The sequence below is a fragment of the Cajanus cajan genome, chromosome 8, assembly GCF_000230855.2.
Source record: "Cajanus cajan strain Asha chromosome 8, NIPB_CcT2T_4, whole genome shotgun sequence".
Taxonomy (NCBI): domain Eukaryota; kingdom Viridiplantae; phylum Streptophyta; class Magnoliopsida; order Fabales; family Fabaceae; genus Cajanus; species Cajanus cajan.
The window spans coordinates 26,982,139-27,126,317 of record NC_138524.1 but is presented as its reverse complement, the minus strand read 5'-3'; the positions used below and the strand labels follow the sequence as shown (position 1 = coordinate 27,126,317).

Here is a 144,179-nt window from a genome sequence, read left to right as displayed (position 1 = left end):
TAGTATAAATGAGAACCGGAATTTTCCAAAAGTGTATCTAAATAATTTTTTAATGAAATCTGAATTTTAGAAATTAACTAAATATAGATATATACTTGTTTTGGTGTTTTATAACTACTTAATATCAGGTTTCAACAGCTTGGAAAAACACATTTTTTTTAAATTAAAAAAAAAGGATAACAAAATAGCATTAGCAGCACCAACAAATAAGCTGACAATAACAAAATATAAAAAAAAATAAATAAAATGAAACAATGGTGTCTAAAAATTAAACAAAAATTAATAAACTATTTTTTTTTAAAATAATGGAGCAGAATTTATTCGACTCTAAAAGTATCTAAAAATGTCTGACAAGCCATATTTATGTAAATAAAATTACAAAAAAAAATTGTTTTGAAGTTGATTAAGCCGACAATAAAAATATTAAAATAAATAAAATTATATATATATGATTAGTGTTGCATTAGTTGACATAATAATAATAAACTAATTTCCACAACTTATTTAAAAAATTAGGAGTGACGACTTAGAGTTGACCTTCTGTCGACTTGGTGAACTCTATAGTGTCGATCATAAAATCGACGCAAAAGAACTAGTGTCAATATAATTAATGTCAGTTTTTAAAATGAAGAATGACTAACAATGTTTATAAGTTAATGTCAGCTTTTCTTCTTTAGATTCCGTTTTTGGGTGACTCTAAGTTATACTTTTTTTTTGTAGTATGTCTAAATTATGATTCAGAAGCTACCTAAAATATTTAGATGCATGTTTTTCTCTCTCTTTGTTTTTTATTTCAAATTTCTCTAAATTACTTTTCCCTATTTTTTCCCTCAATTTATCAAATTTCATTTTTTTTTTCTAATGAAAAATCCCGAAAGCCAAGGCTGAACTAAATGATCTAACTATCATGATTTTAACCATTCAAAATGCATGGTTGGCTTTAAAATGAGGTTTGTAATTGTAATAATGTGTGATTCCTCGTGGTCAATCACAATGCCACCACAACTTCAACATAAAACATGGTCATGTCAATAATTGCATTTGCTAATACAAATTATGTGCAGAGTTCTTATGCTATACAAAACAATATCACATCTAAGTAGGGGTGCGAAATATTTAATTTGTCCATTGTTAGATTAGTCATACATCCATAAAATCCTGTTTAAATTCTAAAAACTAAAGAAACTGATTTTTTTCTTGAGCTAATTGTTGAATTAAATTTTATAATCTATTTCAATACCAAAATTAAAGTTTCTACACATGTATAATTTCTTTTATAAAATTATCATCTGACCCAAATTCATATAATTAATTAAGCACACACTAATGAATCATTGCAACAATTGTTTATCTAGCTATAATATACTTTATTAACTAATTCAATATAATGGAAAATTGGCATTGTGCAGTATATTCTACTTAGAATGCTATTAATTTTCACTATCATACAAGAACCATATCTCATTCACTCTATGGAACAACTCAAATGGGGCATTGTATTGTGCCACTGTGAAACTTTTAGGAAGTTTAGTAGACCACTTAGTGCCAGCAATACTAGCCTTCAAGGCATTAACTTGATCTGCAACAACAGATTCTCTGACAAATCCACCAAATTGCTTAACTACTGCATATTTAGTTTTCCATCTTTGAACAGAGAGACCATCTGCTGTAGGTATGTTTCCTTGGTTCACTTTTGGCACATAAAAGCTCACAACATATGATGATTTTCCACCACTGCCATTTGAGACTTCAGTTGCCACAGGTGATGTCATCTTTATTTCCTTCTTCTGGCTGTTGTTACCATGAATATAACTAAATAGCCTGAGTAAAAACAACAAATATAACTTAATTAATTTCCTTCTTATATTGTCTATTTGGATTAGTTGGACTGTCTACATTCTCTTATATATCTTGGTTTTAGGGTCTCTTCGATTCTCTTCTCATATATTTATTCTACAAATTGCTTTTTAAAACAATTCTGTGCTTTTCAATAATTAATGTAAGAAACAATCTGAATAAAGTCTTGTAAAAAAAGTAAGATAAATTTCTCAAAAGAATCTTATACATAAGTAAAAAAGTAGTAATAGCACATAGTAAATTCAAAAGGCATATGAATAGAGTCCTACCCAGATTTGTTATAACTGTACTAAAAAGACATAAAATAATAAAAAAAAAAAAAGTAATTGAGAACATGATATTAATTAACTTAAGAAAAAAAAAAAAAAAAAAACCTCTTGACGCCAGTTTTTGTAGCTTCAACCACAGAAGTGTCTTCAATAGGGTCACTCGAAATCCACACGGTTGAATTATAGCGACGGATTTCATAGTCCTTTTTCACTTCTATGACATCATATGTGGGACATTCGTAGTTCGAGCATGCTTGGGGAACTTCTCCTTTAACACCCAATAATGAAACTAAGAGGAGGCTTAAGAGAACTGAGAATCGGAATGTGTAGGTACTAGCCATGGCTATCGTTGCTGAATGCTATAGAGCAAAGGAGTAAACTAATATATAATGTCAATTCTTGGGATTGCAAGATCAAGAATTTAATGCCCATGAATTAAAGTCAAAACATATTCACTATTTATTAATTATCAAAATCAGCATATTCTAAATTATAAATAAATTATATCTCTAATTTATACTACAATTTAATACAATAATAAATATTTCATCTTTCCTAAAATATCTATTAAGATTTTCACTAGCATATTAAGGAAGTGTATATGATTAATTTATATTTCATAAAACTATTTTAGCATAAAAAAAAACACTTTATATAAATGTAATAGCTTTTATGATTTTTTTAAAAGACTTTTATAATAAAAATTTTGTAATATTGATTCTAATGAATTTATATAATAAAAATTTATGAGGTTTTGAAAGATTTTATAATATTATAAAGGATAATATATGAATTTTTAAAATAATATAATTAATAAAAATATGTAAGATTTATATATATATATATATATATATATATATATAACATCATTCTCTTCATTAATGTATTATATTTAATTGTGAAAGTTGGAGAATTTATGAGTGGACAACATTTGAAAAAAAAATAATATTATATTGAAAATTAAGAACATTAATTATTTTAAACTATTTTTCAAATACTAAAACTAGATTGTATTGAGACGAGGGGTTATTACATCTTCTCCTTATATTATAGGACCAAAATATTTAAACTGGTTTTTGTTTGTTTTTATAAATCATAATATGTTATTGTTAAGTTAAAAGACGATTTTAGATCATAATGTTTTATAAGTTTTATAATGATAATAGATACTATATTTTTTAGTAAGAAAACATGCTCTAAAAGTCATTATTTTATATTGAATAAGATGAAGTAGCGTCTATAAGAAAAAGTAATCAGACAAAGCATACAAACTATTTCTAACGATCATTATTTATTGTGATTAACCAATTTAAATTCAAATGAATGTTTTATACCTTAACATATCAAAAGTTGTTGTCTTAGAACTCACATTCCATTAAAAGTGTATAAAAGCATGAATAGTAGCATAACAAAAGATAAAGATCCCAAATTTCATGAAAAAAAAAACATTGAAAAAGGACTACATTCTCACTTGACTAAAAAAATACTTGGATTTGAGTCTGGAGAGACTTGTCTGTAAAAGAATACTTGAGTTTGAATTTAAAGAGACTTGTCTGTAAAAGAATACTTGGGTTTGAGCTTGGAGAGACTTATCTATAAAAGAATACTTGGGTTTGAGTCTGGAGAGGCTTGTCTGTAAAAGAATACTTTAGTTTGAGCTTAAAGAGACTTGTATGTAAAAGAATACTTGGGTTTGATCTTGGAGAGACTTATATGTAAAAGAATACTTGGATTTGAGCCTAGAGAGTGATGGAATCATGCCTAGGAAAGCAAGAGGTGACACATTGAAGGAGCCAAGAGGAGTTGACTAGACATGAAGGTTTGGGCCAGTCAAGGCCCAATGGGCCCGATGGGCTTGGAAGGCCCAAGTTGAGCTTCACATGGGCCACATCTTGTTATAGCTATTTCCTTATGGTTTGTATATATAATGTTAGTATAGGTATCATATATTTTGGTCTTGTATTTTGGACCACATAAAGTAGCATTTTTTTGGCTTTAGGCTTAATTGGGCCTAGTTTTGGGCTTTATGGGCCTTTGGGCTTTTGGTACCCAATATTGGGCTCATTTTCATTCTTGTAATTTTTCCTTTTCCATTGTATTTGATTGGCTATTGTATTTAGGCCATTAGAATAGGATTATACAAGAATTACTTAAATAGGCAATTTAAACTAAAATTAGGTTTAATTTGGAAGTCATTTAAGTTACATTTGAGTCACATGTTTAACACCTTTGGTGGCTGAACATGTGCCACTCAAATTAACCCTAAATGGCACTCAAATCAAACTTAGATGCATCATAGCACCTAAACTCACGGCCAAGCACACGGGAGCCAAAATTTGAATTCAAATTTCAAGTTTGAATTCAAATGTAGGCACCAACATGTGTGGCTTGACTTAGGTGCCAATGAGCTTCATTTCCGTGGCCTATTTAGGTGATTCTCCTCCTTTGTAAAATCACTTTTGGATTATATACATGAGATTTCTCCTCTTAGAACTCTCTCCCTCCGAAAGTCACTTGATCCTATCTCTACCCTTCTTGAGCTCCTCTCTTTGTAGAGCTAGGATCACTCATCTTCTTCCGGACTTAGCAAGAGCAAGCCTAGGTCACATTGGTTCTTCTTAGAGTCTTCATCCTTGACATCTCTCCAAGGAATCCGAGAAGCATTGAACGAATTCTTGAGATTTCACAAGTGGAATCTCATCAGAGAGGCTTGTCTGTAAAAGAATACTTGGGTAGCGGCTTAAAGAGGCCAGACAAAGAACATTTGTTTGAGCTAGAATTAACATGGTAAAAGAATACTTGTAACTTTGCTAAAAGTTAGTAAAACTCAATTTGGTTGGATTTAAAACTAAACATAGTCTTAGTGAGGTGAACCAGTATAAAAATATTGGGTTTATTGATTACTCTTACTAACCTTTCATCTGTTGCAGATAGTACTTCACATACTTGAAAATGTGCGAGTTTTTTATATACACTATTCAACCCACATAAGAGTTAAATTTTCTCTACAACTATATATGTCTCAAGCATTAAACTTTCTTTACAAAAATATTTTTATTGAATGTATTTTTTATTTTCACAAATGAAATTCATTTAGTTTTTGTCTCTTAAAATACAAAAGAGTTTCATTTTTTTTTCTTTGAACACAAAAACTTTAGAAACAATTATGTACCTCATTAAATTGTGGGTGATTTTGAAAATAGAAAAATGCAAAGTAGTGTCATTAGGAAACTATTAAAGCTTTGCGTGGGATCAAGAGGGGAGAAATTGATGGTAATAAGTGAAAATTGATTTGATAGAAATGTTAGATCAAAAGATCCCTTAAGCTATAAGTATTAATGATAAAAAATTTAGATTTTTTTAAGAGAAAAGTTTTTTTTAGATCATACCATAAGATGAATTATGATAGATGATTGGTTATATTGACATTAAATCTTAGATGAACTACTTTGTTTGTAAGGCAAAAGCCTTTAACATATATCATTTATGATATCTGATAACTAAATCATATTTGCTTATATTATTCCTTAAAAACAAATCGAAAGAAATTAAAAGATTTTTTGGTACTCTCACTACAAAATGGAACACATACATGCTTTGTGTCAAAGAAAGGACAAGCAAATTGATGGAATCATGCCAAGGCCAAAATGACCAAGAGGTGATACTTTGAAGGACCCAAGAGGAACACTACAAAAAATATGCAATTTAGCGACTACCAAAATCGGTCGCTAAATTGCTAAAATCGGTCGCTATTTACCTTAGTGACCGAATTTAATCAGTCGTTAAGCTATTGAGCGACGAAAAAATTTTCGGTAGCAAAATAGTTGCGATGATTTTGGTCGTTGAAGTGTATGAGACCAAATTAGTAACTGAATAAATCAGTCGCTAAATTGGTCACTAAATATTTATTTTTTATTGTAACGTAGAAAAAAAAAGTGTGGCTGATTTAGTAGCCCAGAACGGGCCGTTCCCAATCTAGAACGGGCCGTTCCCAATCTAGAACGGGCCGTTCCAAGCTATTAAATTGAACTGAAAATCGTAGTTGAGAACGGGCCGTTCTGGAGGGAGAACGGGCCGTTCAGGTTGGAGAACGGGCTGTTCTGGAGGGGAGTACGGGCCGTTTTGGATGGAGAACGGGCCGTTCTGGATGAGTTCCAGAACGGGCCGTTCGGATTTCAGAACATGCCGTTTTGTAGGTGTTTTTTTGTGCGTGTTGAGGGAGTTCAGAATGGGCCGTTCCGGTATCGGTACAGGCCGTTCTGGCCACTCCAGAAATTCTATAAATAGGGGTTAGGGGCCTTCAGGAGAATGTGAGTTTTTAGAGAGAAGTTTTAGAGAGAAGGTCTCTGGACTAGGAAGCTTGCTTTGGGAGGATTGAAGTTCCGGGTTGAGCTTCGGAAGGGAATTCTTCTTCTTCTCAGTTCTTGGCTATTTTGAGCCAATCTTCAGGTGAGGGAAGCTAGAATGTTTGTTGTTTAGGTTGCATGTGAGTTTAGAAACTCAATAGGTGCATGAATGTTGAGAATCCATAGATGGATTGAAGAAAATCTCATTTTTGGGATTTTGAGGAAAAGGAGGATTTTGATGCATAGTTGGGATGCATGTTAGCTTTAAGTATATTTTGAGTCGTATGGAGCCTATGCATTGTGTTTTGTGTTTGAATTTGTTAGTTTGGATGAGAGTTTTGAACTCTCTGACTAGGATTTAGGCAGGGCACAGGTTGAGCACACCAGGCGTAGAAGAGCTTAGGGCTCTCGGGTTGGATGTTGGGCCATACGTGATTTGGTTGCGTCAGGTGTGGATACTCTTAGGAGTCTCTGTTTCAAGGACACCGAGCGTGAGTTGAACGCGCTGGGTGTGGATATTAGGACTCTCAGGTTGGGATTAGGCTGGGCGAGCTCAGGCTACGCCGGGCGTGAATATGTTTATGAATGAATTGATGCTTATGCATGTTTAAAGTTGAAGTTTTAGATCATGTATGTATGATATATGATGTATGGTGAGGTATGATTCATATATATGCTTTGTGATGATACGTATGAATGGTTGAATATGATATGACATGTGTATATGTTCATATGGGTATGTTTATTGATCATAATGGTGGTAAATCATGTATGATGTATGATGCATTATTGCATGTGATGTCTTATGACATGTGTATGATTGTTGTTCATGATGGTGGGAAGACCATGTATGATGTATGATGCATAATTGCATGTGATGCCCTATGGCATGAGTCTAGCCTAGGACTTGAGGAGAGGAAAAATATTTTTGAACTAGAAGAGCTCACATAGAGTCTCCTGAGAGTGGTGCTTGGATAGGCCACTGATATGAGAGTGGTGCTCAGGGAGGCCACTGGATTTGGGAGAATGGTGCTCAGATAGGCCACTAGGTTGGGTGAGTCTCCTCTAAGTCCTTAGCTAGTGTTGGAGCGGGGTATGAGGTCGAGGGTTATTCCCTTAACCAAGTACTCGGGAAGGTGCGTGGATCCTTGCAGATAGTCGGTGGGCGAACTCTACAATTGACTTGGTTATGCATGCCAAGGTCATGGTAAGCCCGTACCCAGCTGTGCTATACCTGACGGTGGATCTGGACTTCCAATTGTGTAAGTGACATCATCCGAGTAAACCCGAGTGAGGATTATATCCTGTTTAGCTGTGACCGAGCGGGCGCATTGGGGGTGATAATGGTTGGGGTGGTTTCGATAGGATGGAATGTCACTTATACAGCTCTGTTGTTATGAAGATCTCCTAGGTGTATGCGTGACGACGCATTAGATAATTGATATACATTGATATCTGTCATGAGATGCATTTATTGCATGATTATTAGTATGATGAAGTGTGGTGTTTGACTTCATGATTGGTGGATTGTATTTTATGCATGACTGATAGTTGGAAGATGTGTAGTATATATTTTATTCTGTACTTGTATGATTGATTTGTGAATTCTAGCTTACCCTTCTGTTTCCATGTGGTGGAACTGCGATGATCATACTTGGTATGGGAGCAGGTCAGGGCTAGCTTGGAGTTGAGGTGACCACTGCGAGACGGAGAGTTGATCCTCGTGTTAGGGTACCATTTTGGGTAACGGTTTTGTCTGTGCTTGACCGACACTAGGGAATATTATTTTTGGGATGACTGTACATATATGGCATTTTATTTTGTATTTACGAAATTTAATTATTTTATTCTTATCTATACCTGTATGTATGAGTTATCCAACTTAATATTTCTCTTAGTTCACTAGCGATTCCACTAAATGTAGAGACCATGGCGTGTCGTTACACTTTTATGGTATTAGAGCCGGTCGAGTCTTTTGGGATACTCTATGGGGAGTGATTCTTCTAGGTTTCTGTTGTGTCATATCTCTGATATGTGTTAGTATTGGTGAGTTGTAGTGGTGAAGTGTTAGTAAAAGAATGTTTAAATTCTTTTAGTATGGTGAGGCCTCAGTTTGATTAGATCGCTAGGGCTATGGAGATGATGGCCATGGTGATGCAGCAGCAAAGTGCTCACTTTGCTCAGATGGAGGTGGGTAGAGTTGCAGTTGAGGCAGCTAGACCGGTGGTCTCTCAGGATGAGAGAGATTTAGCAGAGTTCAGGAGATGTTAGCCTCTCAGTTCAGGGGAGGATTCAGATCCTGATGTGGCAGATTAGTGGTTGTGTGAGATGGAGAAGATCTTCAATGTTTTGGGATTTTTTGAGGAGAGAAAGTTGGCCTATGCAGTATACATGCTGGCGAGCGAGATTGTGTACTGGTGGAGAGGCACCAAACAGATGTTAGAGAGCAGGAGTGTGTTTGTTGATTGGGATTGCTTCAGGGGGGTCTTTTTGGGGAAGTATTTCTCATATAGCGTTAGATATGCTAAGGATGTAGAGTTCATGAGACTGCAGCAGGAGAGAATGTCCGTTTCAGAGTATGCTATGAGGTTTGAGCATCTGGCTCGTTTCTACTCTCAGGCCATATTTGAGGCTTGGAGATGTAGGAAGTTTGTAGAGGGATTGAGGTATGAGCTGAAGGGGGTCATAGTCCTTATGTCCATAGTTGAGTTTTCTGCCTTGGTTGAGAAGGAAAAGATTGTTGAGAGATTGGAGGGTGGTGGTAACAGCGGTAAGGCTGCTAGAGTTCAGGAGGGATCATCCGAATCTAGGAGGGGAGGTCAGCAGAGAGGACCCTATGACAGGCCTATTCAGTCTCAGAGGGGTGCTGTTAGTAGGGGACCTCGTCCTGCTATTCCTCAAGATGGAGCACAGTCAGTGCAGTATTACAGATGTGGAGAAGCTCACATGGTTAGAGATTGTTCCCATTCGGGAAATGTTTTTTTTAGATGTGGCAGGCCAGACCACATTTCCAAAGATTGTCAGATGCCGTCAACTCCATCTGGGAGTGCCCCGAGGCCAGTCAGGCCTACGGTTGCGGGGAGAGTGTTTGCTTTATCAAGTGTAGAGACTTCCACCTCATCAGATTTGGTGAAGAGGAAGGTGAAAGCAGCAGGTGAGGATGTTTTGTTCCTGTTTGATTCTGGTGTCACACATTCATTTATTTCTGTCGATTGTGTGGGGAGATTGGGTTGTCGGTGTCTGCATGGCACGTTGATTTGTATGTATTTACTCTGACTTTAATTTCTTTGGTGACATCAGAGATGTGTGTGAGATGCCCGATAGAGGTGTTTGGTAGGAGGTTCTGGGTGAACCTGATTGTGTTGCCTATGGTGGATATCGACATAATCTTAGGGATAGATTGATTATTTGCCCATCACATCCTTATAGATTGTGCTCGAAAAGAGTTGGTATTTCCTCAGTTAGAGGATGAGGTGTTGTTGTCAGCGGGTCAGGCTGAGTAGTTGATGAGAGATGGAGCTGAGTGCTTCATTTTGTTTGTCGCTTTGAGTGTTGAGACAGAGAGGGCCATCATTGGGATTGGGATTGTCAGTGAGTTTCCTAAGGTGTTCCTAGATGATGTGTCGGGATTGCCACTTATGTGTGATGTTGTGTTTAGCATTGATTTGGTTCTGGGTGTAAGACCGATATCAATGGCCCCTTATAAGATGGCTCCAGCTGAGTTGGTAGAGCTAAGAAACAGATTGAGGATTTGTTGGAGAAACAGATGGTGAGGTCCAATGTTTCTCCTTGGGGTGCATTGGTACTATCAGTAGAGAAAGATGGTGGGGCCCGTTTGTGTGTTGATTATCGGCAACTGAATAAGTTAACGATAAGGAATAAGTATCCACTTTCGAGGATTGATGATTTGATGGATCGGTTGAGGGGAGCTTCCATGTTTTGATGATTGATTTGAGATCCAGATACAATCATATCAGGGTAAAGGAGAGTGACATACTGAAGACTGCTTTCAGGAATAGGTATGGTCGTTGTGAGTACGTAGTGATGCGTTTCGGTGTCACTAATGCTCCAACAGTGTTCATGGATTACATGAACAAGATTTTTAGGTCATTCTTGGACAGGTTTTTGGTGGTCTTCATTGATGATATATTGGTGTATTCGAGATCTTTGGAGGATCACCGTGAGCATCTGAGGTTGGTTTTAGAGGTACTAAGGGAGAGGTAGTTGTATGCCAAACTGTCCAAGTGTGAGTTTTGGTTGTCTGAGGTGAGGTTTTTGGGGCATGTGATATCGACAGAGGGGATTGTAGTGGATCCAACCAAGGCGGAGGCTTACGGAGATTAGGAGTTTTGTTGGGTTAACGGGTTACTATCGGAGATTCATAGAGGGTTTCTCTCGAATAGTAATGCCTTTGACTTAACTGACTCGGAAGGATCAGCTTTTGTTTGGATGGACGCTTGTGAGCAATGTTTTCAGGAATTGAAGGGGTGATTGACTACTTCTCCAATTTTGGTGTTACCTAACGCTGATGAGTATTTTGATGTGTTCTGTGATGCTTCTCACTAGAGGTTGGGCTTTGTGTTGATGCAAGAAGGGAGAGTAGTAGCGTATGCTTCGAGGCAACTTAAAACTTATGAGAGGAATTATCATACTCATGATTTGGAGCTTGTAGCTGTGGTGTTTGCCTTGAAGTCGTGGAGGCACCATCTGTATGGTGCGAGATTCAGTGTATTCAATGATCACAAGAGTTTAAAGTACCTGTTTGATCAAAATGAGTTGAATATGAGGCAGAGGAGGTGGATGGAATTCCTAAAGGACTTTGATTTCCAGTTGATGTATCATCCTGGGAAGGCGAGTGTGGTAGCAGATGTATTGAGTAGGAAATCCATTCACATGTCGGCTATGATGATTAGGGAGTTGCAGCTGATTGAGCAGTATAGAGATTTGAGACTAGAGGTGGAGGTTGTTCAAGATCACATTAGTTGTGGTATGATCACCAAACTAATGAGTTATTGAGACAGGTGGGAACTAAGCAATTACAGGATCCAGATTTGTTGAGGATTTTGGGATTGCTTGGTACCGAGAAGGCAGATGGGTTTGAGCTTTGTGCTGATGGAGATTCCCGAGTGAAAGTGTGATAGTGTCACTAAGGGCTTTGTGGTTGGGTTTCCTAGGACAGCTAGGAACAGTGACTTTATCTGGGTGATTGTTGATAGGTTGACAAAGTGTGTGCACTTTCTTCCTGTCAAGAGGTGGTCCTTGGAGAGGCTTGCACAGTTGTATATTAGAGAGATAGTACGGTTGTATGGAGTGTCTTCCAGTATTATCTTTGACAGAGATCCAAGGTTTACTTCCAGGTTGGCAAACTCTGCATCAGGCTTTGGGGACGAGGTTGAGATTGAACTCTGCTTATCATCCATATATAGATGGTCAATAGGAGAGGAAAATTCAGTCACCGGAGGCTTTCTTAAGAGCTTGTGTGTTGGATCATCTGGGTAGCTAGGAGGAGGTGTTACCATTGGTAGAGTTCAACTATAATAATAGTTATCCCTAGAGCATTGGCGTGGCGCCTTTTGAGGCTTTGTATGGTAGGAGGTGTAGGACTCCATTATGTTCGTATCAGGAGTGTGAGTCAGTAGTGGTTGGTCCAGAGTTAGTTCTTTAGACTACTGAGATGGTGAGATAGATTCAGGAAAGGTTGAGGGCTACCCAGAGTCGATGAAAGTCCTATGCTGATAGGAGGAGGAGACCTCTAGAATTTGAAGAGGGAGAGCATGTGTTTCATGTTTCACAGTTGAGGAACTACATCAGAGACCTGAGTTATGTGGTAGAGATGGATAAGGTTCAAGTTAGAGAAAACTTGACCTATGAGAAGAGACCAGTAGCTGTGGTTGATCACAAGTTGAAGAAGCTTCGTGGCAAGTCCATCAGCTTGGTGAAGATTCTTTGGGATGCAGCTACTGGTGAGGTTAACTGGGAGGTGGAGAGTCAGTTCAAGGAACATTATCCATTCCTCTTTTCAGGTAAGTCTATTTTCGGGGACGAAAATTCCTATTTGTTGGGAGGTATTGTAATGTAGAAAAAAAAATGTGATTGATTTAGTAGCCCAGAACGGGCCGTTCCCAATCTAGAACGGGTCGTTCCAAGCTATTAAATTGAACTGAAAATCGTAGTTGAGAACGGGCCGTTCTGGAGGGAGAACGGGCCGTTCTGGTTGGAGGACGGGCCGTTCTAGATGGAGAACAGGCCGTTCTGGAGGGGAGTACGGGCCGTTCTGGATGGAGAACGAGCCGTTCTGGATGAGTTCCAGAATGGGTCGTTTTGATTTCAGAACGGGCCGTTCTGTAGGTGTTTTTTTGTGCGTGTTGAGGGAGTTCAGAACGGGCCGTTCCGATATCGATACAGGCCTTTCTGGCCACTCCAAAAATTCTATAAATAGGGGTTAGGGGCCTTCAGGAGAATGTGAGTTTTTAGAGAGAAGTTTTTGAGAGAAGGTCTATGGACTAGAAAGCTTGCTTTGGGAGGATTGAAGTTCCAGGTTGAGCTTCGGAAGGGAATTTTACTTCTTCTCAGTTCTTGCTATTTTGAGCCAATCTTCAGGTGAAGGAAGCTAGAATGTTTGTTGTTTAGGTTGCATGTGAGTTTAGAAACTCAATAGGTGCATGAATGTTGAGAATCCATAGATGGATTGAAGAAAATCTTATTTTTGGGATTTTGAGGAAAATGAGGATTTTGATGCATAGTTGGGATGCATGTGAGATTTAAGTTTATTTTATATCGTATGGAGCCTATGCATTGTGTTTTGTGTTTGCATGTGGTTGAATTTGTTAGTTTGGATGAGAGTTTTGAACTCTCTGACTAGGATTTAGGCAGGGTGCAGGTTGAGCGCGCCAGGCGTGGAAGAGCTTAAGGCTCTCGGGTTGGATGTTGCGCCAGACGTGATTTGATTGCGTCAGGCGTGGATACTCTTAGGAGTCTCTGTTTCAAGGACACCGAGCGTGAGTTGAACGCGCTGGGCGTGGATGAGTTTTCGGACTCTCAGGTTGGGATTAGGCTGGGCGAGCTCAGGCTTTGCCGGGCGTGAATATGTTTATGAATGAATTAATGCTTATGCATGTTTAAAGCTGAAGTTTTAGATCATGTATGTATGATATATGATGTATGGTGAGGTATGATTCATATGTATGCTTTGTGATGATACGTATGAATGGTTGAATATGATATGACATGTGTATATGTTCATATGGGTATGTTTGTTGATCATAATGGTGGTAGATCATGTATGATGTATGATGCATTATTACATGTGATGTCTTATGACATGTGTATGATTGTTGATCATGATGGTGGGCAGACCATGTATGATGTATGATGCATAATTGCATGTGATGCCTTATGGCATGAGTCTAGCTTAGCACATGAGGAGAGGAAAAATATTTTCGAACTAGAAGAGCTCACATAGAGTCTCTTGAGAGTGGTGCTTGGATAGGCCACTGATATGAGAGTGGTGCTCAGGGAGGCCACTGGATTTGGGAGAGTGGTGCTCAGATAGGCCACTGGGTTGGGTGAGTCTCCTCTAAGTCCTTATTAGTATGATGAAGTGTGGTGTTTAACTTCATGATTGGTGGATTGTATTTTATGCATGATTGATAGTTGGAAGATGTGTAGTATATATTTTATTCTGTACTTGTATGATTGATTTGTGAATTCTAGCTTACCCTTCTGTTTTCATGTGGTGGAACTGCGATGATCATACTTGGTATGGGAGCAGGTCAGGGCTAGCTTGGAGTTGAGGTGACCGCTGCGAGACGGGGAGTTTGATCCTCGTGTTAGGGTACCATTTTGGGTAATGGTTTTGTCTGTGCTTGACCGGCACTAGGGAATATTATTTTTGGGATGACTGTACATATATGGCGTTTTATTTTGTATTTACGAAATTTAGTTATTTTATTCTTATCTATACCTGTATGTATGAGTTATCCAACTTAATATTTCTCTTAGTTCACTAGCGATTCCAGTAAGTGTAGAGACCATGGCGGGTCGTTACATTTATTTTATTAAATTTTATATATGTCGCAAATTTAATCGCTACGAACCAATCATATTTGGTCTCTTAAGGATTTTATTTCACAATACTTAACTTTTTACATGTTTTGTCCTTAATTACACAATTTTTGGAAACTTCCGAGAAGGTCACCCATCCTTATATTACTTCAAGTCAAACACGCTTAATTGTGAAGTTCTTATGAGATAAGCTACTGAAAAGTAGATGCATGTTGTTAGTATAAGTAGTACAAATTAATTCATTTAAGTCATCCTCAACTATCCAATCTCATACTTATATTATCTTTGGATCCTTATCATTTTGGTGTATCCGGACCGTTATAAATATATAATAATATATATAATAATTATATTACTAACAATAAAAATTATATTATATTTAATTAATCTTTATTTATATATATACTTACTTTTATAATTAACAATCTACTTATTTCTATTTAAAATTAATTTTATGATATAATTTAAATTATTTATTATAAATTTAAAATTTGAAGTAATAATTTATATATTTAAAATGATAAGGGTTATAATAACACTGATATAACTTTTATTAAGTATTACACCGCTCAATAACTTTATATTAAATGTGAATTTTGTAAATCCAACCGTTAGATTGAAAGTTCATATCACTTTATATGTTTATATCAATTTTTGTTAAAATTGAACAACAACTTAAAAGTAATCAAAGTGCTCATATTTTATTTGAAATGTATACATTACGTCAATTTTGTTTTACAAGAATGATATATCAAATCATCTTGAATTCATATAAGATTTTGTATATATGATTTAAGAGTAAAAAAAGTTCAATCTAACGGTTGAATTTATAAAATTCACATTTAATATAAAATTATTGAGCGATGTAATACTTAGTAAAAGTTACACCGATGTTATTATAATCCTTCTCTTTTAAAATATTATTTTTATAAATTAAATTTTAACATTTTAAATAAATTATTAATTAACTTAATATATTTATTCATCTTAAATCTAAGATATAAAATTCAAAAAATGTATTTATCCTTGTTTTATTTTCTAATTATCAACCATTAATAAAATAATAATTTAAAATCTTATTTAGTTATATCATAATATTTTCATATCAAGCTTAAAATCAGATATTAGTTATACAAAAACATTAAAATCATATAGTAAATTATTAATAAGATTCTAGTTAAATAATTTAAAATAATCAATTTTATCACACAACAATAAAGAAATACTAATAGTTAAGAAAATACATTTGTACTCTTCCTATTAGAAAAAGAGAGGATATTATAATTCTTTTTTTCCTTAACATATCACATCTCTTTTATCAATAAAATTTAAATATAAAAATTTATTTAAAAATAAAGTTATCATAAGTTAGAAATATATATTATAAATATGGATCAAAATAAATAAGAAATTTTAAAAAATTCATATACTCTAATTAAAAATGTAACGTAGTAAGTTTAAAAAAAAAAGGTGATTTAGTAACCCAGAACGAGCCATTCCCTATCTGGAACGGGCCGTTCCAAATTACTAAATTGACTTGTAAAACGTAGTTGAGAACGGGCCGTTCTGGATGGAGAACAGGTCGTTCCAAACACCAAAATGGGTCGTTCTGGATGGAGAACGGGCCGTTCCAAACACCAAAACAGGTCGTTCCGGAGGGAGTACGGGCCGTTCTAGATGGAGAACGGGCCATTCTGGATGAGTCCCAGAACGGGCCGTTCTAATTTTAGAACAGGCCGTTCTGCATGTGATTTTTGCACATGGAGAAACGGTGCAGAACAGGCCATTCTGGCCACTCCGGAACTTCTATTAATAGGGGTTGGTGGTTGAGGAGAAAGTGAAGTTTTTAGAGAGAAGTTTTAGAGAGAAGGACTCTGGGTCTGTGAGCTCCTTTCTCTCCCAAATTTCTCTGTATGATTCTTTTTCTCCTCTAGATCACTAATGCCTTCTGTCTTTCCTTGAAATTCAGATTAGGAAGCTTGCTTTGGGAGGATTGAAGTTCCGGGTTGAGCTTCGGAAGGGAATTCTACTTCTTCTCAAATATTGGCTATTTTGAGCCAATCTTCAGGTGAGGGAAGCTAGAATGTTTGTTGTTTAGGTTGCATGTGAGTTTAGAAACTCAATTGATGCATGAATGTTGAGAATCCATAGATGGATTGAAGAAAATCTCATTATTGGGGTTTTGAGAAAAAGGAGGATTTTGATGATTTTGATGCATAGGTTGGATGCATGTGAGATTTAAGTTTATTCTGAGTCGTATGGAGCCTATGCATTGTGTTTTGTGTTTGCATGTGGCTGAATTTGTTAATTTGTTAATTTGTTTGTCATGAGATGCATTTATTGCATGATTATTAATATGATGAAGTGTGGTGTTTGACTTCATGATTGGTCGATTGTATTTTATGCATGAGTAGTATTAGATAGAGTGTATGGTGTGACTCTATGAATATGATTGATAATTGGATGATTGTGTAGTATAGATTATTGTTCTATACTTGTATGATTGATTTGTGAACTCTAGCTTACCCTTCTGTTTCCTTATGGTGGGAATGCGATGATCATACTTGGTATGGGAGCAGGTCAGGGCTAGCTTGGAGTTGAGGTGTCCGCTACGAGACGGGGAGTTTTGATCCTCGTGTTAGAGTTACCATTTTGGGTAACGGTTTTGTCTGTGCTTGACCGACACTAGGGAATATTATCTTTGGGATGACTGTACATATATGGAGTTTTATTTTATAACCAAAAACTTAGTTATTTTCATTTTTTATTTGTACATGTATGTGTGAGTTATCCAGCTTAATATTTCTCTTAGTTTCACTAACAGTAGTGCGATTCCACTAAGTGTAGAGACCATGGCGGGTCGTTACACTTTTATGGTATCAGAGCTGGTCGAGTCTTTTGGGATAGTCTGTGGGGAGTGATCCTTCTAGGTTTCTATTGTGTCATATCTCTGATATGTGTTAGTATTGGTGAATTGTGGTGGTGAAGTGTTAGTAAAAGAATGTTTGAATTCTTTTAGTATGGTGAGGCCTCAGTTTGATCAGATCGCTAAGGCTATGGAGATGATGGCCATGGTGATGTAGCAGCAAAGTGCTCACTTTGCTCAGACGGAAGCGGGCAAAGCTGCGACTGAGACAGCTAGACTGGTGGTCTCTTAGTATGGGAGAGATTTAGCAGAGTTCAGGGGATGTTAGCCTCCTCAATTCAAGGGGGATTCAGATCCCGATATGACAGATTTGTGGTTGTGTGAGATGAGAAGATCTTCAGTGTTTTGGAATCTTCTAAGGAGAAGAAGTTGGCCTATGCAGTATACATGCTGGCGGGCGAGATTGTGCACGGTGGAGAGGCACTAGGTAGATGATAGAGAGTAGAGGTGTGGTTGTAGATTGGGATTGCTTCAAGAGAGTTTTCTTGGAGAAGTATTTCTCGGATAGCGTTAGATATGCTAAGGAGGCTGAGTTCATGAGACTGCAGCAGGGGAGCATGTCTGTTTCAGATTATGCTATGAGGTTTGAGCATCTGGCTCGTTTCTACTCTCAGGCCGTATCTGAGGCTTGGAGATGTAGGAAGTTTGTAGAGGGATTGAAGCATGTGTTGAAGGGGGTCATAGTCCCTATGTCTATAATGGAGTTTCCTGCCTTGGTTGAGAAGGCAAAGATTGTTGAGAGATTGGAGGGTGGTGGTAGCAGCTGCAAGGATGCTAGAGTTCAGGAGGGATCATCCGGATCTAGGAGGGGAGGTTAGCAGAGAGGACCCTATGACAGGCTTGTTCAGTCTCAAAGGGGTGCTGTTAGTAGGGGACCTCGTCTTGCTACTCCTTAGGGTGGAGTACAGTCAATGCAGTGTTACAGATATGGAGAAGCCCACATGGTTAGAGATTGTTCCCATTCAGGGAATGTTTTTTCAGATATGGCAGGCCAGACCACATTTCTAGAGATTGTCAGATGCCACCGACTCCATCTGGAGTGCCCCGAGGCCAATCAGGCATGTTAGTCACTTAGCCTCAATTAACTTAAGAGGGGGGTGAATTAAGTTTTCTAAATTTTCTTCTTATAAAAACTTTTCCGAATTACTTTCTTATCAATTTATTTCCTTAGACAAATTTGTATGTAAAGAACGAATGATGATGCAAACTACACAATTACAATTAATAACAAGAAATTAAAAGTGTAGGGATAGAAGAATTGCAAACTTGATTTTATACTGGTTCGGCCAATCCTGCCTACATCCAGTCCTCAAGTCTCCCACTTGAGATTTCCACTACTCTTGTAAACCTTACAAGACTTGAATCCTCCAACATCTCGGAACTCCTTTTCCTTGTGTTGAGATTCAAACACCAACAAGGAGAAAAACCCTTTCTCCTTTACAGATCCAATTATCTATTGAGTTTTACAGAATGACTCTCTTGAAGAGTGGATATTACACTTTTATGATCTTGATGAACTCTTTAGAGATTTTGCAAATGACTTTGGCCAAGTAGTTTTTGTAAATGATTTTCACAATAGTGTTCGTCACCTTTCTCTGAAAAATTATAGGTATTTATAGACAATTATTTCTTAGGTTATGTCTTTTCATGAAGAGTTGTAACTTTCTATAATTTTTCAAAAAATAGGCTCTGAAAATTGATTACAAGACTTGGTAATCGATTACAACGGTTTAAGTTCAAAATGTTTGAAACGTTGTATAATTAAATTCAAATTTTGAAGTTTCATCCTCTGGGAATCGATTACAAAGTCTGGTAATCGATTACCAGAACATATTTTGTATTCAGAATTTGAACTTTGAAGTTTCCTGTTCTAGTAATGGATTACAAGGTCTGATAATGGATTACCAGAACATATTTTTTTATTGTTTCAAAAACTTTTATGTAGAAAACTTCTTCTCAATAATTTCTTTCACAAATCTCTTTTAAGAAATGATTTGAACTATTCTTTAAAGCTTTTGTTAAGTCTTTTGAAAACATTTTTACTTACTTTCAAAAGATTTAAAACTTGTTTAAAACTTATTCTCAAGGCCAAGCATACTTGCAATTCTAAAAAATTCTTTTACATTCTTAGCTAAGTTGATAAGACTTATCTATGTAACACTTGAGATCTTGTTCTTGCATCAACTTGCTTTAGCTCAACCTTGATTCTTCTTCAATGCTTTATAATCACTTTGGCATCATCAAAATATTTGTGCATATTTTCTTCCATATTAGGCCTACGGTTGTGGGGAGAGTGTTTGCTTTATCAACTATAGAGACTTCCACTTTATCAGATTTGGTGAAGAGGAAGGAGAAGGCAGCAAGGTGAGGATGTTTTGTTCCTGTTTGATTCTGGTGCCACACATTCATTTTTTTTCTGTTGATTGTCTGGGGAGATTGGGTTGTTGGTGTCTGCATTGCACGTTGATTTGTATGTATCTACTCCGGCTTCAATTTCTGTGGTGACATTAGAGATGTGTGTGAGATGCCGATAGAGGTGTTTGGTAGGAGGTTCCGAGTGAACCTGATTGTGTTGCTCATGGTAGATATTGACATAATCTTAGGGATGGATTGGTTATCTACCCATCACATCCTTATAGATTGTGCTCGAAGAGAGTTGGTATTCCCTCAATTTGAGGATGAGGTGATATTATCAGCGGGTCAGGCTGAGCACTTGATAAGAGATAGAGCTGAGTGCTTCATGTTGTTTGCCGTTTGAGTGTTGAGACGAAGAGGGCCATCACTGGGATTGGGATTGTTAGTGAGTTTCCTGAGGTGCTTCCAGATGTTGTCCGGGATTATCACTTATGCGTGATGTTGTGTTTAGCATTGATCTGGTACTGGGTGCAAGACCGGTATCAGTGGCTTCTTATAGGATGGCTCTAGTTGAGTTGGTAGAGCTGAAGAGACAGATTGAGAATTTGTTGGAGAAATAGATGGTGAGGCCTAATGTTTCTCCTTGAGGTGCCCCGGTACTGTTAGTAAAGAAGGATGGTGGAGCCCGTTTCTGTGTTGATTATCGGCAACTGAATAGGTTGACGAAAAAGAATAAGTATCCACTTCTGAGGATTGATGATTTGATGGATCAGTTGAGGGGAGCTTTGGTGTTTTCAAAAATTGATTTGAGATTCGGATACCATCAGATCAGGGTAAAGGAGAGTGACATACCAAAGACTGCTTTCAAGACTAGGTATGGTTACTATGGGTATGTATTGACACCTTTCGGTGTCATTAATGCTCCGGCAGTGTTCATGGATTACATGAACAGGGATTTCAGGTCATTCTTGGACAAGTTTGTGGTGGTCTTCATTGATGATATATTGGTGTATTCTAGATCTTTGGAGGATCACCGTGAGCATCTGAGGTTGGTTTTAAAGGTGCTAAGGGAGAGGTAGTTGTATGCCAAGCTGTCCAAGTGTGAGTTTTGATTGTCTAAAGTGAGATTTGGGGCATGTGATATCGGAAGACGGGATTGTAGTGGATCCAGCCAAGGTGGAGGCTGTGATTCAATGGGAGCGTCCGAGGACTGTTACGGAGATTAGGAGCTTTGTTGGATTAACGGGTTACTATCAGAGATTCATAGAGGGTTTCTCTCGAATAGTAATGCCTTTGACTTAACTGACTCGAAAGGATCAACTTTTTGTTTGGATGGACGCTTGTGAGCAGAGTTTTCGGGAATTGAAGGGGTGATTGACTACTTCTCCAATTTTAGTGTTACCTGACACTGGTGAGCATTTTGATGTGATCTGTGATGCTTCTCACCGGGGGTTGGGTTGTGTGTTGATGCAGTGAGGGAGAGTAGTAACATATGCTTCGAGGCAACTTAAGACTCATGAGAGGAATTATCCTACTCATGATTTGGAGCTTGCAGTTGTGGTGTTTGCCTTGAAGTCGTGGAGGCACTATCTGTATGGTGCGAGATTCAATGTATTCAGTGATCACAAGAGTTTAAAGTACCTATTTGATCAGAAGGAGTTGAATGAGGCAGAGGAGGTGGATGGAATTCCTAAAAGACTTTGATTTCCAGTGGATGTATCATCCTGGGAAGGCGAGTGTGGTAGCAGATGTATTGATTAGGAAATCCATTCATATGTCGGCTATGATGATTAGGGAGTTGGAGCTGATTGAGCAGTTCAGAGATTTGAGACTAAAGGTAGAGGTTGTTCAAGAACACATTAGTTGTGGTATGATCACCATAACCGATGAGTTCTTGAGACAGGTGGGAACTAAGCAATTACAAGATTTAGAGTTGTTGAGAATTTTGGGATTGCTTGGTACCAAGAGGGCAGCTGATTTTGAGCTTAGTGCTGATGGAGATCCCCGAGTGGAAGTGTGATAGTGTCACTAAGGACTTTGTGGTTGGGTTGCCTAGGACAGCTAGGAATAGTGACTCTATCTGGGTAATTGTTGATAGGTTGACAATGTGTGCGCATTTTCTTCCTGTCAAAAGGTGGTCCTTGGAGAGGCTTGCACAGTTGTATATCAGAGAGATAGTACAGTTGCATGGAGTGTCTTCTAGTATTATTTTTTATAGAGATCCAAGGTTTACTTTCAGGTTGGAAGACTCTACATCAGGCTTTGGGGACGAGGTTGAGGTTGAGCTCTGATTATCATCCACAAATAGATGGTCAGTCAGAGAGGACAGTTCAGTCACTAGAGGATCTCCTAAGAGCTTATGAATTGGATCATCTGGGTAGCTGGGAAGAGGTGTTACCATTAGTGGAGTTTACCTACAACAACAGTTATCACTCGAGTATTGGCATGGTTCCTTTTGAGGCTTTGTATGGCAGGAGGTGTAGGACTCCATTATGTTGGTATCAGGAGGGTAAGTCAGTAGTGGTTGGTCTAGAGTTAGTTCTTCAAACTACTGAGATGGTGAGATAGATTCAAGAAAGGTTGAGGGCTACTCATATTTGACAAAAGTCCTAGCTGATAGGAGGAGGAGACCTCTAGAGTTTGAAAAGGGAGAACATGTGTTTCACGTTTCACAGTTGTGAAAGTACATCAGAGACCCGAGTCAAGTGGTAGAGATGTATGAGGTGCAAGTTAGAGAGAACTTGACCTATGAGAAGAGACTGGTAGTTGTGATTAATCACAAGTTGAAGAAGTTTTGTGGCAAGTCCATCAGCTTGGTGAGGATTGTTTGGGATGCAGCTACTGGTGAGGTTACCTGGGAGGTGGAGAGTCAGTTCAAGGAACAGTATCCATTCCTCTTTTCAGGTAAGCTTATTTTCGGGGACGAAAATTCTTGTTTGTTGGGAGGTATTGTAACGTAGTAAGTTTTTTTAAAAAAATGGGTGATTTAGTAGCCTAGAACGAGCCGTTCCCAATCTGGAATGGGCCGTTCCAAACTACTAAATTGACTTGTAAAACGTAGTTGAGAACGGGCCGTTCCAAACACCAAAATGGGCTGTTCTGGATAGAGAACAGGCCGTTCCAAACACCAAAATGGGTCGTTCCGGAGGGAGTACGGGTCGTTCTGGATGGAGAACGGGCCATTCTGGATGAGTCCCAGAACGGATCTTTCTGCATGTGATTTTTGCACATGGTGAAAGGGTGCAGAACGGGCCGTTCCGGATTCGGAACAGGCTATTCTGGCCACTCCGGAACTTCTATAAATAGGGATTGGTGGTTGAGGAGAAAGTGCAGTTTTTAGAGAGAAGTTTTAGAGCGAAGGACTCTGGGTCTGTGAGCTCCTTTCTCTCCCAAATTTCTCTGTATGATTCCTTTTCTCCTCTAGATCACTAAAGCCTTCTGTCTTTCCTTGAAATTTAGATTAGGAAGCTTGCTTTGGGAGGATTGAAGTTCCGGGTTGAGCTTCGGAAGGGAATTCTACCTCTTCTCAGTTATTGGCTATTTTGAGCCAATCTTCAGGTGAGGGAAGCTAAAATGTTTGTTGTTTAGGTTGCATGTGAGTTTAGAAACTCAATTGATGCATGAATGTTGAGAATCCATAGATGGATTGAAGAAAATCTCATTTTTGGGGTTTTGAGAAAAAGGAGGATTTTGATGATTTTGATGCATAGGTTGGTTGCATGTGAGATTTAAGTTTATTTTGAGTCGTATGGAGCCTATGCATTGTGTTTTGTGTTTGCATGTGGTTGAATTTGTTAATTTGGATGAGAGTTTTGAACTCTTTGACTGGGATTTAGGTCGGGCGCAGGTTGAGCGCGCCAGGCGTGGAAGAGCTTAGGGCTCTCGAGTTGGATGTTGGGTCAGGCGTGATTTGGTTGCGTCAGGCGTGGAGACTCTTAGGAGTCTCTGTCTCAAGGACACCAAGCGTGAGTTGAACGCGCCGGGTGTGGATGAGTTTTAAGACTCTCAAGTTCGGATTAGGCAAGGCGAGCTCAGGCTGCGCCAGGGGTGAACATGTTTATGAATAAAATGATACTAATGCATGCTAAGTTGAAGTTTTGGATCATGTATGTATGATATATGATGTATGCTGAGGTGTGATTCATATGTATGCATAGTGATGATATATATGAATGTTTAAATATGATATGGCATGAGTATATGTTCATATGTGTATGATTATTGATCATGATGGTGGGCAGACCATGTATGATGTATGATGCATAATTGCATGTGATGCGTTATGGCATGAGTCTAGCCTAGGACTTGAGGAGAGGAAAAATATTTTCGAACTGGAAGAGCTCGCATAGAGTCTCTTGAGAGTGGTGCTTGGATAGACCACTGATATATGATAGTGGTGCTCAGGTAGGCCACTGGATTTGGGAGTGCTGCTCAGGTAGGCCACTGGGGTTGGGTGAGTCTCCTCTAAGTCCTTAGCTAGTGTTGGAGCGGGGTATGAGGTCGAGGGTTATTCCCTTAACCAAGTACTCGGGAAGGTGTGTGGATCCTTGCGGATAGTCAGTGGGCGAACTCCACAATTGACTTGGTTATGCATGCCAAGGTCGTGGTAAGCCCGTACCTAGATGTGCTATACCTGACGGTGGATCTGGACAGTAAGGATTATATCCTGTTTAGTTGTGATCGAGCGGGTGCATTGGGCATGAAAACGGTTGGGGTGGTTTCAGTAGGATGGGATGTCACTTTTACAGCTCTATTTTTATGGAGATCTCCTAGGTGTATGCGTGACGACGCATTAAATGATCGATATACATTGATATCTGTCATGAGATGCATTTATTGCATGATTATTAATATGATGATGTGTGGTGTTTGACTTCATGATTGGTGGATTGTATTTTATGCATGAGTAGTATTGGATAGAGTGTATGGTGCGACTCTATGAATATGATTGATAATTGGATGATTGTGTAGTATAGATTATTGTTCTATACTTGTATGATTGATTTGTGAACTCTAGCTTACCTTTTTGTTTCCCTGTGGTGGGACTGCGATGATCATACTTGGTATGGGAGCAGGTCAGGGCTAGCTTGGAGTTAAGGTGTCTGCTGCGAGACGGGGAGTTTTGATCCTCGTGTTAGAGTTACCATTTTGGGTAACGGTTTTGTCTGTACTTGACCGGCACTAGGGAATATTATCTTTGGGATGACTGTACATATATGGAGTTCTATTTTATAACTAGAAACTTAGTTATTTTCATTTTTTATTTGTACATGTATGTATGAGTTATCCACCTTAATATTTCTCTTAATTTCACTAGCAGTAGTGCGATTCCACTAAGTGTAGAGACCATGGCGGGTCGTTACAAAAAATTTGCCTAAAAATCCAATTGTAAAAAAAAACCTCTAAATATGTTTTTACATAAATAACTATTGGTATTAATTATGTAGGAGTGCATATAAATATTTTTTTTATTATAAATTAATGTCTTGCTCTTACAAAAAAAGAAAATGGGATTGATACTCAATAACAATATTATCATCACTTTTAAACAATATATAATTTTTTTAAGTGACCAAATAGAATTTCGTTGCTAATTTTAACTAATATTTAGCGACCGAATAGAGTTACATCGCTAATTGTAACTAATATTTGGCGATCAAATTTAATTCTGTCGCTAAAAAAACTAAAATTTCTTTAATTTTGTCGCTAATTTTATCTAATATTTAGCGACCGAATTTAATTCTGTCGTTAAAAAAATCAAAATTTCTGGTTTAGCGACCGAAATAGCGACCAAATTTAATTCTGTCACTAAAAAATTCAAAATTTCTTATTTAGCGACCGAAATAGCGACCGATTTTCTAGCGACGACTTATTTTGGTTGCTAAATCGGTCGCTAATTTGATTATTCATAGGTTGCTAAATCAATCGCTAAATAGTGACTGATAAATTTCAGTCGCTAATTTCAGTCGCTATTTTGCAATTTTCTAGTAGTGGAATGGGTTGATTTTGAAGACCTTTCATATGATTGTATATAATAGTTCATTGTATAGGTTCATTTTGCCTTTGTATTTGTGGGGCACTTTCTTTCTTTCATTATAGGATATTCCTTTCAGATTTTAGGGTATGTTACTTGGACACTTTTGCTCCATTTGACCTTGTATTAAGGATCATCCATTTTTGTATTTTCAGTAGTAGAAGTGGGGTAACAAATAGTAATGTGTGTAGCTACTACTAGTAATTGGGCTAGGATTGGGCCTAGGCCAAATTTTACATATTAGGTTTGTTTTTCTCCATATTTTCCAAGGAATTGATTTAGCTAGGTTTAACCACCATTGGGTGAACTTAACTAAACCAATTCCAAGATATTTTAATTGGAGAACTTGTTGGAAACAAGCCTAGGCCGCCCATGCTTCTCCTTTGGCCAAATTAGTAGCTTGCCTTGCACACTTGCTACAAGCTTCTAACTTGGCTTGCTTCTCAAGCTTCTAAGTTAGAAGCTTGCTCCACAAGCCTCCTAAACCATGGTGGATGGTCAAGTTAAGCTAACCATGGTTCTCTTGAACCATTGTTAGCCTAGCTTGCTCCATAAGTTTCCATACTCTATATAAACTTTTCCCTAACCTTTGTATTCACTTTTGAACATTTATAAGATTGAATTTCAGAAATTTCTCTATTTCTCAAGAGTCTCGAAACCATGGAGAACCCTCTCCCCTTAAGAACCTTCACAAAGGAATCCTTCCTTTGTACCTTGGTTCTTCAACACTTTTTCTCCTTCAAGAAGTGACCGCGCCATTAATGCTTCCAAAGCAAGCTTTGGAGCTTGTCTTTCATCCTTGAACGTCCATTGAAGGTCTCAAGAGAAGATTGGACAATTGAAGATGGAGCTTAGAGGAGAACCTTCATCACTCCTTCAAGTAATTTCCATCACAAATTCCTTGAAGCATGCAAAGTCTCAAAAAAGCCATTTTTGACTTACACACACATCAACTTTTTTAGTTTGGAACCTTAAAGGTGATAAATAGCTTCTTTGATAAGATAAGAAGTGATAATTTGGTGAAATGCATTTAACACCTTCATTTAATGCACCAACAGACACTTTTTTTCTATAAGGAATGAAGATGAAGACAAAGAAAGCAAGCTTATAAGATATGCTCAAATATTTGCATCGATCATCTTCATGAAACACCTATATAAAGAAGATTAACAAAGAAGAGAGAACATCCACTGTAAAATTTTATATTCTTTCTTTCTTTCTTTAAAAAGTCTTGTACTTAAATTGGAAGTATCATGTCTTGATAGTAAAGCGAAACAATAAAGTGATCTTCCACCTTTAACTTTGTGTTAATGCTTTGAGCTTGAAAAGGCTTGATCGTAAAATAATACTTGGTTGTTGAAGCTTGGAAAGACTTTGTGTTTAAATAATACTAGGTAGTTTATTGAAGAGACAAGTCAAAGTATACTTAGGTTGAGCAAGAAGTGGCTTATGAAATAAAACTTGTATCTATCTAAAAGATATTGGTACTTAATCAAGTTGATCAAGAATTGGATGTAGTCTTGGTGGTTGAAATGAATCATATGAAAATACTGCTTTTTTTTTTCTTTTAATTCTTCATATGCACTCGTAAGGTTTTGGATAAGATGTAGATGTTCATCAAATCCACCATTATCATCTTTAAAAGATTATCACAAGTGGTGATGTTATCGTAACCAAGGCAAAAAGTCAATTCAAGAAGGACGACTACAAACACCTATAACTTAACATAAAGGCAAGATACATCTTGGCTTGTTTTTTTTTTTAAGAACAAAGTACGACAAGTTTTGTAGCTACAATAATGTCAATGAAAACTCATGAGAACACTGGAGATGTAAGTCTTAGACAAGTTGTTACTCTTCATAGATACAATGAGTTGTTCTCCATGAAGGTTTCTAAATTTTAAGCAATATGAACACAAGTGTTTGATAAAGCACCCCAAGTATTACAATCAACCCTCTCTCTGTCATTCAAGAGATTCGTAGGGAGATTAATTTGAACAATCCTCCTAGGTTGGATGCTCAGATGATGAGGATAGGCCAATAACATCAAGTAGAAATGCAAAATCAACTTACGTCACGAGCTAAGTATGGAAGGAAACTCCATGAACCCTCCTTCCATGCTTGGAGAGCCTTACAGACCATGGATACTATAGCCTTAGACCAAATTTTACATTGCAGATTTCATCTTTAAGTCTGCTCTACGTTCAGTTTGTAAAGGGAAAAAGAATATGCCATAGTACTACGTTGACCGAAGATTCAACAATTATGCAAGGAATCACACTTTCTCATTCTCTCTATCCTTGGGGCACCAAGCTAGATTACATCCCATCAAGAGGTAGAAGCTTCATGGCTTACCCTTTTCCTTACAGAAGGGAGCCCTCACTACAAAACACTATTTCTGTAAAGCGTAGATTATATTGTTATTATTCCCTTTATGATTTCACATTTCATATCTTAATTTATGCTTGGGGGAATCATTTTTCTTTACAAGAAGAAGTTTTGCCTTCCTCTTCGTCAGCCTGCATATTATGTGACTTCTCCACCTCCCTCTCCAAGATCATCTAATGAGGCTAGACCCTCCCTCAGCACCCAGCATCAAGGATCTACCAATGATGAATGGGATCATTTTTTGTGAGGTCTTCTCAATGTACTGCATTGGTCTCTAAACTAACAAGAGGAATTTGAATGCAAATTTAACATGCTACTAGACCACCTTCAGATGCACCAACAAAGACCACCTCTAGATGCATGACTCCTTACATTTTGATGATGCCAAAAAGGGGGAGAATTAAATAGGAAGGACAGATAAAAAGAGGGAGCTCACTTCAAATTTCTTTATGATTTTTTCTTTGAATTTTTCTTTAATTGCTTTAACTCTGTTACTTTGTTTTTTATTTGCTCTGATTCTATTTTAAATTGCTCTAATTCTTTTTAACAATTTCTTGCTTTGAACGATTATATATGATTTTCAGTCTATTATACAATCCGCCTAAGCTATTTGCACACATGTTTTTAGGGGGAGTCCCCTGTGCATTGCATATAGGTTACTCATGGTCTGAATAACATGCTTAAAGCTTGTCTTACTCATAGTTTGAATAATATACTTAAAGTTTGTCTTAAACAGAAACAGACTAAGCACAAAATTTGTTTTTCTGAATAATGAAATGAAGTTTAGTTTATCTCTATCTCAAACTCTGTTAAAAACAATAAGGTAGTTTAAAGTCAATCATAATCTCTTATAAAAACTTGCTTACTAATTACATCAATGTAACCCCCTTTCCAGGTTATATATGCTAATCATAACTAATTATTTATGATTAATAATATTTATATTATTATGGATAATATTTAGAAAAGATACAAAAACAAATGAAGAAATTTATTTAATTAAATTTTTATTCAATAAAAGTCACTAGATATTGTAGAATTTTATAAAGCTTTCTAGAATTATTTGAATATCTTAATAGTTAAGCTTCCAACCCATTTAATCAATTGGTAATTAGGTATCTACTTTGGAGAGTTTTGTAGAACTTTCTAGAATATTGTAGAATTATTAAATTATCTTATAAATTAATTATAATTTTGAGAAACTAATATCATCATTAGAATCTTCACCATTAAAAATAAAATTTTATCTCTTGATCATCTCTTAATTATGCTAATTAATATTAGTTAAATAAATTAGAATTTTCTTATGTGTCATAATTTGATTGATTGAGATTTGAATTTTAGTTTCACCTAAATATACATTTTTATTAATTATTCTAAGCATGTTATATTGATGATAAAATTATTTATATCCTTTTGAACATTTTTCCATAATTTTTCTAGCTTATGGTTTTAGCAGAATAATTTTCTCAAGTTAAATCCTTAACTTGAGTTTTTTTTATAAATTTTAATTTAGAGATTTTCCCTCTTAACTGTATTTATTCTTAATCTACACTCAATAAATTATTATTTAAGTTACAAATTACTTAAATTTTCTTAAATTGAGTTCCTCAGATGTTACAACGTGCTCTCAACGCTGTCCGAGAAACAGTCAAATTAGACAATAAAATACGTATTATTGGATTTAGAAAATCTTGTTAGACAATGCTACATAAATTTCATTCACAGTAACTTACATAATGTTACAACCAACATTTTAAGTATATGATGACTTATGTCTTAAAAGCCTATACAAAATGTTTTCATTTTAAAGGATCCTTATCCGAATACAACATTTTTCTTAAAGGATTAAATTTTAAGAAAGACAAAACAAAGAGAAAGTTTTTATAAAAGTATATTTGTCATCATCAAAAATGGAGAGATTGTAAAATCAAAAGACAATATATTGAAATCTCTTAAAAGGCTATAAGTTTTAATGATAACAAACAAATTTTCTTCAAGAAACTATTTCAGATGAAACAAACATCATATTTTGTCTGTAAGACAAAGAACATCAAATGAAGCACACAATCTGACTCGCTGCTAAATTTATTTCTCGTTATAAAAGTTAGATTATCTTTTAAGAGGCATTAATACTTTATTCCTTAAATGGATCAAATGAGAAAGCTTCCTCGAGGACACCGAAAGGTTGTATGAATGAAATGTCAAATCCTTGTGCCAAGAAAGAATGAGAATAATCCCAAAAATCACAGAAAAGTAGATGAGAACTTTGAACATGCTACACTGCTCTGATTTAGCCACTATTTTTCAACCTACCTAACAAAATGATGATAAGTAGCTCTCAAGATCAGATAAAAATGAACCTTTTCACGTAATGCATTAAATGCTTGCAGTAACGACTAATTCATTATATCTCTGATGGAAAACTTGATGGAGAATCCGGATTGATGTGAATCCTCTTCAAATTCCTCCCTAGATCTTCGGCTCCTTGATTCTTCCTAAGCTTTGCTAAGGTCTCCAATGGAGGAGGAGACCTTAGAACCACCACAGTTTGGTGGAGAACTCTCCCAAGAGGCGCCACTCCTTGATGAAGAGATAAGCCTCTTCAATTCTCACCACACTCTTCTAGTGAAGGGATAAGAGAATTGGATGAATATCAAAGAGGTTTAGGGACTTTTAGAAGAGAGAAATCTGAATAATTCTTCAGAAAATAATTCTCAATATCTCAAAAAGTGTCTTACAATGAAAGGAAAACAAGTATATAGGAGTAGGAAGCTTGGAGAGTAAGCTAGTCTTAATCATGGTTCACTAGGAACCATGGTAAGGTCTAGCTAACCACCATGGTCTAGAGGCTTGAAGAGCAAGCTTCTCACTTAGCTTGCTTTGTAAGCAAGCTAAGGAGAAGCTTGTGCTTCAAGCTTCTAAGCTTGAGAGGAGCCAAGCAATCCGGCCAATGTGAACACAACTAAGGTGGGCGGCATTTTGGACTTAATTTACTCCAACCGGTTTTGAAAATGCTAATTTGGTTTAGTTAGGTTCATCCAATGTGAATGGAACCTAGCTAAATCAAATCTGTGAAAAATTAGGAGTAAAATGAGTCCAATATGTAAAATTTTGCCTAGGACCACCTGTTGGCCCAATTGCTAGTAACACTCTCTAGCTTGCTAGTGACACTCTCTAGCTTGCTAATGCCACTCCCAATCCTACTACTAGAAAACTAAGAAAAGAGTGTATTTCTAGAAACAATATACAATAGCTAATAAAAGGAAATAAAGGGCCTCACAAATACAAAGGCAAAAATACACCTATACAAGTATCTACTATATACAAGGTACAAGAAATCAAACTATATATACAATGTATGAACAATAGAGACTATGAGACTAAAATGAGGAATCATACTTAATACTCATATTGAGCATAGGTCTAAGAAGCACCTCCTCTCTAGAAGCCCCCTCTGGCCTCCTAACCATGGACCTAGTTAAAGGCCCAATGGTCTTCAAGTGTGAGCCTCCTTGGATCAACCTTCACCCTTCTTGGTCTTACCTTTTCCAAAGGGATCTTTGGGGATTAGATTTCCATCAATCTCTCTAGTCTCAAAGAAAAGACAAATGAAACATCTTGAGAAAAATGCTCAACGGTCATTTTCTTTCAAGCTACTATATAAGGGATTCTCAATCAAAGAAGAAAATAGAGACAACAAGGGAAAGTAACAAGAAAAGAAACGAAGTTCATACCTTGTAGATACATTTTGTCCTGTACAGTTTATTTGTGCTTAATTTATGTAGCATCGCGTCTAAAAGAGACGAAGCTATCTTTGTAACTCTTTTCAAATCTATTTGTAAAGTTTGAGCCTAAAGAGACTTGTTCAAAAGAATACTTGGTGTTAAGCCTAGAGAGACTTGTTGAAAGAATACTTGAATAGTTGCTTAAAGAAGCAAGTCAAAGACTACTTAAGTTTGAGCCAAAAGTGCCTTGTTGAAATAATACTTGTATCTTAAAAAATATAGTGAAATTTAATCTGGTTGGATTGAGAACTGAACGTAGTCTTTGAGTTTGAGATGACCTAGTATAAAAAGACTTGTTTCGCTTCGTCTGTTGTATTTTATCACTACGTTTGTAAAGTCTTACTACTTCATTATTTTTCGAAACTGAGAGTTTTTTATATACACTATTCAACTCCTTCTTATAATGTATATCTTTTTCTCCAACATTTACTATGTTGTTTAACAAAGTTGTAGGAATAGATTATAAATCCTTTTTATTGAATATTGATGCTTAAAAAATTTATTACTTATGAAAGGTTTTTAATTTATTTTTATAATTATTTAAATTCTTTGATTTAATTATTCTAGATAAAAGGTATCACACTTTCGAGGTTGATTTTTTGTTTTTAAGTCTTTTGCACCTTGAGTGCTTTAGGTTTTTTTAATATTTAATTTAATTTTTTTTTTTTACTAATATCCTCTTTTAGCTCTTTCTGATGCACCTTGAGTGTCCCTAGCAGCTCTTCCGTGGTAGACTTCATATCCATGGACGCCTTCCAAGTTATTACATGTCGTGTTCATTGCCTAAATAAATTTCTCAAAATTTTCATCATATATTTAATTAATTAGGATCAGTCTATTAGCATGGAGATAATATATACAAAATCTTAATTTTGAACCTTATTGTTCTCATTATAATTTTTTTTAACTAATTAGAAAAACCTCTTGCATAGCTTATTACTCCCATACTCATTTATCTAATAAATAAATTAAATGTATATCTCCTTTTAAATAGAGTAATGGTTAATTAATTGCGTGATATTTAATTTAATTTAATTTATTTGAAAAATATATATTTATCTTTATTAAATAAATGATATTTATATCCTTGAACATATTTAATTCATTTAATATTTGATTTGGGGTGTTTTTAATGGAAGTCTATTAAATGTGTGATATATAAACACTATTTTTTTTTTTCATAAGGAAGGATAACTACTTTTTATCGATTCAGTTCCTATAAAAATAAAATGATATTTCTAACTATGACTCTATGACAAGTTAAAAATCAAACCCTAGTCAATAATTAAGTTGCACGAGTAAACAACTTGTACTAATGAGTTTTGGTATTATAAAAACTTTAACCTCTTTGTCCAAAATCTTTAGTCATCTAATGTTAATGTATATACATGAACTAATAAATGTAAACTCAAACAAAACATTTAGTATTTCATTATCTCAAACTCCTTAATGAATCTTATGATTATTTTAACAAGATTTAGCCAATAGTAGAGAATGTGTTAACGGGAGTGTTTACAGATTGTGTTGCTAGGTCTACTCCTGAAATTATATATATATATATATATATATATATATATATATTTCAAAAGAAAGTATTGAATTTTTATTTTTTATGTCTATTAAGTATTTTTTACTTCATGTACATTAACATTAAGGGACTAAAGATTTGAGAGAAATGAAATAAAATTTCAATATCCATGCATTTAATAGACTTCTATTATCCCTGAACTTATATAAAAGTAACAGAAAATAAAACTAATTTAAAAAAATTAAGAAAGTTTGATAATTTTATTTCATTTTCATGACACTACATTTACTAAATTATCCTTATCATAATTATTGTAGATTGCACTCCCATTTATTATCTTAAAGTTATTTTTTAAATAAAACATTAATTAAAGTTAAATTTGTTTAAATATGCTTATATTTCAGTCTATATAATTCAAGTATTATTTTATTTATATATAAATCAAGAAAGTATTAAATAATAATTTTCGGTTAAATTTATGTTATTAAATATTTCTTAATTTATTTACATTAAGATTAAACGACTAAATATTTGAGAGAAATGAAATAAAATTTTAATACCCCGCGATTGATAGACTTTTATTAAAATTATCCCAAATCAACATATTTAATGAATTAAGTGTCTGACAGGATTTAAAATCTAATTTATTTAATATAGAAAAATAATTTTTAATGAAATTAAGTATAACATCCACGCATTTATTTGTCCATTAATTTATTTAATAGATGTTACATATTTTTCGGTTAATAAAAGGAGTTGCACATTTAATTTATTAAATAGATTAATGGCCAATTAAATGCGTGGATATTTAATTTAATTTATATTAAAAATATCTCTATATTAAATAAATTAGATTTATATCCTTGTATAGATTTAATTCATTTAATATTTTATTTGAGATATTTCTGATAAAAGTTTATTAAATGTGAGATATAAATAATTTTTATAAATAAGTATAATTTGTTTTTATTTAATCGATTTCTATAAAAATAAAGTGATATCTAGTTATTGATATATTACGTAACATAAGCGAATCACTTATGGTAACGGGTTTTGGTAATATAAAAACTTTAACTTCTTAATCCCGAATCTTTAATTTATTAATTACATTTGTAAAAAAATTGTTGCATCGATCGTTTGATTCGTTTCTAACAATTAGTCCTTTTAATTAGCCTTATTTTTTTTATAAAAAAAATTCTTAAAAACCTTACAAGTCTAATTAATTAATACAATTTTTTCCCATCAAATCCTTATTTAATAGTCATTTTCTCCATTATTATTCACTTATTTTAAAAGAATGAGATAATGGAGTTGACATTGTTAAATAAGGACATTTTAATCAAAATTTATATATATTAAACATTTCTTAATCTATCAACTTTAATCTATTATTCACTTAAAAAGATATGTGTGAGAATCATGATTCTTAGGAATCATAAAAATTTATTTGGTCAGTTATAATTAGTCATAAATATTTCTGAAAGTGTTTTTAAATATTATCAGAGAATTAAATATTTTTATTATATTAAATAAGTAAATAAAGGTAATATGTCATTTTTAATGTAGCAAAAAAATTTTATATTAGGAAAGTTAGTTTCTCACCTTCACAAATATTTTGCTGAGAAACCTATGCAAAAGTCATTCATGTCTTCTTAAATAACATTTCTTTACATACAAACTTTTATGCATATATATTTTCTCACTCAAAATATTGAATTTTAAAATATAATTGATTTTTTTTCATGTCCTCTTAAGTAACACTTTTTTACATATAACCTTCTATGCACTTATATTTTCTCATTCAAACTAAATTGATGATATTCATTAACCATTAAAATTGTCAAAATATATTTTTAATATATGTTTAAAAAATTGGTATTTTAATATTAAATTTTATTGAAAATAAACATTTTTTTAAAATTTTAATGATTTAAAAATTGAACAACATATAATATTTAATAATTCAAAAGTTACTTAAAGTATTTAATAATTAAAAAAATATTAATAAATTATATACCAATATTAATAGATAAAAATTTGAGCAAAAGACATTGATAGATAAAAAAAATAGAAAAAAAAATAAAGAAAATGAGAAGAAATAAATGAGAGATGAACAAAAAAATAAAAAATAATATGAGATGGAGAAGACATGTGTGTGTGAGAGAGAACATGTGATAGGAAAGAGGAAGAAAATAGATGATAGAGAGAAAGAGAACGGGTGAGAACAAAGAGAGAGAAACAAAAAAAAAAGGCAAATATTTTGCTGAGAAACCTATGCAAAAGTCATTCATGTCCTCTTAAATAACATTTCTCTACATACAACCTTTTATGCATATATATTTTCTCACTCAAAATATTGAATTTTAAAATATAATTGATTTTATTTCATGTCCTCTTAAGTAACACTTTTTTACATATAACCTTTTATGCACTTATATTTTCTTATTCAAACTGAATTGATGATATTCATTAATCATTAAAATTGTCAAAATATATTTTTAATATATGTTTAAAAAATTGGTATTTTAGTATTAAATTTTATTGAAAATAAACATTTTTTTTAAAATTTTAATGATTTAAAAATTGAACAACATATAATATTTAATAATTCAAAAGTTACTTAAAGTATTTAATAATTAAAAAAATATTAATAAATTATATACCAATATTAATAGATAAAAATTTGAGCAAAAGACATTGATAGATAAAAAAAATAGAAAAAAAAATAAAGAAAATAAGAAGAAATAAATGAGAGATAAACAAAAAATAAAAAAAGAATATGAGATGGAGAAGACATGTGTGTGTGAGAGAGAACATGTGATAGAAAGAGGAAGAAAATAGATGATAGAGAGAAAGAGAACGGGTGAGAACAAAGAGAGAGAAGCAAAAAAAAAAAAAAAAAAAAAGACAAGGAAAAAAATTGAGAATTAAATAAAGAAAATAATCATGCAAAATCTCAATGTCTTTTGTAAGATTGTTAAATGAATAAATTATATGTAAATTTTACTAAAATGTCTTACTAAATCCATCTGTAAAAATAATCCATTAAAATCTTTAAATTTTTTAATATTAACTTTTAAGTGAAAAAAAAAATTGAATACAACCAAATTTTAATATATTCTTTAAAAAATCATAATTGTCTTAATTGAATATTATCAAATTTTAATATACTTAAAAAAAATCTTAATTATCTTAATTGAATATATATCAGTAACTTTTTATATTAAAACAAAGTCTTTCATTGAATACCACAAAACTTTATTTTAAAAAAAAAAAAGTCATATAAAATTCTTTGAAATCTGAATCCAATACACCTAACATTCCTAATGTTAGATTCTCGGAAAAAAGAAATATAAGTTTTTCCTTTACTAAATGCCCAAAAGAAAAAAAAAAATAGCATGGAAGGAGTCAATGTTAGATCCTTAAAAAATAATAAAAAAAAATTCCTTTACTAAATGCTCCCAAAGGAAAAAAAAAATAGCACGGAAGGAGTGTTATCTTTAATATGTTTATTAATTTTTTATATGGAAATTGTACAAAAAAATATTGTAAAATAATATGAAATGGAGATTTAATTTATTTATAATTATAACATATTTGATTTTGATAATTAATAAATGCGTTTACTTTTAGAGCAGATAGTAAATTCATTTTCTTCAGCACCAAAAACTGACACCATATAAATTAATTAGTTTACCCATTTGCTCAATACCATTCAGCAACCTATGACCATGGCTGGTACTTGCACAATTCGATTCTCAATTCTCTTGAGCTTCCTCTTGGTTTCATTATTGGGTGTTGAAGGTATAATTTCTGACTCATGCAAGCGTTATGAGTGTCCAACCTATGATGTCATACAAGCTGAGAAAGACTATGAAATCCGTCGCTATAATTCACCTCTGTGGATTTCAAATAACCCTCAAGACACTTCTTTTGTTGATGCTACAAGATCCGGCTTCGTGAGGTATAACATATGTTTTTAGTTTCTGAACAAATTTTTTATGATTTTATTCTTTTGAAAAAAAAACTTATGGACAAATTTTTTTGATTTTAGGAACCAAAGTATTAGGGGATATTTGAAACGTAGAATATTTTTAGTTTCTTGAGAATTTTAAATCGAGAATTTTGGTATTTCATATTTGATGATTATTTCAAAAAAATAAAGATTCTTAGGAATATAGTTTTTCGGGAATCATTTTTATCTCAATTTCTCGTAAAGACATTTATTTTAGAGGGTGACAATTCAACTTTATAGAGTTAGAGAAAAAGTTTTATATATAAAAAAAATCACAATATCCCTTTCTAAAATAGAAAATATCTCTCTTTATTTGTCTCTCTACCCTTCGATTTTTCTTTCTCCCTTGTTTCTCTCTTTTCTCACTATCACTCCCCCTCCTTTCCTCTCTCTTTCTCTCTACCTCTCGCGTCTCTCTCTTCTTATATTTCTTTTTCTTCCTCTCTCTTTATCACATTCATTCTCATTCCCCCTCTCCTCCTCCCTCCCTCCCATATCTCTATTTCTTTCTCTTTTTTGTATTTCAATATTTTTTAACTTTTTCAATTTTAATAATATTATTAAAGTCTATTTTGTTTCTACAGTTTAATGGTATTTGTTAAAACTTTATTTATTCATTTGAATGAAATGAAATAATTAATATATTTTTATCCTTCTTATTTATTTTTTAGAATTTTTCTTTGTTTATTTTTTGTTTTAACTTTCTAAAATAATTTAATGTTATATTTGTAATTAATAAAATTTGAGTAAATAAATATATTTAATGAGATTATTTTAATAAAGGATAATTTTATATAGAATATCATATATCTAGGAATATACTATTGTAACAAAATATGAAAATCTTTAATTCCTGAGTAAGAAAAAACTTTTCCTCTATCAAACCCTTTTTTAACGGGGATAAAAACTTTAAGAATTAAAAGTAAGAAATACCAAAAGTACAAGGAATCAAATTAGTAAAAATAATAGTTTTAAAGGATTTTTAAACCAAAAATAGTGGGAAATTGTTTTAAAGAATTTTTAAACCCAAAACGAAAGAGAATCAAGCATGTACTTATTTTTGAATAATTTTCAAATTTTAATATTTTTTCGATGTAAATTAATTACTAAATAGGGTAAAATTGTTTTAAAAAGTAATTTGAGAAATAAAACAAAAAACGTAGAAGAGAATTAATCCAAGAGATCCTAAAACCAAGTGAAATTATAGTCAAATTTAGCTTTTGGTAATCAATTAATCATTTTTGTTTTTTAATAGGCTATTTAGTTATATTTTTGGTAACAACAAGGAGAAGAAGCAAATAAAGATGACAGCACCTGTGGCAAGTGAAGTATCAGTTAATGGTGGAAAGTCCTCAATTGTTGTGAGCTTCTATGTTCCCAAAGAGAACCAAGCAAATCCACCAACAGCAGATGATCTCTCTATTCAAAGATGGAATACTAAATATGCAGTAGTTAGACAGTTTGATGGATTTGTCACAAATTCTAACATTGCGGAGCAAGTTGCTGCCTTGAACGCTAGTATTGCTGGCACTAAGTGGTCTGCTAAAGTTCCCAAAAGCTACACAGTGGCACAATACAATGCCCCTTTTGAGTTATTCAATAGACTGAATGAGATATGGTTCTTGTATGACAGTGAAAATTAATAGCATTCTACACCACCAATTTTCCATGTTATCAACTTAAATTAATAAATAGTATGCCATAAACAATTGTTGCAATCATTCATTACTTTATACTTAATTATATGAGTATGGGTCATCTATTATTCTAGCCCAAAATATTCTAATAAAGTAAAAAGCTTTGTAAGATAAAATCTTACTTTGTGTACTTTATTTTATAAACTCAAGCATTTCAATGACAAAATGAGTTTTAAAATAAGTATGTTTTCACATCAAAATTGCCTTTATAGGTTCTTAAAAAAATTCCAAAGATAAACACTTTATAAAATAAAGTTTAAAACAAAAATAAGGTTCTCAAAAGTAACTATACCGTTTGGATCTCCAATCGACTGGGAAGGCCGACTTGAGACTCTTTGCACTTTGATGCTAGAGCCTAGAGGTTTGTGTACCTTCCAAATCCAATTGACCGAATCATTTGAGCAGAGACTCTTCATGCTATTGACACTCGAGCCTAGAGGGTCACGTACTCTCCAACTCCCCATCCAAGCGAGAAAGTCAAATTCAAGATCACTCACAAGTTTCCTACCGAGTTGGTTCCCTAAGACTAATCAAGGCCATGATTCCTATGATTTTAATACAAATTCAATTATGATTATAAATGTGCTTTATAGGTTTATTATGGAAAATAAAATTAATGCGTATTTCAAGGGATTAAGATCGGAGGAAAAAATTTGTATCCTTTATACAACACCCATATATATAAAGGGAAAAGAGCTTTACAAAAAGGAGGTTTTACTCATTGAATGTTCTAGATTAAGATGGCGACTAGGTTCTCTTAGAATTTGTATCACTAAGGGTTATCTACCTGTCATCCCTTTATTGGAGCATTAACCCTAAACAAAAGGAAAATAAACTAGTCCTCTAAACCTTAATGATACATTAATATGAACAATTTCATAAAATTGAAGCCTAAGTTTCATCTCCTATATGCTGAAATTTGTTTACTTGATCTACACTTGTAAGTGACGTTTGGTCTAAGTCAAAAAGACAACACAAAAATGAAGAGTGAGAATACAACTCACACGTATAGACACATAAAAAATATAGATAATATCTAAATAGGGCAACACATATCGCATATAAAATGCAAATCAATCACAATTCAAGGTCAAACTCATACACCTTTAACATCACAAGAAACACCATACTAATGAAGACTCATGCTCTTAATTCTATAGAAGTGTGGTATCAATCACTTTGCACAAGCCTATGAAGTAGTCTAGAAGCACGTACAATCCATATGTCCTAGTCGACCAATTGTTCTCTTCACTACAAAAAAATGGACTTTTAGTGACATTTAATTTTGTTTCCAGCAGGGGCAATAAATGTTAAGTCAGACGAAGAAATTCCCAACAAGGTTTTGAACATGACAAATATAATACATATTGTTATTTTTAACATGTGTGTTAGTGTTTCATATAAATATAAGAACAGGAAAAATTGAGAAACGAAGTACGTGTCATTACACATACTTTGATCAAACAAACGAAGCCTGGTTAAGTTGCACAGAACATCAAATGATCAAAAGCCAAACAAAAACACAACACATACAAGACAAGTCATACTACCAGTCATAGGTCAACCAAGTATTAGATGATGGAAAACATAAGACAAAGAAACGTTCCAGACGGAATTAAAGTCTTCCATCTTCACGACTGATCAGATGAGAGGAAAAAGTCAAACCAGGCGAAAGGAAAAGTCAAAGTCTATCTCTTAGACGGAGACTCAAATTCCATACATAGAAGAAGAATAAACGTCTGAAGTCCACTATTTATAACGAGAGATATCATATATTGTCTAAACTCATAAGAGCACATGAAGTCATCAATATTGTGAAAAAGAAAGAAGAAAAATATGCAAGCACGAATCTACAAGTCAAAGTTGTGTGTGTTAGAGCAAGTACACCTACTTTTCAGAAAAAGACAATGTCTCTACAGCTACAATGACAGAAAGAGAACAGACATACCTAGGTCATGATTAAAGTCAGACATAAAAGTGAACAAATTATGCAAAATACTTCGCATAACACAAATTTAGCAAGCAAAACATTTAATAAAAGATCAAATGCATTAAATGAAAGATCTACATAACCATGAACGAACTGCTATCTGCACCAACGGGAAGCTCCGCTGCAACGAACACTTTCAAATTCAAAAAACAGGCAGATTTATCACAAGGCTATAAATATCAAAACAAAACACAAGAAGAAGGAGAAGAGAGAAGCAACGAGAAATAAGTAAAAAAAAATGTCAAAACAAACTTACATCTCTTGTTGTACAGTCTTGTATATCTGGTAGATCTAAGATAGCTTATCTTAGTGAGTGTTGAAACTATTCTATCCTCTTTGTGAGAGTAATATACACACTCAAAAACACATCTCTATAAAACTAAGGTTGTATACCTTAGCGAGTGTAGAAACCATCCTATCCTCTCTGTGAGAGTTATACACACACTCAAACCATTCATCCTTTGTAAAGCTTGAAGAGGCTATTTGAAAGAATACTTAGAAAACCAAGAGTGGTTAAGAATACTCGGTGAATCAGAAGTGGTTTAAGAATACTAGCGTTGACAAGTGAAGTTGACGAACCAGGAGTGGTTGATAATACTTGGGGAACCATAAGTGGTTTAAGAATACTAGCGTTGACGAGTGAAGTTGACGAACCAGAAGTGGTTGATAATACTTGTAATCTGTTGTGATTAGTGGAACCCTTCAGTTGAAGGAGACTAGACATAGCTCAAATCGAGCGAACCAGTATAAAACTCTTTGCACTCTTTATCCATTTTCAGACGCAATTTTATTTAGCTGTTATATCATACTGAAATTTTTGTCAACTGCTTATTTTTCATTACAACTATCTTCGGACGAAAAACATACTTGCATAACTTATTATCTTAAAGAACATTTTCCTTTTAAGAAACATTTTTCTTGTGCAGACGATAAACCTTTAGACGGAAAATCTTTTGTTGAGCCAACTTTGCACAGTCTTTAGGTATTCAAGATAATATTGTTTTTAGACGGAAAAGGGTCTCTTTGCGAAAACTGTTTTCAAAATCCTTCATTCTCGCACACACACATTCAACCCCCCCCCCGCTTCTGTGTGTTTTTCCGCTAACTTCAATAAAAATATCTATAAAATGTTTTATCAGCATTTCTATTTATTAATTTAAACGATTGGATCCCTCAAGCTTTAGACTTTTTAAGTAAACATATGAAATATTTTTATAAGAAAAAATGTCTTCAAAATCGTCTTAAAAAATATCTTTAAAAATATTTATCAGATGAAGTGTAAGATGTAGATCATATATAAGACGATGTAAATTAAACAAAGTATATTATTTGTCTCATATACATTAAATGTTTATTATTTATTGAGACTGATGATAATGTTTGTATTGAATGCTTCACTCTTTAACAAATCAAACTAGAAAACCATCTTAAAACTCACAAATCTATTAAAGAAAAGAATCGTACTTTCCATCATAACCAAGATCCCTGAAATCACGGAAAAAAGTAGATAAAGTCACAGTTATAACTATTTTGCGTTTATCATTTAGTGAAATGCATTTAATGCTCGTATTAAATAAGTTAAATGATTACTTACCATAACAAGGAAAGACGATGAAGATAGTCGAAACAAACTTGTGGGATAAACTCAAAGTATTGTAACAATCATCTTATCTAAGCTATTATATAAGAAGATTCAAAGCTCAAGAAAGAAGAAAGAACTCATATATAGATACACTTGGAAATAAACATATACTCTCTATAAAATACACTTGTGTATAAACTTCATTCTTTCTCGTAAAAGCTATTATTGCTTTGTATTATTTGTATAATGTCTAAGTGAGGCAAACACAACATTTGTGTAACCTTCATGACCATTGTTATACGGTTGAACATAGAGAGGTTTGTTTGTAAAAGGATACTTATTTTGATCCTAGAGAGACTTGATAGTAAAAGAATATTTGTTTTGAACTTGGAGAGATTTGATTGTAAAAGAATTTGGATGTTAAGCCTGGAGAGTCATGTTAAAATAATACTTTAGTAGTTTCTTGAAGAGATAAGTCAAAAAATACTTAGGATTGAGTCAGAAGTGGTTTATTGAAAGAATACTTGTATCTTTGTTTAAAGACAGTAGAACTGAATTTGATTAGATTAAGAACTAGACGTAGTCTTAATGGTTGAAATGAACCAATATAAAAATACCTAGCGCTCCATCTGACTGTTATTCGCAGTTCATCTGACTAGCGTTACTATTTCACTACAAAAAGTATTTGAGTTTTTGATACACGCTATTCAATCATACTTCTAATGTTTATCTTTTCTCCATAATTTTCACATTAGTCATTGTATGCAATGCCAGTAAAACATTTACCAATAATTACTTTGTATGCTGATAAAGACCTTTCTAATAGTTGAGAAAAATGTATGAGTTTTTGTAATATTTTTTACTAGCATTTAATATTTTTTAGTATTACCAATAAAAGTTTGAAAAAGGATTCCTAACTTATATACTTTTTAATTGTCTTATTTTTAGTTGATGTGGAACTTATAACTTGTAAGGTGAGGATTGTCCTATACTTATATACAACTCTTTAATTGTTTTATTTCTAGTCGATATGAGACTTGAGTTTTTTTCAATACACCTCTCAAATCTAATACTATTGAACTTGGTATGTAAATAAATGTTGGGTGATATGCTACAATCTAAGAATAGTGAGTTATAAATCTAACTTAAACCTATAAAATCAACTTGTAAAATGAGAGTTGCCCTCCACTTATACACTCTTTAGTGGATGTCACTAGTGGAAAAAAGAGCTACTACGTCTCTTCATTTACGTCGGAAACTAGCACACCCGACGTTGTAAAAACGCGGTGGCAGTTCCGTAAATAAGAGGAGGAAATTTACGCCGGACATCGATGGGTCCGACGTAAATAACTCCTTAAATGAAGGGCGCGCACTACAGATTTCAAATCGTGGCATTCTTCCTCATCTTCACGTTCTCCCGCGCGTTGTGGATTCTTCCTCATCCCTCCGCCTCCTCCTCAAATCGTGGTTGTCTTCCTCATCTTCACGTTTTTCTATTTTTCTTCTTCGGAGTTGTGTTGTTTCTTCTTCGCGTGTTGATGGAAATGGCTTAACCATACATCCATCTGTTTTTCTATGAGGTAGTGACCACTCCTTAACCGATGTTTGTGTTTTCTGGGATGTATTTTTCGTAATAATGTTTGGGTTGCATTTCGTGTTTGTGAAGCTGCAGAAGGAAGTGACCACTGCCTGGGTCTATCAAGCAGAACGGGCCGTTCTGCTTGCACTCATTTTTTTTTTTTTTTTAAATTTTTATGACTTTTTTACGCTGGACCTTGGCATGTCCGACGTAAATTTACGTCAATTTTTGACCCAAACGACGTAAATTTTACGTCTCCCGTATTAACGTCTGATGCTTTTCCGACATAAAAGGCTTCAAATACCCGACGTAAAAGGGATCTTTTGTACTAGTGTGTAGGACTTAAGTTTTTTTCAATAAAATAAATTAAAACTTACTCTTATTTTTTTATCGATAATTTGTAATAATTATTTTTATAAATATATTTTTAATGATTATTATTTATTAGTCATTAATATTTTTATTAAATAATAAAATAGATAATTAATTTATTATTATTAAATAATTTTCATTAACAATAAATTTTGATGTAACGTCTTTTGGGTCTTCGTCTACTTTTTCTATAGCTTCTTCAACATCGTCATCATCGGGTTCTTCTTGAAACTTGGAAGGCTATCCAATGGGCACTTGTAACAATGGTGCTCAATTAAGTTGGTACCAATTAATGGAGCATTGCTGAGATTGAAATGATTAATGTTGTAGATGGTGATGAGGAGCATTATTTTGTTGCTTCACCAATTAATTAACATTTTTTAAATATCTCACAATATTGCATTGTATTATAATCACGTTTTAACGACGCAAGATCGGTGAAGAACTCGTTGATGTACTCCAAGTTTCTCATAGTTTTGCGATGAAGACCCTTATTCGATTAGTCTCTGACCTTGTCGAAATGACAGTACATAATCTTGATTATGTACATTTGGAGAAACGCTCGACAAAACAATTTTCTTCATTTATGATTAATCTTACAATAGACTAAATTGTATAGGTCAAGTGATAATTTTAATCGATAAAAAATTATGTGCATGAACTTTAATTTTGATTTAAAAAATCTTTAAAATTGAATACAAAAATTAGCTCAAGAAATAATCATTTTCTTTAATTTTCATAATTTTAACAGGATTTGATTAATATAAGATTAATCTTATAATAGACAGATATTAATTCCACAACCCTACTTGGATGAGTTATTATTTATCAAGTTGTTAGTTTAAGTAATACTGAACTGGAACTAAAGTCTCGTATTTAAATTTTGTGTATAAAAAAAATATAATTAAAAAGAGAGATTCTATTAAAAGTGATAAGTTTAATTTTTGGATAAGAGTTATTGATAAAATTTATAAATATTTAATAAAAATGTGTTATTATTTTCAGCTGCACCAGGATTCTACTTAACTTCGAAGGAAATGCACTTATATATTGAAATTTTGGTGGCGTTGTGATTAATAGAACTCCTAGGGAATCACAATCACACATTATAAATACAAACCTTAATTAAACCTGAATCATGCATTTTGAATGGCTAATTAAATCATGATAGTTAGATTATTTAGGGGGTGTATTAGTTTAGAATTTCATAGAAATTTAAAAGATTTTTTTTTAGTAAAAAAATTTGTTGGTATTCGATCAAAATTTTATGTCACTTAAAAATAATTCAGTAGTATTCAATTTGGATTTTAAATATTTTTTTAAATAGTCTATTAAAATCCATTGGTATTCATTTGAAACATTTTATAACTTAAAAACAATCCATTGGTATTCAAAAATATAGAGATTTTAAAAGATTGTTGTATTAGAGGGGTTTTGAAAGACTTTTTAGTGGTATCTATAAATACCAAATTCATAAAATAACTCTATCCAAACCCATAAATTTTGGAGGATTGTTTGAAGTGACTTTTCAAGTGCTTTAAGAATTTCCAAGTGAGTTTTTCAAATTAAGTGACTTTTCAAGTGCTTCAAAAATTTCCAAGTGAATTTTTCATCTTTTTTTTTCCTATGCTCATGTCTTCTCCATTTTTTCTCTTGCTAATAATATTGCACTACTGCTCATATATAATATTGTACTACCGTTCTCATTCCATTCCCCTATTTGGTGAAACTTCTATACGTAAATGATAGTATCATTGACTTGCTCTATTTTTCTCTTTGTTCTCTTTAATTAACTTTCTCTATTTAATTGAGATTGTTCCTCAATTAGATAACACATAAAACGCTTAAAATTTCAACCGTAATATTTTTTTATAACATGCGTCAAGAAAAGGAAAAGGTGAAAACTAAAATTGATATCATGATCAACTGTAGATCTTCAAGACCTTGTAATCAATTTAGATTCATTAGAACAATATATATATATATATATATATATATATATATATATATATATATATAAGATGATTTTGAATTAGGGTTTCTCTGAGTAGAATGAGATAAGAATGAATCTTAGTTGGGGAAAGAACCCTCTTAGTACAAAAATTGCGATCTTTCTCCCTTTTTTGAATTTGTTACTGTTGTCCTTCCTATTTTATAACTCAACAATTATTTTATTTCTTTTTTTTTACTATGAATTTTATTTTTTTAGTTTTTATATTATGAAATTAGGATTTTTTATATTTTAAAAAGAAAATTAACATAAGACATTAAAATATCTTAGAATTCATTACTAAATATATTTCTTCACAAGTGAATAATTGAACGCAATTAAAAAATTAAAAAAAATATTTTGTACCTGTAACAAATTTTAGATTTTTTTTTTCTCCTAGTTAATATTTGTAAATTTCTACTTCAGTACCAATATAAAATGAAGGGACATATTTAGTTATAAGCGAGTAGGGTAGTTGTCCTACTATTATTTTTAATCATTTATAAATTTATAAATAAAATATTTTAACTCACAAATTATAAAAAATTAGAAATGTCGTTTAGAATAATTTTTAGCATATATAACACTACATAACTTTCTTCGTAAATAATGTCATTTTGATGAATTTTCAATTGGAGTGGTGGACAAACCTTTATCTTCAACATTACTAGTTAATGAAAATCATAATTTTTGAGCCTATTATTAAAACCCACGAGCAAGAGTGAAAAGATGTTAATATTTGGAGGACTAGTATAACTATGGATATGAGGGTGAATATTATTTAGAAGGATACGATATTACGGAGAATTATTATTATTATTATTATTATTATTATTATTATTATTATTATTATTTATTATTTTTGTCTTTGACTCTTTTTTAATTTGAATGTATGAAAAAAAATCTTAAACTCTTATCGTATGTAAAAAAAATCTACGAAATTCTGCAAAATCCACAAAGTCCCATAGAATCTATTAAAATCTTAACTTAAAAGTCTTACAAAATCTATTAAAATCTTGATTGAAAGTATTGCGAAATCCTACAAAATCTTAAAAGTTATGAAAATCTTGCAAAGTCTTTTAAAATTCACAAGACTTTTTTCAACTAAAAAAATCATAATCCAATACACCCCCTTAGTTTGGCATTGATTTTCGTAAATTTTTATTTGAAAAATAAAAATGAAATTTGATAAACAGGGGGAAAAACTCTGGAAAAACAATTTAGGGAAATTAATTATAACAAACAAAAAATCATGAAAATAATTCCAGTAGCTTCTGAATCATTAGACAGATCCATCAATCGTGAGTATATCAGGCATATTTTCTTTTTATCCATTAAATTCGACAATTATCTACGAGTGTAAATAGTTGGCTTGAGCCAGGTTTAGCCAAATTTTGGATTCAACCAATGAAAAACATTTGGAATTTGCATTTTATTTTGTGGAAAAACAACACTACCGAATTCAATCGGGGTTGATATATATGGGTAACCAGGTCTATTTTTTAAAGCATAAATATATTTTTAAAATTTTGAAAATAATAGGAAATGAAATACCTAATTAATTGAAGTCATAGTACATGTCTCAAGCAACACTAATATAAATTACATGATCATTTCATGTTTCAAGAAAATACATAAATCGTATTTTATTAGTGTTTACGGTGGAATTCGTTTATGGATTCTTTTTATTCGAACTAGCACGACAAACGTTTCAATTTAGGTATATTATGTTTTGAATTTTGAGGAACAAGAAAACATGGAGTAGAGAGATTAATAATTACTTGTTTCTAAATATTCATTAATAATTAACAAGTAATAATTTTCATGCACATAAATACTCAGATGAACAGAATGAACAATACATATATTTGCAATACAAATCATGTTCACATCACCTTAAAGAGTTACAATTATAAAGCTATATGACTACGTGATTAAAAGAAGAAAAGATAACTAAACTAATCCTAATCCTAAAAAGAGAAAAGAAAAGTGGCTGAGAAGTGGTCATACCCAGAAACAATTCCTTGCACGAAAGCCATATGCGCAGGCAGTGAGTGCTTGAGAGTTCATGAGTTTTCCGACCCCCGTGAAAGGCTATGCTTCTCCTATTTATAGAGACTCTCGAGAGCGATTATCTTTTGTGTGCATGTGTTGTGGGCGCATAACCGCTATCCACTACGCCAAATACGCGGCTTAAGACGTAACTTCTCATAACCGTTCATCCCACGTTTTTTCGATTTAATAATCGTCTCGGTATTCTTCAACTGTCACAAACCTTCGTAACTTCTCTTTACATTTTCGAGCGATTGTCGAGTATGAGTGTTCATAATCCACGATGTTCTTTTTGGGTGGGTTGCTTTATTGCTCAACTTTTTCGAGAGGCATATTATTCGAGTGACCCTAACAAATGCCCCCCTAGGAATTCAGTCTTGATGAGCACACTGATGAAAGAGAACTGAATTCCTATCAAGATTTTCCATCGATTCGTCCTCGAATGTTGCTTGTTCGTAAGTAACTTGTACCCCTTCGATGTAAACCTACTTCTGACCACCTAATTAATGTGATGACTGTTTGATGTGACATTAATTACTCTGACGGCGCGTGCTCACGTTTCTCCATAAGTTTGTCTATGAGTAAAACGTTTTGGCGGCTGTTATGAATATTTTAAATTAAAATTTGAATTGATGTGGTGAACCCGTTTTACCCCAGGCCCATCAATTCGCTTAAAACTCCCTTTTTTACCTTAAAGTAAAACCACTTTCACCATTCTATTTCTTTACGCACAAGTTTCCCTGCCTTCTCTCTCCTTGCTTCGTTTCTTGATTTTCTTCTCCGGCGATCTCGCACCTTTCTTCCATCCCTTCATTCACAAGTTCCTTGCTTTTGTTTATCAATGGCTTCTTCTGCTGTATCAACCTCTGCCGCCGTAGCATTAGTAGTTTCCCCCACCATGGCCTCTGCATCATCTCCTACCATGGCTTCTATGTCGTCTCCTACAATGGCCGCTGCATCGTCAACGCAAGCTCTTCCTCTCCTTACAACCAATGCTACAGTCTGCACCATGAAGGATGGTGATGATACTTTTGTCCCTATCCCTGGCATGGAGGAGGCAAGTCTTAAGATTTTTCAGTCTCAGGTACTTCTTCCTTTCACCCTTGCAGATGGTACTACTCATGCTTTTTTAGGCCCGTTTATGGGTCAAAATAAGAAAAAATTGGGGAATACATTGTTACCTGAGGACTCGTCTACATTACCCTTCATTCATTCCTCAAAAATAGACATGTCTTTATTCGGAGATACCACTAAGATTTTTAGGGCTTTTCCCCCCACTAAAGATAGGCATCTACAATGGTTGACACGCGTAGAAAATGCAATGAAGTCTTCGTGGGTAGAAACTGGTATATTCGAGTTTGTCCAACACACAAAATGCGATCTACACCTCTTCAACCCCCAAATGCTCCTATCTGCCATTTTTTTCTGGAATAGAGAGACTCGAGCTTTCAAGTTCCCCTGTGGTTTCGTATGTCCCACTCTGTTGGATATCGCAGCGATTACTGGCCTGGCTCCCATAGGAGATAGGTTTTACCCTGACACCTTCGAGGAGGAGATTTCGATCAAGGAAACTTCCATCTCTTGGGACAAGAAGACTTATCTAGCTTTTATTAATGCTCATATAGGATAACCTGGTACCCCCGTTTCGACTTTCGAGCATATTGCATTTTTAATGTACTGGTTATCTGCTTGTGTCTTATGTACTCCCTCTCTTCAGGTTCCGAAATATTATTACATTCTGGCTCAAGCCTTGCACTTAAAAAAGAAAATTTTCTTGAGTAAACTTCTATTAGCTTCTCTATACACTTGTCTCGATGAAGCTTCGAAAAGCCTTTTTCAAGAATCTGGTCCTTGAAACCTCTCTGGACCGTTATGGCTACTATAGTTATGGCTCAACGCAATTTTGGAAAACAAGCTTTCACTTACTTCGTCTTTCGCTCTAGTGTGTGAACTCGAGGGATCCTGTCTGACCACGCTTACCCCTCGAAAGCGTTCAATCAACAACTTCGCAAAATACACTGACGCGATTCTCAGTTTTGGTCAGTTCAGCGAAGACTTGGCCCCTTTCATACGTACTTCCTTGATAGGTCCTCCTTGGCTTCGACAAAATAATCAAGTTGGGAATATAACACCAGATTCCATCGAGATGTGGTTCGGGTTCTTATCTTGGGATGTGATCATATCAGGCATGCGACAAAAAGATGTTAGGATTTACCCCTACCAACCTCAACTTTTTGCCCTTCAATTTGGACTTTGTCAGATGAAACCTCTTCCCCTTCGACGCAAAGAAAGCATAGATGCTGATATTTTTGTTGAGAAAGGAAATTACGAAGAAGTCTTGGATTTTATTTTGCGTCCTGATAAACAACTCAGCCTCACACCTTGCTCTTTTTCTTCTTCTTTCTTAGTTTCTAAATGTTTTCTTCGTTGGTGGTGTGAGTACTATGTTGACAAAATTCTCGACTTTGATGATTTTTTGAGGAAGTTGATTAATTCTCCCCTTTCTTCGCAGGGCCCGAAACAATCATGTACTTACAAGAACCAAACTATTATTTATCAATTCGAGCAATTTTTTAAAGTTTGTTATCGACCTGACAATATTGGTCGAACCATGTTCAACGCATCTGTCTCTTTATCGAAAATGGTACAAAGGAACATCCGTGCGAAAAAGGTGATTAATCCTCGAGGAAAAACTGATTTTGAAAAATTTTGTCCCAAAAATATTCATTCTCTTCCAAATGCTCGTTTTGGTTTAGTTAAACACTTATCTCGCCCTCCTTGGGTGAAGACACTCGACCCATTTTACCTTGAGCGCAAAGAGATTCCTGTAAAGGATCGAGTTACCTATGCGAGATGTTCCATGTACGATTTTCCTCGAAGGAGATGGTGGCCATTGTGTTGTGTCGATAACACTAATCCTCCTCCTGGTAAATGACTTTAACTAATAAAATTTCTCGAATTCCATTTTGCACTTATCTCATCCTTTTTCTATACTATGCGTTATGCAGCTGCTATTCCTCAACGTGTTCCTCAACATGTTGAAGAGACTCCCAACTGGGAAAGTGATGAGGATGATGGGAAGGGATCTTCGCTGAAGAGTCAAAAAAGAAAGACTGCTTCTGACAAGGTTTCTCTACGCTCTAAGGTACCACCCTTTTTCGATCTACACTTTCAATCGAATTTTGGATTTATATTACCTTCTCTAATTCTTCTCCTATTCTCAGAGCCTCGAAGCCTCGAAAAAACAAAAGGACGATTCAGGAAGTACCAAGAATGTGAGTAATTCCTCTCCCCAAGAAAACTCAAAAGCCTTTTATCGAGAAGCTTCTCAAGGATGCTATGAAATCGGTCTCCAAGGTATTTTCCCTTTTAAAACTCAAATTTCCATTTTCATGTGCCTTTGATTTCTGAGACTTGTGTTTATTACAGGATGTCGAGATAATTCAACTCGATTCTTCTCGGGAAATGTCTAAAGATACTCCCGTTACCAGGGCGTCTCAACAGGTTCGACTTTTCCTCAGCTTTCATTTTTCTATATCTTTCCTTAGTCTTTTTCCTCTAACCTCATCACTTTTTGCAGTTGACAACTCCTCAACTAAATGCTGTCGAGATGGCCTCGATAATGGCCTCAATAGAGATTCCCCCTCAAGTTGATGAGGGGAAGGTTCCCTCATCAGAACCTTTGGTGAAAGTGGAAACTCTCCATCAATCTTCGCAAGGTGAAGCTCCTTCTTTCGAGCTCAAACCTCCCTTTAGTCCAAACAAGGGTATATCTCTTTAAACTTTAAACTTCTATCATAATTCGTGAAGAAACTGTCTTTCTTACACATTTTATTTGTCATTCTTACACATTTTGTTTGTGCAGATTCGACTGAGTCTCCTAAGCCTTTCACCGCTTCTCCTTCGATCCAAGGCGGTGTCGAATCTTCTGTACAAGCACTTTCCTCAATCCCTTTAACTGATTTAGACTTAATCAGTTTTTTTAATGAAGAGGATGAAGATATCAACAGTATTTTTTATGTTCTTGACAAATGGACAAGTGGTCCTTCTGCCTCGGAAAAGCTTCCTAAGCAAGTTTCTGAGTCAACTCCTGCTTTCCAATCTCTGCTTGAATCTTTCAGGTCAAAGGCCTATGTTGATGACCTCGATCAAGCCTTCCTCATTCCAGAATTTAAGATTGAAGTGGAGTAGATGGTGGAGGATTTGCTGTCTTACTCGGACCTTCCTCCTAGGATTCACCTTGAGCTTCAAGAATTTATCAAACCATTCAGCCTTGCTTGGGATCTTCGAGTTAAGTGGTCTACTGCATTTCAAGAAATGGCCCAAGTTGAGGTCGAAAGCGAGGGGGATCGTGCCAAGCTCGAGAATCTTCGCCAAGAGTTGCTCTCCATCAGGAAATCAACAAAAGAAATGATTCCTGCTTTGAAAAAATTGCAACAAGAGGAGGGAGATATCGAAAAGTCCATCGAAGCTCTACAACATGAGTTGAATAACGTTCGCTCGAAAAAAGATGCTTTAAAAACTCAAAGTCAAGAAGTTATTCAACGTCAAAAGAATCTTAAGGAGGAAGGCAAGGTGATCTCCTCGAAACTTGCGAAGACCTTGGAGCAAAAGAAACATCTGGAGAATCAGTGTGTCTCTCGACGGCAGAACTTGGATGAAGCTTATCATGCTTTTAAAGATTTCAAATCCAAGTTTTGTACTAATTAAATTCTCGAACATCGATTTTTAATTCTTTTTCGGTTTGTATTGGACGTATATTTTAGTACTCTGCTCTTTTATGAAAGCTTTGTAAGTATTTTCCATTAATCACTTTGCTTGCTGCATTCGAATTTATTTCTTTAATCACGTATGCGTTTTTTGAGTATACTTGATCGATTATAAAGGGACCCTCCCAATTACAAGACCACTTTCCCAAATGTCGAGATTTTTGATCTATAGGAAGAATTACTTTTAACACTAAATCTCCAACTCGGAAACTGCACATTTTGACTCTTTTATTGTATATTTTCTCAATTCTTTCTTTTTGTTGAACAATATTTTGCAACGCTATCAACCTTTCTTCTTCTAAAAATACTAACTCATCATACATCAGATTCCAATAATCTTTGACAGGCAGGTCATTCTGTTTCTGTATGTGAATTGATTGTAAATTAATATCCATAGGAAGAATATCCTCATGCCCATACACCAGTTTGTATGGGGTAGTTTTTGTGGCATCTCTTGGTGAATTTCTGTAAGCCCATAACACTTGAACAAGAGTTTCATGCCAGTTTCGAGGTTTGCTCGAGATGTGCTTCTTAATTAGACTGATAATAACTTTATTAGTAGCCTCTACTTGTCCATTTTCTTGTGCATAGTATGGTGTTGAAGTTATTAACTTAATTCCCCGTGATTGAGCATATTGAGCAACCTTTCGACCCGTAAAAACTGTGCCCTGATCGGTAGTAATTGTCTCAACCCTTTCAACAAAATCAATTATATCTTTTTGCTCGACTTCCTTCAAAGGAATTGCCTCAACCCATTTCGTGAAGTAGTCTATGGCAACTAAAATATATTTATGATTTTTCGAGGAGGGTGGATGAATTTTCCCTATTATATCAATTGCCCAACCTCGAAATGGCCAAGGCTTGATGATCGAATGTAATTCACTTGCTGGTACCCTTTGTATTGGTCCATGTCTTTGACATTCCTCATAGCTTTTTGCGAATTCGATACAATCTTTAATCAAGGTTGGCCAATAGAGACCCTTTCTCGACAAGGTCCTGTCGCAACCCAAAAATTTCCGATCTTGCGACGTATGGTTTAGACATCCTTTTAAAGATCTCATCAATTAAGGAATGCCCGGACACCAGACTAATCCTTAATTAATGATTTTGAAAATAAGTTCTATGGAGTCGCCACCAATGTTTTACACAAAACATTGGAAAAAGAATAGGTTTTTAAAAGTTCAATATTGGTCTTGATAACCAGAATTGGGTTCGGGGGTCGGTTACGTGTAGGGAAGGTATTAAGCACCCCTACAACGCCCTAAATCGGTACCCTATGATGAAGATAACGTAATAAGAATTAATAATTAAAATATATAATCCCCTTTATTAATAATTATTTACATGATCGAAATTTAAATTATACAATTAATCCTAAAATGTCTACATGATTATTTTTATTATAAATAATATTTATTAACAATAAGAAATAAAAGAGAGAGAAGAAAATTAGCTGAAATACCTCTTGAACGAGCTCTATTAATCTTCAAAGATGGAGATTTGGGTGCTTTTTGGCAACCCTTCACACTACAATGCCTCACAAAAATCTCAAGAAATACAAAAGAGAGGGGGAGAGAGAGAAGAAGAGGGAAATTTCGTGCTCTAGGGAGTCTGGACGAAATTTTGGAGTCCGGAGAAATGAGCCCCAGCTGTCTATTTATAGACTTCAGAAAGGGGGTCCAGAAAGGCCCGTTCCAAAATCGGAACGGCCGTTCTGGATATGGCCGTTGTGGGTTAATTTGGACCCTGGAACGGCCCGTTCTGAAACCGGAACGGCCTGTTCCGGGGAACCAGAACGGCCCGTTCGGATTTCAGAACGGCCCGTTCTGGGGGCCAAATTAAGCCCACATGATTTGGTCTGGAACGGCCTTGGAACGGCCCATTCCAGATTTAGGAACGGCCCGTTCCAGTCCCGTTCCAGTTAACCTTTTAACCCTTTTTGGATGAGTTTGGAACGGCCCGTTCCGATTTTGGAACGGCCCGTTCCAATTTGGGTTTTTTGGCCCCTTTAAAAGACTTGGAACGGCCCGTTCCAAATCTAGAACGGCCCGTTCTGGACCTTGGAACGACCCGTTCCGATTTTGGAACGGTCCGTTCCGGGCCAATAAAAAACTCAACTTGTGCCTTTGGGCCCTTTAAGGTCCTGTCTTCTTGTTGGCACGCTTCGGGAACTCCTTCCCTTCATAACAGAGGTCCATGTCCTTGTTTGTATGCCCCCGGACGAAATTGGGTGTCTACAGCTGCCCCTCTTTACTTGTCCTTTGGAATAGTAATGTGTTGCTTTTCCAAAGGCAAGGAAAGACGTAGACATTTCGTCCGGGTCTTCTCTTCGTCTCTTTGCGTGATGCTCCTACGTTGTTTCCCTTGTGATAATGTGTAGCTCCTTCCATTCTGAGGTTAGGTAACCCTCTTCGATCTTGTACTAGTTTTGGGGATCTAGCAACCCTTTCACTAAGGTCAAGTAACCCACTTTGTACTAGTTTTGGGGATCTAGTAACCCTTTCACTAAGGTCAGGTAACCCACTTTGTACTAGTTTTGGGGATCTAGCAACCTTTTCGCTAAGGTCAGGTAACCCACTTTGTACTAGTTTTGGGGATCTAGAAACCCTTTCACTAAGGTCAGGTAACCCACTTTGTACTAGTTTTGGGGATCTAGCAACCCTTTCGCTAAGGTCAGGTAACCCAATTTGTACTAGTTTTGGGGATCTAGCAACCCTTTCACTAAGGTCAGGTAACCATTTTGTTCTTGTACTTGATGTCTTCTTGTTGGTGTTGTGAGATGAAAAACTGCCCCCAGGTTGATGGGCAGGAGATGTTTGATGTGCCCCTGTGTTGGTGGGCGGAGAAGTAGATGAATGACACGGATTCCGATGTTGCCCCTTGCCATGTGAGTATTGTGATGCCTCTCCAGGCGTCTTTTTGTGGTAGGTTGGTAAGAGTTTGGTATTGTTTTTGTCAATGTGAGTATTGTAATGCCTCTCCAGGCGTCTGCTTATGGTAGGTTTTTTTTAATTTTTATATTTGTTTAGCTTCGGCTTTTTTCATGTTTGAAACTTGCCTTTTTCTACTATTTTTCTAAATGCTTCGGCTTTTTAACATGTACGAAGCTTGCCTTTTTCTCATGTTGTTGCTTTTGCTCTTTATTGTCATCATTGGTGGAGGGCTCCATTCCCATGATGTTATTTGCTCTATCTTTATTGGTGAGTATTATTTTGGAAGCCACTCCTGGCTTTGGTTAGGAAGTCATTCCTGGTCGTGGCATTCTCTTAGATCATCCTTCATTCGGTTGAGGAGTAAGGCGTGATGGCCTCTTCATGCTTATAGACTTGCTTGCTTGGTCGATTCCATTCAATTCCACTGTTGATATGTCTTTGCTTAGTGGACACATAGAATCACTTGGGGTTGTTGTTTGTCATCGCTTCGACTCATGCTTGGCTTTTGAGCTTTTACAAGTGCTTTGTCCTGATGACTCCTTCTGACCCATAACAAGTAGAATGCATGGATGCATGGATGCAATGAAAATGCAAGGCAAGAATGATTTTTTTTTTATTTTTATGTAACGCCCTTCCATATGCCCCTAACTCATATGCATGCGATGTAGTTTATGCTCATGTGTTTGTTCCTAAAGATGCAATTCATTTTTTTTATGTCGGGAAATTAACTTGTACGTGTTAAGGTTAATGTTGACGATTCCTTTTCATTCATGTCGTTTATGATCATTGTTGTGATATGTTCTTTTGAACATGAGGTTCCAATGGCTCCTCAATTATCAATGTGTAGTCAAGCATCTCCCAACTCCGTTCGGGGACGTCTCGATCTTTCCTCTGTGAGTATTCACTGTGCATTCTCCGTGTATATTTTTGGTACCATTTTAATGCCATAAGGGTCAAGAGAAAAGAAAGAAGGGATGTTTGTATTTTTTTCAAAAGATTGTTAGAAGGGATTTTTTTTTCAAAAGGGGTTTTTAGAAGAATGGCTGACCAAGGTGGGCTTTAGTGTTTATGGCTATTAAACAAGGCATATTTGTTGCGAAGAAGCTATCATTGTGTTTTAGCCTTTTTGGAAAGTGGAGTGATGACTCGGGGTTGCGTTTTGTTTAGATGATCCCCCTGAGCTGCCTTTCGGTTTTCAACTCAAGTTGCTGCTTTAACGTCCTAACTTTTGCCTAGGTCACTTGAGATGTGTTTCCTAGCGGACATTTTTCTTTTGATCTTTTCTTTTGCCTAGGTTACCCAATTTTGCTTGTGGGTTGCCTAGCAGATCTTGCCCTAACTTTTGCGCAGCCCCCTTAGTGGGTTTCCTGCCGGGCCTTCTTTTTCGCAGCATTTGTGTGGGACGACTTTATTTTTATTGAACCCTAGCCATGTTTGGATTTTTGATTGTTCTTTTGTTATCCTTTCCATGCTATTATCGAGTAACATCTTTGTCGCAAATATATTTTGTTTATTAAGGGTTGATGGATGAGGCCTAGAGTGAATATTTTAAAGGGAGAAGAGAAATGAAAGAATGTTATGGCATTTAAAACAATACTTCCAATTTACACGTGCCCCTTTAGCAAAGCTCGGAGGCCCGGGCATGCCCCGAGTTCGTGATTCATACACAGAGAGATTAACCGAGGTTGCCCCCTAGAGAGGCATGGTTGACGATTGGTTGAACTACATTATGAATGCATTCCCACTTGCTTGAATGTGGGCGTTTCGACTTCGGAGTGAAACCTTTATGAATTCTTGCTTTCTAAAGGGAATACTCAAGCCTCCTTTCGGTTTTCAACTCAAGCAGGAATTACTATTTTTTATGTATCCCTAACTTTTGCATAGGACGTATCCTATCGGGATTTTGATTCTTTTTTCTTTACCCTAATTTTTGCCTAGGACGCCCTTTACGGGTTTTCATCCTAGCGGGTTTTCGCCCTGCAATGTCTTTATTTCTCAATTGGATTTTGTCTTGTGATTCCCTAGAAGCAAGGATTCGTCCATTCTTGAGCATTCCTCCTATCCCGACAATTGTCATTTCGTCATGGGAAAGTCTCGTTGTTTGAATCGTCGATTTGGGCGTGTGATGCCCCTAATTACTGATAAGTATTTCCCGATTTGATGTATCAGGTTCGCATTTGATTACAACAATTTCCATTATCCGGCTAACACGCACAAATTAGATTTCCCTTTTTATTCGTATTTATTATTTACAAGGAAGACTTGTTATCTATATGAAACGTAAAATAGGATGCAAAGACATATGAGAAATTCAACGGATATCATTCTCATTGATTTTTTGTTTAGAGAACATTCTTTGCATACTATTACACGAGTCTTCCATTTCTAACGAATGTATGCTAATGTACTATCCTAGGAGATACATGATATTTATTTTTGCCTAAATTTTATCATGTTTTTTAACTAAGAGTTATGATGCATGATTTTTTTTGTTATATATATATATATATATATATATATATATTTTTTTTTTTTTTTTGAAATAAACTACCCTATATGATGCTTTAGAGTTAGGGTATACATAAGGGAATTAAAATTTTTATCATATTTTTTTTCATTAATATCTACTTGTTTGTAATTCTTATCTATTTGAAATAAATAAACATAAACAAATGCAACACGCATATGCTCAAATAAATGTACACCCGCGAATAGTCACGTTTAAATCCTTGGTCTGTGGTCCCTGCAAGAAAAGTGCATTGTATAGGACGGTTCTAATCTCACTGGTCTTAAGGACCCCAAGGTGCCCCCATTTTAGGGACCCAGTATCTCTGTCGCCGTCACCTGGCAAACTCTAAGGTTTGTCGCAGTATTTCGGGCTAGAGTAACCGATTATCACCTTGAGTGTGATTTCCGACAAGGCTCGCAGGCTCCAAGGCCAAACTCGGGCCGATCGTACGTCAATCACTCCCTATGTTTATTACTCTCATGCCCCCGGGTGTAGGGGGAACTGTTGTGTGCAAAGGTTTGTGTACAGTTTTATTCAAACAGGTGCAAAATTTAAATAAACAAACAAACAAATATTAAAGCCAAACAAATAAAACAAATAAAGTAAAGGGAAAAAATATTTAAATTATTATTTTTTATTTTATTAACTTCATCAATTAAATGGGTCTGACCCTCTTTAAACGTCCCCAGCGGAGTCGCCATCTGTCGCAACCCGAAAATTTCCGATCTTGCGACGTATGGTTTAGACATCCTTTTAAAGATCTCATCAATTAAGGAATGCCCGGACACCAGACTAATCCTTAATTAATGATTTTGAAAATAAGTTCTATGGAGTCGCCACCAATGTTTTACTCAAAACATTGGAAAAAGAATAGGTTTTTAAAAGTCCAATATTGGTCTTGATAACCAGAATTGGGTTCGGGGGTCGGTTACGTGTAGGGAAGGTATTAAGCACCCCTACAACGCCCTAAATCGGTACCCTATGATGAAGATAACGTAATAAGAATTAATAATTAAAATATTTAATCCCCTTTATTAATAATTATTTACATGCTCGAAATTTAAATTATACAATTAATCCTAAAATGTCTACATGATTATTTTTATTATAAATAATATTTATTAAAAATAAGAAATAAAAGAGAGAGAAGAAAATCAGCTGAAATACCTCTTGAACGAGCTCTATTAATCTTCAAAGATGGAGATTTGGGTGCTTTTTGGCAACCCTTCACACTACAATGCCTCACAAAAATCTCAAGAAATACAAAAGAGAGGGGGAGAGAGAGAAGAAGAGGGAAATTTCGTGCTCTAGGGAGTCTGGACAAAATTTTGGAGTCCGGAGAAATGAGCCCCAGCTGTCTATTTATAGACTTCAGAAAGGGGGTCCAGAACGGCCCGTTCCAAAATCGGAACGGTCGTTCTGGATATGGCTGTTTTGGGTTAATTTGGACCTTGGAATGGCCCGTTCTGAAACCGGAACGGCCTGTTCCGGGGAACCAGAACGGCCCGTTCTGATTTCAGAACGGCCCGTTCTGGGGGCCAAATTAAGCCCACATGATTTGGTCTGGAACGGCCTTGGAACGGCCCGTTCCAGATTTAGGAACGGCCCGTTCCAGCCCCGTTCCAATTAACCTTTTAACCCTTTTTGGATGAGTTTGGAACGGTCCGTTCCGATTTTGGAACGGCCCGTTCCAATTTAGGTTTTTTGGCCCCTTTAAAAGACTTGGAATGGCCCGTTCCAAATCTAGAACGGCCCGTTCTGGACCTTGGAACGGCCCGTTTCGATTTTGGAACGGTCCGTTCCGGGCCAATAAAAAACTCAACTTGTGCCTTTGGGCCCTTTAAGGTCCTGTCTTCTTGTTGGCACGCTTCGGGAGCTCCTTCCCTTCATAACAGAGGTCCATGTCCTTGTTTGTATGCCCCCGGATGAAATTGAGTGTCTACAGGTCCACTTCATCTTTTCACCTGCTTGATGTGCTCCACAGATACCTTCATGTACTTCTACCATAGCTATATAACTCTCATGATTCCCAAGGCATTTGAACAAAATCCCATCGAAACCCTTTTTGTATAACTCGTTGTTTAGCATAACATAATTGAGGGCTTGGAGTTTGATCTTTCTTTCAACTTTCAAATTTGGATTTTCTTGATATTCGACCAATTCTTTTCTCCAATCTTGCTGACTCGATGAACTGACACTTATAGTGTGTTTGGATGAAGAATTTTACAAATTCAAGGAATTTTAAATTTTTGGCATTTGAATTACTTTGATTTCAATTTCTATCATTCTTAAAATATTTTGTTTGGATGAGTCAATTCAAATTTTTTAAATTTTAAATTATTAGGTTGAATATGATAATTTGATTCCATCATAGTAAAATTAATTTTAAAAATATATTTATATGTTGAGATTTTTAAATTAAATTTTATAAAAATAAATATTAATCCATTTTTAAATATTTAATAATTTTAAAAATTAATATTAGATAATATTTAATAATTTTAAAAATTAATATAAGATAATATTTAATGATTTTAAAAATATTTTTGAATATCCAATAATTAAAAGAATGAAGAGATAAGATAAAATATATAGGTGAAATAAGAAAAATAAATATGAGGAATTTCAAATTCTCCCATTTTTGGGAGAATTTGAAATTATACTATTTTAAGAAATTTCACAAATGCTTGGATTTTAAATTCTTTGTAAATTCATCATCCAAACAAAGTATTTTACCTCAAGAAATTTGAAATTCTTCAAATAAATGAATTACCCTATATAAATTCCTCGTCCAAACACACCATTAGACTCTTTAGATGACATATCAATTCATTTTCTGTATGAATCAAAGATTCGAGATATTCCTTACTTACTTTATACCCCGATGTCACCTGAGCCAATTCATTTGCAATTGTATTCATATGTCGAGAAACGTGTTATAATTCAACCTCATCGAATGCGTTTAATAATTGCACAACTCGAGTTTTGAATTCGATTAGTTTTTCATTCAAACACTTATATTCCTGAGTTAGTTGTTTAATGACAAGTTTTGAATCTCCTCGAATTACCACATTCCTAGCACCTAACTCTTTAAGGATCTTGAGTCCAGTAATGAGCGCTTGATATTCGCTTTCATTATTCGAGTATCCTCTATTTGTTTTTAATGACAACTTAGTTGGAATTCCTTCAGGGGAAATGATTAACAGACCTATCCCAGTGCCTAGTTCATGTTTCGAGCCATCGAAAAATAATTCCCAAGGTTTGATGGTTAAGTAATTGATTTCTTCAGTTATTTTCGAGTGATCCGCGAGAAAATCCGCAATTACTTGTCCCTTTGTGGATTTTAAAGGCTCAAAAGTTAATGAATATTCAGTTAACGCAAGTGCCCATTTGCCAATTCGAGAGTGTAAGACAGGTTTATACAACATATACTTAATAACATTACTTCGACAAAATACGATAACATCAAAGGGTCTAAGATAGTACTTCAACTTTGTACAAGCAAAATAAATACTTAAACATAATTTCTCTAAAGGAGTATATCTATTCTCAGCTCCTACTAACATTCGACTTAAGTAATAAATGACTCTTTCAATGCCATTATCATTATCTTGCGCCAGCATGCCCACAATGGTCGAATCGTTAGCTGAAATATACAACTTCAATTGTTTTCCTTTAGAGGGCGGTGCAATCACTAGAGGATGAGCCAAATAAGCTTTGATTTCATCGAACGCTTTCTGGTGCTCTTCTTCCCATCGAAACTCCTATTCCTTTTTTAGACGTAATAGAGGAGAAAACACTTTAGTTTTGCCAGATAAATTCGATATGAACCTTCTAAGAAAGTTTATCTTACCTAAGAGAGATTGAAGCTCTTTCTTGTTCGATGGAGGTTTAGTTTCCATGATAGCTTTAGTCTTGTTTCTATCCACTTCGATCCCTTTCTGGTGTATGAAAAATCCCAAAATATCTCTTGTTGTAACACCAAAAGCACATTTTAGTGGATTCATTTTTAGACCATGTTTCCTCATTCTCTCAAAAGATAATTTTAAATGGCATAAGTGTTCCTCTTTTCGTTTTGACCCGACAATTATATCGTCAATATACACTTGTACAAACTTACCAATTAAATCATGGAATATTAAATTCATTTCCCTCTGATAAGTGGCACCTGCATTCTTCAGTCCAAATGGCATCATCACCCATTCATACACGCCTAAAGCACCTGGACATCGAAAAGTAATTTTCGATACGTCATTAGCTGCAATATAAATTTGGTTATATCCAGAATATCCATCGAGTAAACTCATAATTTCATTACCTGCAGCAGCGTCTATCATAGTCTCAGCAATAGGCATAGGATACTCATCCTTGGGGGTAGCTGTGTTGAGATCTCGAAAATCAATGCATAGCCTGAGTTTTCCATTCTTTTTTATAACGGGCACAATGTTCGATATCCATTCGGCATATCTCGAGGTTCTAATCAATTTCTTCTTTTATCCTTTCAATTACTTCAGGAGCGAATCTTCGAGGGCTTTGCTTAACAGGTTTCTTTCCAGGAATCATGGGTAACCTATGCTCTACCAATCCTCGATCCAATCCTGGCATTTCATCGTAATCCCATGCAAAGCAGTCTTTATATTCATGCAATACTCGAATTAATTCATCCCTCAGCTTTCCTTGCAAGAGTTTACTAATATAAGTAACCTTCTTATTTTCGAAAGTCTCCAAATTGATTTCTTCGAGTGGGTCCTGAGATTCTAACTTGTGTTCTTCATTGGCCGTCCTTTCGAATCCCAATGGTGAATCGTCGAAAATACAATCTAACTTTAGTTCTGACTCTTGCTTTTTGTCTTCTTTCGAAATCTCGACTTCTTGGTCCATTCGATCTTTCTCACCTTTTTGTTTTTGTTTTTCTTTTCTGGCCTCTTGGTCCATTCGATCTTTCTCTGTTTTTTGTTTTTCTTTCTCTTTTCTGACCTCTCGGTCCATTAGATCTTTCTCTATTTTTTGTTTTTCTTTTTCTTCGGCCCACGTGGTCGAACTACTTTCATCATTTCCCGATTTGTTTGACATCCCTTCCTTGTCTTGACATTCTTCGGCCATGTCGGCCGTTCGATCAGCCATGTAGGCCGACATTCGAGCTAAAAAGCTCAAATAAGGATCTTGATCCTTCATTCTTCGACTGGAGCCGAATCCTTCTCGGCTCGAATAACAAACCCTCTTTTTACATCCCAGCAAAACATTTTCTTAACGCCTTCTTCTTCATCCATAACACCAGCATTGTGGGCATCGAAAGGCCTTGTTTTCGTAAATGCAGTCAGTTGTTGATCTGCAAAGTACATACCTACCTCATATTCTTTCTGATCCGCATCGAGCACTTCCAAACCTTCATCATCATTCCAAAAGAAAATCTTTTGGTGAACAATTGAAGGGACGGATCCTACCCCATGAATCTATTCACGCCCCAACAAGACATTGAAATTTGCCTTCGATGGAGTTACTATGAACATAGTAGTTCTTTTCACGCTTCTGATCTGAACATCGAGCAAAATCATGCCCTCAAGGTGTGATGACTTTCCTGCATAATCTGAGATAAGTATGTTATGGGGTTTTAAATCAACCGTGGACTTTCCAAACCTTTTCAGCATAGTCCTCGGAAGTATGTTGACAGCTGCTCCTCCATCAACCAAAACCTTATTTACCTCATGCCCTTCGATCATCAAGGTTAACAGCAAAGGCTTAAGGTGACCCTTTATCTCTTTAGTGGGAGAATCAAACACAGTTGAGTTAAATTTGAGTATAACCCTCGAAATTTGGTTGACCGACACAATCTTGGACTCATAGTTGGGATCATCGAAAAAATCCTCTCGATGGATATCCTTCTGCTCATTAACAGATTCCATGGCCCCAGCATACTCAGAAGGCAGAATTGACATTATCCCACAAATATCCTCCAGAGAGTCATCGAAACCACTCTCAAACAATCAGTAATCAGATCTTCATCATCCTCCATAAATTTTCGAGATGACTCACCCTTTTGTGGTACCGGGATCGAAAAGCGGTTTCCTCTAAAAACTTCAAAGGTAGCTTTCCTCATTCTTTGTTGCCTTCTCCACTGGGTTTTGGTCAAGTTGTTAAAGGGCTGTCGAAAACCACGTCCATAACTTCCAGTCGAGAATTTGCCAGGTCTTGCAGATACATTCGAAAACTTTCCAGGAATTCCTTAGAATGTAGGCCCAGCATAATTCATAACTTGCTTTCCTCGACCCATTCCAACCATTTGTCTTGGTGGGGCATTCCATTTTCCCACTGGGACGTTAGCATTGGGCACAAAGGTATTGCCGAATTTCGATGAGTTGTGCATCTCCATCTTACCCATAGGGGCATTATACTGAGGCATATGTACCTGCCTCATTGTTAATCCAGTGTTTGACCCAGTGTTAGGTTTAACCTTCTCTCGAAGTTTTTCAGCTCTATAGTTTTTCATGATCTCCGACTCCTCGAAAGCCTTAGCAGCAGCTCTATCGAATACAGCACTGCATCGAGGACACAACATAACCTCTCTATCAGCCTCCTTTTTCTTGGACAAAAACTCGACCAGACTATCTCCCTCCTTTGGATAGATAGGTTCTTCTTCCTTAGCAAAGTCATCCATCAACTCCTCGAATTTTTTGTCAGAAATAGGCTCAATATTTTCATCATCCTCGACGCTAACTTCGACCATACTAATTCTCATCGAGACTGGCTCTACATATCCAGTGTGAGCTGCAAATGGGTTAGTGTCCACTTTCATATCCTTTTCCTCGAAAGCCAAGCGACCATCAGTGATCGCTTTCTCAATCATATCCCTGAAACGCACACAATTATTAGTCCAATGACCATACATATTATGATATTTACAAAATTTAGTCCCTTTTCTCTGTTCGAATGGTGGAATTTTATGGTTTTCTGGGAGTGCAATCTGTTTATCTTTTAATAAAATATCAAATATCTTATCTGCCTTAGTCACATCAAAACTATATTTCCTAGTCGAACTCCCTTCCATATTATCTCCAGGTTTTAGCATTTGACATTGATAAGTAGGACGAGGACGTAATTCTGCTATGTTAACCTCAAAATCCTCACTCGAGATTTCACAATTAGCATCCTCACCAATCTCTATGTTCTCTAAATAAGCCATTTTTTCTTTTCGAACAAATCTATCAAATTTCTTTAACCTTTCCTTTTCCAACTTAATTTGTTCAATCCTCCTTACTTTTTCTGCCAATTGGGCCATATCCCTTAACTGTTCATTGACTAATTTCTTACGAATCGAGAAGTCTAATCCTGTTGCAGCAATCTTAACTAATTCATGTTCAGGAATATTAGTATAACATCGAGATTTTAATTGCCTGAACCTATTCAAATAGTCGTCTAATGTTTCATGATTTTGTCTTTTAACATTCATTAAATCAACTATACTGAATTTTGTTTCTCCTCGAAAGAAATGTTCATGAAAGTTACCCTCTAATTGAGCCCAAGTGTTTATCGAATTAGGAGCCAATGTTGTGAACCATGTAAAAGCATGCTTAGTTAGCGAACTCGGAAAATACTTCATTTTTAAATATTCATTGTTCGCTAAATCCCCACATTCGACTAGATATGTAGCTATATGTTCGATCGTATACTCATTTAACTCTCCCGCAAATTTCGAAAATTTCGGGACTTTTTCCCCCCTAAGAAGTTCTACCTGAGTTATATAATCGGGAAAAGCTGACACAAAATAGGGATGCTCGTTTCGACCTACCTCGAAACCATGCCTGTTTAATACCCTTTCTACAATTTGATCAAAATTTTCATCAGGGTTCCTATGAGGTCGACCTACATTCTGAGGAAAAACTACATTCCCACCTAAATTTTCCATATCGTTCAAATTTGCACTCATGGCTCTCGAAGGTGGAACATCACCCAATTTATCTCCTATTTTATTGATCAATTCATACAAGGGAGTCATTATGTTGTGCATTTGCGTAGACAACAGATTGACCATGTCATGATTACTATGGTCCATTTGTTGTCGAAGGGCCATCATGGCTTGATTACTGATACCTGTGGGGATATAACTACTCTGTCGAACCATAGACCCTTCGTGACTTGTCCCTACATGTTGATACGGGTCTTGCATAACAAAACCCAGACCATTTGGGCCAGGATTATATCCCTGTGGGGATACATGCATTTGTGAATTTGGTCCTAAATAGGGTATTGGCATCTCAACATGTACTGGTTGGGTATTTCGTTAGTTTTGTGGCATACCCCACGGATATTCTCTAGTGGCGTTGGTAGCATTCGCGAATTCTTGGGACACATTAGGTTGCCTAGCCCCATTTTCGAGTACAACAGGGGGTGATGTTACCCCCCTTGTCACATTAGTCACATTATCGGGGTTGGGATTTCCTTGTTCTACATCCACTTGATTATCATTGTTCATTTCTCTCCTACTATTAGACGTAGACATGGTTCTTCCACTCCTGAGTCTCATACAACATGCATACCTAAAACTAGTTCAATTATGTTTGCAATTAAACATGTCCCACTGGGCGTGCCAATTTGTTTACGTTGGAATTCGTTTATGGATTCTTTTTATTCGAACTAGCACGACAAAAATTTCAATTTAGGTATATTACGTTTTGAATTTTGAGGAACAAGAAAACATGGAGTAGAGAGATTAATAATTACTTGTTTCTAAATATTCATCAATAATTAACAAGTAATAATTTTCATGCACATAAATACTCAGAGGAACAGAATGAACAATACATATATTTGCAATACAAATCATGTTCACATCACCTTAAATAGTTACAATTATAAAGCTATATGACTACGTGATTAAAAGAAGAAAAGATAACTAAACTAATCCTAATCCTAAAAAGAGAAAAGAAAAGTGGCTGAGAAGTGGTCATACCCAGAAACAATTCCTTGCACGAAAGCCATATGCGCAGGCAGTGAGTGCTTGAGAGTTCAAGTATGAGTTTTCTGACCCCCGTGAAAGGCTATGCTTCTCCTATTTATAGAGACTCTCGAGAGCGGTTATCTTTTGTGTGCATGTGTTGTGGGCGCATAACCGCTATCCACTACGCCAAATACGCGACTTAAGACGTAACTTCTCATAACCGTTCATCCCACGTTTTTTCGATTTAATAACCGTCTCGGTATGCTTCAACTGTCACAAACCTCCGTAACTTCTCTTTACATTTTCGAGCAATTGTCGAGTATGAGTGTTCATAATCCACGATGTTCTTTCTGGGTGGGTTGCTTTATTGCTCAACTTTTTCGAGAGGCATATTCTTCGAGTGACCCTAACCTTCGAGTGACCCTAACAATTAGTAATATTAATTCTAGGATAGGTTAGACGATAGCACAGTCAACCCACAGTTCAAAACACTAGATTTTCCTAAATTTAGTGGCGTAGAGACAAACTTAGTTTATATTTTTTTGGAGAAACAAATTCATTGAATTAAAAATTTATCATGCAATTTGAAAAGGGATTTTGATTCTATTAATAATTGAGAGAGAGTGAAACATTAATCAATTAAAAGGAATTCAATAAAAAAACATAAATTCAAGATTCCAATTCTTGCAATAGAATTATCACAATTATTAAATGAATCCAAATTTTTTCATTTTCTTATCACTACTACAAAGTACTATTTTATATCACAATTTCTACATCGATCGGCATAAAAATGATGTAAAAATAAAATGCAAGGTCATTTATGTAAACAAATATAAAATGTTAACATATTTATATCGATTTTAAGGAGAAATGATGTAAATATAAAGTCTTCTACATCAATTTTTTCAAAGACTTGATGTAATGTTTCTCAAAACAAATCCCGAGAGAACACTTATCCTAGCTCGCACACAACAAAACCCTCTTAATTCTTCCAAATCTTGTTCGCATTCTCCTCTAATCATTCTCCTTTACATAGGGCCAAACCCTCTTCCATTCTTTAAAATCCTTGTTCATGTTCTCCACTTGCAATAATCATTCTGCTTTGTGTGCGACTGAATCCATCAATTTCTATGAACCCAAACCCTCTTCAAAGGACATCATGTGAACTTAATCAATTTCTACTACGACACCCTTTATTTTACCCCTTATACCATATTACTTGAAATAAGTAAAACTCAATTAAGAAGTTTATCATAATGAAAATCCATCGTGTAATCCCTAACTAAGTCCCAATGTCACATCTTACCAGAGCATAAATCTGACTACAAGGACTAGGCCTCACTACTACTACATCCTCAACCTCATGATATAAATCACCTACAAGAACATACAATAGAGACAAACACAAAACAAGAAGTGATGAGGTTCCACTTGGTGAATCCTCAAAGAACACCTTCTAATCCTTCTCGGTTCCTTGGAAGTTTGACAAGGAAGGAAGCTCCAAGAAGAATCAATGTGACCTATGCTTTGACCAAGCTAAGTCCGGAAGAAGTATGGCAACCTAGCTCTACAAAGAGAGGAGCTCAAGTAGGGTAGAGGTAGGTTGTGAGAGAGACTTTCGGAGGGGAGAGAGTTCAAAGATAGAAATCTCATTCATAAATTCCAAAAGTGTCACAAACTTTCGGCCACATTGAATTTATAGGGAAAATTAGGTTTAGGTAAACCATGGATTAGCCTAAGGTTAAGTGAAACCATGGTATGGTTTTTTTAACCTTAGGCGCCCAAAATTTGAATTCAAAATTCAAATTTTGGAGCCAATTCCGGCCACCACCCATGTGCACTTCATTTAGGATGTAATTTGGCATCCATTTGAGTTGTATTTCGGTCACACCATGTGCATGTGTGCACATGGCCGAAATGCATACCAAATGCCATGCTAATTACATTTAAATGACAATACACATGTAACCCTAAATTAACCCTAAATTCAAATGACCATGAAATGAAATTCCTAGTCTAAGTGGCCAAAATAAAAGGCCTAAAAATGCAATACAATCCCTAAGGCCCAAACCTACACTACTAAGCATAAGTACAAAATGGATATACAAGATAGGCCCATGTAAAGCTCAACTTTGGACCTTCCAAGCCCATTGGGCCTATTGGGCCTTGACTGGCCCAAGCCTTCATGCCTACCCCACTCCTCTAGGATCTTTTAGGATGTCCCCTCTTGCCTTCTTAAGCATGATTCCATCAAGAAGAGTGAGAAATATCTAACTTTGGCTCATGACATAAGATGTAATCAGGCAGTCGAACACAAGTACATTAAGATGCATTATGCAATGGATACAGACTATATATTATCATGCATGTGATGCCAACAATGAAGTTAGAGGATAAATACATAGAAGGGGGGTTGAATATGTGTGTGTGTGAACGAAGGAATTTTAAAAATGTTTTCGCAGAAGGGGGGTTGAATATGTGTGTGTGTGAACGGGGGAGTTTATCATCTGCACAAGAAAAATGTTTTTCAAAATAATAAGTTAAGCAAGTGTATTTTTCATCTAAAGAGAGTTACAGTGATGAATAAGCAATGGACCAAATTTTCAGTATGATGTATTAACTAAACAAAATTTCGTCTGAAACATAGATAAACAGTGCAAAGATTTTTATGCTGGTTCGCTCAAACTGAGCTACGTCCAGTCTCCTTCAATTTATGGGTTCCACTATATTTTCAGTTAAGTACAAGTATTATCACCACTTCTAGTTTTCCAAGTATTATCGATCACTTTTGGTCTGCCAACTTCACTCATCAGCGTTAGTATTCTTTGTTCAACCTTTTCAGGCTCTCAGTGAGTATTCTTGACCACTCCTGGTCCCCAAGTATTATCAACCACTCTTGGTTCACCAACTTCACTCATTGACACTAGTATTCTTTATTCAGCCTCTTCAAGCTCTTAGTGAGTATTATCAACCACTCTTAGTCCCGAGTATTATCAACCACTCCTGGTTGGCTAACTTCACTCATTAGCACTAATATTCTTTGTTCAGCCTCTTCAGGCTCTTAGTGAGTATTCTCGATCACTCCTGGTCCCAAGTATTATCAACCACTCCTGGTTGGCTAACTTCACTTATTAGTGCTAGTATTCTTTATTCAGCCTCTCTAGGCTCTCAGTGAGGATTCTTTGACAAGCCTCTCCAGGCTTATACAAGTATTCTTTCCCTAGCCTCTTCAGGCTTTACAAATGATTGATAAATAGTTTTGAGTGTGTGGTTTCACTACAACAAAATTTGTTATTAATGATAATTATTTAATGGTAATAATTTAATTGTTGTTATTTAATTATATAATAAAAATATTAATGGATAATATATAATAGCCACTAAAAATGTATTTATATTATACTAAAGTTTACTATTAGCGACAATTATTTATTGAAAAAAACTAACCCCATATCGATTAGAGATAAGATAATTAAATAGTATATAAGTGAGTAATAACTATCACCTTATAAGTTGATTTTATAGGATTGAGTTAGACTCTTAAATCGCTATAATAAATTAGTATCAAATCACTCACTATTACCAAGTTCAACAGTGCTATAAAAAAATTAGAGAGCAACTTTCACCTTAAAAATCTCACATCTCTTAAGATATAAGACAATTAAAAAAATAAACTAAAAAATATATAAATAGAAAACAATCCTCATCTTACAAATCCCACATCGACTATAGAGATAAAAAAAAGTATATAAGTTATGAATTTAGAAAAGAAAATTATAGGAATAAATTATTTAAAGTTTTACTAGCAATAGATAAAAGTCACTAAATGGATGGAAAGGAGACAATTAAAAAAATAACTTTTAATAACCTTTAAAATGGCTACTAGAATTGCCACTAAAAAAATAAGTTTTCCCGACAATTTAGTAGGTCTTTACCAGCATTTTATAAAAATTTCGGTAATAGTATTTAGGGGTGGGAAAATTAAACCGCACTAAACTGAACTGTTAAAAACTATATTAAACTGAAAAGTAGTTCAATTAAACTGAACTGAACTGAAAATTAGATTACAAAAACTGAACTGAACTATTTTTTATTCTATTAAATTGTACTGTACTGAATTGTACTGAACTATACTGAACTATAATATGAACTAAACTGAACTGCTCTACACTTTAATCTATTTCTGAACTGCACTATTTTCGAACTGAACTATTTATGAACTGCTTCTAAACTGTGCCGAACTGTTTATGAACTATACCAAAATCTGATTATTCAGCTGCCTTGCCCTTGTACAAAATCTGTTTATGAACTGTATGGATGTATGGGAGTTTCTCGCATGTGACAGAACCCGGATTGAAAAGATAAAATCCTTAGCATCTGTTCTAGATTTAGGGACAAGATCTATCACTAACTAATATGCATGGGAAAAATTACATACGAGACAAAATCAGTACCAACATATTTGCAATTTTCTTTATACAGTATATAATAACAGTTTTGAGTGGATACCTCAATAAAGGAATTCACGACCAACCCAGTCGCAGAGCAATCAAAAACATAAATTGATGGGGTCTTCAGCCACGAATCAAGTTCACTGATAGCTAAGGGGATATACTGCGTATAACTCTGAACAAGATATGACAAAGAATGAAAATAAGATTTATTTGCAGTTTAGTTTTTATCAGTTATTATCAATTTATCATAGTAAAGTCAGAAGCATAAAAATTTGCCCTTTTCCAGTATAATAATTATAGTCAACTTTTAGTTCTCATAAACAGAACAATCAGCCCCTATTTGTCAACTTGTCCTACATTGTCAATATGAAGAAAGCAACATTTGATTTATCAAATAACTCTCACTTTAAGAACCAAAAAGAACAAAACGAACATTGACCTTGTTAAAGACCCAATATGAACAAAACGAACATTTGATTTTTCTGCAGCATTGAAACAGGTACGCATCAAAAGCTGTTTACACCATAACCATCATTGCAAGCATACATCACAAAGACTACATAATCAATTTATCTCATTTGTCATTCACCAAGCCACAATTAACTCTAAATAATTTGGCTGGGGATCAAAAGGTTAATAATGAAGAAAAAGTTGAACAAGACAAGAATGAACCAAAGACTCCAACCATACAAATAAATGAAGAACAGCACACTACATGTTTTACTGCCAAAAAACACATTTTACAATTGCTTTGGATTGATAGCAATATGAACTTGTAAAAACAAACAGTTACTAACCAAAATACATATATAATATTATTAAGAAACATAAAGTTATTTCCAAACATTTAGAGAGCAAAAAGGTGCAAAAAACACTCGAATCCATGAAGTAAAAGAAGTCCTTTATCAAATGGGGAGGAAATTTATCTTTTAGATGATACAAGCCCACCCTTAGCCCCCTCAACCCAAAAAAAGAACCAATAGTAAAAACATTAACAGAAAAATAAACCATAGCACTGAAAACAGTCATCCAAACCAATCAATGTCACCATAAAGGCCATTGTGATTCACAACATTTCACACTTCATCATGTAAAGTTATTTCAAAAGCAGAAAGAAATATGATGTTTTACTGAGGAGAAATGGAGAACCATATCATTCTTCATAGTTGAACCTCAAGTTAAATCCAGTATGGTAATAAGACATTTCAAAAAAATTTAAATGTCAGTCAACCAGAGTATATGGAACTTCCGTGCAAACAACAATTTCAGAACATTAACTGTGATCAGCTGCTTATGTTGAAGAAGCCTCAATTTTTTTGGCAAAAAAACAATGGCACTAATTGTAAAAAGGAAGAGCACCGGAGAGAATAAATAAAGATCATTGGCAATAGAAAACTACTAAAACAAAATTTCTAGTAGATACAATCAGACTAGGCGGAAGTTAAATCACCACTTTTCACAAAAAGAAAAACATATATAGTTAAATTTAAAACTATATATGTTTTTCTCACCAATATCGCAGAACTTAATCTTTGCACTAACTCACTAAATTATATAGGTTTCTCATAGACAAAAAAAAAACTGTAATTTGTGAAGCATTTGTCTTGAGAGTCATTAAATGGAAATCAAGCTAAAATTATATAGGTTTCTCATAAACAAAAAAAAAACATAAAACTATAAGTTGTATGTTCAAATATGTAGGTTCTCCCATGAACAACAAAATCAAAAAATTAATACATCTTCAAATATAAGTTGTATCATAAAATAAAACTTATCAAGCATATCTTCAATCATCCAAATGAATAACCCTTCCAGACTATGATCAATGCATCTTGTACAAAATATGATGGTTTGTCTCTCATTTTTGTTGCATTATTAGGAAGAAATAATTGTAAAATGCAAGTCAAGGGGGGAAAATCTGAAATCCACCGTCAATCACCAAGAACAACAAATTAACAGTATGTTTGATCCTCTTCTCACTTCTTCGTTTCAACAACTGTTTTCTAAATCAATTTTCGCAGAAAATAAACACACTTCACAACAATAGAAGTGCAGAACACCCTCAAATAAAAATTCAACACCCAGATGAAGATAAGAAGCTTTTCACACATAGAGAAGGTGAGTGAAGGAAAATAAAAACGAAACTGCATGACCCATGTTTTTACTTAGAGAAAGAAAGGTGTTAGAATACTTACGAATGAGCATTTTCGCACAAAGGGAAGATTGCATTTTCGCATTTACCTTGCGGTGCGGTGGCTGGTGTGACGTGTGAGTTAGGGATTCCGGATTCGCGTACGAGAGCCAAGCGTCGTGACCGTGCCTGCGTGCTTTTATTTTTTTAATGTGTAGTTATTTACAGTTAACCAAACTGTAACTTAAATAAGTTCAGTTTTTTAAAACTGAATTAAAAAATAGTTTTATTTTAAATAGTTTTAGTTTTTTAGTTTAAAATAATTCAGTTATTTAATAGTTTTAGTTAAGTTTAGTTAATTTTGCCCAGCCCTAATAGTATTAGCGACACCGGATACACCAGCCATTATTTAAATGCTGGTAAAAAAGAATAATGGTCATTTATATGGCCGCTAAAGAATAAGTTAATTGTCACAAAAACCTAATTTTGGTGTAGTGTTTTCTCTCATAGAGAGGATACAAAGGTTTACTACACTCACTAAGGTTTATGTTCCTAAGTTACACTTAGAACTCCTTAGTCTACAGAGATATAATACAATACAATATTGTACATTTGACTATGTTTGCTCTGTCTCTGGTTTTGTTGCTTTTTGGGCTTGGAATCACTCTCTTCGCCAACCTTTCCAGGTTTGAAGTCATGACATATATATAGTCTCTGTAAAATTTTCCCGTTGCAAGTGTCCGTTGAAGCATAATGTAGTCATTCATGACTAGTTCAATCTTTCATTTAATGCATTAGATCTTGCATTAAATGTTGCTCCCTGTTGATAGACATTGCGTGAAATCTTTTACGTTTTGTTAGCTGTAGTTTCTGAAATTAACTGAGACCTAGGAACTTTTTGTCCTTTTTCGGTCATCGTAGCTGCAGAAGCGTTGTCTTTATCTTAAAAAGTAATGTTCTTTTTCTGACACATGCATACTTTTACTTTTGCGCTTGCTTTTCTTCTTTTTCTTCCTTTATTGTTGTGTTTTGCCTTGACTTATCTTCGTCTGGTACTTGAGGAAGTTTCGTCTGTGGTCTATTAGGACTTCTTCTCGTTCATGAATGCGCTTCATCTGAAGCTTGATCATTTCCTTCTTGTATTAGACTTGGCTTCGTTTGACTTTTCCGTCTGATGCTTGAAGGTTTTCTTCCTTTATTGGTTCTAGTATAACAAGTAGCACATGCTTTGTTCTTCAGCTTGCCTGTACTTATGGTTTTTTTGAAACACTAACACACATGTTAGAAATAACAATATGTATTATATTTGTCTCATTCAAAACTTTGCTGGGAATTGCTTCGTTTGACTTAACAAACAAAAAATCACATATCACACTTATGTATTACCACTAGCAATACACGTTGAGTAACCTAGGAGTATATGTCAAGTCACACCCAATGCACTCTCACTAGGAAGATATACTACCAAGGTCTGATCAGAATAGATGAGTTATGTAAGATACATCCCATGCACACAATGGACGAGACTTAGACTTCCAAACCAAGTTATCCCTAAGGTTGGCTCCCAAGTTTTTACACAAGAGACCTTCCTTAACAGTGTATTCCATATCATACCCTTATACTTTTATGTATATGATGCATGTCAAATAGACTCTATGCATAGCATCTCGTATGATCTCATTAATTCTTATATCACATGTCTTATAATATCATTTCATTGTCAATCGATCTCAATATAGAAATTATCAATTCAAATATATCAATTAATATATTAGCAATCCATTGCATAAAGAATCACATCACTACAACTCAAACATATCTCACAATCATATCTATAACATATTCACATACCACAACTAGTTATCAATATTAATTAGTATAATGATTAGTTACTCAAACTCCTCTTCAAGACATCATGGATGACGTTGACACGAGTTTGTGATTCACACCAATTTATTTTCCTTCTCTCAACCAAAAAAGAAGACTTGTACGGATTATGTTTTGATTCTTATAAGAATATTGCTCCTAAGTTTAGAGGTTTGCATTTCATTGAACTATATGTGGCACCTGCTGATTTGATTGCTAGAAATTCATATTTAATAGTGTTATCTCCTTTTTATAGAGAAAAAAAAATCATGCTTATCCCGTAAGAGATGACTTGGGTATAGCAAAAACTTTTCCACTAGAGATAGTATTTTGGTTTGAAGTGTAAGATACTTAAAATTGAGAATATGATAATACACAATCTTGTTTGCCACTCGTTGATTTATGTAATTCATTGTCACAAAAATATATGATAAACGTAACACCACATTTTTATTATATTATTAAAATTTTATATTTTTATTATATTATTATAATTTTATTTTTTCTTCAAGAAAGCAAGTTTTACACCTCTGAGAATATTTTTGAATAGTTTTGTGAGAAATCTATACAAAAATGATTCGTAGGAAACAATGTTTTTAGGAATGTTATTTTTCAAATAACAAATCAAACGCGAGAAATTAAAGGATGTGTATTAGATTGAGATTTTATAAGACTTTTTCTTCTTATGAATTTGATGACTTTTAATATTTTTTTCAAAAAAATTTATAGGAATGTAATGACTTTTAAGATTCTTTTTAAAAGAAATTTTTAATCAATATTTTGTAATATGAATTTTAATTAATGAATTTGTATCTTAAGAATTTATAAGATTTTAAAGGATTTTATTAAATTTCAAAGGATAATGTGGATTTCTAAAAATATTTATAATTAATTAAAAATAACATAAATGAAAAGGTTTGAATAAAGAAAGTAAAATCAATAAATTTTTCAATCTTACAATTGATCCTAGTTCTATATCCACTTCAGTAACATTTCTCTATATACAACCCTCTATACATTTATATTTTCTCATTCAAACTAAATTTACGATATTCATTAACTTGTAGAATAATTGTCAAATTATATTTTTAATATATTTAAAGAATTGATATCAAATATTAATTTTTATTGAATTTTTTAATTTCAATAATTTAAAATTTTTAGCAAAATATAATATTTTGTTATTCATAAGTAATTTAAAGTATTTTATAACTAAAAAAATATATTGATAAATTATACATCAATATTGATAGATAAGAAAAAAAGATAAGAAATAAAATAAAGAAAACAAAAAAATGAGAGAGATTAACAAAAAATGAAAGAGAATATGAGATAGAGATAGAGAGACATAAAATATGAGATGGGAAGGAGAGAGACGAGAAAGAGAGATATGACAAAGAGAGTGAGGAAAGAGAGAGAGAAGCAAAAAAAACAAGAAAAAGACAAGAGAATTAAATAAGGAAAAAAAATGCGAAATCTCAACGTTTTTTGTTAGATTATTATATGATTAAATTATATATAAATTCTACTAAAAAAACATCGCAAAGTCCCATCCATCCATAAAAATAATCCATTTGAAATCTTTATGTTTTTTTAGTATCAACAAACTTTTTTTAAGTGAGTTAAATACCACCAAATTTTAGCGTACTCTTAAAAAAAATAGTGATTACCTTAATTGAACACTATCAAATTTTGATATACTCTTAAAAGAAATCTTAATTATCTTAATTAAATATACGACATGATATTTTTTATATTAAAAAAAATATTAATTAAATATTACAAGATTTTTTGATAATAAAATATTCTTTTAAAATTATTTGTCAATCCAATATACTTTTAACACTCTCAATATTTGATTGTTAAAAAAATAAAAACTAATCCAATACACCTCTAACATTCTCGATAGATTCTTGAAAAAAATAAAATTCTTTTTCGATTCTTTACTAAATGCCCCCAAAGGAAAAAAAAAATAGCATGGAAGGAGTCAATGTTAGATTCTCAGAAAAATAAAAAATTTTCCTCTACTTAATGCCCCCAAAAGGAAAAAAAAATAATAATAATCAGCACGTACGGAAGGAGTGTTATCTTTAATATGCGTATTAACTTTTTTTATGGTAATTGTACAAAAAAAGAAGGAAAAAAAAACTTGTACAATAATGTAAAATGGAGATCTAGTTCAATTATATTGATTTTGATAATTCGTAAATGTGTTCACTTTTAGAGTGGATATTAAATTCATTTTATTGGGCATCGAAGAACAGACATTATATAAATTAATTGGTTTGCCTCTTTGCTCTATACTACCATTCAGCAACTATGACCATGGTTAGTACTTGCACAATTCAATTCTCAGTTCTCTTGAGCCTCCTCTTAGTTTCATTATTGGGTGTTGAAGGTATAATTTCTGACTCATGCAAACGTTATGAGTGTCCAACCTATGATGTCATACAAGTGGAGAAGGACTACGAAATCCGTCGTTATAATTCACCTGTGTGGATTTCAAACAACCCTCAAGACACTTCTTTTGTTAATGCTACAAGATTAGGCTTTGTGAGGTATACTTTATTCTTTTTTTAATATATTTTCGGATGAAAAATTAATTACTAAATAGTGTAAAATTGTTTTAAAGAGTAATTTGAAAAATAAAAAAAAAGTTTAGAAGAGAATTAATCCAAGAGATCCTAAAACCAAGTGAAATTATATAGTCCAATTTAGCTTTGGTATAATCATGATTAATCATTTTTGTTTTTTCATAGGCTATTTAGTTATATTTTAGGTAACAACAAGGAGAAGAAGCAAATAAAGATGACAGCACCTGTGGCAAGTGAAGTATCAGTTAACGGTGGAAAGTCCTCAATTGTTGTGAGCTTCTATGTTTCCAAAGAGAACCAAGCAAATCCACCTACAGCAGATGATGTCTCTATTCAAAGATGGAATACTAAATATGCAGTAGTTAGACAGTTTGGTGGATTTGTCACAGATTCTAACATTGCAGAGCAAGTTGCTGCCTTGAATGCTAGTATTGCTGGCACTAAGTGGTCTTCTAAAGTTCCCAAAAGTTACACAATGGCACAATACAATGCCCCTTTCGAGTTGTTCAATAGACTGAATGAGATATGGTTCTTGTATGACAATGAAAATTAATAGCATTCTACACAACACCAATTTTCCATATTATCGACTTAAAGTAATAATATATCATAGATAAACAATTAATTGTTGCATTGATTCATTAGTGTATACTTAATTAATTGTATGAGCACGGGTCATGTATCCTTGTATCCCAAAACATTTTAATAAAATAAGAAGCTTTGTAAGATAAAATCTCGTGCATAAGATAAATGGGTTCACGTCTTGTACTTTACTATATAAACTCAAGTATTTCAATAATAAAATGAATTCTGAAATAAGTATGTTTTCATATCAAAATCGCCTCTACAGGTTCTCAAAAGAAAATCTAAAAGCTAAAGACTTTGCATGTAAAACAAACTTTAAAACAAAACCAAGGTTCTCATAAGTCGCCATAAACAAAAGGAAAATAAATTAGCTAGTCTTCTAAACTCTATTGACACATCACAACAATTCCATAAAATTGAAGCTTAAGTTTCGTCTCCCATTGGTTGAAACTCATTTACCTGATTTACACTTGTAAGTGACGTTCAGCCTAAGTAAGAAAGACAACACAACAATAAAGAGTGAGAATACATCTCACTAATTTAATCATAACTCGAATTCTAGACCTCATTATTTAAGTGATTTCAACGGAATTTGAAACCTAACATGGGCTACAACTTTCATGTAGCTTTCAAAACCAAATTTTGTCATTTAAGTTTGTTCGAAAGGCTTACAATATATGCATAACTTGGTCATTCCTTAATATTTTTATGTGATTCTTGAATTTAAATTGTTGCCTCAAATGTATACTTTCTAACCCAATAATCATAACTCAATTTTATTAATCACACATTGGGAAATCACATAAATATCAAGGTGTATTCATACCAAAATTGTTAGAACAAGGCATAACTCACCCAAACTCTCTTCTCCATATCCAATCGGTAAAAAAATTAGATCAAAACCTAATACTACTCTATATTATGCCATTAGCTACTTAAATTCATACATTTATGCAATTAACATCAATCTTCACTTTGCTCTATAACAAGGGATTCATATAGATATTCAAAGATTCTCAAACAATTTAAATTACATGAAATTAATTAATTATATAATATACATATATATATATATATATAATTCAAACACCACATATAACACACATAATTACTTACTCACCAACTTCTCATACAATCATGAAAAATTCATTTCTTTAGGGTTTTGACATGAATTAGAGCAATGAAGAATTATATAGAAAACAAAATTTAAGCAATAGATACAAATTGGATTTCCCCTATTACAACACATACAACATAAAGGAGAATTATGATCAATCTCACTACCTAACAATTATCCACACTAAGATCGAGATTACTCACTCTCATGTACCTTGATGAATGTTAGGCGAAAGGTGTGGATCTCCGAGATGATCTGCTTGAGTTTTTGGCTCTGAGTTCTTTAGAGTGTAAAGCATAAACATGAGAAGTAGTGAGAAAGGAAACTAACATAACCTTCTTCTTTTTTAAAAAAAAAAAAAACTTATCCCATCTCTTAACCCAATCAGTTAAAACATTTAATCATAGTTCTATTTTCCTTCCCTCAACATAATAAAATAAAGCAATTAATAAAATCATATAATAAACATATTTATCCCAACCCAATTATAAATAAAATACATAAAATAATTATAATAAAACACATATTTTTCTAGAAATACTTATTAAAATAAAATATCATAAAAACACATATATCTCCAATAAATATTATACAAAACAATTTCATAAACATTTATTGAAAACGCTCATAATTATTAAAAGTCTCTAAAATATTTTATAAAACCCTTCTAATTAATCAAACTATCCTTTTAATAATTTTACAAAACTTGGCGTCTTATATTCCTTAACTCCTTCAATCCAATTCAATTGATAAGATGTCAAATTACAACTTACTACTACACAGTTAAGTCATCAATTACCCAAATTCAACATTAATTTCACATATTCATGCAATTAACATCAATCTTCACTTTTCTCTATAAACTAGAGATTTCCTACAGGAACTACAAAAACTCATAGACTCATAACCACAATTCTCAATGTTACATCAATCATACATACAACTCAATCATAACATCACATTCTCATAAGAAAGTACAAAATCATAATTCAACTTCTTAACTCAAACAATTTTTTTTTTCAAGAATTCCATAGACAGGTAAGCCTTAAACTCAATCTTGGATAGATAATCTAGGAATAAATAATGAATCAACACACTATGGGTATCCATTGTTCCCATTCAACTAGTTTGAATATCCAATCAAGTCAAATTAGGGTTTCATAGTCGCTCATAGGTACTCCATTCTAAACATGTGGATGAGGAGATCCCAACTATAAAACACCTAAAATCATGATAGATGATCATATATGTCTCCCTAATTGAATTTTGTCACAATACCTCCAACAAATCTTATGTATTGCTAAAACATTTTCACATTATATCACATTTTGCTAATTGTTTGTATTTTGTATTAGTTGAATATAAATGTTTGTGTTGTTGTTTTGGGGATGATGAAAAGTGTCATTAGTTCATTTTTTTGGTTTTAGTGTTGCCTAAAGGTGTTTGGTGAAATGGTTGAACCAAGACTAAGGTTATTTCTTGCTAGGAGTACATGTCGGGTCACACCCTCTCTGCACTCTCGCTAGAAGGACATACTATCAAGGTTTGGTTGGGATAACTAAGCAATGCAAGATACATCCCATGCACGCAAGAGTAGGATTGAGACTTCCAAACCAAGTTATCCCCAAGGTTGGTTCCCAAGCTTTTATACAAAGGACCTTCCCTGTTAGTGTATTTCATATCGTACCTTAAAAAAACACTTTTATCCAAATGATGCATGTCAAATAGACTCTATGCATAACATTTCACATGATCTCGTACCATAACAAATCACGCATCTTATCATATTATATCATAGCTAAGCCTTGCTTAGACTTCTCATCATATGACCCTCAAGATCCATACACATCAATTATATCAATGTCAAAGCATGTCAATCAATTCATACATAGCTCATAATATATCATATCAATGACATACTCACACATATATTACAACCAGATATCAACATTAAGTAGTACAATGATTACACAACATCACTCGATACACCTTTAAAAATAATCATTATGAGATTGTTTAATCATATGTTAACACCTTGATCATAGACACTAAAAGATCAATGTCACTAAGAGTTTAAATCAATAACTTAACTAATCTAGCAATTGTATCACTATCACACATTAAATGCTTAGGTATTGCTATCACCAAAACACTTCAAGTTGTTAACAATTATCTCATATCGTAACTTATTCCCAATAGTCCCTTCTCATGATTTTTCCTTCTTTAGCAATAATATAGATACCTCAAAACATTCTTAAGATCAAACACCTAAGGGTAAACCATCCCATATTATTGAGATGATGGAGATGATGAGACATATTGAAGAATCCTCAAGATTGTTTTATTTTTGATGATATGTATTATATAGATGTCGCTTAAACATATACAAAAGGATATTGTATTGATTGTAATAGATATAGGCTTGTGTGTGTTTGTTTATGTTTGATGATGATGATTAAGGCTTAATTCAAGAACTAATCAAGTTTTTTAAGAAACCAAGAATTTGATTTTTTAGTATTTCCATGTATAAACATAAAGTAATAGATTATCATGAAAAGATAATTTACTACCGAGTGTTTAAACATAGAAATATGACTTGATTCAAACAAGAGTTTTCAAGGTAACATTGTTAATCAATTACCATTTAGGGTAATAGATTACCAAGTTTGTTACTAGAAAAGGATATTCAAATGTCCCTCTATGTTAATAGATTACCAAGTCTGTTACTAAAAAATGATTTTCAAATGCTTTCTGAGGTAACAGATTACCAAAGTTGGTAATAGATTAAAACAGACTCTCATGCTTGAAACAAGACTAAAGAATCAAAGTTTTTATCAGGATAATCAATTACCACACAAGATAATCGATTACCACAAAATGAAACTCAATTTTGGGTCTTAAAAAGCTCGGGATAATCGATTACCATATCTCGTTATTGATTTCCCTAGTAGTTTTAAGTTCCTGGTTTAATTTTAAAGAGCTGGTAACAGATTACCATATCAGTTAATAAATTACCTCTGTTATTACTCTTTATAACTAAATGATGTCTTGTACTTTAAATAATTGTCTTTTATGAAATTAAAAGAAAAAAATTAGAAAATCTTTTGGAAAAAGAACATTAGAAGAAAAAAACAGATTACTTTCAAAAACCAGAATCAAGGCTGATCAAAGGATTTTTCTGAAAAACCAAGAAGTACAAAGATAGAACATGAGCTCTTAAAGAAAGAAATTCAAGAAGTGTATTCAATTGTGAAAGATCAATATCTACATAAAATTAGGTGATATCTTTCTAATCTTTAAACTTGTGTTTTCATTTTTGAATGGTGTATCTCTTGGGATAGGGTGTCTCAACGAGAGATTTTGAAATCTTGAGTGGTATTTCTCAAGTAATTTTTATGGGGTACAGAAATTTTGGGTGTTTTCAATCTTGTGGTGTCAAGATTGATGTTTGTTTTAATTCTTGTAATATTGTGTGAATGATCTCTTATTTAATGGGGTGCTAAATTAGAGAAAACTAGATGTAGGACAAGTGGATGACTGAACTAGTATAAATTTGTGTTTTTAATCTTCTTACCCATATCTCTTTAAGAATCTTGATAATTTCTTGATTAAAGAATTCAAATATTTGTGAGATATGATATTTCAATTGCATGCTGTATATACTTTGGATATTATTCTTGTAATTGAAACTGATTAAGAATTTGGTAATATAAAATCAACCTTGATTACAAGTGAATGTTTCACTGCATTAACTTTGATATTATGATACTTTGGTAATAAACCTTGTAATATACTATTATTTGTTAAATCAAATTGAGTAAAGGTTGAGTTTTAGATATCTTGGTAGGTTTTGGTCAAGGAATTTTGAAATTTGAGTCATCTTATGTGCTAGATTCCAATCTACTCCTAAGGAATCACACTTGAAAGCTATGAAAACGATTATGAAGTATCTTAAGGGAACTCTCACTACAAGAAAAACTATTATTATCTACGGAATATTACCTACGGAATTTTTTTCGTAGATAATATTTAGTTATCTACGAAATATTACCTATGAAATTTATTTAAAATGTTAAAATTTATTAAGTTAATTAATAATTTATTTAAAATGTTAAAACTTAATTTATAAAAATATTATTTTAAACGAGAAAGTAACGTTATCTATGAAAAATTCTATAGGTAACTTTACCTACGAAAAATTTCGTAGGTAACGTTACCTACGAAAAAATCCATAGATAACGTTAAATTTGATATGAAAATATTATGATATAATTGGATAAGATTTTGAATTAGTATTTTATATTGATAATTAGAAAATAAAACAAGAATAAATACATTTTTTTAATTTTATATCTTAGATTTAAGATGAATAAATATAATAAATTAATTAATAATTTATTTAAAATGTTAAAATTTAATTTATAAAAATAATATTTTAAAAGAGAATGTAACGTTATCTAGGAAAATTCCGTAGGTAACGTTACTTACGGAAAATTTCGTAGGTAACGTTATTTTCCGTAAGTAATGTTACCTACGAAATTTTTTGAAAGTAACGTTAAATTTGATATAAAAATATTATGATATAATTAGATAATATTTTAAATTAGTATTTTATTAATGGTTGATAATTAGAAAATAAAACAAGAATAAATAAATTTTTTAAGTTTTATATTTTAGATTTAAGATGAATAAATATATTAAGTTAATTAATAATTTATTTAAAATATTAAAATTTAATTTATAAAAATAATATTTTAAGAGAAGGTAACGTTATCAATAGAAAATTCCGTAGATAATGTTATCTACAAAAAATTTCGTAGGTAACGTTACCTACGAAATTTTTCGTAAGTAACGTTAAATTTGATATGAAAATATTATGATATAATTAAATAAGATTTTAAATTAGTATTTTATCAATGGTAGATAATTAAAGAATAAATACATTTTTTGAATTCTATATCTTAGATTTAAGATGAATAAATATATTAAGTTAATTAATAATTTATTTAAAATGTTAAAATTTAATTTATAAAAATAATATTTTAAAAGAGAAGGGTTATAATAACACCAGTGTAACTTTTGCTAAGTATTACACAGCTCAATGACTTTATATTAAATGTGAATTTTATAAATTCAACCGTTAGATTGAAAGTTTTTTTACTCTTAGCTCATATATACAAAATTTTATATTAATTCAAGATGATTTGATATTTCATTCTTGTAAAACAAAATTGACGTAATATATACATTTCAAAATATATTAAAATATGAACACTTTAATTACCTTCAAGTTGTTGTTCAATTTTAACAAAATTCGATATAACATATAAAGTGATATGAACTTTTAATCTAAAGGTTGAATTTACAAAATTCACATTTAATATAAAGTTATTGAGCGGTGTAATACTTAGTAAAAGTTACACCGATGTTATTATAGCCCTTATCATTTTAAAATATATAAATTATTATTTAAACTTTTAAATTTATAATAAATAATTTAAATTGTATCATAATATTAATTTTAAATAAAAATAAGTAGATTGTTAATTATACAAGTAAGTATATGTATATATATGAATAAAGATTAATTAAATATAATATAATTATTATTATTGGTAATATAATTATTATATATATTTTTATAGCGGCCTGGACATACCAAAATGAGAGGGATCCAAAAATAGTATAAGTATGAGATTGCATAGTTGAGGATAACTTAAATGAATTAGTTTGTACTACTTATACTAATAACATGCATTTTCTTTTCGGTAGCTTATTTCATCAAAACTCCACAGATAAGCGTGTTTGACTTGGAGTAATAAAGGGATGGGTGACCTTCTGGGAAGTTTCCCAGAAAATGTGCAGTAAGGACAAAGCATGTTGAAAAGTGAAGTGTCATGAAATAGCATCCTTGAGAGGCCAAAGATGAAGGTTGTTACATTAATAAATTTATTAAAATTAAACAAAAATTTTCCAAAGGTTATCTATGGAAAAATCCGTAGATAACAACTTTCGTGGGTTATCTACGGGAAATTTTTCGTAGGTAACGTTATCTACGAAAAATTTTTCGTAGGTAACATTATCTACAACCTTATTACCTAGGGATTTTTTTCGTAGATAATTGACAGTTACCTACGAATTTTCATGCTTATCTACGAAAGAATTCTGTAGATAATCCTGATTTATTTTTGTAGTGTCTCAACTTAGGATTGTGGTATCCTAAAGGTACATCTCCTTCCTTAATTGGATTTTCTGACTCTCACTTTGTAGGTTGCAAGTTAGATAGAAAAAGCACTATCGATACAAGTCATATATTTGGAGAGTGTCTTGTATCTTGGCATAGCAAGAAATAGGCTTGTCTAGCACTTTCTATAGCTAAAGCTGAATATATAGAAACTTGAAGTTGTTGTGCAGAATCAATAGGGATCAAACATCAACTTCAAGACTTTGGATTGAAGCTAGATCATATTCCACTGAAATGTGACAATACAAGTGCTATCAACATCTCAAAGAATCCGATTATGCATTCAAGGACAAAGCATATTAAAGTTCGACATCATTCTATAAGAGATCATATGTTAAAAGGTGATTGTAATATTGAGTTTATTGATTCGGAAAATCAATTAGCTAACATATTTACATAGCCACTACCAAAGGAAAGATTTTACAAGCTTAGAACAAATCTTGGTATCATTAGTGAGTATAATCTTGCTTAATCTCAATATATATACTTGTGTATGTGATAATTATGTGAATCTTGTATGCAAACCATATATGTTTGATTGAAATATGCAAGAGATTTGATTGTTCATACTTAGGATCACACTATTACACTAGAAAATAACTTTTTCTTTGTAATAATCAATTACCACACGGGTTAACTGATTACTATTAAGAAAATAGGTGATATTGGTTTTGCTTCATCATGTTAATCGATTACCCTGGTGACAAAAGGCTTACTCTGTTATATGCTGATAATCGATTACCACATATAGTAATCGATTACCCTATACCCTGGAACCAAAAATACATCATTCCTTGTCTAGATAATTGATTACGATAGTTGATAATTGACTAACTATGACGTAACTACTTAAAAACCCCTCATTTATGAACCTTTTAACTTCCAATAACCCTCTAGAGTTGTAACCTTTCACCTCCAAACCTTTTCTCTCACATTCTCACTCTCAAACCCTAATTACCTTCTCAAAGAAAATTGAAACCCCTCTCTTGTGTGCTCTTCAATCTACAATGGAAGATCTTGGAAGAGACAAAAGAGTAAAGCATATAGCGAACCGAGATTACCCACAACCTTCCAAACCAACTTAAGGAGAATCCTCTACAAGGAGGAAGAGAAGGGAACCTTCTCTGGCTGAATCCGAGGAAGACTCTCCACATCGCTGGTTCTCAACCGAGACTCAAGTGGAAAATTTCAACGAGTCATTTTCTTGCAAAGACCTCATTCCACCAAAGGTATTCTACCCCTCTTGGCTGAGAACAGAAGGTTTTAATTTTTAGAGTTTGTTATCTGCTTAAGGTCTAGATAAATTTATGAATTTGAATGGACTTTACTATCCAGACCTCGTTTGTGTCTTTTCTGCAATTTGCATAAGGATGATGATTGTGTTTTAGTGTCTGAAGTTAATGGTGTAACCATTACTTTAAATGAGGATATTTATGACAAGGTGGCTGGATTGAAAAGAATTGGTATTATTCCTAATTTTTCTAATTTGAAAGAAAAAGGTGTTGAGGCTAACAAAGACGTTTGCTTTTACATCTTTAAAAGCAAGCTAAGGGACGTATCTGCTTGGGAAGCAAACAAGGCTGCAAAGAAAAGGAACAACAGGAAGGTCACATATAATTTTGGTGGTTTATTCATTGAAGATAGGCTGCTACATTATTGTATCTCATGGGTTTTGGCTACAAAGGGGAGCAATCATGCTCAAATCAATGAGGATAACATGATTCTCATGGCTGCCCTTAAGAATCAAATTAAAGCCGACTAGATTTATGAGTTGCAAGACACAATGCTGAAAACTAGAAGACTTATGGACTACAAATATCCTTATGCTATGTTCATTAGCAAGGTTCTTGCTCATTACAATGTACATCTGCTAAGTGAAGCAAGAGAAGCAACAAGAGAAGCTCATGATGTGAAGGATCGTGCCATCAAGATGATGAAATTGGTGAAGAATGCTGTAAGATGGAAAGCAAAGGATAAAGTTGCTCAAGGCTTGTTTTGAGTCTATCTCTAAGTGCCTGGAAACAATGAACATACCATACGCTGATGATGACCCACACGCATAGGCACTTCATATAATTACACATGGAACATTTTAGCCTACCTTCAAAAGTATAAATATAGATGAGAGAGAGAGAGGAAATGAAGATATTAAGTGTGAAGACTTTGATTTTGATTATAGGGGAAATTACAACTCGAAAACGTTTACTAGAAAGGATAAACTCTAGCATAAAACCTAATTGTGCTATAAACGAGCAGGTTTTAGGAGTTAAAACTTTCTTAACTCATGACAAATTCTAAGTGAAGTTATACATAGGTTATTGTAAATTAATCGGAGAGTCAATATGAGACTATGTAATTTGAATTTATAATTTTTTTTAAAAATTTCTCAACAACTTAGAAATCTTTTTAATTAATATATAATGGGACAATATATCTTTGTCATTCTTATTGAAGAGTACATGCAACCCATCACAACTAACATGAGCATGTAATTGAGTGGCATGTCCATGCCATTTGAGATTGATCTAGAATCTTCTTATTTTCAATCATTTGTGGGTCCACGATGATCATGTATGGTCAGATGGTTCAAATACTCCTTTTTAGCATCCAACCAATTCACTTTAATTAGCAGGGATAATAATGCCCCAGCCTAATAGGTTTGAAAAAAAAGATAAATATGTAACAAAAAGAACAAAAATAAAATACTAAGACAACCATTTATGCAAATAAATTGGACTAAATTGCTTCCTAAATGTCAATTAAATGAAAAGCAAACAACTTTTTGTATCGGGAGTTTTAGATATTTTATATTGGTTTTGAACACATCGTAGATCTTAGGGATATAAAATGTTCATAGATTTTATGACGTATCAACAATCAACATAAAAAATTCATTTTCTATATTAGGCGTGACCAAACCCATCATAAAAAGTGTACATTTTATAGCGAGTATATCCTTATCTAAGATAAAATATGTCACATTATATTACATGTTTGACATTAACCGTCATAAAAAGTATCAAATTCTATGATAGATAACATCACACCCGTCATAAAATATGCTCTTTCTAAAATTGATAAGGTCACAACCTTTATAAAATGTGGAGTTTTTTTTAAAATATTATGTTCTATTTTTAAATTTTTCCAAACTTGTACCTAACAAATAGAATTCCCAAATAGTTCAATATAATATAAAGCTATCTAGTTCGATACCACCCTAAATAATATATAATATCTCTCAAATTATCAATAATTGTAACAAATACAGTCAATTAATAAAGAAAAATAATTATACATCAAGTTAAAGTAAAAAAAAAATTACTTTAATAATGCTAAATATCTATAACAATGTAAAAATAAATAAATAGTCATCATAAAGACTAGAAAAATGGACGCCCACTATTTCTGGATTTCCTCCAACTCTTCAAAGATGAATGAAGTTGGATTTTTGAATACCTATAATTTTAAAATAGAGATAATTTAAACATTAGTCAATAATTAAATAATTAAATAATAAATTATAGTAAATTGATTTATATTTGTATTACCTCCTTCCATGAGTCCCTAATGTTATCGGAGATAATGGTGAGCATATGTTTCATATCATAATAACCGCACTCATGATTATTATTTGATGTAGGCACTAAAATTTAAATACGTACAATTAGAATGTATTTTCATTTGTAATTAAGTATTAGGTTAACATTTGACTTACTTTTGAGATAATATATTGAAGTTATTCCAAGCTACTTGAGAAAGCCCTTGCAAGATGAAGCTTACATCCAAAGATCTATTACAATGAGTGATAAACCAAAAATAATTTAAGAATGAAGTTATTATTGGTTTAATTAAATTATATATAAAATAATATCCATTCAAATTAGATACTTGTGAGTGAATAAGGTGTCTAACAGAATATTTGGTAGTTTTCCTATGTAATGAACACAAGAAAATCACAAACTGTCTAAAAATTATAATGAGTAACTCCCAATGAGCCCTACATTTTATAACATCGTTAGAAAGTTATAATTTAATTTACAATTCAAATAAAATATACCCATTCAAATAAAGTACTAAGTAAATCTCCTTGCCTCCTAGACTAAATTGGTCTATCAAATATTCCTTGACCTTAGTGTCTTTATGATGGCAAATACTAGGAGAAGTGGTAGATGTTCTTCTCCTCGGATTCACCAATGCTTAGACCTCTTCAATGGAGATTGAATCCGAATGTAGGACACTTTAAGGAAGGAAGATTTTCGGACTTAGGGCTCCTAGACTATGGATGGAAGCATCCAAGCTTAAGGAACAAAGGAAAGCTCACTTCAAAAGGTAGGAAACCTAGCTAGGGTTCCTAAAAAGTGATGGCTCTCTCTTGGTGACTTTTGGAAGAAACTTGGCAGAATATTTGCTCTCAAATTTCATATATCAAAAGTGAATACAATGAGTGAAGGATGAAGCTTAAATGGATCCGGAATTAGGGACACTTGGCGCTAATGTGGAGGCTTCACATGTGGCGCCAAATTTTGAATTCAAATTCAAAACTTAACTCACATGTGCAAGTCCGGTTCACATTGATGCTAGGTGTATTTAGGTTTGATTTAGTGTGCATTTAGGGTTGAATTTGAGTCACACATGTTCAGCCAAGGTGGCACCATCCATGTGACTCAAAATGCAACTTATATGCATGCTAAATTAAACCTAGTTTTGAATTTTGAATTCAAAACTTAACTCACATGTACAAGTCCGGTTCACATTGATGCTAGGTGTATTTAGGTTTGATTTAGTGTGCATTTAGGGTTGAATTTGTGAGTCACACATGTTCAGCCAAGGTGGCACCATCCATGTGACTCAAAATGCAACTTAAATGCATGCTAAATTAAACCTAGTTTTGCCTAATTCAATTAAACTAATAATCCTCCTTAAATCCTAATCTAATGACCTAAATACAATGGTCAATCAAATACAATGAATAGGAAAAATTACAAGAATGAAAATGAGCCCAATATTGGGTACCAAAAGCCCAAAGGCCCACAAAGCCCAAAAACAGGCCCAATAAGCCTATGGCCAAAAAATGCTAATCTATGTGGTCCAAAATACAAGACCAAAATATGTGAAACCTATACTAATAGAATATGTACAAAATATAAGAAAATGGATTTATCAAGATAGGCCCATGAGAAGTTTCAAATTAGGCCTTCCAAGCCCATAGGGCCCATTGGGCCTTGATTGGCCCAATCCTCCGTGTCTAGCCCACTCCTCTTGGATCTTTGAGTGTGTCACCTCTTGCATTCCAAAGTATGATTCCATCATCCTCTCCCTCTTGAAAAGGATTTGTCCTCAAATCTAGAGGATGAATGGAAGAAAAATTAACACCTACATGTAAAACATGCAAGGAATAAGAAGTGATATGGTAAAAGAATAAATCATGGATCCTAAGAGGAGTCCTTCTATCTAATCGAACAAAGAAAGATAAAATATCAAAATTAGACTCTCTAAAAATAGAAATAGGCTCCTCTTCTAAGCACAACCTAGAAGTAAAACCTAAAAATGTAAGAACACTATGACTAAGACAACGAAAAGAATGATTTTTAAACACTACAATATCTTGCCTAAAGTACCCTAAATGGTAACCTAGGCTTTTCCTAAAATATAAAGAAACAAATACTAGAAAACGTCCTAAACAATTTTGAATCATATTGTTTGGTAGATAAAATGTCTTGGAAAATCTTGAAAACTCATATAAACTATTTTTGTCTTGTAGGGAAGGGTGCAAATTAAGTTTAAATAAAGATGAACTTCCCATAAGATCAAAAATAGAATATGAAATATGACAAGATGTATCTATCAAACAATATTTTCCAAAATTTGGGTGCATTATTAGAACAACTAAGGTAGAAGGAGTCCTAAAGAGAGGAAGGCTATCTTCCTTGGGCACCTCCAAGGAAGTAGCACAAGAAGTAGATCTAAGTGTAGTCCACTCCTTCTTCACTACATCTTGAAGTTGAGATTCATTTTTCTTTAAAATATTTTGTTTTAGAATCTCCACTTCATGACTAGTGGTAGCATGAGGGTAAGAGTTTAGGTCTTGATGTATGAAGAGAGTATTTTGCAAATGGTTTATAAAACAACTCTCTTCACTCACAAGTCCTTTAGAGGAGATATTTTCCTCCTTACTCTTCCCTAAGAGAAATGCTTTTTTTCTTTCTTTTGCTCTTGTTTTTCTCAATTTTTCTTTTGCTAAAAGTTTTTCTTGCTTTTGTTTAAGAATTTGAATTTCTTCCTCTAAAATTGCAAGTCGTGCTTTTCTTTCAAGTTTTTCTTTTTCTCTTGTTAACACTTCTTGCTTTGTCCAAAGTGTTAGTGATTTAAGCTCTTGAGTAGGATGTGAAAAACTTTTTGGGGAGCTTAAGTCCCTACCACTTGAGGAATATTTTCTCATAATTAAACAAAAAGAGTTTTCCAAAATAAGTTTTCAAAAATTCCTAAAGAAAAGTTGGCTAAAGATTACTAGCTAAACGTGGTTCTAAACAACACTAAGCCTTTGGAACTTAGAGATTGTTTCCCTTAAATGTCCACAAGCAAGCATATAGAAAACTTGACAATTAAACACATTGAATTTAAAAGTTTAAAAACAAGAGAAAATGTTAAGCAAACTAGTTAAGTTTCAAGAATTTTTTAAAATGCAATGCAAAAAGAAAATATTTTTGGTTTTTCTAGGAACAAAAATAACACTTGGAAGTCTAAGTGTATAAATTGCACTATCAAGGTAGGTGAGCTACTAAGAGCCACTTAATAACCAAGACTTTTCAAGTGGAAATCACTAAACTCCTTTGTGGTATTTTCAATTCCACAAAAATTTTCACAAAGATTTTTATGTAGTATGCTTTTCACAATTGTTTTTAAGCTATCTAAACGTGAACAAGTAATTCTACACAAGGCTAGTCGAATCAAGGAAGCAAAATAAACAAAATTAAAGATCAAACACTTAAAGGAAGCAAGATTAAGCAACTAGTCGTTTTGCCCTAAGTGGAAGCTTGAAACATATGAAATTTCCAAGTCACTTCCACTAGTACTACACGTGAGTGAGCTACCAAGAGATTAGATATACCTGACCAGCTCCTTAATACTCCCTCCAAGCTTTACAAATTGATTAAAAATACAAGAGAAATTGCAAAAAATTAAACTACACTAGAAAATAATTTGTGGCAGCTTTAGTGACCAATTAGTGACGGATTTGTTGTCCAATTTTTCTAACACTTGTTTAAGTGTCTCAATCCACCACTAATCTTTGTTTTTGCTTGCTCCTGGACCCTGCACAAATAACACAACAATTTGATTAATGTAGGCTCCTCACAAGGTGAAAGGAATGGTCACTCAAGTGAAGGAAATTTAGGAAAAGCTAGGTCACTAAATTAGGTCAAAATTTTGTAGTCTTAGTGTCCAAACTTTTCCTACTCTTTGTTGAGCAATGCTTGATCCTTAAGCAAAGATTTGAGGCCACTTCCAGCACAGGGAATTTAATGAAAGAAAACAAGACAAGCAATAAAAGCACAATTTGAAAAGCTTAATTATACCAAAAATGAAGAGTAATATGTATATATGACAAGACTCAAAGAGGTTCAACAAGTAAAACTGAAAAATAAGACTCCAAATAAAGCTAGCACTCAGTTAGGAAGGTTCCTAGATAGGTACTAGAGTAGATGAACATTACAAAAAAAATTTGAAAGCAATTGGATAAGTATAGAACAAGTAGTAGTCAAAACAAGCCAAGGAATCAAGTATTTTTTTGTCAATGTACACCTCTCGGCTTTTTCAATTTAAATTGCTTTATCTATTTTTTTTAATTCTTTCTTTTTCTATATTCAAATTAAGATTCCAGAGAAGGTATTTTCCTTTTGTTTCAAATTTTTTTATGATTCCAAGCTATAGAAACCGAGACTACAAGTTAACCAAAAATTCAAGTGAAAATGATGAAACTAGTGCACTAGTCTTTAGGTTTTGTGTTTGGATTCCTTTTGTACTCTTTTCTTTTGAACTTTTGAAACTTAGGCTCTGTTTTTATCTCTGTTTTCAGCCTCTTAATTCTTTTTTTTTTATAAAATTTGAATCCACAAAGTTAGTGCACTAGAAGTAGGATTAAGCACTTGAGATTTTAGGTAACACAAATTTTCTTAAGATTTTTTTTAATGGAAAGTAATTTGAAAACTTAAGTACATAATGGAAACCTAACTCTAAAGAAATTTGCTAGAACTAGTAGCATATTATTAACACAATAAGGCAAAAGAAAAAGCACATATAGGTAGGCACAATAGAACACAAACCGAGAGAAACAAATGATGAACAATGCACTCAAAAACAAAATTAGGTCAACATGTTATTCAAGGAATTCTTAAACATATAAGGACTAAACAAACACTCTAAGACAAAACATGGATTCAAAACCAAAATCTAATGCAATGCATGGAGTCCAATCACGGACACATACTAGAATGGAGAGACTCAAAGAAATTCAAAAAAAGCACAAGCTAATAGGTCCTAAACATGTTGATTGTGGAAGAAAATTCAAAAACAATCAACCAATGGATCTATGGAACAAAATGTGATTCAAAACGTATAGATCCGAAAAGAAACTCAATCAAGACAATTAGAACACAAAGAACACACTAGAACACAAGAAGAAACGGACTCAAAAAGTGAAACAACTTATCTCCTTGAAGACCTTGCTCTTGATACCAAAAATGATGGCAAATACTAGGAGAAGTGGTAGATGTTCTTCTCCTCGGATTCACCAATGCTTGGACCTCTTCAATGGAGATTGAATCCGAATGTAGGACACTTGAAGGAAGGAAGATTTTCGGACTTAGGGTTCCTAGACTATGGATGGAAGCATCCAAGCTTAAGGAACAAAGGAAAGCTCACTTCAAAAGGTAGGAAACCTAGCTAGGGTTCCTAAAATGTGATGGCTCTCTCTTGGTGACTTTTGGAAGAAACTTGGCAGAATATTTGCTCTCAAATTTCATATATCAAAAGTGAATACAATGAGTGAAGGATGAAGCTTAAATGGACCCGGATATAGGGACACTTGGCGCCAATGTGGAGGCTTCACATGTGGCGCCAAATTTTGAATTCAAATTTTGAATTTGAATTCAAAACTTAACTCACATGTGCAAGTCCGGTTCACATTGATTCTAGGTGTATTTAGGTTTGATTTAGTGTGCATTTAGGGTTGAATTTGAGTCACACATGTTCAGCCAAGGTGGCACCATCCATGTGACTCAAAATGCAACTTAAATGCATGCTAAATTAAACCTAGTTTTGAATTTTGAATTCAAAACTTAACTCACATGTACAAGTCTGGTTCACATTGATGCTAGGTGTATTTAGGTTTGATTTAGTGTGCATTTAGGGTTGAATTTGAGTCACACATGTTCAGCCAAGGTGGCACCATCCATGTGACTCAAAATGCAACTTAAATGCATGCTAAATTAAACCTAGTTTTGAATTTTGAATTCAAAACTTAACTCACATGTACAAGTCTGGTTCACATTGATGCTAGGTGTATTTAGGTTTGATTTAGTGTGCATTTAGGGTTGAATTTGAGTCACACATGTTCAGCCAAGGTGGCACCATCCATGTGACTCAAAATGCAACTTAAATGCATGCTAAATTAAACCTAGTTTTGCCTAATTCAATTAAACTAATAATCCTCCTTAAATCCTAATCTAATGACCTAAATACAATGTTCAATCAAATACAATGAATAGGAAAAATTACAAGAATGAAAATGAGCCCAATATTGGGTACCAAAAGCCCAAAGGCCCACAAAGCCCAAAAACAGGCCCAATAAGCCTATGGCCAAAAAATGCTAATCTATGTGGTCCAAAATACAAGACCAAAATATGTGAAACCTATACTAATAGAATATGTACAAAATATAAGAAAATGGATTTATCAAGATAGGCCCATGAGAAGTTTCAAATTGAGCCTTCCAAGCCCATAGGGCCCATAGGGCCCATTGGGCCCATTGGGCCTTGATTGGCCCAATCCTCCATGTCTAGCCCACTCCTCTTGGATCTTTGAGTGTGTCACCTCTTGCATTCCAAAGTATGATTCTATCACTTTATTCCCTACACATTGGATGGCAACCGGATAAATGAATTCATAATAAAAGCATTATGCATCTTGACAGAGATGCAATGAAGACACCTTAAATTTTGAAAATAAACATAATGTTATGAAGTTGTAATTGAATATATTAGAATAAAAACTATCACAATTAATACTTGCAACATCTATAGTTGCATCACTGATATGGAAAGAGGTCATGATTAGAAATGATGACGTCCATGACATCACACTAGCATAAAAAGAAAGGGATAGGCTACTTCATGCCAATGACCTCAAGAGGCATGATTTTTATCTCTGTCACGCTTCTCAGGATCTAGTGTTGCCACGACCAAACACTAGAGAGGAGAAAACTAAGGAGTTGCTACATTTGTAGTAGCAACCACTTTCCCTTTTCCATAATCAACCAAAACATCATAGAATACAAATTATTTAGCAAAACTTAATTAAGGCATTAATTTAGATTGTAGCAAATTGAAATATTGATTAGGCACGTGGGCATGAGCATTAGTTAGCCTATTCGGCCATAGAATAAAGGTGAACTTCCTCATTAGTAGCACGAAAGGTAATATCATTGACATAAATTTGAGCTACTATAAAATTCAAACCGAACAGTTTTCTAAAAAGAGTTGTGTCAACTTTACCTCTCACAGAGTCATTTTTTATTAAGAAGTTGCGTAATCTCTCATATCTCTATAGAAGCTTACTTTAGACCATAGAGTCTTTTTGAGTTTGAAAGCATGATATTTTTAAAAGAAATACAAAGAAAAATATTTATTAGATAAGTAAAAAATAAAAAGAAAAATATTTATTGGATAAGAGTTAAATTTAATTTATTTTACTTATTTTTCTTCTATAAATTTTTTCAAAGATGGCAGGAGGAAAAAAGAATATTACAATTCTAAAAACTTCTATTTCATTATATCATATTTTTTTTAACAATTATTATTAATATTAAATTATTAATTTTTATTTTATTTTCTATCGGATCGATCTCGCCTAAACTTATTTGGCTTATCGAGTTATGCGAGTTAAGTCAAAATGTTCTAATTTTATTTAAGTCATCTGTAAGCTCATGATATATATATATATATACTTTTTTTTATATGTAAACCTCCAAGGTGTACTTATAAAAAAAGGAGTATATATCATGAGTTCATCTTTATTCATCTTTATTATGACTTAGCTAATCTTATTAACGAGCTGGTCAGACACACCCATCCCATCGGACCAAGCTTAATTTGATAACTTTATTATATATCGTTAATGAACTTGTCATACAAAACTCATAATATTAAATATTTAATACAAATCTCACTTATTAAAAATTTGTTAATTAGTTAAAACAACACATTAGATCTCAATTGATATTACCCAACTTACTCAATTGACCTCTATTGATGATATTGTGCGTGATTTTAACAGATTAAATTGAACTTTTTTAAAATTTATAAGCACCAAAATAAATAATTTTAAATTTGGAGAATGAAAAGTAAACACACTTCAAATTTGAGGAAATATAAACATATTTAAACCTTTTTTACTGAATTTCTAAATAAATCAAAGTTTCTATGTGGGCTAATAAGTCTAAAGTTTTATCTTGTTCAAAAATTATAAAATTTCAATGCAATATAAAAAAAATTAAACTGATAAAAACATTCGCAAGGGTAAAATTTGATTTAATTTAATACAGCATAATACATGGCCACAAATTGGGAACAGCCTTCATAAAGTCCATAACCAGAGGATTACAGAAACAGTACCAAACGCAGACCTAAATATTGCCTCAAAGCATAACAATCGCTTCCATTATCGATATCTATGCGAAAGTGCAGTTACCATAACCTGCAATGTATATTGGCAAAAAAATCCACTTAGCAGAATCTCATGATAAATAGAATAGATTATGACATGTTTGATAAGCTTATCTGGAAATACTTTTAGGAAGAAAAATTTAAAAGAAAATTCAAAATAATTTTTTTTAACTAAAATTATCTTATGCAAAAATTAAAATTAATATTTTGAAGAAGTTAATAGAATAAAATTTCTACAAATAATGTATATATAAGTTAATTTCAATTTCTGAAAAACTTATTTAATTTTTTTTTAAGTGATTAAAAAAGTTTACTCAAACAGACTGGATGTGTTGGAAAAGACTTACTAGGATCAGTGACCACAACAAGGGCAGAGCCTTTGAAATCACAATTCCAACGGTTTTTTCCCTTAGATTGGTAATAGAGATTCATTGCTATGGAGGCATGGTTCAAGAGATTGTTAGGAGCAAAGCAAGGGCTGCTTCTCTGCAGGATCTGGCAATCCACTTGAGAACAGGCATAATTGATGTTAGCCAAAAGGGTTGCATCATCTGATGAAGGCTTAGCTACACACCAAGTTCTCTTTCATTTCATTCAATAAACATTCCAATATCAGTTAGGAATTAAAGAAAACACTAACCAAATTAAATATCAATTTGTAGAATTTGATTGATTATATATATAGTTTACCTGGCCATTAGCCATGAAGAGATTGTTTCCTGCATTTGTTAAATGAAAAAGAAATTATTTGAGGAAATGTACCATTGCATTTAAATAAGAGCTCTTCTACTTACAATATTGCCATAAAGAAATTGGTGAACCAAGAAGAGAGTAAGGGGGATTTGGATTTCTTTTTTTGTTATTTTATTTTAATAATTAATAAAATGTTGTCTAGTTTTATATTTTAAAATTTTTCTACATTAAAGGTAACAAATATTGTTCCCCTATTTCCTGTAAAGGTCCTTAATAACAGTGAGAAAATTTAAAATAATGTCATGTTTAGTAATTATTAATAAAAATAAAATAAAATATTTTTAAGACCAAGCTTATATACTAATTAACACCGGGCAATTGTTAAAACAAAGTTATCTTGAGACTTTGCTAATTATTAATTTATATCAAGAAATTTGACTAATTATCTTTAATAGAGTTTTTTTTTTCAATTTTTTTTATCAAAATTCAAACTTAAGATCTTGCATAAGAAAATTGAATCTAATTCTATTTTAAACCAATGACTTGTTGATACATTTCGATAGAGTGGGAGATCAAGTTCATTATATTAAATTTTAATGATCTAATTATTAAATTAAAAATTTTATACAATAATTTTAATTTATGTAAAAAAGAATCAAATAATTTTTAAAATATTAAAAAAAAATCTATTAAATAAGAATTTTTAATTTAATAATTAAAATATATCATTAATTATTAAATAGATATTTCTATCAAGAGTTAACTTCATCTCTATATATTCCAATATTTTCATCTCTATATATTCCAATATTAGCTATTGAATCCTCTTGAAGTAAGAAAACTCGGCATATATTTGAAAGCTAGGCAGAGAAAACCCATCGAAATGAAAACAATGGCAAATAGAATTGACTATGTAAGCCGAAATCCAAATGCATGGTTAAATGTGAAGCAAATATTGATGACAACACCATTGTTTGCTCATTCCCATAATAACCTAGTAATTTTATAAACCAATGTAAAGGATTTCTTTGCTTACCATCAACAACAACAACAAATTGTTGGTTTTCTTTTCTTTGTCTTTTTCTTAAGAGTCTATAGAACTTAGCCACCCTATATAGTGTTCTCAATGTAACTTGTGTCCAAATATTATAGGATGAGTCAAAACAAAAGAGGTTGGAGCAAAATTTAGGACATACCTGATGTGAGACATAGGAGCAAAAGGTAAAGAAGAGTAGGCACTTTAAGCATTGCCATGCAGCTTTAGGTAGTAATGCTCACAGTTGTGAATGTGATTATAAAACAGAAAGATGGAGAGAGAGAGAGATAGAAAGAGAGAGAGAGAGAGAGAGAGAGTTTTGTTGGTTTTGTAGATGAGAAGGATGGTACCTTTATAATGAAAGTGCATGGGTGCAGGGACGGATTCAAGGGGAGGGCACCCTTCACTATTTGAAATTTTTTTATGATAAAATATATTTATTATTTTAAATATATGATTATATTAAACAAAATAGTTAAAGTATCCGGGATACTGGGTTGATCCGGTGCTCAAAAATAATTAAGCTAAAGAATCAAATATCTTGCTTTAGCAATAATAAGATTTGTCTTAAAATACAAAGTTGTGTTCTTAAATTTAATTTTTATTTTTAAAATAATGTTTTTTTAGTCAAAATTAAAACTATATGTTTCAACCGATATAAATTAATATTTAATTAGTTTTTAATACCGCATAAACTATGTAAAAAAAAGAAAAAAGGGTCCTTAAGAAAAAGGGATACACTTAAGAAAAAGCTGAAAATTACAGATACAATATATGGGGACACTATTCTAGTGATGGCACATGATTGTGAGTTGGGATCAACTCCCACCTCTATTGGCAGCGTCTTAGCTTTTACCTTTTATTATATTTAACTAACAATTATTTCCTCCTATTTCAGTTTGCAAACTGAATTTTATGAATGCAATTACTCCTTCCAACGGGGAAAGGAAAGAGAAGCTTGGAAAATTATGTTGCCTACAAAGTTAAAGTTTCTTTATTTTTATTTTATTTAATTAGGAAAATTTTGTTCTTACGTCTTTTTTTTTAAGAATTTGGTTTTATTATCAATTTATTTTAATAAGTTGTGTTCATTTGGTAAGAAGTAAGTTTTTTTTCATATATGAAAATTACAAATCTCAAGAATCATAATTTATGTGAATAGTTAAATGTGTGTGACACGAAGGGGGCATTGGTAAGAGAGAAGTTTTTTCATACATGGAATTACAAATCCTTGGTTACTTATAAAGGTTATTGACAATATTCATATAGGGTTCTTAAGAATTAAAGATTTTCATGTTTGGTTATATTACTATATTCCTGTAAATATAAATATTTTTTATAAAATATTCTTTATTCAAATAAACTTATTATATATATTTATTTATTCAAATCTTATTACAAATATAACATTAAACTATTTTTAAAAAGTTGAAAACTTATAGTTAAAATTATTTATACACAGAGTTTAACAAAAAAAAAATAAAAAAAGAAAAATACTACATATTATTAACAAGGAAAATATATATTTCATTGCATTCAAATAAATTAATTAATTAATTAAAAAGTTTTAACAAATAGCATTAAACTATATAAACAAAATAAATTTTAATAATATTATTAAAATTGACAAGGTTAAGAAATAATGAAATATATATACAAGAAATAATGAAATACAAGAAAGGGAGAGAGCGAAATAAAGTTATGGGAGGGAGAGGGAGAGAGGGGGAGTGAGAAAGACAGGAAGAGAGAAGTAGAAAGAGAAATATAAAGAGAAAGAAAGATAGAGAGAGGGAGAGGGAGAGGGAGAAAGAGAGAAGGAGTGAGAGTGAAAGATAGAGAGAGAAAAAGAGAGAGATTTTCTATTCTAAAAAAGGATATTAGTGTGATCTTTTTATATCCATTAAATTTTTCTCCTAACTCGAGAAAGTTTGATTTCCACCTCCCATAGAAATGATTTTGTAGCAAAATGGGATAAAAATGATTTTTAGAAAACTATATTTCTGGGATCTCTTTTTTCTTTTAAAATAGCCAACAAACACAAGAAACTCTTAGTAAAATTACTCTATTCAATAACTCTTGATGTATGTTAAATTTCAATGATCCAACCCTTAAAATAAAAAATTTGTAATCCATAAATCAAGTTTTCAACGGACTTGTTGAAATTCAACATACATTATGAATTATTGAATGAAACAACTTTATCAAGAGTTACTCTTTAAGTCATTTAATCCCTCCTTATATATATATATATATATATATATATATATATATATATATATATATGTATATGTGTGTGTGTATATATAGAAGAGTTATAGGTTCAAACTATAACACCCTTACTACCCCAACACATATATTGTAATAATGTAAATAAATTAAGGAAATAAATTTATCAACATCAGTAAAAGGGTTCACATAAAAACCTTTAAAAAATTCTTCAATATCGAAAATATTTTGAAAATAAAACATAAGAGGTTACAAAATGTTTTCAAAATAATAAGTACAACTCCATATACAAATAAAATCCATGTCCTAAAAATCATTTGCCCCGATGTCACAATATTAGAGCATACCCATAATTCAATTGTTGACATTCTAGATGTCACTCATAGCCGGATCTTCCTCACCTAAAACATCCACAAATTGTACGGTGAGAAAAGAAAACATCTATATGTAAAGCACATAAGGAAAAACACAACATAATTTCATCATAACTCATTACATAATGAAATATTTACAAGCATTTCTATATATCATAACTATCAATCATGCATCATATTCACGTCATAATTCGCAATCACACAAATCCATCACAAATCTTGCAATTAACACTATCATTTTCACATTCATAATCCACACAAATTTACAATTAACAATATGCCAAGGCCACGCCACAACTGACATAAGTGATACGGGTTAATTGCCTCACTCATCCCACACTATGCCAAGGTCACGTCATCCTTGTAGCATCACTTACCTAAGGGTTGTGCCATCCCTGGTCATTAGTGTGAGGAACCATAATCACATTCATAATCCACACAAATCTTACAATTAACCCTATGCCAAGGCCACGCCACATCTGACATAAGTGATACGTGTTAATTGCCTCACTCATCCCACATTATGCCAAGGTCACACCGTCCTTGTAGAATCACTTACCCAAGGGTCGTGCCATCCCTGGTCATTAGTGTGAGGAACCACAATCACATCACATTCACATTCAATACAACATCTCACATCATAATTAATTGAACAATTAAGCCATAACATACTATTCGCCACATCATGTTATCAATTCAATACTAAAACAGTAGATACAATATGTACACATTTGTGCCAAGACATCACACCACAGTTCATAAGTCAATTCCGCATCACATACACAATATAGATAAGTCCATACAAAATAATGGTTTACATATCCCTCAAGCAATTCATTATGAATCCACATCTAGATCATCAATTTTTACCATATAATATAACAATAATATTTATAAATTAATATAATACTCAACTGAATCACCAATTTAATAGAATCTTAACTCAAATAGTAAAACCCCCAATTTTTCCCAAAACCTAACTCACAGGCACTTTTCTACAATTTCGTTCTCTCTCCCAGATCATCATTTTTACAAATTAATTATATATTGATAATCTTTAACACATACAGAATCTCATAATACCAATAATTCTCCAAACAGAAACAATTACAAAATTATTAAAATTTTCACAGGAACTCTTCTCCACTCATTCCTTCATGTGACTCTACACATAAATCTCCCCTTTTCCCCCGTACCTTGATAAGCAGTAGTTGAAACTAAGCAGGATCTGGTTGGTCTTCTCCGCTGGGTTCCCCTTGGTCTTCAGAGAGTATAGAATAAAAGAAGAGAATGTAGAAGAAAAGAAGTCAGAAGTGAAAAGTGTGCTTTTTGGGAGTGCTAGAGCGCTCTATTTATAGGCATCAGGCATCGCTGGAACGACTCGTTTCAAATCCAGAACGGCCCGTTCTAAAACCAGAACGGTCCGTTCTGGGGTTACATTTTAACCTATAACGGCCATGTTTGGAACGACCCATTCCCAACTAGGGTTATAGGCCATTTTGGTGGTTTGGAACGGCCCATTCCAATTTGGGAACGGCCCGTTCTGGGCTACTAAATCACCCATATTGGGCTTTTGGGCCTTCATACAATCTGTAAAAATCGGGCTGTTACACAAATGATATTGTTGTAATTTTTACTAAGTATTACACTACTCAATAACTTTATTTAAAATGTAAATTTTATAAAATTTTGTATTAAAAGTTATTGAGCGATATAATATTTAGTAAAAGTTATACCGGTGTTGTTATAACTCTTTTATATATATATATATGGTACATATGGCAACCACTGTACAATCACGAGTAGATATTTATTCACCACTAGATCTATATGGTTTTTGGACAGTAGGTTTAGAAGACTCGAGTTTTGGTTTACAACGATTAAAAAGATGAAAGGAGGAATGGAGTGTGACAAAAAAATGCTCACAAAAGAAACTCTATTTTTGATATTTCTCATTTCTAAGGACCGATGATTGTTAGGATAATAATTTAAATTTTTTATTTTAAATATTTAAGATATTATTTAGATATAAAAGGATATAATCTTCATTTTAGGATGATTTTTCATAATTGAAAATATATTATATTTATTTTATGAATTTGTTTCTTCTTAATGTTAGGATGCTAAGTTAATAAATAGATACTCTAGAGATGAGTAGAACTACTCAATCTATTGAAAGGGTCACCACCTTAAATAAAAAAGGAGGGGTCATATGAAGGAAAAGTTTCTTAAGTTTTGCCAGAAAACTTGTAGGGATCAGGTTTCTTAAGTTTAGCTAGACAACTTGTAATGCAATTTTAGATAATGAACATTCATTGAAATGTTGTAGGCAAAGGAATGAAAAGTTGAATAACATTAAATAAATGTGTTTGATCCTTCCCTATTTCTTTATAGTGTTTTTCTCTGGTGTGTTCTCTCATCATTGCACATAAAAGAATAAGTTTTTATATTCCAACAGTTGTATCAGAACTCATGGTTCCTACAACCTAACAACCTATCGCATGACTAATGAAACTTGATGAACTTAATAGTGGATTTATGTGTCAAAAGTCCTTGGCAATATCAAAGTCAAGTAGTATGCAAGTCCATCAAATGCTCATAGAGTGGAGGCAAAGAATACTTAGAAATTTGTAGAGCAAATGCGCATGATTCAAGATGATTGTGATGACTATCAATGACTACAAGAGTTAAGGGGAATTTGAAAATTTTAATTTAGGGATAAATTGTTGAGATAACAATTCAAAATTTCAATTTCAAATCTTCAAGATATTGTGCAAATATAAAAGGGTATTATTTTTTCTTTAAGATGTTTAGAATTGAAAATATGATATTTATTTTAGGGATTTATTTTCTTTAATGTTTGGTAGAGGCTCTTGAGATGAAAATAACTATCTGACTTGTAGAAGGAGTCACCATCTTAAATGAAAGAGGACATCATATGAAGGGAAGGATTCTTAAATTTCTCTAGATGTAGGGAGAGTTTCTCAAGTGTTGCTAGAAAATTTTGTATGTAGTTTGAGATAATGAGCATCCATATTAAGATGTTGTTGTGAATATAAGTATGAGAAGTTGAACCATGTTAAATAAAATTGTGTGATCTTTCCTTATTTTTTATGATGTTTTCTTTTATATGTTTTCTCATCATTGTGTGTAAAGAGAATTTGTTTGTCCCCAAAAGTGTTTGGGTTGTTTGATTTATTATAACCACTATTTTGTGCACTTGTTGTAACACAACTCAAATACAACATCTCAATAGTTTCATTTCATAAAACTTCACATGATAACCCCTCACATAATTTCTTGTTAGTCAAAATCCTTCATCAATTAAAATCGCCTGTGAATAGCCTCTCTGAGGTGTACGTTTGCTTTTAATATCAACGACTGACCTCACAAATCAACACAATACTTTTTAGTGGGTTTTGTCCTAACTCACACACTTTTTAAGAAATTTCACAAATGGTCACTTATCCCTAAATTGCTTTGAACCAAGCACACTTAAGTAGGGAGTTTTTTTTTGTGATGAGCCACCAAAAAGTAGACACATCTTGTTAGTATATATAATACGAATTAGTTCTTTTAAGTTATTCTCAACAATACAATCTCACACTTGTACAAATCTCTAAATCCCTCTCATTTCGGTGTGTTCAAACTTACACTTGTTGAAGACATTTTGGTACTTTTTAATCATAATGAAGTGCTTTCTTTGTTGACCCGTAATTTTATCCTTGTATTTAAAGGTCTTTTGCATTAAAAATTTGTGTCGTGCATTTGTGATTTCTACTTGTTTTAGTAATGTATATTTATTGATACACCTTGTAGATTCCTCCTACAAAATTGAGATAAATTTGTTTCTACTACTATATATTGCGTCGTTATTACTAGATGGTATTTTTCCCATCACATTGAATTCTCATTCCACCACAAGTAAGGAGTAGAGTGGCCCACAAGTCTCGTGTAAATCTTTTTTTTTAAGTAAATATTCACATTGATTCTTGAATTTGGAAGAGGCTATCTTATTAGTCTATAAAACTAATAGATTGTAAAATTAGTCACTAAATAAACCAAGGTTTACATTAACCATTTAAAATATATTTAAATGCAAAATTAAAAGTAATTTTGAGAGTTTTTTTTATTAAAAAAATACTCTTTATTTTTAGTAAAAAAAATTAATTTATATTCAATTAGACTCTTAATACATATTGTCATTCTACTGATTTTTTTTTTATTGATTTCAACATTAAATTATTTTTTCACTGATAATAGAGTTGGTCTAGTTGTGAGAAGTTAGATAATATGTACAAAATTTTAGGTTTGTTAATACTATCGTTTTTGTAGTTTTTATGAATAAAAATGAATATACTATTTTTTTTTTTTTAGAGATAGTCAACCATTTTACATGAGATCTCAATTTCCACCAACTGAAGGCTTCTGACATTAGTATTGGCGATTATATTTAGCCAACATCCAGATAAGGTCAATCACTTGCAACATTCCACCTTAAACACATCAGCTAAATCCATCTCAGACACATCAATGAGGCAGTAAGTACGTCTTGTGTTTACATGTTTAGTTCCTTATTTTTTCCTAGAGTTATTTTAACTAGTTTTTGACCAAAAGAAAAGTAGCTTTTCTTCTATGAATTTTTTACTAAAATATTATAAAAAAAAATTAATACAAAAATGAACCCTCCCTTTTTATTTACCAAAGTAGACTCATTCTTTGTAGCTAATCAAAATTCGGTCTCCAAAAAGTTGAATTTTGACTTGCTTTCTTCCATGGTTGGCACTGTTTATCTTTGTTGGAATTTGGCTCTCCAAGAATGAACAGTACTGATTATGGAGGAAAATAAGTTAGAATTCGACTTTCCAAAGATCGAATTCTGATTAGCTACAAGAAATGAGTCTACTTTGATAAATAAAATGGGAGAGAGTCCATTTTTGTATTTAATTTTTTTTTATAATATTTTAGTAAAAAATTCTTTCTTCTCTTTAAAAGAAAATGTTGCATCAAATGTAATAGAAGAAAAGTTCTTAAAAAGAGTTAAGGAAGTTACTTTTATAAAAAGAACAAGAGAAAAAATAGCTTTAAAAAAAATAAGTAATGTTACTTTTAGTAATAGGCTGTAAATCTTTGTCAAGAAAAGAGAGAAAAGTAGCTTTAAAAAAAAGTTAATTAAAGTAAGTTTTAATAATAAGCTGCATATCCCAATCCAACTATTTCGTCCTAAACTGATTGATATAGAAAATAATAAATAAATAAATAAATAAATAGTTTTCAACAAATTTATAGTCGGAAATATTAAACAACTACTTTGTTGCTATTTTTAATTCACCTTGCTGATACTTTGCAACTAACTAGCATATGGACATAAAGAATGCAATAAAATTCAATTGTTTTTTTTTATAATTTCAATATTTGAGACTCCCTTTTTAATTTATATGACTACTATACTTTATACTTTATACCTATTTTTTATTGCGATTCAATCTCATTTCACGAAGCACCTCAGAATCTCTGCATGTTCTGTTGTGACAATTAGACATGGGAAAAGAGCAGTCTGATGACAATTAGTGAAACTTTTAGATCTTTACATTTATCTTTTTTTCCCACATGACCCCATTATTTTTTTAAAAAAATATAATCGTGAGAAAATCCACTCCATCTCCACAGAATTTATTTTACAGATCAATGTTTGCTCCAACAAACTGTGATGTAATACAAACTTATTTGTCAACTTGCAATTTTTGCACAACAAACTAGATGTCGTGGAACAAACATCATTTAAACCCTAGTAGACTTCACCCGGAAAGAAATTACCACAATGATATTGTATATGGTGAAATGGGAAATAAAACTAAATTACAATCTTTTTTATTTTTTTCTAACTTCTGTCAACCGTGGTGCAATTAACAATATGGTATAATTACATTTTTTTTGTATGCCTATAATTTACCCCAATTTTGATTTTGATTCCTATAGTCTTATTCTATTTCAGTATTGGTCTCACCAAGTCCAAACAGGGCTTTTTGGCCATGATAAATAAAAAATAAATAAAAATTTTCTAAAATAAATTTTAAAATTAAAAATTCATATCACTTTATATGTTTATATCACATTTTATTAAAATTGAATAACAACTTGAAAATAATCAAAAGTGTTCATATTTTATGTTTTCTTTTGTGTAATCTATTGAGTTTAAGTTGAAGATAATTTATGTTTATATATTTTTTTATTGTAATTACTTGTTTTTATTTTTATTTTTATTTAATATTTTTAATAATTTATCTTTATAAAATTTTCTATATCTTTATATTATTTTTATATTTTTAAATTTTTATCTTAATGTAGCATATATTATAATTAAATAGTTTAATATTAATATTTTGTTAATACATTTTAGTTTTTCTTTGGTGTTAATTTTTTAAATTTATAGTATAAATTTATTTTTCAGTTATATTATTTATTATTTTTCTTTTTTCTTTTAATATTTTTATAGTATTATTATAACTTTTTATTTGCTTACAGTTTTTCTTTCTCCCTAACATTCAGCCACAATGGGATGTTTGCGGCCAGAATGTATATAACATGCAGCAAATGCAGTACATGTTTAGGGTACACAAAACGTTTAAACATTTGATGTTTTATGTTCGAAATTTTACATATAGATGGCGTCAATCTGTTTGACGACTTGAGTTGCAGACTCATCCATTTTATTTTCATTTACATCTCTCCTACGTGTCCAAAATTATTTATTTTAGTAAATAATTTTTTTTTTAATTTATTCTAGAAATTTTTATTTATTTTTTATTTATCATGGTCAAAAAGCCTCCGGACAGTGTACCCAGCATTCTTTCAAAATATGGTTGAAACCTGCAGCATGTATTGACATTGGCAGCAGGAATCAAAACCGAAAATTTTAAAACTATAGCAACCAAAAACAGCTTTTAAATTAAATGAAAAAACAAAACCTGGTGTGAATTATAATCACCAAAAATGCATTGAAAACTAATATTAACTAATAGTAGTTGTAGTTTCCGGAAACACCAGAATTAATGTACAGCCAATGATGGTCAGGGATAGCTATTGAAGCCAACTCAACAACAAAAGAGCAATGCTTTGATTATGGTGGTAGTTAAATATGAATTACATGTTGTTATATAACGATCATCATCTGCTAAAGTTAAAAACAATATGCTTGAAACCAAACCTTACACAATATACAAGTAATATCGAAAATATACTATCATAATTCAACTACCACCGGTTCTATCTTTCCTTTACGAGCCTATCTAGTGAAGAAAACCTTGAAAGCAACTTTAACTGGATGTTGAAGGACATTCTGTCACAATTCCAGTGTGCTTAATGACTTCTTATTATCCTGAAGAGTTGTCAAAGAATCAAATATAGTAAACATGGAGATATGATAAACATTCAATGCATAAGAAACAATTAGAAAAATGCTTTATATATTACCTTCCTAATCGAGACAGCTCAGGTTCTGCCAATAGCATATCTTGCAGTGGCTTCACGTCAACTCTTTTATCACCAGAGCTATAGGAACAAGAAATGTGATTGCTATTTTAAGTAAAGGATAGCATTAATTGAAAGTGTTTATGTCCGAATATCTGCATAGGCTACTTACCTTATGAAAATGCTAATGTTTAAGATACATATTATGTACATTTTTAAAATGATCAGGTGATAGATAGGCATCAATTTTTTGACTGTTTATACAAATTCCAATATTCATGATTTACTCCTATCATTTCTCATATGATTAGTTCTCTCACTAGATAAATCCTGTGTGACTCTATGTACATGTGTGTTAATTTGAATTATCAACAGTTGGGCCAATAAAAAAATAATGGCATGCTAGGATGTATTCCAATTAGATGTACCCAATGCTAAGTGGTGAATCAAATTAGCAAATTCAATGCACGATCAGTCATTGACAGATAAATAAATGTGATAGAAGATATAAAACCATTAATTACCCTTCACCTATTAGCTTAAACTTCAGAGAAAGTTGATATTTGACGTGGTTATAATTTGATCCTCGCCATCCCATTTTTTGTGATTGAATTGAACGTCATCAAATTATTTAATCATTAGATCATCGTCCTGAAGTTGTAAACAACCAAAAGGAGGACACAAGCATAATTTTTTTTAACCTAAAGTCCATTTACACTTTCTCAGTCTATGAAATATCAGAAATGCATGAAAGATGTATATAGTTAAGGTCAAATCTTCAACTCTCCCTCGCAAATGGCATTCATGAGGGCCTCGATGCCCCCTGCTCTTCCCTATTAAATATTATCAATTTGCTCAAGTCTTGGGAATATCCAACAAAGTAGGCACAAACAATCCATTGTATGAAGAAATAAAGCTTACCCGTAAACATGATCCATAGAAAGTAGCCTGTGGTGAAGTTTGTATTCATTGCTGACATAAGTCACGACTAGGCTCCCAGCATCTGGGTGTGGCCAGCTTCTTGAGGTAGGGAATCGGAGTATAAAAGTACCTGGTTCTTGAAATCCTGTGGGACCTTGAAGTGAAGCTTCTGCTTCCTCCTTAGTTATGAATCCTTCTATCCACTTTGGTGATGTTGAATTCCAGATAGGATTTATCCAGTCCCTTGATATTATAAAAGCCACAGGGTACAACCAACACCACAACTTCTCAAAATTCTCTTGTGTTAGGTACTCTTGACATCCAGCAATCCTTCTCAGAAGATCTAGGTCCTAAAACAAATACAAAAACTATGATATTTTGCAAGCTATTTTTCTACGGTTTTAATACTTTTAAAAACTCAAAGACCACTACTAATGATAGTATTTTTTTTACTCTGTTTACTATTATTAAGGTTTCTAATAAGGCAATAACAGGCTTAATGGCAGTACTTGCTCACGAAAAGAAATAATCAAGCTTTACCCCCATGAATTTTAAGCTCAGATAAGCAATATTTTGCCAAAAAATAATAATGCCTGAAAGCATAAGACTTGCAAAATATTGTATTTAAGGCATTTTATTGTATTAGTAACCAGAAACTGATGTATTACTTCCCCTGTAACTCAATGCTAATTAAACTCTCGGGTTGTCCAAATGATATATAAAGAAACTTTCATGAAACAAATTCATCAATATTTAGGATGTACTAACTTCTATAGAACTTAAACAGTAACTTTCCTCCAAGAAGTAAAAGATATAAGACCTGAGGTGAGAGAGGTCTTGAACCACAAGAAGCAATCTTCATGAATTGTTCTTCAATCTCAAACACTGCACTCTCCCAAGGAATGTGGTGATTGTTTGGAGAAATTCTATTCCAAAGACTAGTTCCATCTTTTATCAATCTCTTGGCCATTAATATTTGGTTTCTGATATAAAAACAGACAGTAGTTAAGAGAGGAAACATGCCAAGTAATTGCAGCAAAGAGAATCAATTATATTAAATAATTCTTTATATATTGTTTTTGAGAATTAAATAATTAGGATAGAAGGGAGCAGGAATAAAATGTATTTGCCAGGATATCCAACTTGGATTTAGATTTATTGCATAAAAGCTTTTGAATTTTTAATCAACTGAAACCAAGCTATAGGTCCAGATGTCAAGTTGCTATAGTTATAAATATTGTTTGAAAATGTTACAAAACCATTCATGATCCTTTACCTAATATTTTAAGCTTTTAGGATACTTGCTCATTGACATGGTATAACAGACTCTATAAATAAGTGGTCAACATATCTCTCCCCCTCCCCCCAACTCTTATAAATAGAAGTTGTATTTCATCACATGGAAAAAGTGGGTCTTTACATTGTCTAAACTTAAAGCCCAAAGGGAAGTTAGTGTTGCCACACTTAGTCACTTACCTGTAGAGAAGCCCAAATACGGTACCAAAGATTAGTAGGGAAGCTGATATATCTATGATTTATCACACACTAGGCCTGTTGATATTGCTTATGTTGTTAGTGTGGCCATCCAATTTATTCATGGCCCTGTGAGAGACGCCTTCAAACAATTGAGAGGATTCTCCATTATTTGAGAGCAAGTTCAAGAAAGGAATTATTACTTTTGAAAATAAGGTCAATTGTCCATGGACATATACACTGATGCTAACTATGCCAGGTCAATCACAAATAAAAGATCCACTTCCAATTATCGCATGCTTTTGGTGAGAATGTTGTCACATGGAGAAGCAAAAAAGCAAAATGTTGCTCAATCTAGTACAAAAGTTGAGTTTCAAGCTATGACACATGGCATATGTGAAGAATTATGGATGAAAATTATTCTTGATGATTTCAAAGTTAAATATAAAGGTCCTATGAAGTTTTGAAATAACAATTTGGTTATCAACATTGCTCAAAAACCAATTCAGCATGATAGAACAAAACACATGGAGATTGATAGGCACTTCATCGATGTGTTGGATGGCAACCTTATTGTCACAGCCCATATACCTAGAGGACTTTAAATAGCATGTATTTAGAAAGGACTTCCAAGTGCTAGATTTCAAGATCTTATTAGCAAGTTGGGAATGACTAATATTCTTTTACCGACTTAGGGGGGAGTGTTGTCAATATCATCAATATTTAGGATATCTAAAATATCTCCAAATATCTTTAGATATTTGTTTCCCTATTTCTTTATTATTGTTATTTCCTTTCTTAAGCATAGTCTTTTATTCTATAAAAAGGAAGATTAGGTAATGTACAAAACAAAATTAATATACAGATTCCTTTTATTATACTATGTAAGATTTGAATAATAGTTATCCATAAATATCTTAGATTCTTGATATAATCTTTCAATATTACTAGCAACTATACAAGCTACCATACTTAATGGGGCACTAATGTAATAATAAAAATTGCTACAAGAAAAATCACTTACCCATGGTGTGAACATCCTGAATAGAGTGACACATGATGAGCCAATTCTGAAATTTCTTTGTCAGAAGCAGTGGTAGCAATTTCCTTGAGCATGAGAGATCTCTCAACCAGGCTTGCCAGGCAGTATTTGAAAATGGTCATATCAGATATTGGATATCTTCTACTTCCCATATTATTTAAAGGTGAATTTCCCTCCCCTATACTCTCTGAATCAGATGGAGTGCCATCCGCTTCATTGAAGTTTGCAGGCCTTCCATCAAAGCTTGTTGGAAACCCATTCTCAACCTAATGCCAAAAAGTTTGCAATGCCAGTTAAAACAGAATGACAGAGAAGAGGACCTAACCTATTTAAGACAAAAACCTTAAGAAAATAATCTCAGGAAACATCAGCAAAGGTTCACATAGCTTGCAAGAAAGGTAAAAGAGTAACTCCAGGTTACATCATATCATTATAATCTTTAATTATAATGTTAGAACATCATGACAATACCAAATTGGCTTTAGAGAGAACATATTCAGTGTTGGATATAAATCAAAATCATTCCAAGGCATTTTCCTTAATTTACACTTTAAAGATAGTCAGCTACTTGATACAAAATCTGATAGGCTCGAGAATGAAACCCAAAAACAAACCCTACAAGTCTATTATAGGAGGAAGAATAAAAGAGTGAATTAGTAGTTAGGAATCTGTTATGAATGTATTTCAAAAAGGGTCAGTTACAGTTGCGGATTTTGGTTACTATAAATAACTCTCTAATTGGGGAGTTAAGGGGGACTTTTCATGTATTAGGCGACTGGGAGGTCCAGTGTAAAAAAGGAGAGGGCTCCTTTGGGTACATTGTGTACATTCGTTACAGGTTTACTGATTCTAACTAATACTGAGGCATTATTTCATTCTTTTTCTGTCTGTATTTCCTGGTGTTTCCTTTCTATCGTAGAAAGAATCCTAACAAATTGGTCCGACCTGCCGGATCCAATTCAAGAACGAGATGGAAAATCGAGTGGGGAATTTGGAGAAGTTGACCAGCGAACAAGGAATGAAATTAGCGGAGTTGAAACGAGACATCAGTTACATCAAAGAAAACATGCCAGACATGAAACAAATTAAGGAACTGATTCTCGAGTGTATGAATAAGAAGAAAGATCCAATTTCTGAGGAAGGGGAGAACGATTCAGTCAACAATGGGAATATATCGGAAGTGAAGGAGGGAGGAGAGTCATCGGAAGGAGAGAATGGGGGAATGCGTCATTCTTGGATGAAAAAAGTGGAATTACCCACTTTTGAAGGATGTGACCCGCTGGGATGGATAGCTAGGGCAGAAAATTTTTTTGAAGCACAACAAGTCAAACCTACAGAGAAATTGCGCCTGGCATTCATAAGTATGGAAGGGAATGCTGTTCACTGGTTCCAATTTTGGCGACAGAAGTCCAAGAATCCTTCTTGGGAAGAGTTCTCGACGGCTTTGTTGAGAAGGTTTGGGGGAAACGGTCGCAGCATGGTGTATGAAAGGCTGGCAGCACTAAGACAGACTTCGAGCGTGGAAGACTATGTGCAAGAATTCGAACTGTTGGTGGCACAATCAGTTTCAACACCAGAGGATCAATTGCTGGGTTATTTCCTAGCAGGACTACGAAAAGATATCAGGGGTCAAGTGCGTCCTCATGATCCGAAGGATTTAACCCGTGCCATGGAGGTGGCGTGTGATGTGGAAGAAGCAATGAAAGAAGCGCGAACATACGGGGGTTCTTTTAACCGTCAAAGTGCAAGTTCACGATACCAAACTGGAGGGGGAATTGTGTCGCGAGTGGGCATTGGAGGAGTGGGTCGCCATGCACAAGGAGGTAAGTCGGGGGCCGTGACTTCTGGAATTAAAACAAGCGAAAGTGTAAATTCGTGGTCAAGAAATGGAGGAACAAGGAACCTATCTTATCCTGAATATGTGAAAAGGAGAGGTGAGGGCAGGTTTTTTCGTTGTGGACTAGCATATGGACCAGGGCACCGCTGTTCAGGGAAGAATTTGCGGGTATTAATGTTGGCTGAGGATGAACAAATTGGAGCGGAACAGGAGGAGGCGCTAGAGGAAGAAGGAGGAGAAGAGCTAGAAGCGGTGTGCCAATGGATGGACCTGTCCATGTGTTCAGCTGGAGGATGGACACAACCTCAAACCATGAAACTTCAAGGAACCATTCAAGGCAAGAAAGTGCTGATTTTAATTGATAGTGGAGCCAGTCACAATTTTATCTCTAGCCAATTGGTACAGAAATTGGGATTGGAGGTGGAATCAACCGAACCGTACCAAGTGAGGCTGGGAGATGGGAAAAAGAAAAGAGACTCAGGGGCATTGCAAAAATTTGAAGGTACACATGGAAAATTATGAATTATCTGAAGAATTTTTTCTGTTTGACTTAGGAGGCGTGGATGTGATTTTAGGAGTGACTTGGTTGGCTACCTTGGGGGAGGTAAAAGTGAATTGGAAGACTTTGAGCATGGATTTTGTAGATCAAGGACAGAACGTTCGGATACAGGGGGATCCAAGCTTAGCTAAATCAGTTATCTCTATGAAGTCCTTGATTAAACTGCCACAAGATGAAGTAGCAGGAATGTCAATGTTGTGGGTTGTGGAAAAAGAGGAGAGAAAGAATGAGTCTCTGCCTGTGCCAATGGGAGATCAACTGCAGAAACTGTTAGGAGAATTTGGTCATATTTTTGCTGAACCGGTAGGGTTACCACCTCATAGAGAAATTGATCACAAAATTCCAATCAAGGCTGGAACGGATCCTATAAGTGTTAGACCCTATCGATACCCTCACATACAGAAAAACGAAATTGAGAAGCAAGTGGCTGAGATGTTATCTACAGGGGTTATTAGACCGAGCAACAGTCCATATTCAAGTCCAGTGATTTTGGTAAAAAAGAAAGATGGTAGCTGGAGGTTCTGTGTGGATTACCGGGCTTTGAACAAGGCTACAATTCCGGATAAGTTTCCTATTCCCATGATTGAAGAACTTCTCGATGAGCTGTATTGAATAACAGAATGAATTATGATAATAGAATTGAGAGAACAGAGAGAGAGAATTGGTGAAAGCTATTTAGTAGAGAAAGAGATAATATTTGCACTAACTAATTAACATTACAACTTGTCTATTTATATGTATCTATAGCTTCAAAAGGAAGCTAATGATACAATGACCTGTTGAGCAGGTAACCTAACCAGAAAACAGAAAAAATAACTAACAGATAGATAACCAACTAATACAATGCGAAGGAGTAAAGATATACTCCAATAGCCCCCCGCAAGATCAAGTAGGGTGAGGCGAAGAATCAGCCAACTTGAGCTTGGACCGAAGCTCACAAAACCGTGAAGGAGATAAGGACTTAGTTAGAATATCAGCATATTGATCAGCGGCCGGAACATGAACCACGCGAAGAAGATTGGCGGCTACCTTCTCCCGAACGAAGAAGAGATCCAACTCCATATGTTTGGTTCGAGCATGAAGGACAGGATTATGTGCAAGAGCAACTGTGCTCATATTGTCGCAGTAGATCACTGGAGGATGATGAGAGACATGTAATTCGGAGAGTAAGGTTTGAATCCACAGAACTTCAGCAGTGGCAAGGGCAAGACTGCGATATTCAGCTTCAGTGGTGGAGCGGGCAACTACAGTTTGTTTCTTTGACCACCAAGAGATGAGATTGGGTCCAACAAAGATGGCAGCACCAGAGGTAGAGCGGCGGTCATCAGGATCAGAGGCCCAATCAGCATCACAGTAGGCATGAATAGATAAGGGAGAGTTGGGAGGGGCAGGTTGAAGATGAAGACCCAGGGACATGGTTCCTCTTAAGTAGCGAAGGATACGCTTGACAGCAGACCAATGGTGCTCCAAGGGATTGGACATGAATTGGCACACTTTGTTAACCGAAAAACTAATTTCAGGTCGAGTGATTGTGGCATACTGTAGGGCGCCAACCACAGACCTGTATAGGGACACATCCAGAAATTTGTCAGAACCAGACTTAGAGAGTTTACACCCAGAGACCATAGGTGAAGTGATGGAATTAGAGTTTTCCATGTTGGTGCGATTTAGGAGATCACGAATATATTTGCTTTGAGTCAGAGTGAGCGAGCCATCAGAATTGGAATTGACTTCAATGCCAAGGAAGTAATCCAATTTACCAAGGTCCTTAAGGGAGAAGGCGGAATTGAGTTGGGAAACAATATTTCTTAAGAAGGTAGTATTATTGCCAGTGATGATAATGTCATCCACATAAACAAGGATGTAGATGACATTATTGGCATGAGAATAAACAAAGAGAGAGGGGTCACACTTGCTGATCTGAAAGTTGAGATGAAACAGGGTGGCTTTTAGTTTGTCAAACCAGGCTCGTGGGGCTTGTTTAAGACCATAGATGGCTTTGTGAAGTTTGCAGACCAGGGACTTGTCCGAGGACTCAAAACCGGGAGGCTGGGACATGTAAACTTCTTCTTCAAGATTGCCATTGAGAAAGGCATTGTTGACATCCAACTGCTGAATGGACCAGTGATGGGTGAGAGCAAGAGTGAGAATTAGACGAATGGTAACTGGTTTCACAACCGGAGAGAAGGTCTCGGTATAATCAAACCCAAACTGCTGATGGAAACCCTTGGCAACCAGCCGAGCTTTGTGTTTGTGAACAGTTCCATCAGGGTTCTCTTTGATGCGAAATACCCACTTGCAACCAATGGCGGTTCTGTGGGAGGGAAGCGGTACAAGAGTCCAGGTGCCATTGGCCATTAATGCATTATATTCCTGCTTCATGGCAGCAAGCCAGGTGTCGCTAGCCAAAGCTTGTTTGGTATTCTTGGGTTCAAAGTGTGTGAGTAAAAGAGTAGGTTGCAGTCGGGGTTTGACAATACCTGCTTTAGCACGAGTAGTCATGGGATGAAGATTGACAGGGGGAGCCTCAACATGAGTGGGTAAGGAGGTGGAGGCAGAGGGATTGGGTGTGGGAGAGGTGTGACTAGGCTGAGAAGGTGAAGAATCAGTGAAAATTGGTGACGAGGGTGAAGTGTGAGAGGTAGAGGTAATAGGAGCCTGTGGATTGGTGACAACAAGAGGAACAGTGATGGATGAGGAGGATGGACTAGGAGTGGATGGTGAGAACAAGGTTGGGTAGGGAAAACGATTTTCACAAAATATGACATCTTTGGAAATGAAAACCCTACCAGATGGAGCAAGACATTTGTAACCCTTATGCGAAGTGGAGTAGCCCAAGAACACACATTCTTGAGAGCGAAATTGAAGTTTGGTTTTATTGTAGGGCCTAAGGTGAGGAAAGCACGAGCAGCCAAAGACACGGAGAAAGTTGTAGTCAGGGAGATGATGAAATAGTTTTCGGAAAGGAACATCTTGTTGGATTGAAGAAGGTAGTCTATTGATAAGATAGACACTTGTTAGGAAAGCATAGTCCCAAAAATGCATAGGAAGGTGAGCTTGAGCAAGCAAGGTGAGGCCTAACTCAACAATGTGACGATGTTTGCGTTCCACAACACCATTTTGATGGTGAGTGTGGGGACAAATGATGCGATGATGAATACCATGTTGGGCTAGGTAAGGTGAAAGAGCGGAATTCGCCACCCCAGTCAGTTTGGATTGCTTTAATAGGCAACTGAAATTGATTTCGAACCATGGCGTGAAATTGTTTGAAAACATCAAGCGTATGAGCTTTGCCTTTGAGCATAAAAATCCAAGTAAACCGAGTGTGAGCATCAACAAATGTAACGTAATATTGGTAACCATTATCAGACAAAACAGGCGCAGGACCCCATAAATCACTGTAGATTAATTCAAAAGGAGTATGATAAACAGTTTTAGATAATTGAGAGGGTAATTTGTGAGATTTGCCAAGACAACATGAAGTGCAAAAATCAGAAACGCTTTTATTAATGTTGGGAAAGTTACACAGTTTGAATACAGATTTGAGTACATCATTATGGGGATGTCCCAGTCTAGAGTGCCAAGTGGCATAGGAAACAGATTGAGAGGAGACTGTGTGAGCAGAAGGTTGTCTTGGCGGAAGCAGAGATGGAAACTGATATAAGCCATCAGGACCAAGAACTCCATGGAGGAGAGTTTCGCTATTGGCCTGTGATTTAACCAAGCAAAAGGTGGAGTGAAATTCAAAGAAAACAGAGTTATCCTTACAGAATTGACTCACACTAATCAGATTTTTGGTGATAGTGGGAACATAAAGGAGATTATGAAGAGTGAGAGAAATGTGAGGGTTGAGAGGAGAAGAGAAATGAGTAACACCTGAGGAGTTTATGGGGATACCTTGGCCATTACCAATTACAATCTGATCCGGCCCTTCAAAAGGGGTGTATTGTTGTATATTGTGAGATACGTTCGTAACATGATTGGAAGCGCCAGAGTCAGGATACCATATATTTGCACCAGATGATGGAGAAGGCATTGCCAAAGCTGAAGGTGGGGCGTGAAGATTCCCAGGAGAGACAAGATAGGCTTGGGATGTGTTAGGGTTGGGTGGTCGAGGCCCCAAAATTCCATGGGAGAAGCTAGCAGGGTGAGGTGCAGATTGAGGTTGAGACGGGGAGGTAGTGTAGCCAAAAACAGGGTGAGTGATGGAGGTGTTGGCGGGGAAGAAGTTGTCAAGGGGTAGGGTGGGAACAAAGTTACTATCAAATCGATAATAACAAGTAGAGGCAATGTGACCATAGCGATGGCAAACCTGACATTGAGTACCAGAAAACCTGCCACGGCCACGGCCATAGCGGTGGTTGGATCGGCCACCGCGCCCACCGCGTGCACCAGGTCGACCACCACGGAAGGAGGGGAATTGAGAATCTTGATGGGCAAGATTGGCTTGGGGTTGCGAGGCAGGGGTGTTAGAGCTAGAAGAGGATTCAAGAAGATTGACGGAGATAAGATTCTTCTTCTTGAATTTCTCAAGGCGGGATTCATGGGCAAGAAGGAGGGTTTCAACCTCTTCGATGGACAAAGCATCAAAGCGGCTGCTGATTAGGGAGACCGTGGACTCATATTCTTCTGGTAGGCCTTCAAGAACAATGTCCAAATGTTCTTTGGAGGAGACAGAGTCACCAATGGCTGAGAGAGAGTCAACTAGGGTTTGAATGCAGAGAAGATAATCGGAGATGGTGCGGTTCTCAAGGGTGATGCTGCGAAGGTCACTGCGGAGTTGGCGGGCTTTGGCGTTTGTGTGGGCATGGAAGTACGCATGGATCTTGTCCCAAATCTGGAATGATGACTTTCAACCGATGATGCGGGTAAGCATATCCTTGGACATGGAGGATTGCAACCAGGAGAGAAGTAACTGGTCTTGTTGTTCCCAAGCCAGGTACCCTTCGGAGACGCGATCTGCATCTCTGTCGGAAACAGTGAGAAATTTTGGGGGGATTTGAGGATTGACCAGAAAATGATGAAGACGATGACCTTTGATGACGGGTTCAACTTGTTGACACCAAAGAAGATAATTCTTGGTGTCAAGTTTCTCAGACATTGTATGGGCAAAGGTGAGGGAGGGAGACGGAGATGGTTTTACTGGGGCAGCTTGAAAGTGTGGTGGTTTTGTTTCGTCGGCCATGAGGAAAGAGCGGCAGCGAGAGGAAGGGGACAGAGAAAGAGGGGAGGAGGGATGAAAAGGAGAAGACGAAGGAGGATCGATGAGCTCTATGATACCATATTGAATAACAGAATGAATTATGATAATAGAATTGAGAGAACAGAGAGAGAGAATTGGTGAAAGCTATTTAGTAGAGAAAGAGATAATATTTGCACTAACTAATTAACATTACAACTTGTCTATTTATATGTATCTATAGCTTCAAAAGGAAGCTAATGATACAATGACCTGTTGAGCAGGTAACCTAACCAGAAAACAGAAAAAATAACTAACAGATAGATAACCAACTAATACAATGCGAAGGAGTAAAGATATACTCCAATAAGCTGAATGGGGCTGCATATTTTTCTAAGATTGATTTGAAGGCTGGCTACCACCAGATAAGAATGTATAAGGCGGATATTCTGAAAACAGCTTTTCGTACCCATCAAGGGCATTATGAGTTTTTAGTAATGCCATTTGGATTAACCAATGCCCCAGCAACTTAAAGTATCATTTGGGGAGAGCTCAAGATCGAATGATCCACTATGCAAATGCTAGAAGACTAGCTAAAATACAACCAGGGGATTGGGTTTAACTCAAGATTCGACCACACAGACAAGTTTCTATGCCAACAAGTCTTCATCCTAAATTGTCAGCACGTTACTATGGTCCGTATTTGGTTTTGAAACAGATAGGTACAGTAGCCTTTCAGCTGAAGCTACCGGAGCAAGCAAGAATCCACCCAGTTTTCCATGTGTCTCAGCTTAAGAGGGCAGTGGGAAATCATACAGTAGAATCTGGGCTTCCCACAGAGTTTGAGGGAACAACCACAGGGTATCAACCAGAGCAAATTTTGGGCAGCCGTGTGATTACAAAATATGGGGATCAGAGTCAGCAGGTTTTGGTGAAATGGAAGGATAGGTCATCGGAGGAAGCTACATTGGAAGACGTCACTACTATCAACGGCCAATTTCCGGAGTTCAACCTTGAGGACAAGGTTGTTTTGGAGGGGGAAGGTATTGATAGGCTCGAGAATGAAACCCAAAAACAAACCCTACAAGTCTATTATAGGAGGAAGAATAAAAGAGTGAATTAGTAGTTAGGAATCTGTTATGAATGTATTTCAAAAAGGGTCAGTTACAGTTGCGGATTTTGGTTACTATAAACAACTCTAATTGGGGAGTTAAGGGGGACTTTTCATGTATTAGGCGACTGGGAGGTCCAGTGTAAAAAAGGAGAGGGCTCCTTTGGGTACATTGTGTACATTCGTTACAGGTTTACTGATTCTAACTAATACTGAGGCATTATTTCATTCTTTTTCTGTCTGTATTTCCTGGTGTTTCCTTTCTATCGCAGAAAGAATCCTAACAAAATCAAAAAATGTTTGACCAAGTGCTCTATGTTTTGATCTTCACCTCCTCTCTCTTGCATAAGTTAAATCTTAGCAGGTTTGAATTGGTCTGTACTGTCAAATACTTTAGTATTCACATCAGTGGGGTATTAGAAAAAATTTAAAAAATAAAAAAAAATAAAACACCCAAAAATCCAAACTCCAAACATGTATACTAAACTAAAGTTGAAAAATAATAGATTAACACTGTCTGAAAAAGCTTTGGGAAAATTTGATATTCAAATTTATCAATGGTGACCACATCTGCCTCTGGTGTCTATAGCATCATGTTTTGTTTAATAGCCATTACTATTAGTCATAAAAACTACAAGTATAACCCATTAGGATAGCCACACATGCACATGCCAAGTATCATTTTCTATTTATTTCTTTTATTTGTATATGCATAAGATAAAATAAGATTGGAAAATACAATAGATAGTCACCTGATTAGCAGTCCGGACATGAGAATTACATTCTTCATCAGGTTGCTCTAAGTTGGGGTCAGCCTTTACCGATACAGATATCTTGTCTTGTCCAAGTCTAAACCGCTTCAACAGTGGATTGGCTTGTGCTTCATGACAAGAATGCTGAAGTTCTAAGGACCCATCTTCCATAGCTGAAGATTGAGATAAACTAGGGCAATTAAGAGCTGAAGTTGACCTTTTCCACACCAGAGTGGACAATCTTGTGTTACGGCTTCTCGAGATACATCGAATCGGACGGGAGTATGTCTCAAGAAAAGGATAATTTCCTAGTTTTGGAACACAAAATCTGATGAGGAACAACCTGTTATCACACTTGGATGAAAGCTGGCAAATGGAAGAATAGTTACACAATGCCAAGGAATATTATATTGAAATTACAAGTACAATATTATCAGACTGAGAGCAGATCTAACTCAAGCATACTACTCCAACATGAATTTGAAATAAAACATGTCTATATGTTATTATGACACTGAAATTGATGTTAATGACAAGTACTACCATGTCAATCAAGCTAACATATCAACCCATCATCTTGTGCTTCCTTGTTATGTTCTATATCAAAATAGGGAAAATAGCTAAACTGGATATTTGCCTCTGATCAGAGGAAAATTCCTTTATTCAGTGGAATCATAGTAATTAACCCCAGAATGTGGTGCAGAGCAACCAAACCCAAAAAAGGAATAGTCAGACAATCTCTATTTTAATATATATATATATATATATATATATATATATATTGATTTAATAATGTTTTATATTCTGACTACTTATATTTGTTTCTATTATATAATATATAATTATGCATTAATAAATTTTCTATATTATTTGAATATATTCTAAAATATTAAATATTATAGAGCATTTTATAGTTTTACTATAATATAATATATGATTATTATAAAAAAATAAATAAACAGTAAAATAAACTCCCTATTATATTCACAAAGAAAAATAAAAGCAGTATTGGAAATTATCGTAATGGTATAAGTCTGAATGGTTGTCCATTGCTCATTACATAGACCATCATGTTACCTTCCAACTAAAAATTTGCTTGGAGTTATCAAGTAGCAGCTGAGCAAGCAACTCGGAAACATTAAGGAGATAGCATAAGCCAATATTCACGCAGTATCTTTACCTGAGATATTTTGAGCTTAAATGAAGCACGTCCCAGCAAAAGCTTACTCGGTCTTTCACAAGAAGAAAATTCTATTCCATCATAAGTAGCTAAAAGGGGTGCTTCATTATCAGTTGTATTCTCCACTGGTGCCCCGGTGTCAGCATACAAAAGTGAAGCAAAAACCTGCTACAAGCAGCAAGGAGAGAATGTGAATATTACAAATTCTAAATGCTTTCCCACAGAGGATTCTTTTGCCCATGATAAAAGCCAGGATTATAAACCTCATTCTCCTTATCTACAGGCTGTCCAAAGGCATCTGATAGAACAACATCCAAAGAGAAGTTCCTACGACAAGATGCCTGTGCCAAATTATTCAAAGGCAAAGTTGACATTAAAGTTTTAGCCAAAAGGAAAAGTAAAGCTGGAATTGATTTGTTCATTTCTCAGAAGGATGACCATAGGAAAGAAAACAGTAATAGACACATTTTCAGAAGTAGAAATAATGTCCGCAAATACTAAAAACATAGCAGTTGTGTTTGTTTCCCCTCTCCATCATCTATTTTGTTTGTTCATATTTGAACTTTCCATCGTGATTGAAAAGTTTTACTTAATTCTTTAACACCACAGACTTGCATACAAGGTTGGTTTACAAGCACCTTTAAAATGTCAAACATAAAATGCAAGGCTTACTCTGAACCTTTCTCTTTATGTTTTATAACAATAAAATGAACACATAAAATAATATTAACAGGTACCATGTATAAAACATCTTTCTTACCTTGCCACCAACAATGCCACAAACACCATCACTTTCTTCTTCAATTTCAGAAGCAGATGATTCATCAATTGATAATTTCAGAGGAGGGTCCTGGCAGCAGGTAATATAAAGTTGTCAAAAAAAGGAACCTAATAAGGTCTTTGCTGATTATATATACAAAGAGAATGTACAATTCAAAGAAATGAGAAGCTACCATGGACTTTCTAGAACAAAAAAATGCAATCATGGAATCACCTTTAAATGGCGATCCTTAAGAGAAGAAACAATAGGAAATATTTCAAAATTGTGTACATAACCCTGTACACTATTTCCATCTCCGCCAACATTTGCCAAAGTTAATTTCTTCAAATCACTTGAAATGGATTCCTTATTTAATAAGGAACACAGAGACTTTTCTCCTACAATCTCTCCGTTAATCTGAAGCTGAATACGATCTGGACAAACCTACACAAGAAGAACAAAGGATGGGAGTATACTCTACTAGTAGCTTAAAGTAAAGTGCTCCATTGTTTGCTAACAAAGTTCTTTCAGGAAAGGCACAATCGTACCACAAGGGATTTTTTTTCTGCTTCATTCTATTATTTAGACTTTTCATAAATTTCAGCAAACAAATATGAAAAATCAATGCCATACAGAAGAATAAACATGCATTATGGTTAGTGCCTTATCATATAATTAGTAGTTTGTAGAAGCAGAGTACAGATGACATCTCAGTTAAGTGAAAGCCTAAACAAAGAAACATAAAAGAATTGACAAAAATAAGATACCTCACATCCAACATGAACCCATTTTTCCAAAGGAAACTCAAAATCAACAGTTGCATGTGGAACTTCTTCCCAGGAATTTATATTGCCGGTATCAGGAGCTTCTTCATGTAAGAGAAGAACAGGTAACATAATGATTCTCTTATTATCATTAATAACAAGAAAAGGAGCACTTTCAGAGATATCAGAGTAAACCTGCAAGGCCAATTAATTTATTCATCTGTACGTTCAATGATTAAATAAAAAATTATGTATAACACCCAAAAGGTACTGAAATGATATTTAATAATTACCACTGCTAGTAACTTGCCCATGAAAATTTTCAACCTTAAGTATGAAGATTGAACTTTGAAGACAACAAAACACATTCAAAAAAAAATTATGTCATCTGATAATTGATATCTCTAAGTAAGCCACAATGCTAAACAGTAAAAGTTGTATGGTCAAATATAAAAAAATTTAGGCTTGCACTAGAGAGATAGCGTCAAATGGTGGACTGGAGAAATTTTACCAGTCCTAGCCCCTTTATATGTTATGGCATTAGAAAGTGAATTCTTACACTTTCTGGTGAGAAAAAACACATGTTCTGTTGCAAATTTATGAATAAGATTGAGCACACTTCTAATTTCATTCAAAATTTCAAAATTAATTGTACCAAATAAATTCCACCCAACTCTGAAACAAGTGGGCCTTAGTCACATGATATGAGCATTATATATAGCCTTTATGATTGAATAGATCTAGTCTTATGAAGCCCAGATACCGTAAATGGAAAGTCTCGGTTTCATACCCATGTTGGACAACAATACTCCTCAGATACTTCTAGATACATATCTAATAAGTATTCAATCTTTTTTATTTATTTTATTTAACTTAATTTTCTAGGATATGGTTTGGATACCAGATATGTATCTTAAAAGCTTGCTTAAAGCTTCTTGTGCAGTCATATTCTTCCTCATGCTATGAGGAATTGGAGTACATACAGAGGGGGCAGAAGATTTTGTTTATGAGCATACCAACCTTTGACTTTTGTCCAGGAAAGATGAAAGGTATAAACAAGGAGAGACAAGGTTGTGACACATTAATGGAAATATGATCCACCTGATGAAGGTGCAAAACTTCTTGAATTGGAAGAGTAGTCTCTTGAAGAACTAGACTTAGAAGCTATGCTTTTATTGGATAATGGTAACAGAGAAGTGGACAATGATACAATTAGCATCATACAATAATTCAGTAATTATACTTTTGAATCGTAGGTTATAAAAAAGAGTCAGTATCTGTTTTGAGTTCTATCAAAGATTTCTTTTTATACAGTTAACTAAGACTGATTATGATTTAGAACTGTATTTTTGTTAGCGTGTCCAAAACATATCATATCCTAAATTCCAAAAAATTGTCACATCCTTGTAGCTGTCATACTAAGTGTCCAGGCTTCATAAGTCTAGTCTAAATTCTAAATTTCTTAACACACTGAGTAGGATTTGTGTTTGAAGTAACCCAATAATCGATTATAATCAAAATACATGATTTTTTGGGTAAGTTTGCTGAAAAGGGAGTTTGTGATATTTAATTTTGTTTGGATACTACAAAAAAAAAAAAAAAACAACTTTTGTGGAAAAAATCAGCTTTAGGAGAAAAAACTGTTGAAAAATAATCATAAGATTCAAATTTTCACATTCATAAAAACAACTTATTTTTCAGAAAAAAGAAAATTCTGTTTATAAATTTCATGTTGTTCCAAATACTAAGCTTATATCACAAAAACTTTTTTTTCTTTCTCAAACACACACTCAGTGTCCGGGCTTCACAGGTCTAGTCTAAATTCTAAATTTCTAAATACACTGATTAGGATTCGTGTTTGAAGTAACCCAACATTCCAACTGAGCAATAAATCATTTTGCATCAGCAGGACTAATCCTATCAAAGCACCAACTTTGAAATATTTAGACATAACTGAAACTCACAAATTACGAGTAGCTTTCATAATCAAAAACACAACTTTAGAACCCCTTTAAGGCGTTAACACCAACAAGAGCCATGGCAACCACGCGAAATTCATGTAACCAAAACATCAAATTTAATGTGCAGTGCCCGTGAAAACACAAACCCAATTAGAAAACATGCAAGCCACAAGAATGAAGGGAAACCACGATTCTAAAAGAAGAAAAAGAGAATATATATTTGACCTGTTGAATGATGGTAACAGGGAATGTAGCGGAATCGGTGAAATAAAGCCAAAAGCAGAGTGAAAAAGTTGCGTCCTTTACTTCAATGTCCAATCTTAAATCCTTAAGCAGAGAGTACCCTTCGCTTCCCACTGCGTCAGTGCCCATTTTCTCTCTCTCTGTAATCAAAAGTGGAGTTTTGCGTTTGGGAGAAGTGTGGGTGGTTTTCCTTTTGGCTGTGAAAAACTAACGGTTTTGTTGCGCGTCTCGGTCTCTTCTGCTTGGAGGTGCACGGGAAGACTCTGAGCTCACCAATCATGCTTTATCCTTTATTTAGGACAAATGGAACGCACCATAAATTATTGTTATATATAGAAGAAAAAAAATTAATGGTTTGATAAATTATACTTGTAGTCTTTTATTTTATATTTTAAATTGGTTTTAGTTTTTTATTTATTAAAATATTTATTTTGGTTATTTGTTTTTTATATTTAAATTAATTTTATTTTTTTAAAATAATTATTATTAGTAATATTATAGCACAATTTTGAATAAATTTTTAATCGATTTAAAATGTGATATTTGTAACATTAAATTTAATCATATGAAAATAATGAGATACAATTGACGTTTGATATATTACATGAACTTAAAACTAATATGAAATTAGACTTTTTTTAAAATTTTCAACTTTTACTATGTATAATTACACTTTTGGTTTGAACTTTAATTGTATTTGATAGTTTTCATATAGGTGAATCTAATGAAATGAGTTTGAATTAGTCAAAAAAGGATTCAAAAATGACCAAAATGAAAATTTTAAAAGATAAAAAAGTAAAATAAATCTAAAAAAAATAAGATAAAGAATTAAAAGTTGTGGGGAAAAGATAGACACTAAAAGGAGAGTTGAATAATGTATCAAAAACTCGCATTTTTCATAGTAAAGTAATAATGCTAGTAAGAAGAAATGCAAATAGTAGTCAGATGGGACATTGTTATTTTTATACTAGTTCATCTCAATCACCAAGACTAAGTCGAATTTTTAATCCAATTAGATTGAGTTCCATTAACTTTAAATAAAGATAAGTATTCTTTAAACAAATCACTTTTGACTCAACTCTAGGTATTTTTTAATTTGCTTCTTCAAGAAATTATCCAAGTATTCTTTTCAAAACAAGTCTCTTAAGGCCAAACAATTAAGTATTCTTTTACAAATAAGTCTTTAGGCTCAATCTTACAACAATGGTTATAAAGATTACAAAGATATTGTTTTGTCTCACTCAAATGTTATACAACTAATATAGTACAATAAGTTTTATACAAGAAAGAATGAAATTTATACACACGTATAATTTACAGAATGTGTCACTTCTTCTTTCTAAACTTTAAATATTCTTATATAGTAGCTTTGGAGAAGATGACTATCACAATAATTTGAATCTAACTCACAAGTTTGTTTCTTCTATCTTCAATGTCTTTCCTTGTAATAAGAGGTAATTATTGACTCATTTAATGTAGACATTAAGTGCATTTCATTTTCATCAAATGATTACTCTTATCTGATCAAGGAAGCTAGTTATCATTTTTCCATGTCAAATGGAACTTGTAAAAGTAATGTCAGCACAAAACAGTAACAATAGCACATTTATCTACTTTTCTCCATGATTTGAGAGATTTTCATCCTTGGTTTTCACAAAAAAAAAAAAAAAACATGATTTTGTCATCTTTAATGGATTTCTGATTTCCAAAATAACTTTCTAATTCAATCTGTTAAGGAATTGATAATCATTTTTGAAGACATTTTCTCTTGTAAAAATGTTCCATTTGTTAATATTAAAATTCCAAATCTCAAGAGATCCAAAATCTTATTTTTACTTAACAAAAGTATATTTTAGCCAAACTTAAATTATATGATAAATTTTTATTTTTCAAAAAAAAATTAAAAAAATAATAAATAAATTATGTTATGATAATAATTTGGTTTTAAAAAAATAAATATATAAATTATATTTTAAATTTATGATAAGTGATTTTAGTTTTGATTTAACTTTTTTTTTTAATTTTTCATTAAAAATTATTAAAATTCAATTTAGAAAAAAAAATACAAATAAAATATGATGTATTGAAAGAGACAAATAGTTCATTCACATCAAACAAAATTTGTTTTTCATTGACACGTTCTACTAACTTGGGAATTTTTACATCCAAGTATTTTTAACTAACATTTCTAGCTTACATACTGATGGCAAAGCTAGGTGAAGAAGATTAATGATCTTCCCTTGGCTTTGCTCTGGCCTTGGAAATCTTCCTTATCCAAGTTCTGAACACTCAAATCCAGCAAAGAGAGGAGAAGATGAACATAATTGAAGTGGAAGGAAGCACCAAAGCAAAGTGAGCAATGGATTGCTCACAAATTGGCTAGATCCTAGAAGCTCTCAAGGAACTTTTCTAAGCATCTAAAGTGACTTTGAGGAGAGAATTGAAGTTGAATCAATATGAACATATTTCTCTAAAGGTTCAAAGTGATTACAAGAGTGAAGGAAGGAACTTAAATAGGCAATCCATCAAGCCAAAGTGGCGCCAAGTTCAAATTTGAACTTTGGCGCCAAGAATTTGAATTTTGAATTCAAATTTTTGGCTGCCCTGTGTTGGCCGTGAATCATAGTTAATTAGATGTCATTTGGAGTGAATTTAAGATGCATTTGAGTGTGCTCATGTGCAGCCAACCTTGGCTAAAAACATGTGACTCAAATTCAACATAAATGCATTCTAAATGAAACCTAATTTAAACTAGTTTTGCCTTATTAAGTATTCCTCCAATATTCCTACTCCTAAATACAATGGCCAAACAAATATAATGGAAAAGAAAAATTACAAGAATCAAAATGAGCCCCATGTTGGGTACCAAAAGCCCAAAGGCCCATGAAGCCCAAAACTAGGCCTATTAAGCCTATGGCCCAAAAATGCTACCCTATGTGGTCCAAAATACAAGACCAAAATATATGAAACCTATGCTAATATGATATATACAAAATAGAAGCAAATGGGTATCTCAAGGTGTGGCCCATATGTGTTAAGTCAGACAAAGACGAAAGCAATACCCAACAAGGTTTTGAATGAGACAAATATAATACATATTGTTATTACTAACAAGTATGTTAGTGTTTCAGATATAAGTACAGGTAAACTGTTAAATAAAGAATATACATCCATACTAGAATCAAGGAGATGTGAAGCAAGCATTTGGATAAAGGCTGAGCAAAAGAAGGAACTACATCAGACAAAGACACCCACAGACCCACACACAAATGAAATAAAGGACAAGAGCACGAGCAACCAAGATGAAGGACAAAAGCTAACAAGACGACAGATGAGGAGATCAAATGATCAAACGGAATCAAGCCCAGCACAAGAAGTAAAATAATGAAGCCTCAAATGATACAAGACCATGGACGATGGGCAAAACTAAGTTAAAGCACCATAGACAGAGTCAAGTATCTACAACAGCCAATCAGACGGAGACTCGAATAGACAGACGAAGATCATGGAAGCTGGATTGCGTCTGAAGACACAACGAGACAAACTACCTAACATCCACACTCTCAGAAGAACATATGAAGTCATTAAAGTATAAGAAGGAAGATAAGAAAAATGGGTGAACGCTTATCAATAAATCAGAACAGCGTGTGTCAGAGCAAGTACACCTACCAGCCGGGAAAAGACAACACCTTTGCTGCAATAGTACCAAGAAAGTACAAAAGATCTCGAAAAGTGCAGATTCAGCAAGCAAACATTAAATGCTAAGTCAGAAGCATTAAATGTCACAATTCATGAAGATTATACAAACTAGATGAAAGAATCAGATGATAAGCAATCAAGCATAAAGACGAAGTCTGCTCATATACGAAAGAGAACTATCATCAGAATGAGACACTGAAATATCAGACGAAGCCTATGTGGAATAATCAAGGCAAGATATGAACTAGACAAGTTGAGACAGATGAAGCAAGTGATGTGGGAAACCGAACGTCAAGAAGAAAAAATTAGAACATGAATATGCGCCAGATGATCATAAAATACTTAGACAGAGACATGTCTAGTACAACTATCATAAAGCGCAAATCAGACGAGACATATGTCTAAGATCAAAAGAAAGTCAACCATGCATCAAACGAAGGACAGCACAGACTGAGAGACACTCTAGATCAAAATAATGTTTGTCTACTCACATTGTTAATCAGACCAAAGAAAAGTTCAAGCACTGAACTCAGACGTTGAGGCAAAAGTCAAGATTGAAATGCACAGGACCAACAGATGAAGATGAAGACTGCCACGCAAGCAAATAAAGAATCACACCTCAAGAAACAAGACAAAATGTCGTCTATGAACATACCAAAGCTTTCAACGTAAAACGCGTACAAAGGAACAAAAGAAAAGAGAAACATGCAAAAGTAGAGCATGCATGTGTCAGAAAATGTGATTACTTTTTTAGAAAAAGAATACGGCTATATTGTTGCATGACCAGAAAAAGACAATTAATTTCCAAGTCTTAGATAAAGTCAAATACTGCAGCAACAGGACAAAGAAGAATACACGCAATGTCTAAGAATAGGAAGCAACATTTAATGCAAGACCAAATGCATTAAATAAAAGGATCAAACTAGTCATGAACGACTATATTAGCTTCAACGGACATATGCAACGGGCAAATTTTACAGGCCTATAAATATGCAACAACATCAAACCGAAAGACGTTAGGCAAGAAGCAACGAAAGAATGATTATATGCCTTGCCCTGAGCTTTTCGATAAAAAGAAAAAGAGTGATATCAAGCCCACGAGACAGAGACTAGAGATGAGCTTACATAGTCATATGTACAATGTAATGTTGTATTTTTATCTCTATAGACTAAGGTGTTCGAAAATGTCAGTGATGGACAAAACCTTAGTGAGTATTGTAAACTTATGTATCCTCTCCATGAGAGTAACCCACACACTCAAAATCTCTGTAAAACTAAGGTAGCAAACCTTAGTGAGTGTAGATCATATATGTATCCTCTCTGTGAGAGTAACCCAATACACTCGAACCCAACTATACATTTATCAATTGTAAAGCCTGAAGAGGCTAGGAAAAGAATACTTGTAAAGCCCGGAGGGGCTTGTCAAAGAATACTCACTGCAAGCCAGAAGTGGCTGATAAGAAAACACTAGCGCTAGTGAGTGAAGCTGGTGGGCCAGGAGTGGTCGAGAATACTTGGAGAACTAGAAGTGGTTTAAGAATACTAGTGCTGGTGAGTGAAGCTGGTAGGCCAGGAGTAGTCAAGAATACTTGGAGAACCAGAAGTGGTTTAAGAATACTAGCGTTGGTGAATGAAGCTGGCGGACTAGGAGTGGTCAAGAATACTTGAAGAACCAGAAGTGGTTTAAGAATACTAGCGCTGGTGAGTGAAGCTGGCGGTCGAGGAGTGGTTGAGAATACTTGGACCAGGAGTGGTTCTAACTTGGGTGGTTCATAATACTCACTACTAGCCTAAAGAGGCTGAGAAAAATATACTAGCGTTGATGAGTGAAGTCAATGGGCCAGAAGTGGTCAACAATACTTGTGTACTTTCATATCTAGTGGAACCCTTCAAGTTGAAGGAGACTAGACGTAGCTCAGTTGAGTGAACTAGTATAAAATGATTGCATTCCTTTACTTACTTAGACGCAAATCTTCCTTATTGATAAAATCTTTGTGAAAGACTTTGTCCAACGTTTATATATCTTTAAAATAACTTTTAGACGAAGACGCTAACTTTGCTTAACAGACTTATTGCACTGAAAGTTTCATCTGCCACTTATTCTTAAACGAAACCATTTTGAAAAGGAAATGTAAGAACTTCAATTAATATCTTTACAGAACATTTTCCCTAGTGGACAATAAATCCTTCAGACACATTGATAGTAAGTTAAGCAAACTCTGGTTAACCGTCTGATATTCAAAAGTGTAGTGGACGAAGAGGTTTTTTAAATACCTTTGTTCACACAAACACATATTCAATCCCCCCTTCTATGTGTATTTCCGCTAACCTCAATATGAGGATCAACTTGGGCCTTCCAAGCCCATCGGGCCCATTGGGCTTTGACTGGCCCAAATCTTGCAAGAATTTGAATTTTGAATTCAAATCTTTGGCTGCTATGTGCTGGTCGTGAATCATAGTTAATTAGATGTCATTTGGAGTGAATTTAAGATGCATTTGAGTGTGCACATGTGCAGCCACCCTTGGCTAAAAAAATGTGACTCAAATTCAACATAAATGCATTCTAAATGAAACCTAATTTAAACTAGTTTTTCCTTATTAAGTATTCGTCCAACATTCCTACTTTAATGGCCTAAATACAATGGCCAAACAAATACAATAGAAAAGAGAAATTACAAGAATCAAAATGAGCCCCATGTTGGGTACCAAAAGCCCAAAGGCCCATGTAGCCCAAAACTAAGCCCATTAAGCCTATGGCCCAAAAATGCTACCCTATGTGGTCCAAAATACAAGACCAAAATATATGAAACCAATGCTAATATTATATATACAAAATAGAAGCAAATGAGTATCTCAAGATGTGGCCCATATGAGGATCAACTTGGGCCTTCCAAGCCCATCGGCCCATTGGGCTTTGACTGCCCAAATCTTCATGTTTAGCCCATTCCTCTTGGTTCCTTCAAGATGTCACCTCTTGGCCGCCTTGGCATGATTCCATCACATACACAAGCAATTTGTGTGCAATATTATTTAACTAACATCTTTAGACTTACAAGGTTGGTAAAGGTTGGCATTACAAGATAGCTCTCACAAATAGGATATAGAAGTTTGAGTGGGCTAAGATAAAGGATATTATAACTTAGGTTTGTCTCAAATATCGTCCACTAGACAAAGATTACAAGACCTTGAAGAACAAAATGATTAGAGTTTTGGCACAATGAAGAGTAAGTTAATATCTACAAGGATCACAAAGTTCTTTTCTACTATTCAATTCTTTTCATATTTATATGCTTATTCAATATATTTTTTGAGTTGTGAGAGCCTTGTAGAGGGTCATTCTGACTTTAATAAATGCATCGATTGAATATGGTCATTGTTCTTCATGGTTTAGAGCCATAAAGCCTTTGGCATGGATAAGGAATGATGCAAAGTAGACTTGGCTTAACATACTTCTATTGGTGCTGATAAATTCCTTTTGTAGCTAACTTTTATTTTTTGTACGTTGTGTTAGGATTGCATTATTGTACCATTCTATGTGCATACACAAAAAAGAAAATAAAGCATATATACATATATAACTTATATATATTATGATAAAACTTATCAAAGATTATTTTTTGAATGTTCTTAAGGTTGAATTAAGCGCAAAAAAATTTCTACAAACATTGGTTATGTACACTAAAGGATGTATATGCTAGTCTAACATGTTTGACATTGGATGTAGACGTTGACTAATGTTATAACTTAGTGTTACACTTCTTTAATTTTTACATAATTGATAAAAGATGGTCTTATTAATAAAACATTTCATCTCCATTTCTTTTATGCTTTGGAAACATAGTTCTTGTAATGATTAAGAGAGATTGTTAGTCCATCAAAATTATGACTTTGTTATCATCAAAATTGAAATGCTAGAGGCATGTTTTGTCTTTGGTTTAACAAGATATAACTAAAGAAATAAAAATTTACATGAGTTGTCTACTTTCACTTTATTAGGATAGGCATCACAAAATCATACTTGCATCCACATAGTAGACCCACAGCTTCAAAGAGTTTTGCAAACAATACTTTTTAGATATAGCATCCATAGAAAGAAAGATTTTTTTTTTATCTATTTAAAAAAAAATTACAACAATGATATTAAAATTAAGAAATCTCAAACTAATAAAAAAAATTATATATAGAGAAAGAGACTAAATGATAAGACATTAATCTAAGATGGTTTTTTTTTTAAATGGTGGGTCATATTGGCTTAGCCACCACATATTAGCCCATGTATTTTTTTTTTGTGCTATGTTGGGTTGGGCTAAAATAATTTTGAACTTAAATTTTATTAGCTCAATTCATGTTATATTGGACTAATTAGGTTAATTCATCAAGTTTAATTGGTTTTCTATGAACTTAAATTGTGGTTGGACCAATTATTTTGACACCTCTATGACCAAGTTCTTTTGAACATAAACTCTTATACGGGTTTTTTCTTTCTACATACTAATATAGGTTATTATTCTCATAAAATTAATGATAATTCTCCAAACTTTGTTTGATCAGCCCCTTTTCGTTAATACCCCTCATGAATCGAAGTACTCTCTAAGAAGGAACCCCTTTGATTGTAATAAAGTCTCGTTCGTCTTTTCTTTCTTCGAGGCTTGGGGGAAAATCGATATGAGCAGTAGTCATTGGTACTCTTAGATTCCTAAAGCCCTATAGGTCCAAGTCACGATCGATAAAGATTTAGGCTCTCGACTACCTGGATCTATAAACAATATGGTCCAAGTCATTTGCCATCTTTGGCCATCAAAACCTTTTAAGATTCGAGGAGGCTGAACAACTACATGAATAACCATTAAGGATGAAAGAGATGATTATGCCTAACCATTGTAAAACATGGATTAAGAAGCATACTATCTAATGGATAATCTTAGATAGAAGCTCATTAGTCTTGAGCTCATTCGATTAATATAAATAGTAATGTATATTGAGGTACAAGTTTATAGTTTATTATTCTTACATTTATTGTATCGAGAAAGATTGGTTTGGAGAGTAAGGAATTGTGAAGACACCAAAGAAGGAAGCACATTGTTTTATCCCTAGACAGGTATATAAAGTATGAGATTGTATTGTTGACTTGAGTTCTATATTAAAAGTGTGAGATTCTATTTATGGAGTTTATAAGATTATGAACTTTCCACTCACTAGCTTTTATGGTGTGATTATTTAACTTCTTTTAAGGTTCTTATAAATTAGTAACTAAACTTTCACCATGTCCTTCCATCATGTATTTCAATGGCAACGATTGATGTAGGTAGTACACTAACACTGCAACTAGGAATAGTTAAAGGGCTATAGCACGACAAAGGGATCTCTAACTACTGTCAACTAGTTTTGGTGGTGTGGGTTTTGTTGCATATATGCATGTTATTTCAAAAGAAAAAGTCTTATATAGTTTGGACAACTCAAATTTTGAGCCTTTATATATCAAAGTGCTCTTAACACTTTCTAAAGGATATGTAAAGGATGTTGGACTCGTGCACATGAGAGGAATAATATGAGGAACTAACTTGCGACCATTACTCATTAGGTTTCATATTTAGTTACTTCCAATTAAATAAATAAATAGTTCAAGCCCCACTACTTTTATGAGGAACTACTAAACTCAATCACTTACTACCATTACCCTTTAATTTTTTGTTATATCCTTGGATCAGTGACGATTTCTATGTTTCACTATAAACATAATTGATTATGTTATGTAAATAAATAGTTTAAATTAGAATTGTCAAAGTGGGGTCCAACCCGTGGGTCAGCCTGGCCCACCTTGAAAACGGGTCAAGCCAGGCCAAAAAAATAAAAAAAAATTATGATGGGTCAAAAAATGTGACCCGGCTCACTTTCGACCTGGCCCACCCGGGTTGAACCCGTGGTGAGCCGGGCTGCCCACTTGACCCACTTATCAACCCATCAACCTAACCCACTAACAACCCATTAACAACCTACTAACCACTCATTTAACTATTTATTATATATGTATTATTTTAATAAGATATTATTTTTTATAGATAAAGATAAAATTAATGTTAAACAATATGAAATTGTTATAAATTTATCTACCTAAACCTCCAATAAAATTTAATATTGATGAATAATCATTCTCGTGAAAGGATTTTTTTTTTATTGTTTAAAATTGTACACTTTTTAATTTAAGTTTAATATTGTATCCATGATACTTAGTTTGATAATTTTTACTTTAGATTAGAGATTATTTTATATTAAAATTTATTTTAAATTATAATTTTTTTTAAAAATTAAGTGGGTTGGTGGGCCGACCCGTTTAGCCCACCCACCCATGATAGGCCAGGCCGGGCTAGAAAAATTTATATAATAAATTTGGTAGGTCATGTCGAGTCAACCCACCTAAAAAGTGGGTTAAATTAGGTTAAGTCAAACAAGTCAGACTAACCCGTTTTAACAGCTCTAATTTAAATCACACTCAAAAGTAGGTCATTCTCCATTTTTTATAAGAGTTTTTGTACTAGAAACAACGATACCTTCAATGATAACTCCTCAAGGGTGTAAAATATAAGGTTCATATGAAATATCATGTTATGATTCCGATGATTGGAAAGTGAGAAAAGGAGAGAAAGTAAGAGGTACACTCAAGGCCAACTCAGTACATGGTTATGTTTACAATAAATCTTAATGTGTTTTTTTTAAAAAAAATTAATAATAACATTTTTTAATAAAAAATAAAAATATTATAAATATGCGTCTTGAAAAAAATAATTATAATTATATATCTTTTGTAGATAGGCTTTTTAAGGTGGGCTTTTAATTTTTCTTTCCTTAGAGTACAAAAAAAAAAGAGTGAACTTTAAAAAATACAAAAATGACTTTTAAATTATTGATCTTGAAAAAATTATATAAATATTAATACAAAATTTTTGTTTGAAGAGACCTTAAGTAAACTCATGCATAAAAAAGAGCAAACAAAGTGTTTGAGGAGCTAATCACAACCAAATCATTTGCTTCAGCCAGCTTAGTATGCTAACCAACCTAACAATCAGAGTCATACGACTTACCAGACTTTATTGTAGTCTATATATCGCTAACATATTCCAGAACTACTAACATTTTCCTCCCAAAATCATCTTTCTTTCATATGGTATGGGTTTCATCATTTCATGTACTGCTAAATGATAGTTTTGTCATTCGTTAATGATTATATTAAGTTTCTTTTAATTTAAGTGAACACCATATCCTAGAAAACAAGTAAAACTCAAAATGGGTAAAATCAAGAATCAAATTGCAAACTATATAACAAATTGTACTGGTTGGTTTAAAAGCTTAAACAGTAAGAAAACAATGGTAAATTGGTAATTGTGCATGCTGACACTTCAAGAAGTTCATTAATATGAAAATTTCAGTGTTTAGTACAGTAGTTGTGCTTTTAGATTCTAGACATTTTATGTATTTTATGCATCACCAGTTCAGGACAATTTTCTCCCAATGTAAGAAAAAAAGCACAAAGTATATGACATGTAGATTATTTTCAAGCTTCTCAATGGTCTCCATCAAATATGTTATACCATCTGCTTCTGAGTGACAGTTATTTCACTATCTACTGCCTTGGTTTGAGCTTAAGGGCAGCGCTGCAGGAATTCAAGCACAAAAACATAAACTCTTGGACTAAGGTGAAAATTTAAGATTGAAAAGGAGACATATGTCCTGTTTGGATATACTTATTCAGAAGCACTTCCAGAAGAAGGAAAAACTGAGAAGAAAAATTGAAATAAACTTTTTCACAAGATAAAACTAACTTACACACAAGGAAAACATAAGATTTTGAAAAGCTAACAGGAGAGGGTTTCTACAAATTAGCTTATGCATAAGCTAAATTTAGCTTATAGAAAAATTTATTTCATTCTTTCTTCTTATTTTTCTCTCCAGATCGAAGTGCTTCTGAAAAAGTTTAATCGAATAAATCCAAAGTGATTATTTACCTATTGATACAGAAACGCTTTCCTGTGGGTGGAGGACCATCGTCAAACACATGTCCAAGATGAGCATCACAAACAGCACAAAGAACTTCCTGACGGGGCATGAAAATAATTGACAAATCCAACTTTGACTTCACATTGTTACCAATAGGTTGGTAATAGGATGGCCACCCTGTTCCACTATTGAACTTAGTAGATGATCTGGAAAAGAGAGAGTGAACAAGATTAAGATACCTCATTGTTAGAAAATTACATTAGAATATATACATATATTGATATATAAGTAGCACTTACTCAAATAAAGGTGTGTCACAACATATGCAATGGTATGTCCCTTGGGTTTTAGTATTCCAGTACTCCCTAAAATGAATTAAAAGAATAAAAATTTAGCTATACATCTAACCATCTGTCCTTCTCCATCAAATCTGTAGACAATCTCTGATGACTAGAAATTTAGTTCAGACTTCAGAGAAAAAATAATTAAAAATAATGGTGATGCCTGAAAATAAACAAAGCCATGGGAGAAAAACATGTAATGATACAAAACAGCAGCAAACACAATCTCTTAGGTTTTGGGTCAGGTTAGAGAGACTATTCCTTGTAGTACAATCAATCTTGTGTCAAATAATTATGACTTTGTCAGGGACGAGACTATGTAGAATTTTACTTCCTTAACCTTGTTCAGAACCATAGATAACAGATATCAAAGACATGTACACTAAACAGATATAAATGTTTACAAATGATTCGGCATCAGTGGTACAAAATGACACACTGCTTAGCAATAAATGCAAAAATCTTATACACCACTAAGAGAAGCAAGAAACGGTTATGTCATATCTAATTCTGAACAGTGAACAACCACAATTGATGATACGCATTTAACTTAAAGTCTGTTTGAATACAAATTTATAAATATTTTTGAGAATTTTTCTACTAAAATTAAAGAACATTTTTTAGTAAAGAAGCATTCAAAATCTCTTCTAAATCTGTTTTCCAACAGACTCTTAGTATCATTTTAATGAAGCATTTACCACACATGAAAACATGAGTAACAGCTCTTGAATGTGACATCTCTCACATTTTGTATCACATGAGAACAATGAGATATAATGCGAAGCAAATTGATGGCAACTGGGTACTAGAAAGCTGATTCAGACCAAAAGCACCTAAATTTCTTTAACAATCATGTAACATTATGTTCTTTCCTGTAAAATAAGATTGTTTAGCAGAACATAGCAAACAAACCACAATTAACTAAATTTGCCTCAAAAATAAACAGAAATCGGGTAATTCAGAGTAATAAGTATGTGAAAACAAAAGGTCTATCAAACTGATTTTGAATCTTACAAAGCAATTTGCAAAATGCCTCTATGAACAACTAGGCATCACTTGGAAGCTTACTGTCCTTATATCCTAATAGTAGCTGAATAACATACCCAGTGAAAGCTCTTTCAGTTCCCTTTTGACGAGTAATATAGAATTGTTCATTTGTTAGACGCTTCTTCCACTCTTCATCGCTTAAAGATTTATAGTCAATAGTACCAGTTCCTGCAAGGCTCAGAAAGAGACTGTTAGGACCAATCACAATAATTATTAACCTTTTGATCTCTATAGTATCATGAATTTTACATTTTAGTCTCTATAATTAAAATCATTTCATTTTAATTTCTATATGTATACCATTTTTGTTTTCTTTTAGTTTTTATATAGTTTCATAAACTTTATTGTTTGGTTGTAACAATATATGCCAGACAAGGAAAAAAACAGTATCTATAAGAACTAAAATAAAACGTTTTCTTTACTACATGAACGGTAAAGTTCATAAAAATATATAGATGAAAAGGGTATCTAATGGTCTACTCTGGAATTAAGGGAGTCAACCTAATCTCTTAGGTTTGTTTTTTATTTGTGTTAAAATAATGTTTGACGTGGGAAAGCAAAGTCTCACAACTGCTAACTAATCCTTATTATATCAGTCTTGGGACAATGTGTGAATCATACCCATGGAAGAAAAAAAAAATCTAAATGGTGGTTATGATCTTAAACTAGAGAAAACAAACACCCTTCAACATGGACGGGTATACCCAACCAAATTGTCTCACACAGTCAACTGAATTAAAAAAAAATAAAAATAAAAATAAAAAACGTAGCTTTAATTTTCATTTTTTAGGACTATATATCCAGATTCCACACAACATAGCTAGCAAGTATTATTGCATTTAGAGTGATCAATATTGCTTCATCTTTACAGACTTCCTCTCTCAATTACTCTCTTACTAAAACTATCCCTATTGTTGTTTGAGACTCACAAATTTAGTGAGTACTATGACCAAATCAGTTACTAACATAACACTCTCCTTACTATTACATCAAATTTTGATGGATATGTATCCTATCTCTAAAGTAGGAGATACTCATTACATAAAATGAGAGTCACAAAATTTATAATTTTCAATAAATTTCAATCAATTAAATGCTAACATCTGTCTTATTTCAATTAACATCGTATCCCTACAAAACTAAAATTCTTAATTTCACCAAGTAATCACATGTTCATCCTTTTCTAAATTGAGCAGAACAAGTGCAATCCGCAAAGGAAAGGAAAATTGAGGAGAACCCACTTACCTGCTTCAGATTCAATGCTGTCTGCATGTTGTGACTGGGAAGAAGCAGAGGAACCCATTGCCCGAATTGAGGAAGAAATTCTCGTGGGGTTGGTATGAGCACGTGAAGGCCACAACAAAACCTTGGAATTTTCGAACTTCTGAATTAACCTGCTCGAAGGAATATGTGCTGTTGGTAAACTCAAACTACGAGAAGCCATTCTGCATACGTTGGCCACTCCAATTCATAGCACCGGGTTAAGGGCTTTCCTTAAATAAATAAATAAAATCATGGTATGGTTAGTGGTTAAATTTGATGCCACGTGAACGTGATATAACATTGAATTATGGAATTTATATATGACATATGATGCCTAAATTTCATTACGGTTGATTTATGACGTGTAGTATAAATTAATTAAAAAATGAAGGGACATGATTGCTTGAAGATTGATATTTCTGTGTGGATGAGAACTGAGAACCATGTGTTGCATGGCCACGTGGAGATTTTGAGAATTTTTTATTCAAATAATACTATTTTAAATTTTTTTTATCCAAATAGTAACGGTAGAAATTTATTTTTTCACATAGCACCATTTATTATTCACGTTTAGAACGGACCGTTCTAGATTAAAAAAATAACACATGGAGAATGGATCAGAACGGACCTTTCCAAATTTAAAATTAGCACACAAAAAGTGAAACCAGAACGGGTTGTTCTGAATTCGGAACGGGCCGTTCTGGCCTATAGATTCAGACCATTTTTTTTTTTCGATTTTCATTTATCAAATAACAAAACTCAGAGACTACCATCAAGTGATTAAATTTATTGAATATTAACATTATAAGTATACCTAAATAAATTTATTAAATTTCATTACAACAATAAAAATCAATGGTGGCGAAAACTGAATTCATGACCAATATTTGGATATGTCTTCCTAGTGTGACCAGGGGTGTAACAATAGGAATAGTTTTTTACACGTTGTTCTCTAATGTCCATCTTTGTTCTAATCCTGCTGGACTTTGGTCGACTCTTGAAAGTTCTCTTGAGTTCTGGATTTGGCCACAAAGTTAGAAGAAACGCAACATCTGAGAGAAGTTTGACCTGTTGGGAGATAGTAAGGCTAAATGAAATGTGGTATGATTGCGGCAAGTTCCAGAAAGCTCATATCCCTTACTCGCATGACCCGCTAGGAAATTTATAGTAAGGCTAAATAAAATGTGGTATGATTGCGGCAAGTTCCAAAAAGTTCATATCCCTTGCTCGCATGACCTGCTGGGAGATTTACAGTAAGGCTGTAACATCCCGAATTTTCTACTAGTATAATGATTATTTATTATTTATTTTATATTTATGGAGATTATTTTCTTATAGCTATTTTA

General features: G+C 33.7%; 6 protein-coding genes and 1 non-coding gene across 9 annotated transcripts; 3 read left to right on the top strand and 4 right to left on the bottom strand.

Annotated features, from left to right (window-relative positions):
- Positions 1–1,309: 1,309 nt before the first annotated feature.
- Positions 1,310–2,491, bottom strand: LOC109811747 (uncharacterized). Its single transcript, XM_020375566.3, has 2 exons — positions 2,232–2,491; positions 1,310–1,821 (listed from the first exon to the last, which is right to left on the bottom strand). The coding sequence occupies exons 1-2, from the start codon at positions 2,465–2,467 to the stop codon at positions 1,431–1,433; spliced, it is 627 nt and encodes a 208-aa protein (XP_020231155.2). The 5' UTR covers positions 2,468–2,491; the 3' UTR covers positions 1,310–1,430.
- Positions 2,492–37,270: 34,779 nt separating this feature from the next.
- On the top strand, positions 37,271–39,287 carry LOC109811745 (uncharacterized). Its single transcript, XM_020375564.3, has 2 exons — positions 37,271–37,518; positions 38,825–39,287. Exons 1-2 carry the CDS (start codon positions 37,280–37,282, stop codon positions 39,210–39,212), a joined length of 627 nt encoding a protein of 208 aa, XP_020231153.1. The 5' UTR covers positions 37,271–37,279; the 3' UTR covers positions 39,213–39,287.
- A 37,152-nt stretch (positions 39,288–76,439) lies between these two features.
- Positions 76,440–76,511, top strand: LOC145951022 (small nucleolar RNA snoR60). The gene has a single exon (XR_014428848.1). It is a non-coding gene; the product is annotated as a small nucleolar RNA snoR60 (small nucleolar RNA).
- A 1,567-nt stretch (positions 76,512–78,078) lies between these two features.
- LOC109811749 (uncharacterized) lies at positions 78,079–80,467 on the top strand. Its single transcript, XM_020375569.3, has 2 exons — positions 78,079–78,989; positions 79,191–80,467. Exons 1-2 carry the CDS (start codon positions 78,751–78,753, stop codon positions 79,576–79,578), a joined length of 627 nt encoding a protein of 208 aa, XP_020231158.2. The 5' UTR covers positions 78,079–78,750; the 3' UTR covers positions 79,579–80,467.
- Positions 80,468–98,743: 18,276 nt separating this feature from the next.
- On the bottom strand, positions 98,744–100,959 carry LOC109811721 (major pollen allergen Ole e 10-like). The gene is made up of 4 exons (XM_020375537.3): positions 100,800–100,959; positions 99,601–99,629; positions 99,258–99,492; positions 98,744–98,941 (listed from the first exon to the last, which is right to left on the bottom strand). Exons 1-4 carry the CDS (start codon positions 100,855–100,857, stop codon positions 98,916–98,918), a joined length of 348 nt encoding a protein of 115 aa, XP_020231126.2. The 5' UTR covers positions 100,858–100,959; the 3' UTR covers positions 98,744–98,915.
- Positions 100,960–110,333: 9,374 nt separating this feature from the next.
- On the bottom strand, positions 110,334–128,789 carry LOC109790998 (SH2 domain-containing protein A). Of its 3 annotated transcripts, none has more exons than XM_020350246.3 (12): positions 128,474–128,789; positions 126,291–126,482; positions 125,758–125,967; positions 125,524–125,613; positions 125,027–125,104; positions 124,764–124,931; positions 123,584–123,949; positions 114,128–114,411; positions 112,451–112,613; positions 111,631–111,980; positions 110,713–110,790; positions 110,334–110,617 (listed from the first exon to the last, which is right to left on the bottom strand). In XM_020350246.3, the coding sequence occupies exons 1-12, from the start codon at positions 128,618–128,620 to the stop codon at positions 110,599–110,601; spliced, it is 2,145 nt and encodes a 714-aa protein (XP_020205835.1). In that variant the 5' UTR covers positions 128,621–128,789; the 3' UTR covers positions 110,334–110,598. The 3 variants fall into 3 exon arrangements, with proteins under 3 accessions (XP_020205835.1, XP_020205836.1, XP_082917927.1); XM_020350247.3 differs by having other exon boundaries at positions 124,764–124,928; XM_083061801.1 differs by lacking the exon at positions 125,027–125,104 and having other exon boundaries at positions 124,764–124,928.
- A 10,771-nt stretch (positions 128,790–139,560) lies between these two features.
- Positions 139,561–143,055, bottom strand: MSRB1 (methionine sulfoxide reductase B 1). Its single transcript, XM_020350245.3, has 5 exons — positions 142,816–143,055; positions 141,627–141,738; positions 140,482–140,547; positions 140,191–140,388; positions 139,561–139,839 (listed from the first exon to the last, which is right to left on the bottom strand). The coding sequence occupies exons 1-5, from the start codon at positions 143,012–143,014 to the stop codon at positions 139,809–139,811; spliced, it is 606 nt and encodes a 201-aa protein (XP_020205834.1). The 5' UTR covers positions 143,015–143,055; the 3' UTR covers positions 139,561–139,808.
- Between the last annotated feature and the right edge of the window lie 1,124 nt (positions 143,056–144,179).

Excerpts from the sequence above, each read along its gene's own strand:
- LOC109811747 (XM_020375566.3), bottom strand. The coding sequence starts at position 2,467 with ATGGCTAGTACCTACACATTCCGATTCTCAGTTCTCTTAAGCCTCCTC. Across the intron at positions 1,822-2,231 it reads ACAAAAACTGGCGTCAAGAG|GCTATTTAGTTATATTCATG; the intron begins GTTTTTTTTTTT and ends GTTTTTACTCAG.
- LOC109811745 (XM_020375564.3), top strand. The coding sequence starts at position 37,280 with ATGACCATGGCTGGTACTTGCACAATTCGATTCTCAATTCTCTTGAGC. Across the intron at positions 37,519-38,824 it reads ACAAGATCCGGCTTCGTGAG|GCTATTTAGTTATATTTTTG; the intron begins GTATAACATATG and ends GTTTTTTAATAG.
- LOC109811749 (XM_020375569.3), top strand. The coding sequence starts at position 78,751 with ATGACCATGGTTAGTACTTGCACAATTCAATTCTCAGTTCTCTTGAGC. Across the intron at positions 78,990-79,190 it reads ACAAGATTAGGCTTTGTGAG|GCTATTTAGTTATATTTTAG; the intron begins GTATACTTTATT and ends GTTTTTTCATAG.
- LOC109811721 (XM_020375537.3), bottom strand. The coding sequence starts at position 100,857 with ATGGCAATGCTTAAAGTGCCTACTCTTCTTTACCTTTTGCTCCTATGT. Across the intron at positions 99,493-99,600 it reads TCTTCATGGCTAATGGCCAG|AGAACTTGGTGTGTAGCTAA; the intron begins GTAAACTATATA and ends ATGAAATGAAAG. Across the intron at positions 98,942-99,257 it reads TGTTGTGGTCACTGATCCTA|GTTATGGTAACTGCACTTTC; the intron begins GTAAGTCTTTTC and ends TATACATTGCAG.
- LOC109790998 (XM_020350246.3), bottom strand. The coding sequence starts at position 128,620 with ATGGGCACTGACGCAGTGGGAAGCGAAGGGTACTCTCTGCTTAAGGAT. Across the intron at positions 111,981-112,450 it reads CAAGACCTCTCTCACCTCAG|GACCTAGATCTTCTGAGAAG; the intron begins GTCTTATATCTT and ends TATTTGTTTTAG. Across the intron at positions 110,791-111,630 it reads TCTATGGATCATGTTTACGG|CTCTGGTGATAAAAGAGTTG; the intron begins GTAAGCTTTATT and ends TTGTTCCTATAG.
- MSRB1 (XM_020350245.3), bottom strand. The coding sequence starts at position 143,014 with ATGGCTTCTCGTAGTTTGAGTTTACCAACAGCACATATTCCTTCGAGC. Across the intron at positions 140,548-141,626 it reads ACTGAAAGAGCTTTCACTGG|GGAGTACTGGAATACTAAAA; the intron begins GTATGTTATTCA and ends AATTCATTTTAG. Across the intron at positions 140,389-140,481 it reads TGTGACACACCTTTATTTGA|ATCATCTACTAAGTTCAATA; the intron begins GTAAGTGCTACT and ends TCTCTTTTCCAG.